At 40.6% G+C, this 121,896-nt stretch overlaps 1 protein-coding gene across 4 annotated transcripts; it reads right to left on the reverse strand.

The window, feature by feature from the left end:
* Window positions 1-25,559: 25,559 nt before the first annotated feature.
* TBC1D30 (TBC1 domain family member 30) lies at window positions 25,560-120,134 on the reverse strand. Of its 4 annotated transcripts, none has more exons than XM_082422741.1 (13): window positions 119,484-120,134; window positions 114,515-114,679; window positions 69,610-69,671; window positions 69,020-69,085; window positions 66,270-66,395; window positions 63,498-63,683; window positions 54,138-54,306; window positions 52,025-52,193; window positions 47,724-47,829; window positions 38,910-39,022; window positions 37,018-37,157; window positions 33,774-33,980; window positions 25,560-30,466 (listed from the first exon to the last, which is right to left on the reverse strand). In XM_082422741.1, the coding sequence occupies exons 1-13, from the start codon at window positions 119,920-119,922 to the stop codon at window positions 29,751-29,753; spliced, it is 2,664 nt and encodes an 887-aa protein (XP_082278867.1). In that variant the 5' UTR covers window positions 119,923-120,134; the 3' UTR covers window positions 25,560-29,750. The 4 variants fall into 4 exon arrangements, with proteins under 4 accessions (XP_082278867.1, XP_082278866.1, XP_082278869.1 ...); XM_082422740.1 differs by having other exon boundaries at window positions 25,560-30,538; window positions 119,484-120,133; XM_082422743.1 differs by lacking the exons at window positions 114,515-114,679; window positions 119,484-120,134 and adding an exon at window positions 73,008-75,112.
* Window positions 120,135-121,896: the final 1,762 nt, after the last annotated feature.

The following is a 121,896-nucleotide window of genomic DNA, read 5'->3' on the forward strand; positions in this document are numbered from 1 at the left end:
GGACTGTTGGGCTTCCTCCCTTGTCCTCCTTCAGGATTTCAAACAGGCGGCGAAGGACACGAGGGCTACGGCCATTGTCTTCCTGAACAATAGCTTCAGCTCCCCACCTCTGTCACTAAGGCTCCCTGTGGAGAGACTTGATGGAAGCAGCATATGTTCAGACATGATTAAACCTGCTCACTTAGAGAGGCATTAAAGGCAGGAAATGAAAAAGAGATGAGCCACATTACTCTACCTTTGGGGCCCCAGGTAGTATCTTTATACGGTCACCATGAGGTAACAACATGGAAGGGCTCCAAAGACTGGCATGATCTAACCTGCAAGTCTATTTTCCTGCTTTCCGGTCTCGAATCCTCTCCTTGGGGGGGCTGAGTGCTGTCTGGTGCTAAATGTTTCCAGTCAGGGAACTTCTAACCTCTCTCTCGAGACACTCCTGAGTAAATTAGTGGGTCCAAGTCTTCTCTTTCATTTCTCCTCATTGCCATTGCTTATGCTTTGGGTATCAAGCTAAATAAGTCTTCACTTTGGTGGGTTATACCTTTCAAGTATGTGCTGTCTGTTATCATGTTCCCTGAAGTCATTTCTGGGTCCCAGCTCTGTGTTTTTGGTGTCTTTAAGTTCTCCTCATAAATCAGCACCCCTCCCATTTGCTTCATCATTTTTATTGCTTTTCTCTGAACTCTCTCCATCTGTCTACATATTTCTCATGCCGGGTGTCTAAATATAATTTGCCAGACTAAAAGCCATCTTTGGAAGGACCTCACGAATTAATCTCCTGTCCTGAATCCTTTCAAAGGGTCTTGGGTATAGTTCTAAATACCACTGACCTGTTCACCCCACAAATGCATAATAAATATCCCCTAGAACAACATGATAATGTTTGTCATGGGGGTGCATGTCACAAGACTTCCTTACAGGAGAGGCTATACACTTTCCTAGGGAAATTGTGCTATTTGTGGTTAAGGCTGGACACCAGTCCACAAACTATACCTAATCAAGTTTTTAAACTTTCATAAACCCCAGTGTGAGCAAAAGAGAGGTAAAAGGGGACCCCTCACACACTGATAATGTTTGTGTGAATTGACACAACCTTACTGTAGGGTAATTCCGCAATGTGCATCCAAAATCTTTACAAAGTACACGCCCTTTGACCAAATGCTAAGCAATGAGGTTCCTTATAATAAGTTATCCTAAGAAAATAATTGAAAAGAGGACAAAGATGTATGTACAAGGAGGTTTATCCAAGTATTATTTATAGTATATATTATTTATAGTAGTAGGAAAATATTAGAAATACCTAAAATTTTTTAAAAACAGTGATTAGGTAACTATAACTGAAAAAAGGCACAAAGATGTAGATACAAGGATATTTAGCCCAGTATTATTTATAGTAGTGGGAAAAACTGGAAAAAGCCTAAAATTCCAATGTACAGTGATTGGTTAAACAAATGATGGTCCAGCTCCATATTTATTCACACAGAAAGATGCCTCTGGCACACTGAGCCGAAAGATCCTCCTACAAAGAAGGAATCATAGTGTGATCCCAATTTTATTTAGAAAAATTTCTACCTCTATGTTCCTGTAAACATAACAAAAGGTCTGGAGAAAAATATTCTAAAGTATTCATAGTGGCTATCTCTTAAGTGGTGGGCTGAGGGTGTATGATTCCATCCCAATGAGCCTGGTTACTTGTAAAATGAGCAAAAACAGTAAAGCTTTTTCTTTTACCTTTTAAAATTTCGATTATAACCTAATCAGGGTTTACTGAGCTTCTACTACATGCTGGGGCACAAAGATAAATCAGGTGGCTTTCCCTGCCTCAGGTAAATGTGCAGCTGCATGCAGTGCCATGAGGGCATGCGGAAGACTGGCCACACTGAGGAAGGGATCACAGTGGGGCCCGGGAGGATGGGAGAGGCTTTAGAGCGGAGGATATTTCCATCAAACCTTAAAGGATGATCAGACAAAATAGAGAGGAGAATTCCAAGTCCAGGCAACAGAATCAGTCAAGCACCCAAAAACACACAGAGGGCAGCAAAGGGTCTCGCTTGGCTAGAGTGGCCAGTACTGGAAAGAGGTCTGGAAGAAAATAAGGCTGGAAATGTGGGCAGGGCCTTGAATGCACACTCAGCATTATCCGCTTAATCCTCTAAGCAGATAGAGGCTGTCGATTTTTAAGTTGGGGTCAAATGTGGACAGATGTGTATTTTAGAAAGACAACTCTGGGGCAGCAAGGAGAACTGATTGGAGTAATAAGGCTGGAAACAGGCCAGTCTGAAAGCTACGACAATAATCTAAGTTAGAGCATTGAAGGGAGAGGGATGGACCAAAACAAAAGACATTTTTTCAGAGAATGAAAAAACCGAAAAGAATCGAAAGAACTTGGTAGCTGAGCATAGATGTTGAAGTCTGACTGTTCAAGGTTCAAACCCTGGTTCTATCACTTACCGGCTATGTGATCTTGGGCAAGTTACTTGACCTCTCTCTACCTTAGTTTCCTCATCTGCAAAAAATATGTGGGTAATAATAGTATCCATCTTAAAAGATTGTTATAAAAATTAAATTAGTAAATATATGTGACATGCATGTAACTTGGTTCCTAGCATCTAGGAAGAGCTCGTGTGTAGCTGTTCTTAAGCTTTAGCCCTTATTCAGTAATAATTGCTAACATGTATGGAGGCTCGATTCTGAGCCTGTTGCTGAGCTCCATGCTTTACATACATTTTCTCTACCCACAATGGCAAGTGCTTTTAACAGAAGAGGAAACAGACTTGGAGACATATGTGATGTGACCAAGGTCACAGAGCTCTCCATGTCTGTAGAAAAGCTGGGTCTCCCCGAGCCTGTCTGGGGTCCAAACCTGGCTCTTTCCTCTAAACTTGCTTAGATTGCCAGGAGGTGAGGATGGGAAACAACTCAAGGAGGGCTCCATGATTTCTAGTTAGGGAACTAGACAGGTGGTGATGCCATTGACCCAAAGAAGAAAAAGAAAAGGAGGCTTTCAAGAATCCTAGAGAAAGAAGACCTCTTTCAAGGTATCTAGTTCAACCTACATTTATAATTTCAAATTTTCCAAATCTCGGGCTTTAGCCCTCTCTTCATAACATGCTGTCTCCTGAGTATCAAATCTACTTTTTAACTTAAAAAAATACTTCCTGACATAAACACACTACTATATATAAAATAGATAACTAACAAGGACCTGCTGTAGAGCACAGGGAACTATACTCAATATTTTGTAATAACCCATATTACAAAGGGAGAAGAATCTGAAAAAGATTCTTTTTCAGAGATATATGTGTGTGTATATATATATATATATATATATATATATATATATATATATATATATATATAACTGAATCACTGTGCTGTACACCTGAAACTAACACAACATTGTAAATCAGCTATACTTCCAATAAAAAAAAAGTTCTATGGAAAAAGTGAAAAAGAAATCCTTCCTTCCCAACATTCTGTTGGTCTAAACTATCCCTTTAGTCTAAATATTGTTACAATTAATTGGTTATCTCTGGAGCACACAAATATTTAATACTTGTGTTTTTATTATCTATAAAGTGATTAGTCAATGTATATGACTAGCATTTGGTTGATTTTCCCAGCAACCTATTAAAAATAACAAAATTAGGGACTTCCCCGGCAGTCTAGTGGTTAAGACTCCTCGCTTACACTGCAGTGGGTGCAGGTTCGATCCCTGGTCGGGAAACTAAGATCCCACGTGCCACGCAACACGGCCAAAAAAAAAAAAAAAAAATTAGAAGAACAAAGCAAACAGTTGCTTTAAAATCGGGTTCAATCAGACTCTCACTAAGGAAACACCCAGCTTAGAGTTGGCATGAACACGTGCCCAGCACTGAGCTAGGCATCGCCACAGTCTCGGGCAACCCAATCCCAGCCTCTTCCTCACCACACCCTCACACATGTCCAGTTTTCATCATCGTGCCATTAAGCTGTGAACCAAGTATTGATAAGTTCTCTTCGGTGCCATTGTAAAAGACCGAATCACATCTGAAGTTCTCACCCACTTTCCAGATTCTTGGCTCTAAGACAGAGAAGAGTTGATTAAATTCCAGATGCCAAGATGCAAGCATCATCAAACAGAAGGATGATTCCCTGTTGAGAGGCAGTATTTCTCTCCCTGCAGGTGACCCGAGAAAGCAAGGATATTCTTTTTGTGGGCACTGGCTCACACCTTGCAGGGCTCTGGTTCTTTGCACAGGCTACCAAAAGCCTTTTGCATTCTAAGTCCATGATTTACCTGCAGAACATTTTGCTGACCTGCCTCCCAAATAAAGGTCTTCACCCTCATCAAAGTAAACACCTACATTCTGAAGCAGCCCAAAAGGATAAAAATGGAGAAACCACTAGAACCCATATTGTTGCACTCTCCTCCAAATGTAGATTCACATACACACACACACACTTACACATACAACATTTGGAACCAAAGAAATGATCTAGAAATGCCAGAAGGGCATTTTCTTGAATTAAAGGAAGACCAATGTCTGCAGGTAGAAAGAACTCAAGAAGTGCCAGGAAAGGACAACAATGTGAATGTTCTTAACATCACAGAACTGTACGCTGAAAAATGATTAAAACGGTAAATTTTATGTGATGTGTATTTCACCACAATAATAAAAAAAAAAAGAAGTACCAGGGAAAAATGTACGTAAAGTTGATCCTGATTATATAGAATAGGCAGATAACACATACAATTCATCTGCATATGCATAGAAAATAAACTGGAAAATATTCTATAATATGAACAGGTCTTATCACTAGATGTTGAAATTTCTGGTAATTATTTTCCTTTTTTATAATTTCCTATACTTTCCAAATTTTGTATAATGAGTGTGTATTTCTTCTACAGTCAGAAGAATGCAGCAAAAAATAATAATATAATACTTCTCAAATCTGCCCCTTCTTCACCATAGCCTTTAGCAAGACCCCCTCCACCAGTCATGTTTCACAGGAACTATTTCCATAACTCCCTCACTAGTGAATAAGACCCTCTCCACTTTCACCTCTACACCACCACCAGACATAGAAAGAGTTCTTCAGAAGTAGAAGGCAGAGGAGACATGCCATGTAATACCACATAACATCTGCAGTAGTCATCCCCACCATATTCCTGGTACTTACTCATCCCAAAGCCCCATTCCTCCCCTAAGCCTTGCCTTGTCCTTCAGCTCCACTCTTTCCTCTTCCTTCTCTTTGGATGAGCATAAGGATGATGCTGATTTGTAGGTATCAGGGATGGGGATGAAATAGAGGGGTGGGTTGGGTGAGGGATACAGGACAGTGACACCTCCAGAAGTCTCTATAGGAGGGGATTCAGGTAGAAATCTAGTTAAAATTGGGGAACTTGTATTCTATATTAATTTTGGATAACTTGGGGTAGGGTGATGCAGATTAGGGGTGTTGTAATAAAATAGTGTCTGCCCACCAAGCACAATGGGGGTGGTGTGAATTAGGGTTGATGGAAATTATGGGGCATTCTAGTCCCATCAGGCCACCCCTGGTTTACCTCCACTTGAGCGTCCTGCTAACTCCTCATGACTCAGTCTCCCATCACTCAGTTCAAGCATCACTTTCTCTGGAGGTTATTCCCTGACACCCTAGTCTTGATCACATGCTCCTCTCCTGGACTCTCATAACACTTTGGGTAAACCTTGATCCAAGCACTTACCACACTCCAGTCTGTTGCTTCTCTTGCTTACCCTCACTAGACTACAGCTTCTTCTTTCATTCTGCATCCTGAGCACCAAGCACTGTGTCTGACAAATGGCAAGTGCTCAATAATTATTTTTTAACAAATCATCATATGAATGAGCAGAGAAGAATTAAAGCTATAGGTAATTCATCTCAAGAACATAAGCGATTACAGAGGGATAATTGGTCTGCTATTCTATACCTCCACAACCCTGATGATTAAGCCAAAAGAAACAGGCTTTTTGTATAGGAAGTTACAGTGAACTAGCATGTGAATCAGTCATTGATGAATTAATGAACTAATGAATTCACCTAAAACAAGGCTCAGGACAAATATTAAAACAAAATGAAACAAAAATGTATGACTATTTGATCCCCTAGAGCTGAAGGCAGATAACAGAGAGCAACAATACCATAGACTCAGAATCTAACAAAGTCCAGGTAGGGATTTGCCAGTCCCAGTTAGGTGATAGTTATTTCAAGATAACTATCTTGAAATAGTTGTGGGAGCATCTGATATTCCTCTCCACGGACCTCTATAGCCTTGTCTTCCTCATCTTCCCGCTCCAGAGCAGTAGGAAAGCCACTCTTATTTTTAGTTGCTTGCGACCAAACATAATTAGAATTAATACAGCTTCCTAAAGGAAATGAATCTTGAACAATGAACAAAGGTTGGCCAAAGTGCAGAAAAATAGATAGGATGTTTCAGAAAGACATACAGCATGAGCACAGGTGTGGAGGTGTGAAACTGCATGGTGTGTGGAGAAGCAGACAGTAAGAACTCCAGTACACATTACAGGGCAGAGAAAAGCAGGATGTGAGGCTGGAAAACAGGTAGGAACTAAATCCAGGATAACACTGTATGCCACACAAGGGAGCCTAAATTTTTATCTTGACTATGGTAAGAAGCTATAAACAGTTTTTAGACAGGGCACTGATACAGTTGGATTAGCATTTAGAAAGATCACACTGGAAGTAGAGAAGGGAGCAAAGGGGAGAAAGCCGGAGGCGGATAAAGGGCTGCCACAATAGTCTAGACATCCACTGCCCTGAAATTTACCTCCACATTCAGAGCAATAGAAAATAAGTCCACCCCAAGAAGTCAGAGATAACAGGGAATTTTGGGTGGAGTAATTGTGAAAAATTCATGTAGTCAACGCCAGTCCTTTATTTGAAGGGACAGCAAGCACAGAACTGACTAGTATGGCTTAGCCCAAGTCAGCAGGTCTGCCTCTGACCCATGAAGCCAACACCTCAAAATAATTGATCCCTAGACTTTTGCCTCATTCTTGACTTGTGTCCTGAATCAGTTCAACTTGGATCTCCCTTGGCCTTTGTTCTGGGGCTCCTGCCTCATTTCCTGCTTATGGTCTTATAGTTAGCCCTCAAAGCTCATGCCCAATTCTCTGATACATCCTCTGGTCAGCCACTGCCCCATTTCTTTGCTCCCTTTGCCGCAAAACTCCTCAAGGCCTTCTCAGTACTGATTGTCTCCAAAACCTTTCCTTCCGTTCTACCTCAAACCCACCCACCACAGGCACTGAAATTTTTGTCAAGATCACCAAAGATATGCATATTGCTAAACACAATGATTGATTTTCGGCTCTCGTCTTTGAATTATCGGATGCATTTGACCTCCTCCTCCTTCTTGATAAATGTTCTTCACCTTTAGTTTTGTCCTAGTTGCCTGACTGTCCCTTCTCAGTCTCTTGTGCTGTCTCCCTCTTCCATCTCATCTTTTAAATGTTGTGGGGTGTCCCAGGCTTGGTCCTCGGTCTTCTCTTTTCCATCTACACAACGCTTTCTCAACTTGACACTACTGACGCTCGAAGCTAGATAACTCCTTGTGGTAGGGGGCCATCCTATGCACTGTAGGATATACAGCAGCGTCTCTGGCCTCTATCCACTAGATTCCAGTAGCAACCCTTCCCCCCAATTGTGACAATGAAAAATGTTTCCAAACATTGCCAAATATTCCCTGGGTGGAGTGGGGAATCACCTCTGGTTGAGAACCTAGGTCTACAGGAAATTCTCCTTTAAATATTTTAGTTTATTTTTTTAAGTGATTTTTTTCTATTTATTTATTTTTTGGCTGCATTGGGTCTTCGTTGTTGTGCGCGGGCTTTCTCTAGTTGCGGCGAGCGGGGGCTACTCTTCATTGCGGTGCGCAGGCTTCTCAGTGCGGTGGCTTCTCTTGCTGCGGAGCACAGGCTCTAGGCACGCGGGCTTCAGTAGTTGTCGCACGTGGGCTCAGTAGTTGTGGCTCGTGGGCTCTAGAGCACAGGCTCGGTAGTTGTGACACACGAGCTTAGTTGCTCCGCGGCATGTGGGATCTTCCCAGACCAGGGATCGAACCCGTGTCCCCTACATTGGCAGGCAGATTCTTAACCACTGCGCCACCAGGGAAGTCCCTCCTTTAAATATTTTAGACTTTAGTGATCTCTTCCAGTCTTTAGGCTTTAAATGCTATCTGTGTGCCAATGATTCCCAAATTTATATACCCAGTCCAGACCTCCTTCCTGAGCTCCAGACTAGAATATTCATTTTTGCGTTCAAATATTTCACTTCCATGTCTAATGCATATCCCAAACTCAATACACAGTCTTCCCATCTCAACTGAAGGTAATTCCATCCTTCCCCTTGTTCAGACTAAGCATCTTGGATCCATCCTTGACTTCTCTCTTTTTCCACACCCTGCATCCTGCCAAGAAATCCTATTAACTCCACCTTCAAAATACATCCAGCACCCAACCACTTCTCATCACCTCCACTACTCCCCCCGATCCAAGTCACCATGATCTCACACCTGGGTCATTGCAAAGGCCTCCTAACTGGTCTCCCTGGTTACATCCTTGCACCCCTACTGTCTGTTCTCAGCAAAGCAGCCAGAATGAGTCTTTTAAAATATTAGGTCTGATCATTTCATTCCTTGCTTAGAACCCTCCACTGTCCTCTCACCTTACTCAGAGGAAACTCAAAGTCCTTACAAGTTCTTACGAGATCTGGCTGCTTGTTACCTCGCTGATCTTATAAACTGCTACTTTCAGTTATCACCATCTGAGATGAGAAAGCTGAGGGGAGCAGGTTTGGAAGGGACAACCAGGAGTTCACGTTTGGATGTTCTTAGACAAAGATGTTGTGTAGCAGTTGGATCTATAAATCTGGAATTTGGAGGGATTCTTGACTGGAGGTATAAACTTGGGAATTGTTAGCACACGGATGGCATTTAAAGACATGAGCCTGGAGCAGGTCACCAAGGGAGTAGATAGATAAAGAGAACCAAGGACTGAGCCCCGGGGCACCCCAATATTAGATGAGTGGAAAGAAGGGGAGGAACCAGGAAAGGAGACAGAAAACAGAAATCAGTGAGGCAGGAGGGAAGCCAAGAGAGCATCGTGTCCTGCGAGCTAAGCGAAAAGAGTCTATCAATGAACTAGAATCTGTTAGTCAAAGGTTTCTTTCCAAACCTAGACTCATCTTAGGGACTTCTCTAGGAAATTATAGTCTACTTGCATAACAAAATGCAGTGGGCAATGTAAATATTTCTTTCATCACTATGCTTAATTGCTCAATAAGTTATTACATACAGTTCTTATGGTTCAGAGTCTTGTCTCCATTTAATTTCCATCTGTTTTCCTATTTATGACAGTATCACAGTCTAATTAAATAAACTGAAAGCTTAGATGTTACGTGAATAGGGCATATTTACGTAGAAATACCGAATCAACATGTATGAGTAACATCTGAAATGTAATAATTGCAACATTACCTAATTATTAATCTTGTCATTTATCAAAATGAGTAGCTAAGGACCAAAACTGGGAGAAAGAGCTGTTCCTAACTCTAAACTTCATCCTAACAAAACCCTCTAAACACAAAATGGCTAATATTTAATAATCAAGGTAGTATTTGTTCAGATAATATATTAATTAGTCAGTTAATTTCAAGGGTGTAGCCCAACACTTAGTGAGTGTTGGAACCACTCTGACTTGGTTATTTCTTCCAGCAATAGAGATGAGTACTGATCTGGCCAGTGTGGCATTAGTACCTTATGATAGCAAGGCACAAATGAAACGAGAATTGGAACTCAGGTCAATGTCTTTGCAAGAAAAGAGATGCCTGATGTCATTTCTAGATGGCTTCTTGGAAACATTTATTCCCCCATAAAGCGGAGGCTGCCTGTTCTTAGCTTCTGATCACCCTTCGAAATGAGTAGCTCTTGTGGTTATACTAAAAAGGGCCTTCAAGGTCTTAAAATGTGAAATGAAGTAACCATTTGAAATTTTTTAAAGCACCGTTTTTACAACACAAGGATAAATCCCAAACCCAAGCTAGGTTTCATTCATATTCCTTGACGAATCAGACTTCATAAAAATAATTCAGGTCCTTCTAAAGTTCCTGTAGAGTAAACAAGCACAAACAGTCACGTTTTAGCAATTAGGATGAAGTCAGAGCAGACCTACGTTCTGAATCTGAGAGTGGCACAGTCCTGGGAGGGTCAGCTACGCTAGATGAAAGAAAAGGTAGAATAGTTGTCACATCTCCTAGCCAAGTGACATGCACAACTGTGAGGTCCCCAGTACCCACTAATTGAATGAGTGGATGAATAAAAACCTGGGTTTTAGTGAAAATGTCTATGAAAAAAAGTCCAGGATGGAAAAAACTGCCCTGACACAGATCCTGGGAAAAGAGCCCTGGGGATTGAAATCCAACTCAAATTCAAATGATCTAGCATTGTTATAATACATAATAAGTTAATACAATCTTATTAGATGGAAGCTTCCAGATCAAGTGAAGTAATTGTCCCTATACTTGACGTGAATTAGACCTCACCTGGAATGTTATGTTTCATTCCAGGAAAGACATAGTAAGAAGGACATTGGCAACCCCAGTATTCTCCAGAGGTTGCCCTAGATTGCTTAGCACAGGGCCTTGGACCTAAAGCTGCTCAATAAGTAAGTACTGTATTACCCTGAGCTGATATTGTAGAGTCTGGAAATCACATGAGAAATGATTAAGGGAAGTTGACAGGAGGTGCGCTTTATTTAGCTTAACACAATGCACTTTCTAACAGAGCTCCCCCACAATGAAACAAGACACCCAACGAAGTAAGAATCTTAGTATGGAGAGTATTTCAGCAGGTATTCCAGCTCATCTACCAGGGGTGTTAGCAAAGAATCACTTGTACTAAGTGGGAGATTGAAATGAATGACTTCCAAGAGCTCTTTCAGCTCTGGGGTCTCTGGAACAGGGGCCAGAGCCTACAGAGGGTATTGCCATGGCTAGTCCGCTCCCCTCCCCACTGTGAGCCTCCACTCTGCATCCTCTTCTTCAAAGAGGGATGCTGTTGGGCTCCAGGCTGCAACTTTACCCTTCGCACAGCCAGGGACAGCCACCCTGTGGGGCATCTTGTTGTGACAGAGTCACCAGCACTGGACACTGGATACTGCCCTATGCCTAAATCGGCCATACCACTTGCTCTCCCTTGCCGTGCTTCACACTCTACTTGAAGCTGATTTTGAAGTCATTCTGCAAGAAATAATGATCTTTGGCTGGGAACTTTGTACCTGAGCTCTCCTTATCCAATAGCCAATTGTACATACTTTAAAAAATTAATAAGATAGGAGTATGGGGACGGGGCGGGGGCAGGTGCACAGCAGTAGGAGCCATCCTGATCCCTCCCTCACACAAACACCCTGAACACTTTAAAATTCCCAGCATATCGCTAGAACTCAAGCATCTGGCAATATTGCATGAGGCAACAGTGGCACCTAGTGGTTACATAAATTAGTCACACCCATGCTCAGTTGAAGCAAGAAAAAAACAATAAAAACCCAATCTTTCTCCCCCTCCCTTTGTACCTCTTACCCAACCAGACCTGATGGGAAGTTAGTTGGAAAATAGAAAGTCAGTAAAACAGAGAATCATTAAAACGATGCATGAAGAGCTTACTAAACACTTAATATAGCTAACTATACCTTCATTTAGCCATTGATGTATAGCCAAGGTTTCTTTCCTGAAGGTAGATCCACAAGTCATTGCTATTCTATGTTGCATAAATCAAACATCATACATCATCTATAATATCCAGTTTGTTTATTTAAATAGTTGAGAATCTTAAGACACTTGTGAAATAAGATTCCCTCCACTGATTTTTGTGGGGATTTTTTCTCTTACAGTTGTCTCTCATTACTTTTTTTTTATAATCATGACCCTTCAGCTCCAAAACTAACTTAAGAAGGGAGAGACACCAGGGTGGATTTCAGTATTTGGGGAGCTAGTTGCCCATGTGGCATTCTGCACACCATGGGAGGCCAGCCCCTGTTCCTGTCGACCCTGACTCAGAGGTGGGGAGATCTTGTCAGTGTCCATAGTACACTTCTCCAGTTGCCTCCTAGTTCTGCCTCTTTCATCATATCCAATTTTTAACTGGGGGGAGGGGCGCAAGAGGGCAGATGAAGGCACAGGCTTCTAGAAGCACCATCACTTGTTGGTTTAGGGTGTGAGAGCTGGAACCACACTCCCTGGGTTCAACTCAACTCTCTGCCACTTTCGAACTCTATGACCATGAGAAAGTTCCTTATCCTTTCTAAGCCCAGGTTCCTTCCTCATCTGTAACCTAAGAAGGAACACTAGTACCCGCTCTTCGGGTAGTTATGAAAGTTGAATGAGGTAATCCATGTTAGGCCCTTAGCACAGAACCTGTCAAACAGGAAGCATTCAATAAATAATTATTGTTATCTTGTGTTTATCTCCTTTCACTATCCCTTGGATCAACAGTTCTCAAACTTTTTGGTCTTAGGACCCCTTTACCTTATTAAAAATTTTAAATTCTTAAAAATTATAAGGACCCTAAAGAGCTTAAAGTTTATATATATTTTTTGGTATTTACTGTATTATAAGTTAATCTGAAATCTTTGAATTCTTTTTTAAATGACAATAAATCCATTAACATAAATAACATTTTACAAAACATAGCTTCATTTTCCAAAACAAAAATATTTGGTAAGAGAGTGGCATTGCTTTACACTTTTGCAAATTTCTTTAACGTCTGGTTATTAAGATAGCTGGTTTCCCATATCTGCTTCTGCATTCAATCTGTTCTAATATCACACATCACGTAGCCTCTGAAAAACTCCTTGTACACCCATGAGAAAATGAGAGTGAAACAGACAAATAACATCTCAGTGTTGTTATAAACATAGTTTTGACCTCAGGGACCCCATGAAAGGACCTCAGGGACCCACAGGGTCCCCAGACCACACTTTGAGGTTTGCAGTTGTAGCCCATAGCACCAGTCCGGATTTTCTGCTGTCAAGATCAGTACGGCAGGGGCTTCCCTGATGGGGCAGTGGTTAAGAATCCACCTGCCAATGCAGGGGACACGGATTCAAGCCCTGGTCTGGGAAGATCCCACATGCCGCGGAGCAACTAAGCCCGTGCACCACAACTACTGAGCCTGCGCTCTAGAGCCCGCGAGCCACAACTACTGAGCCTGCGTGCCACAACTACTGAAGCCCACGTGCCTAGAGCCCGTGCTCCACAACAGGAGAAGCCACCACAATGAGAAGCCCGCACACCGCAACAAAGAGTAGCCCCCGCTCGTCGCAACTAGAGAAAGCCTGCGTGCAGCAATGAAGGCCCAATGCAGCCAAAAATAAATTAATTAATTTAATTAATTTTTTTTTTTTTAAAAAAGATCAGTATGGCAGAATCACTGGTTGCAAGTCAGCTCATTGTCAGAATCTAGGAGGATTTTTGTAGACTACCAGGCCAAGGGACCTGGACATGAAAACACGATTGCTGGCGCAGCCATGACCTTGCCCTGCTGAAAGGAAGCAGGAAGGCCTTTCATCCCAAGCCTAACTCATACCATCTGGTTCAGAAGCTCAGACCCAGGCCATGCAGAAGGCCAGATCCCCACTTCTCTACTGCACAGATGAAGCTGGGTTCTGACTAATAATATTATTACAGAAATCTATCCATTTCTCTGGGTTAAGGTATGCAGTTGTTTTTTGTTATTTGTTTCCTGTTTGTGTTTTTTTTTTTTTTTTTTGGAAGAGAGCGATTTCAAGGAAAGTAAGATATTCACTTGGTATAATTCCTTTTTTAGAAAATATCTCTCTTAAAATCTGGAAATCCAGGGGTTGGGTGTGACTTAATCATTAATTTGTTATTTTTACATCATTACAGGTTGAATTGTTGTTTGTGGCAAGCCTTTATACAAATTTTGATGCTGAGTGAGACCTTTTCAAAAGTGTTTTATTTATTCTTTCCTTTCTTGACCTTTCAAGCTGCTTCAGTGTAACTACGAGGTGACATCATAGTTACTATGTCCCTCTGTGATACCTAAAATCCCATATGAGGCAAACTCAAGCAATGGTTTATTCTCTGCACCCAATGGGGATGGTTCCTCTCTGAGAGGTTTCCTTCCAGAGATTATCTCAAACAGAGTTTTCAAAAGGAGGGCAGAACCAGGCTGGGACTGACTCTGGGTGCAGAGCTTACGTTTCACCCTCCTCAAGGCTCTATAACACAGGTTATCTCCCCCCACCCCAGCCCCACTAGTTGTAGAAACTTGAAAAGTTACCTTATCTGTCAACACCTTGAGCTGCTGGCAGCAAAACCCAAATCAAAGCGGCTCAAGTGGAGAGGGATTTCTGAAGGAGATGTTCATTTATTGGAAACACTTGCAGTGATTCCACTCAGTTCAGGAGTGCTATGAAAATAAAAACAATATGATGTTTCAATTGTTGGCTGTGAGATTTTTAACAGAGGAACATATTTGTATTAATATAAATAGGACGCTAAGTGAACATTTTCCTACTCTTAGGTGAAGCACACTCTAATCTCTAGATCTATCACCATCTCTGTCTCTTGTATTATCTATCTTCTGCCTATTCCTATTTTTATACCTATAGCTATGTCTCCATCTACACACATGTGTCCCAGTAACTTTGCCTTTGCTGTTCCTTCTACCTGGGACATTTTTCCGCCAAACACCGACATGATCACCTGTGACAATGGAGTGGTCCACAACATGAGCTCTCTGACCGGCTTCCTGTGACTCCCTCCAGCTCCTCTGCCAATGGTACACTCCATGCACATGCGGAGGGAAGGGACATACAATGGTGTTCTGGTAATGGTACAATGGTACCGTTGTCATCCGTGAAAAAGACTGGGCCAGAGCAGTGGTTTTCAAACTCTGCTCTCCAGAACCCCAAAGCCTCCACAGAACAGCTTGGGGGTGACCTCAGGCAAGAGGAGGGGAAGCGAGTCGGGAGGGCTTTGGCCTCTCCACCCCTCAACCCCCAACCAGAGTAGCTCTGTTATTGCCCAGGAGATTTGCTTTGAATACAAGGTTCTGTTGTGGATCTGAAAGTCCAGAAATATACCGTAAAACATACAGGAATTTAGTATGGGATAAAAATGGCATTTCAAATCAGGAAAGGGAAGATGATTATTTAATAAATGGTTTTCGGACCACTGGGTAACCATTTAGAAAAAAATGTAAAAAATCAGTTCACCAATATCAAAAACGAAGTGAAAATAAAGGCAAACAAAACTGGTCTTCTAGCACAGATGGATTAAGAAGCACTGATGCATTTAGATTTGCAACCTCAACATGACAGCCTTCTATACTTTGTATACTCCCTGTGCCTGATGGTTAAGGTGATTATTTCTGGAGATCTGAATGGCGGACTTGTTTGTGACAATGTCCGAGATTTGCCCATATAGCGTAGGATCATGAAGGTTTTTCTTCCTCCTCAATAAGTCCATTGTCTAGCAATGGTTATGTGACTTCAAGAAGAAAGCACCTGGTTGAATTCATTAAAACACTAATTTAACGTCAAACAACTGAAGAATCTTACAGCTGGTTCACTGGGAAGAAGTTTGTACACAGCTACCTGGTGCTAATCCTTTCTCACCTCTAGGGCGAGTGCCTCAGAAAGAACCAAACCAGTCCACACTCTGATCTTGGACTCCCAGCCTCCAGAACTGGGAGAAAATTAAGTTCTAGTAGATAAGCCACCCAGTCTGTGATACTTTGTTAAGGCGCCCCCATACTGTAATACACTCAATATGCACTAGATGTAGCCACATAGGAAGACTTTCATAATAAACTTGAATTTTGTCATCAAAAAAAAAAATGTTAAGAGGGAAACTAATGCATATCTTACACAAAAGAAAATACCAGTTGGATAAAAGATTTAAGCATGAATGGAGAGGGTGTGGAGTAAAGGGAACCTTCCTACCCTGTTTGTGGGAATATAAATTGGTGCAGCCACTGTGGAGAACAGTATGGAGGTCCCTTAAAAAACTAAAAATAGAACTACCATATGACCCAGCAAACTCACTCCTGGGCATATATCCAGACAAAACTCTAACTGGAAATGATACATGCACCCCAATGTTCATTGCAGCACTAATTACAATAGCCAAGCAACCTAAATGGAAGCAACCAAAATGTCCATCAGAAGATGAATGGATAAAGAAGATGTGGTACATATATACAATGGAATATTACTCAGCCATAAAAAAGAATGAAATAATGCCATTTGCAGCAACATGGATGGACCTAGAGATTACCATACTAAGTGAAGCCAGCCAGACAAAGACAAATATTACATGATATCACTTACATGTGGAATCTAAAAAGTGATACAAATGAACTTATATACAAAACAGAAATAGACTCACAGACAGAGAAAACAAACTTATGGTTACCAAAGGGGAAAGGGGTTGGGGAGGGATAAATTAGGAGTTTGGGATTAGCAGATACAAACTATTACATATAAAACAAACAACAAGGTCCTGTATAGCCTTGTACTATATAGCACAGGGAACTATATTTAATATCCTGTAATAAAACATAATGGAAAAGAATACAAAAAAGAATATGTATATTATATATACATACATACATATGTATAACTGAATCACTTTGCTGTATACCCGAAACTAACACAACATTGTAAATAAACTACATTTCAATTTTTCAAAAAATATTTAAGTATGAAAATGGAACCCATAAAAGCGGAAGGAAAACATCAGAGAATTTTCAAATAATTACAAAGATGTGGGGGAGCGCTTTCTAAATATCACACAAAACCCAGACGCTATAAAATAAAAGGCTGATGAATTTGAAAAGATAAAAAATGTTTTAAAATATATATATATGTGTCAACAAATTAGCATAATCATTAGAATTAGAAACGAAAAAGGAGAAGTAGCAACTGACACTGCAGAAATACAAAGGATCATTAGAGATTACTACAAGCAACTATATGCCAATAAAATGGACAATATGGAAGAAATGGAAAAATTCTTAAAAAAGCACAACCTTCTAAGACTGAACCAGGAAGAAACAGAAAATATAAACAGAACAATCACAAGCACTGAAATTGAGACTGTGATTAAAAATCTTCCAACAAACAAAAATCCAGGACCGGATGGCTTCACAGGCGAATTCTATCAAACATTTAGAGAAGAGCTAACACCTATCCTTCTCAAACTCTTCCAAAATGTAGCAGGGGGAGGAACACTCCCAAACTCATTCTATGAGGCCACCATCACCCTGATACCAAAACCAGACAAAGATGTCACAAAGGAAGAAAATTACAGGCCAATATCACTGATGAACATAGATGCAAAAACCCTCAACAAAATACTAGCAAACAGAATCCAAGAGCACATTACAAGGATCATACACCATGATCAAGTGGGGTTTATCCCAAGAATGCAAGGATTCTTCAATGTATGCAAATCAATCAATGTGGTAAACCATATTAACAAATTGAAGGAGAAAAACCATATGATCATCTCAATAGATGCAGAAAAAGCTTTTGACAAAATTCAGCACCCATTTATGATAAAAACCCTCCAGAAAGTGGGCATAGAGGGGACCTACCTCAACATAATAAAGGCCATATACAACAAACCCACAGCCAACATCATTCTCAATGGTGAAAAACTGCAACCATTTCTTCTAAGATCAGGAACAAGACAAGGTTGTCCACTCTCACCACTATTATTCGACATCACTTTGGAAGTTTTAGCCACAGCAATCAGAGAAGAAAAAGAAATAAAAGGAATCAAATCAGAAAAGAAGTAAAGCTGTCACTGTTTGCAGATGACATGATACTATACATAGAGACTCCTAAAGATGCTACCAGAAAACTACTAGAGCTAATCAAAGAAATTGGTAAAGTAGCAGGATACAAAATTAATGCACAGAAATCTCTTGCATTCCTATACACTAATGATGAAAAATCTGAAAGAGAAATTAAGGAAACACTCCCGTTTACCATTGCAACAAAAAGAATAAAATACCAAGCAATAAACCTACCTAAGGAGACAAAAGACCTGTATGCAGAAAACTATAAGACACTGATGAAAGAAATTAAAGATGATACAAACAGATGGAGAGATATACCATGTTCTTGGATTGGAAGAATCAACATTGTGAAAATGACTATACTACCCAAAGCAATCTACAGACTCAGTGCAACCCCTATCAAACTACCAATGGCATTTTTCACAGAACTAGAACAAAAAATTTCACAATTTGTATGGAGACACAAAAGACCCCGAATAGCCAAAGCAATCTTGAGAAAGAAAAACGGCTGGAGGAATCAGGCTCCCTGACTTCAGACTATACTACAAAGCTACAGTAATCAAGACAGTATGGTACTGGCACAAAAACAGAAATATAGACCAATGGAACAGGATAGAAAGCCCAGAGATAAACCCACACACATATGGTCACCTTATCTTTGATAAAGGAGGCAAGAATATACAATGGGGAAAAGACAGCCTCTTCAATAAGTGGTCCTGGGAAAACTGGACAGGTACATGTAAAAGTATGAAATTAGAACACTCCCTGACACCATACACAAAAATAAACTCAAAATGGATTAAAGACCTAAATGTAAGGCCAGACACTATCAAACTCTTAGAGGAAAACATAGGCAGAACACTCTATGACATAAATCACAGCAAGATCCTTTTTGACCCACCTCCTAGAGAAATGGAAAAAAAACCACAAATAAACAAATGGAACCTAATGAAACTTAAAAGCTTTTGCACAGCAAAGGAAACCATAAACAACACAAAAAGACAACCCTCAGAATGGGAGAAAATATTTGCAAATGAAGCAACTGACAAAGGATTAATCTCTAAAATTTACAAGCAGCTCATGCAGCTCAATATCAAAAAAACAAACAACCCAATCCAAAAAAGGGCAGAAGACTTAAATAGACATTTCTCCAAAGAAGATATACAGGTTGCCAACAAACACATGAAAGGATGCTCAACATCACTAATCATTAGAGAAATGCAAATCAAAACTACAATGAGGTATCATCTCACACCGGTCAGAATGGCCATCATCAAAAAATCTACAAACAATAAATGCTGGAGAGGGTGTGGAGAAAAGGGAACCCTCTTGCACTGTTGGTGGGAATGTAAATTGATACAGCCACTATGGAGAACAGTATGGAGGTTCCTTAAAAAACTAAAAATAGAACTACCATACGACCCAGCAATCCCACTACTGGGCATATACCCTGAGAAAACCATAATTCAAAAAGAGTCATGTACCACAATGTTCATTGCAGCTCTATTTACAATAGCCAGGACATGGAAGCAACCTAAGTGTCCATCAACAGATGAATGGATAAAGAAGATGTGGCACATATATACAATGGAATATTACTCAGCCATAAAAAGAAACGAAGTTGAGTTATTTGTAGTGAGGTGGATGGACTTAGACTCTGTCATACAGAGTGAAGTAAGCCAGAAAGAGAAGAACAAATACCATATGCTAACATATATATATGGAATCCCAAAAAAATGGTTCTGAAGAACCTAGGGGCAGGACAGAAATAAAGACGCAGACGTAGAGAATGGACTTGAGGACCCGGGGAGGGGGAAGGGTAAGCTGGAACAAAGTGAGAGAGTGGTATGGACATACATACACTACCAAATGTAAAATAAACAGCTAGTGGGAAGCAGCCGCATAGCACTGGGAGATCAGCTCGGTGCTTTGTGACCACCTAGAGGGGTGGGATAGGGAGGGTGGGAGGGAGACACAAGAGGGAGGAGGAGATATGGGTACATATGTATATGTATAGCTGATTCACTTTGTTATAAAGCAGAAACTAACACACCATTGTAAAGCAGTTATACTCCAATAAAGATGTTAAAAAAAATAAAATAAAAAACAAAGTAGCATGAACAAATTTAAAGATAATCAGCAATGAGAAAAATATCACAACTCATATTACAGACAAGGACATTTTTCTTAGTGTATAAAGAACTGGTATCAATAAGGATTAAAAAAAAAAGAACAAAAATGAGCAAAGGCTATGAACAAAGGACACATAAAGAATTTTTAAATAAATGTTAACTTCATATATATGTTTTTTTTTTTTTTTTTTTTTTTTTTTTTTCATATATATGTTTTAAATGTACATTAACTACCTGATCAAAAGGTTTGGTAAGATACTGAATAATATGAGGGTAGAAGGAATTGGGCATTTTCATACATCACCAGTGGAAGTCAAAATTTATATATAGAACATCTGTAGATAGTAATTTGGCAACTTTATCAAAATCTAAAATGCACATTGTTAACAGGTAATTCCATATCTAGGAATTTATCCTATAGCAAAACTTGCTCGTTTGCAACATAACAACACATGTACAAGGATATGCGTATTCCATATTGGAAGCAACCAAATTATCTAACAATGTACAAGAGGGTAAATCCACTGTGTAGAGTAAAATGAAATGCAGCAGTAAAAACAGACTGAGGTTGATACCTGCACTGTTGTGGAATGACCTCCATGATACATTAAGTATAAAAGAAAGGTTCAAGACTTCCCTGGTGGCACAGTGGTTAAGAACCCGCCTGCCAATGCAGGGGACATGGGTTCGATCCCCGGTCCAGGAAGATCCCACATGCCATGGAGCAACTAAGCCCATGCACCATGACTACTAAACCTGTGCTCTAGAGCCCACGAGCCACAAATACTGAGCCTGCATGCCACAACTACTGAAGCCTGCGCGCCTAGAGCTGGTGCTCCGCAACAAGAGAAGCCACCGCAATGAGAAGCCCGTGCACCACAAGGAAGAGGAGCCCCCGCTCACCGCAACTAGAGAAAGCCTGCGGACAGTAACAAGGACCCAACGCAGCCATAAATAAATAAATTTATTTTTTTAAAAAAAACGTTCAGAAGGTTATTATGCTGCTACTTATAAATATGTGTGTGTGAAAGTGCTTGAATATGCATATAATCTTCCTGGAAGGGTATGCAAGAAAATAGTAGCAGTGGTTTCCAGTGGGTAGAGAAATTGGTTGGCTAAGAGACAAGGCATGGAGGGAGACCTAGTTTTTACCATGTGCTTTTTTGTACATTTTGAATTTTCACCATGAGCAAATATGTGCAAAGTGAAAGTTTAAATAATTTTGTAAATGTCCTGTTCCTTAAAGATATTGAAAACCATTGAGCTCCATGATCTCTAGGTCTGATATTTAGTAATTCCATTATTCCAATACAAACACTTTTGTTAAATAATTCCATGATTCTGTGATTTGTTTCCCACTTAAAAAATGCACTAGACAGCTCGGTGCTTTGTGACCACCTAGAGGGGTGGGATGGGGAGGGTGGGAGGGAGGGAGATGCAAGAGGGAAGAGAAATGGGAACATATTGTATATGTATAACTGATTCACTTTGTTATAAAGCAGAAGCTAACACACCATTGTAAAGCAATTATACTTCAATAAAAATGTTTAAAAAAAAAAAAAAAAGGAGAGGAAAGTAAAAAAAAAAAAAAAAAATGCACTAGAAACTCCGGTCCATAGTTCCACGTGCAAAAAAAACACAAAACTTTAAGCTTTTCACCATCTGCTAGTTTGGTTGCATATACATTTGTGGAGTTTATCAGGTGACAGTTACATGTAACCTGACTTTTCACAGACCTCAGCAAATTTCTCGTCCAGACAGGGTCCCTGTAACAACAACAACTCAAACCATTGTTCTCACAAACATCTTTTGAGGTAGGGCCTATAAAGTCTTCCTATCCCCTTAACACAGGGCAAGGTTTTCTTGAAATCCTCAAGAGGTGCTTCACTTGTTTTCCCAAACAGGCGTGCTCCCCAGCAGGTGCTCCTACAACTCTGCTGGACACCTCAGCTCCCCAAGAGGCCCACTCCCCAACCCAGCCCTGCTGCTTCCCAGCAGATGCCACCAGAGCTGCTCCAGAGCCTTCTCTGTCAGAGAGCTGCATGGGCACCTGAGGGAGGGAAGGGAAATGCCCTCAGTTTCCATTATAGCCGGTGAGAGCAATTCCACAAATATGCTGCTTGGATTCCCAAATTTTGTGGAATTCGGTTAAAACAACCCTTCCATGTTTTGCATATAGTTTCTCTGCTCTCCACAGGACTCAGCTGTGAATGCAGATGGGGCTGGAACAATAGGTAAAATTGGTGGAAAATCGTTTCATACTCAGAATCACCTGTCCTTCTGCCACAAGGAGATACAAGGCCAAAGAAGATCCAAAGACTGGAAGAAAGACCCCTCTTCGTAAAACAAGAACCACTCTCCCTGACTCTATCACCAGCTTACACTATCTATTATTATGATGGGGAGGACAGAGCCCAAAAAAAATAATAGAGCTCAAGAGAGGTTTGACTCACTAAACTAAAAATATTAGCTACTTTTTACTGACTAAACTATTAGCTACTTTTTACTGACTGTACCACTATTTTGCCTTTTTAACCTGTAATCTTCATAAAATGCCTGTTCCAACTGACAGGTTTTTAACATGAATGATAGAAAACCCAACCGAACAGGCTAAAACCAAAAACTGGAATGTTGGCTGATGTAATAAACGGTGTAGAGAGATTAATTTAACTTCAGGTATGGCCTGATCCAGGGGTCATCTGATACGAAAAGGGCCTGGTTTCTGTTTCTGAGCTCTGCTTGTTCAGTGTTGACTCACTTCTCCAAGAAATTCTCCTCTCATGGGGAGATGTTACAAGATGGCTGCCAGCAGCAACTCCTGGGCTTTTTCCTTTAGGTTCAAATCCACTAAAAGACGAGCAAATCAGCTTCCCCAAGAGTTCAAAACAAGAGCCCAGGAATTGAGTTTCTTTGCCCATGTGCTTGACATGGGTCAGACACCATGGCAGGGGAAGAGGGAGAGTGCTGAATGGCTTAGCTTGGTCCCTGTGCTCCTGGGGCGTCAACTTCACCATGGAGAGAGTTAGAGGAGAACAAAGCTCTCCAGGGCATTGTTGCCAAAGGAAGGTGGTTAATTCTAGGCAGCAAAAATAGCAGAAGCCCACAACAAACCTTATGAGGTTGAAATTATTATCCTCCTTGCACAGATGTGGAAATAGACGGTCCCAGGTGTTAAGAAACTTACACAACATCGCACTATTGGAAAGTGGCAGGGGTTGGATCTGGCCCCATTGATGTGTGTGATATGACTAAAAGGACAGGTGGGTGTTTCCCAGGCAGACTGGAACAAGGAGGGTGCTCTAGGCGGAGGTTAATGAACACACAGTTACGAGGGTGTTGGGAGAGCAAGGAGCTTTCAGGGAATTTCCAGTTGCTGTATGCCAAGTTCGCAGTGCAGACAGTGCAAGGCAAAGAGCTTAAGCTCTGGCGTCAGAGGAATCTGGACTCTGCTATTTACCATGAGGTAAACGTGGTCAAGGACATGACAAGTCACCCCACTTTTATCATCTCTAATACAGGAATAATACGCTTTGTGGGGTTCTTGGGAGGAATATGCCAGCGAGATAACGTATATAAAGGAGCTAGTATAGTGCCTAGCAGATAGGATCTCAACAAATGGTTGATGTTATTCTGCTGCTGCTGATAGATTGCAGAAGGCAATGCATGGGAAAGACGGTGGGAAACTAAGCTGGAAAAATAACCACGGGCCAGATCAAACTAAGACAAGGGTTTTAGCCTTTATACTCCAGGAGATGGGAACCGATTGAAGGATTTTGTCCAGAGGAATGGTCTGATCAGTTTTTTCATTTTAGAAGAATCACTCCGGCAGCAATGTGTAGCCACGGCAACAGAGAGAGGTGGGGTAGGATGGGAGAGACTAGTTGAAGGACATTGAAAATAGGCTGACCAGTGGTTGTCAAATCTAGTTCAGTATCAAGATTTCTAGGGGAGGTTTTTTTTGTTTTGTTGTTGCTTTATTTTGTTTTAATACAGATTTCTAAACTCTCCAGGGGTTGGGAGACACCTGGGTTGAAATATCAGCTAAGTCCCACCCAGAAAGCTGTTGGCCCCTTAGGGAAATTGATCCACCTCCTTCCCAAGGATCAACATCACCTAAAGAAAAACTAGAAGTGTTACAGGAATATATAGAAGGAATGCAAATATTAAGAAACAGTCAACTTTCTGGTTTTTTAACTTTAAAAAGAAGACTCTCGAGGCCCCTGGGATGCAGGGTGTAGCAGTCAGATAAGGCTTGCCTGTGCTGGGAGGAATGAAGAGAATGGGATAGAGAGTGACTTTGAAAAAGGTCAGTGGGTTTGATCATGAAAAAGGTCAGTGGGTTTGATCAGAGCTGAGCACCAGGAAAGAAGTAGACTCAGATTCAGGACATAGGCAGCAAGGAAATTCATGGGAGCTGATCCAACCCCAAGAGTCTATGGGTCCCCATTTGGTCCCCATTTAATTGAGCCCAGGCTGCCTTTGTGGAAGAGCTACACTGCACAGTTCTGCTTTAGCCATCATCCAGTAAGGGCTTCCCATCTGTAGCTGTATCCTAGTGATTCTATGACTCCAGACTTCACTGAAACTTTCATCTGAAGTGCCTCATGTGGATAAGAGATAACTGCCATTTCAATGGCCCAAACACTCATGGGCCATTGCACTTCCCTCCTGTAGATCAACCATAATTCATGCAACCATTACCCCTGTTCTCAGATGTTTACATTGTTTATACTGTTTCCAAATTTCCTCTAGTAAATTTAACAGTGCAATGAAAATTTGCACATAAAATTTTCACTGCTATCACTTGCAACTCTAAAATATCTTAATATGCTTCGATGAAACCTGATAATGGCTATTTTCTCAAGTTCAAAGATACAAAATCTCAAGCACCACTTCCTTCTCAAAGGATGCAATTAGGGATCATTTGATAAAGTTAAATATTTGTTGATTTTTTAAAAATCTCTTAGTGAGCAAAGAATAAAAGGTACTTTCCTTAACCTGATAAAAGATACCTACCAGGAATCTCAGGAAACATCTTACTTAATGGTTTTCTTAAAAGTCAGGAATGAGATATGAATGCCAATTATCACTGCTTCTATCAATGATGGAGGTCCTAGGGAAAAAAAAGAAAGAAACTACTGCCTCATCCAGAGGTGTAGAGAAACAGGCATTCTGCTTGTATATATAGTAAGTTCAATCCTCAAGGATGGCAATTTGGCGATACATATATATAAGTTTTAAAAATGCACATACTTTCTGACCCTGCAACTCCACCTGGATGAACATACCCTAAGAAAATTCTTAGGGCTGTGTACAAAGTTATAAGTATTAGGATGTTCTCTCCAGTACTATCTACAATCAAAAAATACCTGTTTGAGATACACACTACCATATATAAAATAGATAAACAACAAGGATTTACTGTACAGCACAGGGAACTACATTCAATATCTTGTAATAATCTATAATGGAAAAGAATCCAAAAAATAATATATGCATATATATATGTATAACCAAATTACTTTACTATATACCTGAAACTAACACAATACTGAAAATCAACTACACTTCAATTTAAAAAAAAAAACACCTCGTGGACAATGAGACACTGGTTATGTGAATTCTGGCATAAACACATGATGAAATAACAGTTACTGAAAATGATACTGTAAAAGAGCATTTACTGGAAAGAAAGCTTAAACTAGTTTTCTCAATATACCTTTTTGTAGATAGTGGTGTGTATATACACAAACACACATAAAAAAACATAGTGGAGAGACCCATACCAGAATACCAATGATTCCTTGTGCTCTTTCTGTTTTCCAGATTTTCTTAACACATGTCATTTTTCTAATTAGGAAACTAATATACTTAAAATGCTGCCTCAAATGACAGCTGTAGGTAGCAAAAAGAAAGTGGCTCAGCAGCACTATTTACAATAGCCAGGACATGGAAGCAACCTAAGTGTCCAATGACAGATGAATGGATAAAGAAGATGTGGCACATATATACAATGGAATATTACTCAGCCATAAAAAGAAACGAAATTGAGTTATTTGTAGTGAGGTGGATGGACCTAGAATCTGTCATATAGAGTGAAGTAAGTCAGAAAGAGAAAAACAAATAACGTATGCTAACACATATATATGGAATCTTAAAAAAAAAAATAAAAGGTTCTGAACAACCTAGGGGCAGGACAGGAATAAAGACGCAGACGTAGAGAATGGACCTGAGGACACGGGGAAGAGGAAGGGTAAGCTGGGACAAAGTGAGAGAGTGGCATGGACATATATACACTACCAAATGTAAAACCGATAGCTAGTGGGAAGCAGCCGCATAGCACAGGGAGATCAGCTCGGTGCTCTGTGACCACCTAGAGGGGTGGGATAGGGAGGGTGCGAGGGAGGGAGACGCAAGAGGGAAGAGATATGGGGATATATGTATATGTATAGCTGATTCACTTTGTTATACAGCAGAAACTAACACACCATTGTAAAGCAACTATACTCCAATAAGGATGTTAAAAAAAAAAAAGTGGCTCAGAAAGAGTAAAGGGAGATTTTATGAGGGGAGATGGCAGGCTGTACACTTGACCACGGCTCTCTGTTATCTAGAATCCATAAAACCAGGAAGCTAAATGGCATTCTTATTGTTCTATTTTATTAAAACAAAGAAAAATGACAGATCCACAGGTTATTTTTATACACACACATACATTCACACACACATACACACACTCCTGAATAAACTCTTTTACTCATATTCGGGAACCCGCCATTCTGCCAAGTTCTTGGCAGGTCATAGGCCACCCTGCAACCCAGTGATTAGACCGGCGGAGATGGAGTTTATTGGGCTGTTCTCTTGGTTCACGCGACCAAGGTGGGGTAAAGCTGACAGGGTAAGAGAAGGGGGTGGGGAAAGTCACAACAGCGTTCTATGCAGGCGCTCAGATAAACAACGTCACAACAGCTACAACAATGAAAATCTTTATGCATATATCTTTGTAATCAGTACAGTTCTTCAGAACAAGAGAGACTGATCAAGGGAATACAATATTCCAAACAGTTACAGCCCCATAGGTTGACATTACAAACTAGGTTTAAATTATCTGGAGGCTTTTGTAAGAGAACCGAGGTGCAGAGACATCAGGAGTCGGCTCCGGCCTAAGTGCTGACGGGGTACAGACGTATCTAAAAATAAAGAAACCGCTACTTGGTAAGTACTTCTGGTGCTGGCACACGGTGTCCAATACAAAGAAGATAAAAGTCCATACTGGTCTCTTCGCACATGCTGTGTGCTACAGGCTACTGCAGATTCTTTATTTTCTAAAGTAGGCAAAGCTCACAAGTTGACCGATACACATGGCGATTACATGGTACAATGCATGCACTTTAACAGGACACAGTGCTTTAGCAGGAATCTGTCAGGTTTTGAAATCCTGATGAGGTCATTTTTACCTCAAAGGACTATTATCCTTTCAGTAGTTTATTCATTCATTCAACAAATACTTATCCCAAACCGTGTGCCATCACATCCATTCTTTTCTCAGGAAGACCAACCCCAGGAAACAGGTACAGCATGCGCTACTCACCCTAAGACAGGTGGCAGACAGCGATGGCACAAGCCTAAGAACTGCAGTAAGTGCCCTCCACCCCATTACCCACCTCCCCAAACCCAGACCCTCCGGGAGCTGGGAGCTGACTCAAGAGAGAAAAGAAAAATTCTCTATTCAAGTCAGACATCCCTCAAGGGGAACACGACTATTCTGACTCACTTGGGAAGGGGGAGGAGAAAAGAATATAAGGTGGAATGTGAAATTCAGCAGATGGAAGAAAATCGAATCACTGGCTTAACTTTGGAAAATGCAGTGGGTCTCGTCCTGGGGGTGGTATGCAAAGTAATCCCGACTCTCCACCTACACCCTTCCCAAGACACAGGCTGTGGGAGTGGCTGCTTTTTAAGAAGCTGCAGGCTAACTTCAGATGGCACAGAATTCTCCTGCAAGACCAAAACTGCAATAACTTATTAGTCATATTTTCCATCTTCAGTTCTTGGAGGGTAAAAATACCACAAAAGGGGTAACTCTTCTCACTGTATATATCATTCCTGTGTTTTCTGTGCAAAAAAGCCCACACAACCACATTCCCTATTTTATTATAAAAATTAGTGCCTCTCATAGTAAAAACTCCTTCAAAACTATAGCTTTGGTTTCAGAATTAGCAATCCAATTAGCTCAAATGAATACTGACTGCATCATCAAAATGCCGGCAAGCCTAGCCGAGGTCTTCCAGGGAACGAGGATAAAAATGCCAAGTCTATCTTCTAATGTTGGTGGGAGAAGGGGATTGAGGAGTGAGCCTTTTGTCCAGCCAAAATGACAGCTGCATGAAACATTTTTAAAATGAACTACCTTTTTGGATAAGAAGGTCAAAGCTGGTTTTATGAAACGCCATCACAGGACTCTGTACCATCTGGAGAAAGGTCCTTTGAGTCAGGAGGGAGTGTAGTGAATAGCTTCCCAGTCTTGGTTTCTAGAACCTATGTAGCCAATGCATCTGGGTACAAGGAGCATAAAACCCACCTATTGCACTGGAGGCAATGTGGCTGAGTCACATTGAGTACCGTGAGTATTTACCTTGAGTATCTCAAGTACTACTTCACCTCTGTGTGGTTCAGAGTTCCCATCTGCATGGTGGAGATAACAGGTGCTGTCTCTGGGGAGGAATGGGCGAGACAGAGCTAGAAAGCACTGGGGCCTTCTCCAGGGAAAGGCAGTGTTCAAGTAACAAAGTACTCAACAAAGTACTTCCACCCCAAAAAAAAGCACAAAATTCAAGTAATAGAGTTGCAGGTGCAATGTTCTGGCTTTTGAGCAGAGGCTTCTCGCATCTGCAGTGGAGAGCTGGTAGGTAAATGAGCTGCTTGGTGGAGGCCAGACAAGCTCTGTGTAGAGCCCATTGGTCATCCCACCACTGAGGACCAAAACTCTCCTTAAGAGGCGAACATGAAGCTCGAGGAAAGCTCAGTGGAATCAGCGAGCTGTTGAGAGCAACTGCTTAATGCATAACCCGTTTGTGTCCTCTGCAGAAGATCTTCCAGCTGATGATCAAGCTACATTTCAACAGATAAAGGTTTTCTTCCTTTTGCAGGTAGAAACAGAAAGTGAAAGAAAGGCTATCTAGATTTTTCTCCTGCATTTTAGCACAAGAATAAAAACCAGTTTTGAGACTGGCTGAAAGAAACTACTGAAGGAAAACTCACACATACAAGCATTCCCCCCAGCGGGGCATGAAGAGGGAAATTGGGAAGTTCTTTGCAACTAAGAAACTTACTTTCTTTTTACAGTTTCTGTTCTAGCAAGCTACTGTGTGCATGCTTGAGTATTAACAACACCCAGAGAACTGGAAGGTTGGGTGGGGGGTTGTCACAGGCACCCTGAAGGCCCTCAGAACAGGAGGAAGGAAGAGGGGTTAACAGCCTAGATGCAAAGTCTTTTCTAAACAGCTCACAATGAAAAGTTGGGAAAACGTCACACTTTAAAACCACAATATTTATTTTGCCACAAGAACCCACGGTATCGATGATCGGAAGACATCCCTACTCTAGCACCCATTATAAAATTTCCAATTCCCATTTTTATGGACTGTTGCTCATCTCTGAACCTATCTCTTCGTTTTCAATGGACAACTGAAGCTCTCTTGGAGCCATCCGGCTGGAACCCTTCTGCCACCATGAAGAGGGGAATGTGGATACACAGTTGCTGAGAGATGTCACCGTTTCTTAGTACCGCTGTTTCCACCGCTGGACTTGCTGAAGCTCCTGCTCATGTAAGCAAAGTGCACAGTTGGGGTTCTTTCTGTAGGACCATATAATCCCAAATTCCTGGCAGCGGCTGACTTCCGCAGTGGCTTGACGCTGGGAAAGGGGCTAAAGATGGGAGTTTTCGGGTGGCTGCCTTGGGGAGACTTGCCAGGGGCCTTGTTTCCTCCGGGTGCATCTAGCGGCTCCGGGATGTGCTGCTGGCAGGGCACGTGCACCTTGGGCTCAGTTTCAGCAGCAGCAGCCCTTGGGTTCAGTTCCAAGGCTTCTAACTTCACCTGGACCACAGACACGTCGGCATCAGCATCCCCAAAGAGCGGCTCTGGAGACTGCCCTTCGATGGTCCTCCCAGTGCCGCCGTCGGAGCTGCCACCTTCCCTTTGAGCTGCCCCCGCACAATCGGAGGAAAATGCCTGCACTGCCCCCAGGTTGTGAGTCTTGCAGCCCTCATTCTGCTCTTCTATCAGCCCGACGGTGTCCCCACAGCCCAGCTGACTCTTGGTCCTCGCCGTGTTCTTTTTGTGGACCCGGATGTGAGTTCGCCATGGAGAATTGAGCTTGGTCCTAAGGTCTTCATAGGGGACAGGAGATATTTTGCCTCCTGTGTGACCAGGGATGTGGATGACAGCATTCTTGGCAGCTCTGTTTGACGTTTTCATCTTCTTTCCTAAAAGAAGGTGGTTTATAACTGGAGAGTTGTTTACCTGAGATGGGAGAATGCTGGTCACTGGCCCTTTGTCTGAAAGAAATGTTGAAAGGTCGTGTGAAAGGTACCACAGAGAAAGACATCCATCACAGAACAGGAGTCACACACAGGTTGTCCCCGGACCCTGCCCACATATTTCCCAGCTCTTGGCAGAGTCATGCAACTGAAGGCAGCAGAAACTGAATTCGATCCTAGAGCCTGGGGTACGGATTCCCTCCTCTTCAAAGAGGAGGAGACAAGGGGCTGAGGATACAAAAAGGAACAGACTCTGACCCCTTGTTACTAATTAGAGCCCAGCCTCCCTCATGTTTTTTACAGAGAGCCTTGTGCCTGAGAAGCAACCTCGGAGGTCTTGTATCTAGGAAATCTGAAGATTTTTTTTTTTAAATAACAGGTCAAACACTATGACCATATAGATTACCAGCTGTCAGCTTCTGAGAGGTAGGAAAACAACACACTGCATATTACTGAGAGACAGCAGAATGAGAGAAGTGATAAGAAGGTGGTAAAAATGCAGTGACATCACAGCTATCTAGTGCCTGGCCCTAGTTCCACTCCTGTGTCCTCAATTGACTTTGAAAGCAAATTGAAAACAGGAAAGCACCAAAAGCTGTGTTCTCCTGGAAGGCACTGTTAACAGTATTACTATCCTCATCCTGTGGCTATGACCGAGCCCCTATTTCCAATGAAGCTTCAACACTCACGGCCCCAGGGACGACAGCTGCAGGCAGAAGTATCAAGAGAAGACCCCGCCGTCTTTGTGCGAACAGCTTTCCTCCTGACATCTAGGTCACATGGCTGAACTCCCATCTGTGCTTCTCGACTGCTCCTATCCATCTACCTCTGGTCACAGTCCCATCTTCACTGGAATTCTGACACCTGTTTCCTCTTCACTCTATGTCCTCTTACCTACCTCGGTTACTTTACTGCCTCGGTGACTGACCCATCCTCCACGTGCCCAGTTCCATCCTAAACCTCATCACACAGATCTGCCTCATGTGAAAAATATTTAACTCTCATATTCCTCTCTTTGACTCTTCCAGCTCTCAGACTCTCGATGTAACTATACCTGGTACTAAACCATAAAGATTTCCGTTCCTTGATCCCTCAATCTTCTCATAACCTCTCACTGTCTCCTCGGCTCACTTACACCCCTACCCTGCTAGATGCACGGTGGTTCCCTTGGACCACACCTCACCAATAACCACACATCCAGGCATCCCTATGGCTTTATCACACATGCCTGGCAAAACTCCACTCTAGATCCACAATTCACATTCTCCTTTCTAAAATAGGAGCTGCTAATAGCTGCTGGGGGTGGGGATGCGGATGGGGGGAAATCACACAGCCAAGTGGATTGATATCCCTTAAATTCGTAACTTCCTATTTTTGTTAGGTCCGCAATGCCGCTGAACAAACTTTCTTTCCCTCTCCCATTGCTTCCGATGGCCGATCCAAATCTTCGTTACTTTCTTTAAGCTCCCACCCAAGCTTCAACTTACTCCCAAACAACTTTTCCTCCAATTTCTTCATAAAAACAGAAGCTATCAGGACTGAAAAGCCTTAACTTCCTGTCCTCCCTAACCTAGGAAGCTGGTACCTCAACCACCATCCTTACCACCTTCCTTTAAATCTCAGAAGCTGAGGACTTCTGCCTCTAGCTCAAGTTCAATCTCTCCGCCTGTGCTGCTGATCCTATCCTACACCATCTCCTCTAAAACCCCACTACTCAAAGTGCAATCCCCATCCAGCAGCAGTGGCATCGCCTGGAGGCTTACTGGAAATGCATAATCTCAGTCCCACCCACAGCTACTGAAGCAGATTCTTCATTTTGACACATCCCCAAGTGATGCGTATTCACACTAAAGTTTGAGAAACAATGCTCTCAAACTCTGCCCTTGAGCAGCAATCTCTCCCTAAAAATAACCACATAAACCCTGATCTAGAGTAGGGGGTCAGCAAACTTTTCCTGTAAAGGACCAGACTATAAATATTGTAGCCACTGTAGTGCAAAAGCAGTCATAGACAATATGTAGACAAATGGGCATGCCTGTGTTTCAATAAAACTTTATTTATAAAAACAGGCAGTGAGCAGAATTTGACCTACAGACCATAGTTTGCTGACCCCTGACTACAGTAGAGACACTGGGCTGATTTAGTACCCAATGGCAATTGTTCACCATTCCACCTAAAGCTTCTGAAAGTGGTTGGAAAAGAACTGCATAAAGAATCAGAACATGGGGGTTCTAGCCCTGGCCTGACCACTCACTATAGTTATATAATCCTAGACAGTTGCTAAGTCTTCCTGAATTACCATTTCCTCATTTTTTAAAAGGATATAAGAATATCTGTCCTTGCCTTTCTCACAGATTTAAGGACAAATGAGGACATGTATGTGCCAATGTTTTGAAAATTAAAGTGTTATAGTTGTTAGTTCCTTTTGTGATTGCTTTTTTGATGATTCAGGATAAAGAATCTTTAAGAAGTTGCCTACTCCTCCCCAACAAGTGAAAGGTAAATTCAGTTTTTATGCAAGATCAGTCACATGCTCACAAGCCTCTTAAACACATGTCAAATTTATATCTTGGTTAATCCTGGATCGGTATCATTTTCATTAGGATTTGACTTAAAATAAGACAAACCAATTCCCAAATCAGCATATATTAAACAATAAATCAGATTGTTCATTGGGATTTTGGGAATTTAAAGGAAAAAAGAAGCCTGGCAATCCTTGGAAAAGAGCATTTCCAACTGCAGTACAATTGTGTTCTTCTCAGCAGACTCCCAAGACACTGCTAACCCACCAGTGAGGCACAGTAGTGGCTTTTTCCTTTTCCTCTGATCACAACATCTGTTATATTACTACCTAAATGACTGGTAGTAATATTATTTACCAGTACACAGATGACTAAATTCTACTTCCAAATGCCTGAAATTTAGGAGGCAATAGCTCCAAAATGTCTCAAATCCAAGGACTGCATGACTTTGCAACATTCTAATCATTTGTAAAGCCTTCTCCACAAGCATACAGAGTAAAGAGGTATTGAATACCATCAACTGCCTGGTCCTTGGGACCTTTCTCTTATTTAGAGCCTGATAAGATAAAATAAAAAGTGAGAAGATAAAGATGTTATTGTCTCCTGCCAGCTGTGTTGGTGGATGTCGAGCCAGAGTGAGCAGTAATTCCCAGGCCATCCTGGGAATACTCAGTCTTCCTTTCACAAGTTGACACAGAGCTGAAATTGACTCAAACAAAGAAGTACATTACCTGCCCTGATATACACCTGATGAACCTGCTGCTGCTGCTTCTTTTTAATCCGAGAATATTGCTGCTTCAGCGCGTTGATATCTGTGGTCATGCGTTCCATCATCATACTGTTAAAAGCTGCGTGGTATTCACTTCGGCAGGAATTGATCGCTCCTGGACTCAGCTCTGCAATGTTATTGGATCTCAGATTCTGGTCCCCATTTGGTTCTATATTCCAAGGAATAGAGACGAGGAGACAGTATCACTGGAGGAGAACGGGACTAACTGGGAATTGATTACACTATATAACCTGGGGTAGTATCTTAACCTCCAGGAAATTCTGAACCACAAAAAACATGTACAGTACAATTTGTCTAGTACTTGTTTTTATTTGGTCCTGAAAATATTTCTGCATTTTCTTATTAGGCTAACTGTGAGTCTGAAACGAGCTGTGTGGGTTCATTGTTTGATTTTATTACCCCTTTGTTCATTATATGGACATAAGGTCGGCTGTTTCCAGATAAAAATCACTGCCATTTTCTAAAATTCCCTTAGAAAAATATAACTCTAGCTGTCTAAAGTCAGGGTACAGATTTCCATATAACTGCATGAGGATTTACAAGGTTCCATATAACTAACTGCATGAGGACTCACAACTATAAATTTGTAAATTTTACACTGTAGGGTTTAGTCAGTTATTAAAAGTGAGTTTTTCTTAAGTTAAAAACAGCAAGATAGGGGCTTCCCTGGTGGCACAGTGGTTGAGAATCTGCCTGCCAATGCAGGGGACACGGGTTCGAGCCCTGGTCTGGGAAGATCCCACATGCTGCGGAGCAACTAGACCCGTGAGCCACAACTACTGAGCCTGCGCATCTGGAGCCTGTGCTCCGCAACAAGAGAGGCCGCAACAGTGAGAGGCCCGCGCACCGAGATAAACAGTGGCCCCCACTCGCCGCAACTAGAGAAAGCCCTTGCACAGAAACGAAGACCCAACACAGCCATAAATAAATTAATTAATTAATTAAAAAAAAAAAACCAGCAAGACATTCTATAAGATTATCAAGACTTTAGATCATGGTATCACTAGAAATGAATGTTTTTATTCATTTAACAAGCATTTCCTGACTGTCTACTCTGTGTGTTATCTCTGATGTGGTTTTTGCTCCTGTTAACACCAACAACTAGTAGATTTATCCCTTAAATAAATTTGAGATTACCTCCAAGAAACAGAAATAAGTACAGTGTGAAAATACACTCACATGCCACACAGGTAAACAGGGGATAAAATGAGGCTTTTCTAACACGATATGTAAAACTTGCCTGGGGACAAGCTTAAAAAAAAAGATTAGTAGGGGATTTCAAGTATCCTAACATCTGCTGAAAGTGTTATTCAGATAAAGACTGAACATCTGGTAAACTTTCTTTTTTATTGAAAATACTTCTCTAAGAAGAAGAAAATTAAAAGAGGACCTCTAATCTAACTAAAGTAAAACCAACGAGAAAGACTAAGGATGAAATTTAGGTGAAAATGACCATGTCATCCCAGAGCCTGTAATTGCACAGAAAGAATAACAGGGGGGAAAAAATGGAACATAGACCCAGATGACAGAAAGCAGATTCAAAAACGTTAAGAGTTAAAATACTTATTGATCCCGTGGCTAGAAACCAAAAGCTAAAAATCAGGCAACTAAAGAGGAGATAGAAACCATTACAAAACCAATAGAACTCTTGTTGAGTTCAGATTTTTTAAAGTCATTTAAAAAGATGACAGGGGAGTACATACCAAGAACACACACACAAAATGACATGAACCGAACATTAAGCAGGTTAAAACTCAAAACAAGCTAAGGCTTGCAGAACATACTCAAAACTACCACGACCAAAACAACAACAGCAAAACAAACAAACAAAAAGCAAGCAAGAGGAACAAAAACAAGAAAATAGCGCCATGAATTTGAGAAGGCAGTATAAAGCTAGCAGATGGCAAAGAGAATGCAGAGGTGCCTGACATGTTTTGCTTCTGTCCTCTTTCAGCAAGGAGAATGGTCTTCAAACTAGAATAAATGTCATAAAGGAAAAGCTGCCACCAAAGACAGGAAAGATCATAGTGGGGGAAGCACGAACTGCTTCAAAAGAGTTCATTACACGAATAATGTCCGATCTATTTTCTGCAAGAAAAAAACAAACATAGCATGACATTCAATTCAGAGCACCACTTTTTAAGAGGGATACTATCAAACTGCAGGACATTTAGAGGTGAATTTATAGAACATTAAAAGTTCTGGAAGACGTATCTTTGAGAAATTCTGAATTTGGACCATGAAGAAACTTTTGGGGGCCGTGATGACTGTCGTCAAGATTCAAAGGAGACATCCAGCAGAAGAGGGAGCAGACTTGTTCCGTTTAGTTCTGAAGAGAAGAACTACTAATAGAACTAGTAAGTGGAGTTTCTCTCTTCAAAACTAGAAACCCTGGGCTAAGCAGAGGAATTAGCAGAATGTCTTATGAGATAATGAGTTTCTGGTCACTGAAATTCAAGTAGAGGTACCATAATATTTTGGCTTTAGAGAGTATTTCTATAGTGGAAAAGAAGCCAGTCTATAATGAATTCACAATTTAACTCAAACAGAATGTAGTAAGCATCTATTATATGCCAGGCTCGGTGCTAAGGAACTGAGCACACAACGTTAAATCAGACGAGTGGGAGGCAAAACGAATCATAAAGAAAAAGAAATATGTATTATGCATGTAACACATAACAGAGAGATCCTCCTAAATGATAAAGTAACAGAGAAGTTACTTTTTTTTTTTTTTTAACGTGATGATCCATTCATTCATTTATTTATTTATCTATTTATCTATGGCTGTGTTGGGTCTTCGCCTCTGTGCAAGGGCTTTCTCTAGTTACCGCAAGCGGGGGCCACTCCTCATCGCAGTGCGCCGGCCTCACACTATCGCGGCCTCTCCTGCCACGGAGCACAAGCTCCAGACGCGCAGGCTCAGCAATTGTGGCTCACGGGCCCAGCCGCTCCGTGGCATGCAGGATCTTCCCAGACCAGGGCCCGAACCCGCGTCCCCCGCACTGGCAGGCAGACTCCCAACCACTGCGCCACCAGGGAAGCCCCCAGAGAAGTTACTTTTAATAGAGACCTTTAATAGTGGTAATCAGTTCAGGAAACAACAGGCATTTATAGGACACAATAATACTACCCTTGCTATAGTGAACCAACACATTGTGAGTATCTAATAGATGCCACCTCTTTACCTTTAACTTGCTTTTGGTACTTCTGCAGTTCAGGTGCCAGGAGCCCACTAAAAGGTCCGAGACACCCCACTGCATTAGCAATAGCATCTTCATCATCTGGGTCATTCTCGTCATCGCTGTCTCTGACCTTACCACGTCGTCTTGGAAAACATAAAAGAAAAAGGAATATTTTTTCAAAAAGTGGTATTATTTTTAAATAAGTAATATAGCCACATGACTTAAATGACATATATATAAATTATATACATTAATTTCTATAACATATTTATATTATATTTATATAATTATATATTATATTTATATAATTTATATATATATAAAGTCCATCTCCCATCCCTGTCCAACTTCTACCCTGTTCTTGCCCCACTTAATCCCCACAGGTGACCACTGTTACTAGTTTCTGATGTATTCTTCAGCTTCCTTATCAGTTAAATAAGCAAATATGACTATAAGTCTTACTTTTCTCCTCTTTTTCGTAAGTATTAGCATGCTATATATAAGTATACTCTTCTGCACCTTGCTTTTATTCACCTAAAAAAAAAAATCTCTCCATATTCACACAGAGCTTCCTCCTCATCCTTTTCTTAATGGCTGCACTGTACTGTATGTGTGTACTGTATTGTACGTATGTAGCCCACGTTATAGAACCAGGCTGCTAAATGACGCACACTCAAGTGGTTTCCAATATTAAACTATTATAAACAACACTGCAATAAATAACCTTATACATACTGTGTTTTGCATGTGTACAAATATATTTGTTGGATAATTCAGAAAGGTAGAATTGCTGGGTCAAAGGATATATGCAATAGTAATTTGGGGAAATACGGTCAAATTGCCTGCCCCAAATCCCATGGTAATTAACCTCTCATGAGCAAAATGTAAGCGTGCCTGTTTCCCTATAGCTTTATCAACAGAGAACACATCAACCTTTTGAATTTTTGTCAACCTGATAGGTGAAAAAAACAGAATCTCAATCTTGCTGTAAGCTGCATTTCTCTTAGTCCAAGTGAAGTTGCCTTTTATGTAAACTGCCTATTCCCATACTTTCATCATTTTTCAGATGGTGGTGATTTTCTTATTGACTTCTAAGAACTTTATATATGAGAGGAATCAGTTACAAATATTTTTTCACAAATATTTTTGTGTCTGCTTATGGAGGTTTTCTTTTGCTCTGTTTTGGTTTTAGTCATGCAGAAAATTATTTTTAAAGTACTTAATATTTTTTCCTTTATTGTTTTTTTTGTCAGTTATTAAGGCCTTCCCAATTCCAAAGAACTAAAGATATCCTTCCATATTTTCTTCTGCTTATTATTTCAGTTTTTTCCATTTAACTGTCTCATCTCTATGGAGTTTATCCTGATGTATGGTGTAAAGTATGACTCTAACTTTATTTCTTTCCAGATTGAGTCTCATTGGCCCAGCACCATTTACTAAATAGTATATCTTTTCAGTGTTGATTCACATTTTCATATATTAAATTCCTGTGTGTGTGTGTGTGTGTGTGTGTGTGTGTGTGTGTATATATATATATATATATATATATATATATATATATATTTGTCAATTTCTGGTCTAAACTAGCTCATCTGCCTACACCTTTTTGATTCTACCCTTTTTTAATTACTGAGATTTTTAATATTTGATATTTTTAAATAAGTTGTGGGGTTGCTAAATATCCCTCCAGTTTATGTTCCAACCTTCTTTGGAAAGTACACTTTCAAAAATCTCCCTCTCAAATTTAAATCAAAACCTTTGGGAAAGAGATATTCAGATTTTAAGCACCAAACTACTTCAAATGTATTTCTGGGGTTTAACAAATATTAATAACAAATTAAGGTATTAAGTCTCCCATCATGAAAACAACAAGGAAAAAAAAAAAAGGACCTTACCCAGAAACTGAGGTGGGCTTAATTGTGGCTGGGAATGGTGTAATGTTGTAGGTGTATTTTTCCCTCAGCTCTGCCAACTGTGGAAAAGGGAATGGAGCCATAGAATACACAGTCTGGAAAACAAGAACAAAAATGCCAAGTCTGAACTGGTGGCCTTAAACGACTCTTATCAATCCTGCAAAGACATTGAAGTTCTATGATTTGGGTGTGAAGAGGTAGATACTGCTCCTTACACAGCAGGTGGAGAGAATATACTTCAATATCGTTTTAGAGAAAGACAAAAGAATACTGATAAAACAACAGCTAGTCCCCAAATCATCCCAGCTGGGACTGGGCACTCCAACTGGTGAACATGGGTGGGCAAATGGGGACAGTCTGACGTTCTCTTGCTCATTTGATAGATGGGTTAATTCAGAAATTCACAGCTCCCTATTACTTCTTTCACAGTGAACCCATCAATCTTCTTCATGTGTACCACTCGTTTTTCAAACCTTTGCTTGATGATCGTTATAGGCATTAAATGTCAGCCTTCCGGATACAATTACGTCTGGGGGACAATCTTGTGATCACCTGCAAGCTTTCTCCAAAGATACCACCTTTTCAAATGTCTGTGAATCAGTTCTAGGTGAAAATTGTTAACTGTTATTTTTAAAGAAAAAAGAAAAAAAGTGACAGGGTGTAAAGCATAGGCTGTTAAAAATCTATAAATAAAAATGGGAAAAGCACCTGTGCTTCCTCCAGGATTTTAAGATTATATACCATTCTACCAGCAGGAGGAAAATCATCTTGTTTGTTCTCTTAATTTTATGAAAAATTTAACTGCTCCAAACATATTTCTTCAATCTTTCAGGTTCTTATTCACCAGAAAATGTGTATTAACCACATTAACTTTCATTTCTTCCAGGAAGCCATTCAAATGTCCTGATAACACTTTTCTAGGACAATATTTTGAAGTAGTATTTTTCATTTCAGCAGGACTGTTTTCCTGAAGGCTTAGGAGATGTCTAATATCTGCACAGGTAGGAAAAGGAGGGCTCTGAAAGGGGCTTCCTAGCCCTGCAGCCTCACCCCATAGCTCAGAGCCGCCACCGGGACAGTCCACCGTAATTTCGATTCTCAACAGTCTGCACATCTGACTGTCCCCAAACTTCTGCGGTATCCGCTTATACCTTAGTGTAACATCCCAAGATTCCAAATAAGGAAGTGTTGACTAAAATTCCTTCCCTTTTATTCTCCATTGCTTATTATGCAAAGTTACACAGTTTATTGGGACCACAAAAGTCATCTCCAAGTCATATTATCTCACACATACTTGATTACAGACAGTCCCTGACTTAACAATGGTTCAACTTAAATGATTTTTCCACTTTACGAAGGTGCGAAAGTGATACACATTCAGTAGAAACCCTTCTTCGAATTTAGAATTTGGAACTCTTCCTGGGTTTACGATACGCCATAGGTCCTCTCTCGTGATGCTGGGCAAGGCAGCTCCCCATCAGCCACGTGATCACGAGGGGAAGCAACCAATACATTTACAACCATTCTGGACCCAGACAACCGTTCTGTTTTTCACTTGCAGTTCAGTGTGCAATAAATTACATGAGTCATTCAACTCTTCATTATAAAATAGGCTTCGTGTCAGATGATTCTGCCCAACTGTAGGCTAATGTAAGTGTTCTGGGCATGTTTAAGGCAGGCCAGGCTGAGCTGTGATGTTTGGTAGGTTAGGTGTATTAAATGCATTTTCAACTTATGAAGGGTTTATCTGGATGTAACCCCATCGTAAGTCCAGGAAGATCTGTGTACCCCAAAGGCTGAGACGCAGTACAAATTTACTAATAGTGAACTGTTCCCCACTGGGAAGAAGCAGAAGGCACCCTGTGGTTCCCACTAGTCTGGAGTGTGAGACTAAGCTGGTTCCCAACCTCTCCAGGCCTCCTTTTTCTCATCTGAAAAAATGAAGGCATGGAACTCAGGATGCTGGTTACCTCTGAGAGGAGAGGGGGTGGCAGGATCAGAGATAAGGGTATGAGGGTGTTCCCCTATGTTGTTAATGTTTTATTTAAGTTGGGTCGTAGGTGTGTAAGTTTTGTTATATTATTTTAATACATTCTGTATGCCTGAAATACGTCATATAATTTCATTAATAACATGGTCAGAGTACACTCTCACATTTTTTGATCCCACAAAGTTTACCAGCCCGAGAAGCTGCTTTACTGCCAGTATGGAATTCTTCCCTCCTTGCTCCTGTGACCTGTCTTAACTCCACATACCCTTTTGAGGGAAATGGAGAGATGTGAAAACCTCAGCACCCCAGCTCTAAGTCCAGAGCACGGCACCTCTGCTTGGGCCTCAGTACAGCAGCGTCAGTCTCTGACACATCAAATGTTGGTCCCACTGCTGGGCCAAGAGTCAGCCTGTCCCTCACTCATGAGATTTTTCTTCCTTAACAATTTAGAAACCTGGTTCAGATTTCAAGAAACCCATACCATGCAATGAATAGCATGGTGACTATAGTTAATGATACTATATTGCGTATCTGAAAGTTGCTAAGAGAGTAGATCTTAAAAGTTCTCATCACAAGAAAAAAAAAATTGTAACTGTGTGTGGTGGTGGGTGTTGACGGGACTTATTGTGATCATTTCACAATACATACAAATATCGAATCATTATGTTGTATACCTGAAACTAATGTAATGTTATATGCCAATCATATCTCAATAAAAGAGAAACCCACACCATCTGGATTCAAGTTTAAAAGATGAAATTATTAATGCTAGGAATTTCAAAATTCTCTACAAACAAAGTAAGATGTCTCATTGGAGACAATTAGTGGGATGTCTAGCTGAAGATTCACTTGTGTTTTATTTTTGCCAGTTTTATTAAAAGTTATCAGAAAACTCCTTTGTCCAGCCTCATGAAGGAAGTGTATAAGAAAAGAAAGGGCTAATAAGGACCTACTGTATAGCATGGGAAACTCTACTCAGTACTCTGTAATGGCCTATATGGGAAAAGAATCTAAAAAAGAGTGGATATATGTATATGTATAACAGATTCACTTTGCTGTACACCTGAAACTAACACAACACTGTAAATAAACTATACTCCAATAAATATTAAAAGAAAAAAAAGAAAGAAAGGGAAGTACATTGGGGCTTCCCTGGTGGCGCAGTGGTTGAGAATCTGCCTGCTAATGCAGGGGACACGGGTTCGAGCCCTGGTCTGGGAAGATCCCACATGCCGCGGAGCATCTGGGCCCGTGAGCCACAACTACTGAGCCTGCGCGTCGGGAGCTTGTGCTCCACAACAAGAGAGGCCGCGACAGTGAGAGGCCCGCGCACCGCGATGAAGAGTGGCCCCCGCTCGCCGCAGCTAGAGAAAGCCCTCGCACAGAAACGAAGACCCAACACAGCCATAAATAAATAAAATAAATAAATAAATAAAAGAGAGCTTTAAAGACATACATAAAAAAACAGGCTTGAAAGGGAAGTACATCTTGCCCCTACTCTGTCCCATCCTGCTCCAGGGTAAATAGTCTGGGGTCTTACCAAGCTCCTTCAAGGGCGACTCAGCTAAAAACATTGGACCAAAAAGAACACTGGCTCCACTGAGCTGCATTCTCTATTCCTGGTCTTTCTTTCTCTATAATTTACTTTTAGTTAGCCCTTCAAAGCATACATCGGTGTTCCTGAAACAAATGTGCTTATAGTACTTTGCATATATTCACTCACTTATTTAAAGGTCTCACATGTCGGCAGGCATGTTTATCCCATGAAGGTACACCACACACACGACCACAGTCCTCAGGATACCTGAGAAGCTGTAGATTTCCAACTGTGTAAATCAGAGATTTACAACAGATTTCAAGAAAGGAATTTTACTAATCATCTTAGAGCCAAAGTATAGTACATGAATAGGGTCTTAGGGTTAGAAAGAAATTTAAACATAATTTAGTTCAACCTCCCTCCCAAGCAGGAGTTCCCTCTAAAGCATCTCCAACAGATGGTCATAAAGGCATCGCTTAATCACTTTCAGTTACGGGCACACACAATTCTGCAAGGCAGACGGTTTCATTTTTGGCAGCACTAATTAATCAAACAGTAACCTTCTACTGGACAAGCATTCACATCCATGTAATTTCTACTTCATCACTGATAGAAAAAAGGGAACAGTCCAAGGGCAGGTCCTGCCTCGTGGTACATGAAAGCTCCCCGCGGGTAACAGTAAATTATTGACAACCACTTTGGGCTAGGTTTTCCTAAGCACCTAAAACCCATCTAGTAAACAGCATCTAACTAACTTTTCTCTATATTACTCTTAAAGAATTCATGAGAGACTTTGTCAAAAGTCTTACTGAAATCCATATACACTATTTCATCAGCATTCTCCCAATATCTTTTTCTAACATTATTGTTTTTTTTTAAATGTCCATTACTGGTAAAATAAAAGAGTGATGCAATTTGCAGGGGGAAAAAACCCAGTAGATTATTTTGCGTATGGCACCTAGAACTGAAAAAAATACGGAAGACCAAGCAGGGAGAACGTTTTCATCTCTTCAGCTCGAAAATAAAGATCTTGTATGCAGTCCAAATTTTTCATCTGGAGTCATTTCAGGTTTGCTGACAGACTTAAAGTCTACCATAATTGGATCACAGCCATAGAATTAATTTTTTTTTAGAGTACAGAAAAGAGAGTGCTTGAAATGACATTCAGCATTTCTCTCCTTAATACTCCTACGATGTCAAGGAAAACCACCAAGTCTATTTACTGCCCAAACTACCAACACACATTTAAATAGACATTTATATTTAGGCACTGCTGAAAAGGAACTATATTTCTCTTTTTCATTATTGACATGCTTTAAAAGAAACATGAAAACATAAATTGTACAAAATTAGGCTCAAGTCATCTTCACCAGATGTTTTCCTCAGCAGGAGAAATGCCGCTAAAATGGAATTCTAATCAGTCAAGCCACAGCCTACATTTTTCCTTCCAGGATTCTCTTAAAGCAGAGTAAAGAAGGGGTGCTCTTTTCTCCTAATACTTAAGACTGGAAATTCCTAAGGGACAAAGATGGAGTATCTCAACATATCTATCATTCCTTCTGGCAATGTTTAAACTTTAGGTGAGATAAAACGTTGCTCATTCTTCTAAAAGGGATTTCAGCTTTTAGAAAGTCATGTTTTCAATAAGGTGGAAGCCCTGTGTTGGGTGGTGAGGAGAAGCACTTGGCCAGGTGTCGAGCTTGGGCCCCAGTCCTGGGTCTGCCACTAGACAACCTAAGAATATGGCGAGATGCTCACTCTCCATGTCTTAGTTTCTTCTCTGTAAAACGACAGAATTAGGTTACGTGGACCGTTAAGCTTCTTTCAAACCAGTGTTTGTCCAAGTGTCAGCTCAAAGCCACTTGCATCAGAACCACCCACGGGCCAAATATCTGCCTTTTAATACACTCTTGACATGCTGCTCATACACAGTCAAGTTTGAAAACCACTGCCTCGAGTTCTAACGTTCTATAACTCTGTGTATGCATTGAGCAACCAGGTGGATTCTTAGCACTACATTAGATGTTACGGGGATACAGAGTAGTACAAGGCCCTTATCATTAAGGAACTTGCTAGATAAGATTAACATATTTGAAAAAATACCAAACAATATAAAATAATTTGTAATGAACATTAAGTCAGTTGCTGACAATCTGAAGTACTGAAGGAGTAGGGAAGAGGTATCATCAACGAGGGCTGAGATGACAGAGCCTGGGGGAAGGGGAGAACAGACAGAGTGGGATCCGGTAGACAGAAAGGATTTGCCCAGATGGGGTGTCAGAGGGAACCACAAGCCCTGTCATGGGGATGAGCAGGGCCCACAGAGGACTGGGTGGGGACAGAGCTATGGCCAGTGCAATAGGTCCTGGCTGTGAAGTAGTGGGGAGTGCCTCTGGATAGGTAAGAAATGGGGCAACCACAGAATACCTCCAATGCGACCAGTGTGAAGACAAATCCACCTTCCTCCCCCCGTGAACTTTTCCTCTTTTTCCTAAGCCAGAAACCTGGGGGCTGTCCTTGGCTCTCCCTGTCTTTCTCCCTCACCCCATGTCCACTTCCCACGGCCAAGTCCTGTCAACTTCATCTTCTAAGTACTGCCTCTGTTCCATTCTTCCTTCTACCCTTCACTGCCTCCCCACGGTGACCCCTTCAAGTCCACCCTTCACAGAGCTGCCCTTGTAGTCGACATCAGACACAATTGAGACCACTTCCCTCTTCTTCCTAAAACCTCTCAGGCCCACAGCTCTTCTTCTTCCCTTTCCAAAGGTTCCACAGAGGCCCAAGAACTCCAGCAAGCACAACCTCACAACCACTGACCTCCAGGATCAAGTCCACACTCCTTACCATGGGTTGCGGTCTCCCATGAGCCATCCCTGTATACCAAACTCCTGTAGCTTCCTTCCCACACCATAAAGGTTTTCATTGCCAATGCCTTGGCTCATGCTGTTCCCTCAGCCATGAACTGCCTCTCTGCTCTGCACCACTGCCTCAAACATACACACTCACACACCCCACACGTGCATGCACCCATGGACACACACACACACAGACACACACACACGCACACACACAGCCCGACCTACTCCTATCCATCTTGAAAGGTAAAACCAGATATTAATTCCCTCAAGAAAGCCTTCTGACAGAGAGAGATGCTCAATTAATATTTGGAGAAGTTAATACAGGGCCTAGAAAACTAGGCCGAAACATTTTATTTACTGCAGTTAATAACAAGGAAGCACAGAAGGTTTTATGAAGAACAATAAAATGACCAAAGCAGTAAGTGTGGACGAATGCTCTGGCAGCAAAGTGAGGACTGTATTAGGGCAGAGGGACCCTAGAAGGAGGGCCATCATCTCCGAGTGTGGTTTAATTCAGCAAACATTTACTGAGAAAGAGAAGGCAGAAAACTAGTTGCAGACTCTCAATAGACATTTGCTTAATGAATTAATACATTTACTGTGCAGCACCAGTAAAAGGCAAAGTGCTCTGTGTTATGAGCAAAGCACAGCCCCTGTCCTCAAGGAACTTACAATATCACTGAGGAAATAAGATACAGCCTCAAATCAAGGGAGAATGTAATGAAGCCTCACAAAAGAGGTACAAGGAAAATGTGGTGAGTCAAAGAAGGAGACGCTTTTAGTTGAGACTATCAGAACGTTTCACGAAGAAGATGGCATCTGAACTGGAACTTTCACAAGGAGGCAGGCCTGAAACACGTGAAGGGAGAAGAGAAAGACTGAACCGAGAGAGCAAAGGTGTAGAGCAGCCATATTCCCAGGCATTTCTGGGAACGTGGAAGACAGTGTGACTTGACTAGACGAGGTCAAGGGTCCAAAAGGGAGGAATAGGAACTATGGCTGAAAAGATGGTTTAATGCCAGACAGTCAAGAGCACCGGATGATAAGCTGAGAAATCCATGCTTTGTGTTGTAGGCAGTGAGTAGTCACTGTAGTTTCATGAGTGAGGGAGAAGGGATGAGATCTCACAGTCCCGCTTGGGGCACGTGAACCAGGCAATTCTGTAGGATGTAAAGGATCTCACATGTGGAAAATGCCAAGCTTGGACCTCACATCCACAACAATGTTCAATAAAAGGCACTTCCCTCTAAGAGACAGAATGAGCGATGAAGCAACAGCCCAGGATGTGTGAGAGGAGTTGAAAGCAGAACACAGAGGTCAGGGGCAGACAGAGCGCTCCACCTCTGAGACAGACAGGAAGGAAGAAAGACCAGATGACAATGGAAAGAAAACGTGAAATACAAAATATGAATGTTCAGGGAAGTTATACCAGGTGGTCAGTATTCTCAATGCATCGGGCAGCTGTCTGCTAAAAGTGAGGGATTCTGAGAAAGAGCTGGAGGTACCAGGATACAAGCAAAGGAATGGAACCTCTTCACTTGACAAGTCCTAAATCAGGGCCTGAGTCTTTGTTTTCTAACCTGTTGACTGCGCTCCACCACCCAAAAATGACCGCAGGCATGGAACCGAACGTGAAAGTTGACACCAAGAAAAACAAAAGGAGAGAGAAACCACAGAGAAAGAAGGAACTAAGGCCCACGGACGACCTTGGACAAGACCAACTGTTGGTCAGTGGGCAGGAGGAAGGAAGAACTAGGAAGAGAAGCAGTGGTCAGAAGCGGGAGGAGACTGCAGAAAAATCATGTTATAGAGCCTAATGGAAGAGAGCGTGTTCACAAATCTATCTCTTCTATACTCACTGCCAATTTTAATGATTTGGCGAATGTAATCTTGAGACACAGCAACACGCCAGAAAAATGACAAAACCCTTCACGTCTTCCATTTTGAAATTTATGATTCGTATGTAATAACGTGAGTTGCAAATGTGGGCAAAACAAATAAACCAAAATGCTGATTAGAATAATCTCCTTTTTTATCCTCAATAATCCCTTCCCAGAAATAATTATTTCTCCCCACAAGTCTCCCTTTACGGCTAAGAATCAGATTCAGAACAAATACCTGGTGATCTGGGGGTGAGGGAGGAGGTCTGGTGGTTTTTTGGTTTGTTTTTGTATTGCACGTTATGATTTTTAAGCAACACAGTTGGAACGAAAGCCGTAACAAATATCCATTTCTTCCTTCCTCTTGTGACACAGTTAGATTCTTAACAAATTATATATAGACTCTTGGTCATTTGAAAAACTACATCTGAGGGTTGGGCAAATACATTTCCCAAGACCGCTGCTCTGGCACTGCTTGTTCCCACGGTACCAGGGTCCCCCGAGCCAAGGGGGGTGGCACTGCCCACTCACCTGCATGAGTTCATGGCTCTCCAGAAGATCATTCTCCAGCATCTCCTGGGTAAGGCGCCCCATGGTGCTATAGAATTCATCTGCTGTTTCACAACATTCTATCTGCCTAGATAAAGGACAGAAAAAGGAACTGTTTAGGATACCCACGCTATCAGGTACATGCGGCAGGCACAACAAGACATGTTTTCTCTTGCCATCAAATCGACCGAGTTAGCAACCAACAAAAATCAAAATCCTATGATACACTCACAGTACAGCCTGTTTTAGGCAGAGAAAAGATTTTAAAAATTCGAAGGGCAATGTAAAGGTACTTATTCTAGGATGAGTTCCCATCTTTGCTATGCTGCTCCCCTGACTCACAGCCCCACCTGTGGCATCTTTATTGTTTCCACGTGACACATTCTACACATCAGAATACCCATCACTGATCAGAAATTATAACCAGGAAATTGGGTGCCCAAGTACAATTATTCCCTAGAGGGAATCTGTTTCTCTGGATCTTCAATCTGCAGTGGCATCGACAGACTGAAACCAAACCACAGTAGAAGTGAAGGATGAAATATACAAAAACTTTATCTGCATATTTCATCAGTCCACAGGATATTTTCACAGGTAGTCTTTTCAGCCCTTCTCAGGACACTGCTGCTAGTGGGAAATTACACCCTGTTTCCTGTGTTTGGTTCGACATGTAAACAAAGAATCTGTCACCTCCCATCCTGTGAGACAGGTGAGACTTTAATCCTTCTTCTAGAGGGGGAAAGAATAACCCAAAGCAAAGAGACCTGTGTATTTGTTTTATCTATTATGACATTCTCTGTATAGCAGGATAACTCTATTTGCCCACCAATCATAAGACATGCTCTTTGGCATACACTAAGGTTAGGGGATTCCCATAGAGCCATCCAAAAACAATATGATGATGGGAAAATTCCATGCTCTGGAGTGCTGTTCAAATCCCACTGCCACAATCATGTAAATAAATAAATGAAATAAACGGCTGATGTGTCAATGAAAAATACCGAGTAGCATGTGGGCATAAATAAAGTGGTTAAGTTTATCCTGCGAGCGGCAGGAAGAGTGAGGAAGAGAAATAATGCCTAAGATGAGTTTTGAAAAATATTCTGCAGGTTGACAAGGTGGAAAAAGCATCCCAAAGATGTGGATACAGGAGACAGAAGGCACTACCGGGGGGGCGAAATGCATGTAGGTCCCCACCACCAGCATGGGAGCAGCTGCACAGCTGGAGGCGCCATGGAGAGCTGAGGGCAGAGAGGTGCAGAGAGCAGATCGCAAAGGCCTCCCCTGCCTGCTGGGCCCCCTCAGGACAAGAGTCACTGAAAGGCCTTTAATATGGAGTGTGGGAACAGACATGCCCTTGGCAAGGTTGCCCGGGAGGTGGCATGGCGAGTTCGGGGTACGATGGGGAGGCCAGGGAGGACGGTGCCAGGCATGAGGTAACGAGGGAGGGAACCAAGGCAGTCAGGTCAGAGAAGAAAGGACATGTGAAGGAGATGCCAGTGGGGCTAAGGAGATGGTCTACAGCTTACATGTTCCAAAAGTACCGCTGGTATGAGCAAAGGAGGAAATTTCACGTTGCAGAAGCAGGGTGATGGGAAGGGTCCCATGGATAACCACACACAAGGCACATATGTTACTCAGGTACACATAAGCTGGAGATCACCTGCATACTGTTTACGATTTTTCCAATGGAAAGTTTGTGGACAAGATTACAGGCCCTGGAATCTGACTGATTACAGTCAGAAAGATCCAGGATTAAGTCCCAGCTCCGCTACTCATTAGCTGTGGGACACTGAACTAGTTAATTAGCCTTCCTGGGGTAGTTTTCTCACTTGAAAAGACAGAGAGAATAATCCTACCTACTTCACAGGGCTCTGGGGAGAATCAAATGAGATGATGTGTTTAAACTTCCTAACACAATGACGGCACTGCAGGTACTTGATGTTGTATACATGTTGGTTGCCCTTCCTTTCGTTTAACAAGCTGCACGCTCAAAACATGTATACTTATAATAAGCAAAGACTATGAAACATTTAAAATTCTACCAGTCTGATTCATAGATCCCTGAACTTCATAAACAGGAGCCATTTGTAAGCAATAGATTCACATTATTAAAAGCACAGATTATAGAGCCAAGGTACCTAGGTTCAAAATCAGGCCTTTCCACTTACTAACTGGGTGATTTGGCGCAATTTACTTAACTTCTCTGTGCCTCAGTGCCCACATCTATAAAATGGGGATGATAACAGTACCTACCTCATAGGATGATGGTGAGGACTAAATGAGTTAATTTTACATCTAGAGCGCTTAGAACCATGCCTTAGAACCATGGAATTGCAAGCATTCCATGAATATTGGATTTTAAGTGTAGCTATTATTATTTCAACAGTGTGCCATCCTTGGGATGACCATATGAATAAATTCTGATCCTACAGATAATGGATAGATGGGAATAAAATGAGAACCACCTCTTTTCCTCCTGCCCCATCATTAAGAACTAACAAAAAGGGGACCCTAACTGACTCAGCATACAGTAAAGTGCTTCAGCATTTTAATCCCATAAGCTAATTACTCAGTAACTATCATACCAGTTAGAGTGTGATAGTGTTTGATAGAGAAATTATCAAAGCTCAAAGAGTTTACGAGGTGTAGAGTGGGTTGGAAATATGTGACTGCAGAAAGAGGTAGACATTGGAAGAAAGTAATCAGATAAGTAAATAGCACAACAAACCCCTCACAGATGAATTTATTTGCCTAGCTGAAAAGCTATGTACAATAAAACAAAGGCAAAGGAGATAGCTATATGATATTTTAAAATACTTCCACACAACAATGATTTTTTTTAATCCCTGAATTGATAGTGGATCTTTCTTACAAAAAGTAAAAAATACTGCAAGTCTCCCAGGAAACAACTTGTCATAGATAAAAAGGCTGCTGAAAAAGTTTTTGATCCGTGTCGTCTATGGGTACCCGCTCAAGTCATTTACAGCTCTAGGAAAGAAACATTAAAAACTTCGCTGCATCTTCAAGTGGCACATATATACAATGGAATATTACTCAGCCATAAAAAGAAATGAAATTGAGTTATTTGTAATGAGGTGGATGGACCTAGAGTCTGTCATACAGAGTGAAGTAAGTCAGAAAGAGAAAAACAAATACCGTATGCTAACGCATATATATGGAATTTAAAAAAAAATGGTACTGATGAACCTAGTGGCAGGGCAGGAATAAAGACGTAGACATAGAGAATGGACTTGAGGACACGGGGAGGGGGAAGGGTAAACTGGGACGAAGTGAGAGAGTGGCATGGACATATATACACTACCGAATGTAAAACAGCTAGTGGGAAGCAGCAGCATAGCACAGGGAGATCAGCTCGGTGCTTTGTGACCACAAAGAGGGGTGGGATAGGGAGGGTGGGAGGGAGGCTCAAGAGGGAGGGGTTATGGAGGGTGGGAGGGAGGCTCAAGAGGGAGGGGATATGGGGACATATGTATGCACATGGCTGATTCACTTTGTTGTACAACAGAAACTAACACAGCACTGTGAAGCAATTATACTCCAATAAAAATGTTTTTAAAAAATCCTCTGCATCTTCAGTTAACTGCAACAACTTCATCCTGATGTCTCTTCCATTACCCAAAAGGCAGAATTTTAATGTAATAGTCATAATATATTAGAGATCGGTGAAAATACCCTAGTTTTTTCAGCTCTGCTACTAGACAAGAATGTAAGTAAAATCTGTTTAGTAGTAATAGATTTCAACACAGAATTAACTCTTGATGAAATGAAATAAGTTCTACCGTTGACTAGGTACCAAGCACCATGCTAGATACCCTTATACATATTATCTCATTTAATTTTATCACAGCTCACAAAATAAATTATAAAGATTCAAACATAAGCCAAATTGCAGTCTTAACCAACAAACCTACCCAGTCCTCTCCAGATCTGCCTGTTCCTCTTCCACCTAAGTCCCTTTCCCTCTCCCCAACCAGTGTCAGAAAAGATGCTGACAGCTCGGACCAGGCAGGACACCAGCACTGAGGAGGAGGAGACCTACAGGCCTGAAACAGCTTGCCTCCTTCAGTAAAATGGATTCTCTCTGCCCCCCACATTCACAGAAGAGCCAGCTGAGAGTTCAGAAGGCAGAAGCAATTGCACCCAGTTCACAACTTTCTCTCCTCCTCAAACCTAAATATCAATCCTTTACTTGTTAGAGCACAAAAATGGTGTAAGGCCCTCAACACCACAGAAAAGAACAGCAGCGGGAAATCACTTACTCTCCCAGTTTTGCCCAGATAGCCAGCGACACCCTTAGGATGATTTCCGAACCTTCAAAGAAGACTGAATCCCAAATCTTTAAAACCGTATGGTTAGGGAGGCACGTAGCGAAGAGAGTCAGAAACCACTGCATCGTGAAGACGTTCGTAAGTGGGGGCTCATATCCACCTGAAATAAAACAAACACTCTACATCTCTCCAGAATCGACAACTTGTAAGATGTAAAAATACCCTCTTTCAGTCTCCCATGTCCACCCAAATATGTTATTTCCTGACTGATTTCTTTATATCTCTAAATTCTGGTTCCTTCCTCCTTTTGTCCTTCCTTTTTTTTTTTTTTTTGGAAGAACATAGGTGTGTTTAATAAAAATCTCAATAATACGAACTTCACAGATTCTTCGTGATATTTCAGAAATCTTAACCTAAAATTTAATTTGGCTCTACCCATTGTGGGGTGCTGAAAATTAAGGAGGATGTTTTCCTTACTGAAAACAGGATAAAAAGGAAGGATTTTAACCTCTCAAAAGTAAAAGCTGATTTTCAAAACCTCCTAAAGCCTACCTTTATTCAAATGCTGCCGATAAAAATAAAATTGCTCATTAGCAGTTACTTGTCTACTTCTTGATTTATACATAGTTCTCAGACCACAATGGAATTAAACCAGAAACCAATAACAGAAATAAAGCTGGAAAATCCCAAAATACTCGGAGATCAAGCAAAGTGAAATTTTACAATATTTTTAACTAAACTATACCCAGTTTTAAAGACCTGGGATCCAGCTCACTTTGAAGTTTCTGGATTCACTAAAAAAAAGAGTCCCCTCCGATCTCCTGTGATCACATAAGCATGTATTTTAGTGAAATATAGAAATTTAGATATTTGGACTAATCTTCCCTCCAAATTACAGTCAGAAGGTGCATTTACCCAAGTACAAGCAAAACAAGATCTGTTCTCCTGCACTCATTTTCTTGCTTCTTACCTATGAACAAAGGAATATCTTTGTTCAGAGACTAGAATCTGAGGTCACCACTTAAGCAAGTACAGGGCATTTGGGGGAAACATGGAGCCCAGTAAAAGTGTGTCTGACTCCAGGAGAGAAAAGTTTGGTCTCTCTGGAAGCTTTATGAAATCCCCATCAGTTCACAAGTATACTGCACAGCCAAATTAAGTAAGATTGTTCAAACGACTTAGAAGAAAATGCTTAGAGATGCTCGGGTGTCACTAAAATTTCCAGTGTATTTTAATCATAGATAGGGTCCTCAAAATCCTTTCGTATTTTCCCAGATTTAAATGCATGGATCAGGAACTGGCAACCACTTAAAGGAAACATAGCAAACTTCTGACTATTCTATTTCTGGTATCCTGAGCACAGCCGGAGAAGTGCAAGCAGTGGGTATAATGACAGCTACGAGCTCAGGTACTTGGGAAACTGGACGAAGCCGGCTAGATGGAGGAGACTCAGAGCTGCTTGCAGAGCTGTCTCCATCACCGCCCCACTCAGCCCAGTCCATTCCTGCAGGGCTCAGGTTCTAAACAGAGGTCCAGAAGAGCCCTTCTCCAGCAAGAACAGGCCCATTCATCTCAAGTAAATCTAAATACCCTTCGCATGAATGAATAAAAGGAGCTCAGTCCAAAGGACTGCTTTCACCTCCTACAACTTTATGAAAATACATATTCCACTCTCCATAACATCAATGGTTGAGGCAAAACCACAGTCTGTGCTAAGTTGTACCTGTAGCTCAGTTTTAAAGAACTCCTATAAGTTTTGGTGCCAACTTAAAGCAGTTTAACTAGATGGCAAGACACGGATACCCTTCTTTACCTAGAGTACAATATATACTTGGTGATCTGGTACTGGTGAAGTATTAGGTTCTTGACTGAGTTCCTAACCATAACCAGTTAGAGGTTCAACATTTGGCCCTCTGTTTTTTGTTCATGGTTTTGTTTTTAGTTTTGTTTTTGTTCTCTAGAAATCTATTTCATTGCATTAAACTCTCACCAACAGAAATATCTGAAAATACATATTTCCATTCAAGGTTTAGGCTCTTACGTACAGTGGAACCAGAGAAGTAAACTTTTTTCAAAGGTAAAATAGCATTGAATCAATCACTACCTCCACTTTCCTTGTTTGCAGTTTTCTGAAGAGTATCCAGGTGCTGAGATAATTCAGGGAGCTTCAGTCTCAAGAGGTCTCGGAAGACGGCCATATCCACAGACAGTGCCCGGAGATTGTTGACAAAATAGCTTTCAGGAAGTACCTTGTCAATAAGGTAAATCATAATCTGAAGAAAAAGATAAAGAATAAGATCGTTGGACTTCCCTGGTGGCGCAGTGGTTAAGAATCCGCCTGCCAATGCAGGGGACACGGTTCAAGCCCTGGTCCAGGAAGATCCAACATGCCGCAGAACAACTAAGCCCTTGCGCCACAGCTACTGAGCCTGTGCTCTAGAGCCCGTGAGCCACAACTACTGAGCCCACATGCCACAACTACTGAAGCCCACGCGCCTAGAGCCCGTGCTCTGCAACAAGAGAAGCCTCCGCAATGAGAAGCCCGCGCACCCCAATGAAGAGTAGCTCCCACTCGCCTCAACCAGAGAAAAACCCACGCACAGAAACAAAGACCCAACACAGCCAAAAATAAATAAATTTATTAAAAAAAAAAAAAAAAAAGAATAAGATCGCTTCATATAGGCCACGGGGCAACGAAGCCTGTGCACCACAAAACCTGAGCCTGTGCTCTAGAGCCCGCAAGCCACAACTACTAAAGCCCACGTGCCACAACTACTAAAGCCTGCGCGCCTAGAGCCTGTGCTCCGCAACGAGAAGCCATCGCAATGAGAAGCCCGTGCACCACAACGAAGAGTAGCCCCTGCTAGCCACAACTAGAGAAGGCCCGCATGCAGCAATGAAGACCCAACGCAGCCAAAATAAATAAATAAATAAATAAACAAACAAAATAAATCTATTAAAAAAAAAAAGATTGCTTCATAAAAACCGGTATACTAATATATCCTAAACAGAACATATTCAAACAGATAAAATGCAGTTAGCCAAAGCACACTATCCTTTACATATGTCAGAACCAAATGTTCTGGATTTTCAAGGCTCCTCTTCCCCTGGGTAAGAAGCGGGTGGCATAATTGCCTAAGTACCTCAGACCCCACATCTGCCAATGTCTAAAATTTCTAGCTGGGCCGCTAGACCTGAGTTCATCCTGTAAGTAGCTGTGATGATAAATACAACCCTCAGCCTCCCTCTGAGAAGCCACGGAGCACGTGCTTTCTCAGCAGCCAGCAGGAATCTCAATGTCGGCTCCCTGATATCAGCACAGTTTTACAACCTTAACCTGAAAACCAAGAGCTGGCCTGTCATGAAACATCCCAAATGCAGCTGGTCTCAAGATTCACTGACCATCAACCTGGGTTATTCGGACAACTGATGTCGGCTTTTTGTCCACTTCCTCTCCTGGGAGAGTGCAACAAGGTTTTGTTTGAGCAAATGGTACTTTTAAATAGGGATTTCTTTCATGAGATTGTCTCATGCTCTTCAAATTACTATTTTCATTCTGACTTTTCTATCTGATTTTTCTGCATCTTGTCTAAGATGTCAAGAACCACCAGAATGACCCAGCAAAACACACGTGAGTTCTATATGTCAGCTTGCATGCTCTGTTTATGCCCTCCTCCTTAGAAGACCTGCTCTTTCCCTAGAGCACAGAAAAAGCAAAATTAAGAGCAAAATCATAGGACTTCCCTGGTGGTGCAGTGGTTAAGAATCCGCCTGCCAATGCAGGGCACACGGGTTCAAGCCCTGGTCTGGTAAGATCCCACATGACACGGAGCAACTAAGCACGTGTGCCACAACTACTGAGCCTGTGCTCTAGAGCCCACGAGCCACAACTACTGAGCCCGTGTGCCACAACTGCTGAAGCCCGCCACCTAGAGCCCGTGCTCCACCACAAGAGAAGCTACTGCAATGAGAAGCCTGCGCACCACAACAAGGAGTAGCCCCTGCTCGCCGCAACTAGAGAAAGCCCACACGCAGCAACGAAGACCCAACACAGCCAAAAATAAATTAATTAATTTTAAAAATAAAAGAACAAAATCTAGTGGGTCCTATACGTTGGTGGAGAAGTAGCTGTCTCATATTTTGATTTTCAGCATATCACAAAACACTATTTTCCAAAAAAAATAATTTTCTCCCAGACCTGCCAAGGGCCCATTTTCCCCTCATCCTTGGCTTGTAACTTCTACTTTTAGGGTCATAGTTGTTTTGTTTTGGTTTTTATAAATTTATTTATTTTATTTTATTTATTTATTTTTGGCTGTGTTGGGTCTTCGCTGCTGCACGCGGGCTTTCTCTAGTTGCAGCGAGTAAGGGCTACTGTTCATTGAGATGCGCAGGCTTCTCATTGCGGTGGCTTCTCTTGTTGTGGAGCACGGGCTCTAGGTGCACGGGCTTCAGTAGCTGTGGCACATGGGCTCAGTAGTTGTGGCTCACGGGCTCTGGAGCGCAGGCTCAGTAGTTGTGGTGCACAGGCTTAGTTGCTCTGTGGCATGTGGGGTCCTCCCAGACCAGGGCTCAAACCCATGTCCCCTGCATTGGCAGGCGGATTCTTAACCACTGTGCCACCAGGGAAGCCCTAGGGTCATAGTTTTGACTAAGCCAGTAAGACTGGGGACATACTCTCAAGAAGGCCCCCCGCGGCCTTTACTATAGGAGTGAACAGGCCCAGGGAACCGCCTTAGCCTCCTGACACAGGGTCAGAATTTACCAGGTAAATGCAGCATCACCCTGGAAATAGGAGCTTAGCAGTAAAAGCAGTACGTTCAGCCTGTGTGGAGGGAGGAAGTCCTGGAGGGCCCAGGCCAGCGAAGGGGAGAGCAGATTGTCAGCAGAGCAGAGGACACTGTCAGGGACCTCGCACTCTACAGGTAAGGAGAAGATTTATGGGATCTGAAGGCAAAATTTAAAGGTAACAGTCTATTACTGCACTTTTCATCTAGAATAAGCTATATAATACCAAGAAAGATTTTTAAATGAATTTATAAGTTTTTATGAAGCGATTACAATCCCTCAAAATTACATGAAAACAAGAAAAAGAATTCCGATTATCACAGTAATTCTTGTGACACAATGAAATTCTCTGTCCAAACGCATCTCAAAATCTGACATAAGACATAAGAGCCAGCTATGTACTGTGTCAGCTATGTTACTTCACCTACTACTGTATTCCAAAGACCAAACATTAGATCTTTAAAAAAAAATAGGATACATAATGGCAATAGAACAGACAGTCTCTTCAACAAATGGTGCTGGAACAACCCTACTCTCTCCACAAAAAGTAACTCAAAAGGGATCATAGACCTATGATCTAAAACGCAATACCATAAAACTCCTAGGAGATAACAGAGTCTAGATGACCTTGAGTAGGGAAATGACTTTTTAGATACAATACCAAAGGCACAATCCATGAAAGAAATACTTGGTAGCCTAGACTTCATTAAAATTTAAACCTTCTGCTCTGTAAAAGACACTGTCAAGAGGATTAGAAGAAAAGCCACAGACTGGGAGAAAATACCTGAAAAGACAGATCTGAAAAAAGGACTGTCACCCAAAATACACAACAATTCTTAAAACTCAACAATAAGAAAACAAACAACCTGATTTAAAAATGGACCAAAGACCTTAACAGACATCCAAAGAAGATATACAGATGGTAAATAAGCTATGAAAAGATGTTCCACATCATAGTCATCAGAGAAATTCAAATTAAAACAACAGTGAGATACCACTACACACTTATTACAATGGCCAAAATCTGGAATGCTGACAATACCAAATGCTGGCAAGGATGTGGAGCAACAAGAACTCTCAGACTTTGCTGGTAGGAATGCAAAATGGTAGAGTCACTTTGGAAGACAGTTTGATGAGTTTTTTTTTACAAAACTAAACATACTCCTACCATACAATCCAGCAATTGCACTCCTTGGTATTTACTCAAAGGAGGTGAAAATTTATGTCCACACAAAAACCTACATGTGGATTTTTATAGCAGCTTTATTCATAATTGCCAAAACTTGGAAGCAACCAAGATGTCCTCCAGTAGGTCCAGACAATGGAATATTATTCATTACTAAAAAGAATTCAGCTATCAAGCCATGAAGAGACATGGAGAGACCATAAATGCATATTGCTAAATGAAAGAAGCCAATCTGAAGAGGCAACATACTGTATGATTCCAACGATAAGATATTCTGGAAAAGGCAAAACTATGGAAGTAGTAAAAAGATTAGTGGGGGGGGTCGGGAGTGAAGAAAACAGAGCATTTTTACGGCAGTGAAAATACCCTTATGACATTCTAATGATGACTACGTGTCATTATACATTTGTCCAAACCCATAGCATGTACAACACGAAGGGTGAACCCTAATGTAAGCTGTGGACTTTAGGTGATTATTGAAGTGTCAATGTAGGTTCATTGATTTTAACAAATGTACCCCTCTAGTGAGTGATACTGATAATGGAGGAGGCTGTTGTGTTTGGGGGGGCAGGGGGGGCGCCATGGGGTATATGGAAAATCTCTGTACTTTCCTCTCAATTTTGCTATGAATCTAAAACTGCTCTTAAAAATGAAGTATTAAAAAAATAATGGGGAAGCTTCAAATTTTTAACAAATAGTTAAAAACAAAACAGTTGGGCTTCCCTGGTGTCGCAGTGGTTAAGAATCCACCTGCCAATGCAGGGAACATGGGTTCGAGCCCTGATCCGGGAAGATCCCACATGCCGCGGAGCAACGAAGCCCGTGTGCCACAACTACTGAGCCTGCGCTCTAGAGCTCGCGAGCCACAACTACTGAACCCCACGTGCCTAGAGCCCGTGCTCCGCAACAAGAGAAGCCACTGCAATGAGAAGCCCGCGCACTGCAACGAAGAGCAGCCCCCGCTCGCCACAACTAGAGAAAGCCTGCGTGCAGCAACAAAGACCCACCGCAGACAAAAATTAATTAATTAATTAATTAATTTTAAAAAAAAAGTTACTAAGAAAAAACAGTAAACGCCAAAAAAGCAGGGAAAATGGTTTACCTACTCTGATAAACTATTAATTTCCCAAATAATTACAACTTGCAGAGGCCAAAAGAGCTGCTGGAAAAACACTGACATCCAATATTTTCCTTAGCATCGGAAGTGTCTTCATAAACCCAACCTTCCTCTGCATATTAATGTCTAACCACAAGATTCCTAAATGATGATGATGTCATTTCATTCCACAGAGTTCATTTTCTTAGAGGCAGAAATATAAATATTCAGTTTCTCAGCTTTGAATAATCCATCTTTTTATGTGAATTTTTGGTTTCTCAAATATCACTGAGATTTTGTGATTGGATTGGCATTTATATCCCCTTCCCCAAACCTCTTCACCTCACTCTCTAACCCGAATTGTTTATTTCAACATTTCAACTGGACAGTTCTCATTCCACAGTCATGCAAATTATACCAGAAAAAAAAAAAACTGACTAAAGCTGATAGGCTGAATAAACAAAATTGCTTCTTAATAAAAAATGTTTTAAACTCACGTATTTGATTTGTCACTGCCTCCTCCCCTTCACCCCTGCCTATTTGATGAACAAGTACCTTCAAAGCTGTTTCCTTAAATACATGAATGGAAAAATCGAGAGGGTGAATACAGATTTAGATCATGTCATGCTGGATTTATAATTAATTCCACCACGATGTATATAAAACCAGGAGGAAAATGTGTTTATTTTTCCATATGACATTAAGTGAGTGATTGAGAATATCACTAAGTTATTTGCCGCAATTAAACACAGAATTGGGAGGAGGGGGCGATCTTGAATACAAAGACTAAGTATTCATCCCATCCATCACACAACACTGCAATCAAAAACAGCTTCAGGGTTCAAATATGAATAAGCAACCCCATACTACACCAAGCAAATAAGGCAGTGGCCATCCTCTACATCTGAAATGCTTCATTTCTCATAAAGACTATTTGTGGTGACTCACTGAGTCATATTCAGACCTATAAGTTTAACTTGCTAGCGAACCATCTCAAAGTGTTTCTAGAATTTTTTTACTAAAAAAGGCCCTAGACATCAAAGATTAAAAGATAAGAAACATAATTCACTTTCATAACCTTTCTCCACGCAAACACCTTCCATCACAGACATTCACTCTCAGCCTACCTCATTCATACCTTGCCCCAGATGTGAAAGCAACCTATTAACAAGATCCAAACAGAATTAAGCATAACAAATAAGGCAGTTTACAGCGTGACCTCTCAGGATCTACACCTCATGGTCGTCACACCCTTGTATATGCCCTTCCCCTTGAATATGAGCTGGACCTAGTGACTGGCTTCTAATAAATAAAACATATACTAACAGCCATAAAAGGGGAAATCAACAGTAACACAATCATAGTAGGGGACTTTAACACCCCACTTTCACCAATGGACAGATCATCCAAAATGAAAATAAATAAGGAAACACAAGCTTCAAATGATACATTAAACAAGATGGACTTAACTGATATTTATAGGACATTCCATCCAAAAACAACAGAATACCCTTTCTTCTCAAGTGCTCATGGAACATTCTCCAGGATAGATCATATCTTGGGTCACAAATCAAGCCTTGGTAAATTTAAGAAAACTGAAATCGTATCAAGCATTTTTTCTGACCGCAACACTATGAGACTAGACATCAATTACAGGAAAAAATCTGTAAAAAATACAAACACATGGAGGCTAAACAATACACTACTTAATAACCAAGAGATCACTGAAGAAATCAAAGAGGAAATCAAAAACACCTAGAAACAAATGACAATGAAAACACAACGATCCAAAACCTACGGGATGCAGCAAAAGCAGTTCTAAGAGGGAAGTTTATAGCAATACAATCCTACCTTAAGAAACAAGAAACATCTCAAATAAACAACCTAACCTTACACCTAAAGCAATTAGAGAAAGAAGAACAAAAAAATCTCAAAGTTAGCAGAAGGAAAGAAATCATAAAGATCAGATCAGAAATAAATGAAAAAGAAATGAAGGAAACGATAGCAAACATCAATAAAACTAAAGGCTGGTTCTTTGAGAAGATAAACAAAATTGATAAACCATTAGCCAGACTCATCAAGAAAAAAAGGGAGAAGACTCAAATCAATACAGTTAGAAATGAAAAAGGAGAGGTAACAACTGACACTGCAGAAATACAAAGGATCATGAGAGATTACTACAAGCAACTAGTGGAGAAAAGGGAACCCTCTTGCACTGTTGGTGGGAATGTAAATTGATACAGCCACTATGGAGAACAGTGTGGAGGTTCCTTAAAAAACTAAAAATAGAACTACCATATGACCCAGCAATCCCATTACTGGGCATATACCCTGAGAAAACCATAATTCAAAAAGAGTCATGTACCACAATGTTCACTGCAGCTCTATTTACAATAGCCAGGACTTGGAAGCAACCTAAGTGTCCATCATCGGATGAATGGATAAAGAAGATGTGGCACATACATACAATGGAATATTACTCAGCCATAAAAAGAAACGAAATTGAGTTATTTGTAGTGAGGTGGATGGACCTAGACTCTGTCATACAGAGTGAAGTAAGTCAGAAAGAGAAAAACAAATACCGTATGCTAACACATATATATGGAACCTAAAAAAAAAAACAACAACAAAATAAAATGGTCATGAAGAACCTAGGGGCAAGACTGGAATAAAGACGCAGGCCTACTAGAGAATGGACTTGAGGACATGGGGAGGGGGAAGGGTATGCTGGGACAAAGTGAGAGGGTGGTAGTGTATATATGGACATATATACACTACCAAATGTAAAATAGATCGCTAGTGGGAAGCAGTCGCATAGCACAGGGAGATCAGCTCAGTGCTTTGTGACCAGCTAGAAGGGTGGGATAGGGAGGGTGGGAAGGAGGGAAGAGATATGGGGCTATATGTATATGTATAACTGATTCACTTTGTTATAAAGCAGAAACTAACACACCATTGTAAAGCAATTATACTCCTATAAAAATGTTAAAAAAAAAACCCAACACAGCCAAAATAAATAAATAAATAGTTATAAATAAATAAATAAATAAAACGTGGGTGGGAGGGAGACACAAGAGGGAGGAGATATGGGGATATATGTATATGTATAGCCGATTCACTTTGTTATAAAGCAGAAACTAACACACCATTGTAAAGCAATTACACTCCAATAAAGATGTTAAAAAAAATCACAAAAATGATGGAATGTCACCTCTGATATTAGGCTACAGATCTGTAATGTAATCTCTTCTGACTTGCTCATTCTCTTTTACTCTTTTGTTCACTCTCAGGGATGCCAGCCACCACGTTGTACAATGGAGAGGCCCACATAGCAAAGAACAACAGCCAGCAGAAAAACTGAGGCTCTCAGTCCAACAATCTATGATGAATGAAATCCTACCAACAACCACATGAATGAACTTGAAAGTGCATGCTCTCCCTACTCAATCAAGCCTTCAGATGAGACTAAAGCCCCAGCTGACAGTTTGAATGCCACAATGATGTGACTCTGAGCCAGCTAAGCTGCACCCAGATTCCTGACTCAAAGAAACTGTGAGGTAATACACGTTGGCTGTTTGAAGCAACTAATTTGTTATGCATCACTGGATAATCAATACAGTTAGTATTTAGCTTGCTTTAAATATGATGTCTCTAAAAAGAAACGAAATTGAGTTATTTGTAGTGAGGTGGATGGACCTAGACTCTGTCATACAGAGTGAAGTAAGTCAGAAAGAGAAAAACAAATACCATATGCTAACACATATACATGGAATTAAAAAAAAAATGGTTCTGAAGAACCTAGGGGCAGGAAAGGAATAAAGACACAGACGTAGAGAATGGACTTGAGGACACGGGGAGGGGGAAGGGTGAGCTGGGACAAAGTGAAAGAGTGGCATGGACATATATACACTACCAAATGTAAAACAGATAGCTAGTGGGAAGCAGCTGCATAGCACAGGGAGATCAGCTCAGTGCTCTGTGACCACCTAGAGGGGTGGGATAGGGAGGGTGGGAGGGAGATGCAAGAGGGAGGAGATATGGGGATATATGTATATGTATAGCTGATTCACTTTGTTATACAGCAGAAACTAACACACCACTGTAAAGCAATTATACTCCAATAAAGATGTTAAAAGAATAAAATAAAATAAAATTTAAAAAAATATGATGTCTCATAAGTGAGACTAAAAACATAATCATTCTCCTCAAATTTGGCAGCTACGTAAGTCTGTCATGTGACTAGGCTTTAACCTGGGAGAAATGGTATCATGGATAATAAGAAAGGTGTAGTCAGTACCCTGGAAGGAGGTGGAGCGCCAGGGAAGAGAAATTATAGCTCCAGTATTTCCCTCTCTGAAGAATTTTAGTTGCCTTCTTCAGAGCCTGATACTCACTTTCAGAGCATCGCCTTCATTGCCTTCCACCACTTCCAGAATTAGTGCAGCCAGGATGTTAAAGCCTTGGCAATACCCGACATTCTTGTTCCATCGGGCGTAGGCCAGCAGAACCCGCTTCAACACAACCCTGTCCTGCTCAGCCTCCTGGCCACAGTAAGAACTGCAGCCTGTGCGGTGAAGATCCTAAAATGAGAGGGAAACAACATTTTTTAAAATACTTCCTTAAGCTCTCTAAAAAAAAAAAACTTTAGTTTTTTCTCTGCCTCAGCATTAAGTAGAGTCAGAGTTATCAACATGGATTTTAGTTTTCAAAAATGTATATGCAACTTAAACACATGGACCAAAACTTCTTTTTTTTTTTTTTTTTTAGTTTTCTAATATGCTGAGGCATTTTCAAGAGGAATTTCAGTCAGGCAAACTTTCTACCACAAGTATTTCCAGAGTTAACACAAAAAGGGACTCAGAATTAATATTGCATTATAATTCCAAATAAATTGACAGTTTATTTTACTCATACATCTCAAATAACAAGTCATTTTAACGCATGTATGATAGATGCTAACATTATTTCTTTCTACAAAAAATGATATAATATTTAGCTATCAAAACTCCAAATAGGGGGCTTCCCTGGTGGCGCAGTGGTTGGGAGTCTGCCTGCCGGTGCGGGGGACGCGGGTTCGAGCCCTGGTCTGGGAGGGTCCCACATGCCGCAGAGCAACTCGGCCCGTGGGCCACAATTGCTGAGCCTGCGCGTCTGGAGCCTGTGCTCCGCAGTGAGAGGCCACGATAGTGGGAGGCCCACGCACCGCGATGAGGAGTGGCCCCCGCTTGCCACAACTAGAGAAAGCCCTCGCACAGAAACGAAGACCCAACACAGCTATACATACATGCATAAATAAAAAGAATGTAAGCAGACAAGAATCTCATTAAAATATTTAAAAAAAAAAAAAAACTCCAAATAGTATTAAGGAGCAAAATGAAAAGAATAAAAAAATGTAGGGGCTTCCCTGGTGGCACAGTGGTTGAGAATCTGCCTGCCAATGCAAGGGACACGGGTTCGAGCCCTGGTCTGGGAAGATCCCACATGCCGCAGAGCAACTGGGCCCGTGAGCCACAACTACTGAGCCTGTGCGTCTGGAGCTTGTGCTCCGCAGCAAGAGAGGCCTCGATAGTGAGAGGCCCGCACACCGTGATGAAGAGTGGCCCCCACTTGCCGCAACTAGAGAAAGCCCTCGCACAGAAACAAAGACCCAACACAGCCATAAATAAATTAATTAATTAATTTTAAAAAAATGTAACCGGTACTGTAAAGAGACAGAAAAATCATTCTCTCCAAGCTGTTTTATAAATTTGTATAAAAGAGGCAGAAACATTTACTGTGCTTTAATATTTAATGAGGGCAGGGGCTTCCCTGGTGGCGCAGTGGTTGAGAATCTGCCTGCCAATGCAGGGAACACGGGTTCAAGCCCTGGTCTGGGAAGATCCCACATGCCGTGGAGCAACTAGGCCCGTGAGCCACAATTACTGAGCCTGCGCGTCTGGAGCCTGTGCTCCGCGACAAGAGAGGCCGCGATAGCGAGAGGCCTGCGCACCGCGATGAAGAGTGGCCCCCACTTGCTGCAATTAGAGAAAGCCCTCGCACAGAAACGAAGACCCAACACAGCCATAAATAAATAAATAAATAAATAAAATTCTTTATTAAAAAAAAAATTTAATGAGGGCAATATCTATAATTTAATTACCAAACAGAGACTATGATTTTCAGGAGTTGAAGTCATTTTACTGACATATCATTCATTTCAATGAGAAAAAAAAATTCTCTTAATAACATGATTGTTACAAAATGTGCATTGCCTTAATTCACAACTTAAATAGAAAGAAAATATTTCAAATATGGAATACTTCATCTCTGGGAAACATAGACCTAAATTCCAAATACACAGCTCAAATGTGGATAATGCAAAGGCTTTTCAAGCATACAATATAAAAGTTCCTTTTTTATATTATATGCTTGAAACAGACCAAGTTAGATGAGAAAATAGCTCCTTTTATTTAGTACCTCCTCCTGAAAAAAATATCTTCAAATCTGCCAAAACATTAGCCAACTTCTGGTGACCGAAATTTAGATGAAACAACTTTCCTTTTAAAACCTCAGTTTAGCATCACACGTAATGTACTCATATAAAATAAAAAGCATGTGCTAGAGGCTTATGTAAGAGAATAATAATGGGATTAAATCAAATCAGCATCCTTGGCTTTCGGTGCCAGGCTCTAATCAACTGTAATAATCCAGGTAGGTGAACCACAGCTGGCTTGAGCATTTGACCATCTGGTTTAAAGTAAATCCATCAGTCAATCTAACTATCTTCATAAAATGACAGTTAAGAAATTATCAAAATCCTAATAAGTGCCCAATTATTCTAATAGGAAATAGATTTAACTTTAAATTTCTCAGTGACTTTTACATTAAAATCCAGTTAAAAGCACTGACCCATGCTAAAGAAAAAAGGAATTTCAATTTCCTATCATGTGAGCAAAATAAATAAGTTGAATACGAATGGAAACATTTTCTTCTTACTAGCAACACACAAATTTATGAGGACAAGGCATCATCAAGTTCCCCATTAAAAAGCTGTTAACTAATGAAATTAGGAAGCAGGAAATACACGGACATTCAATCCATAAGGCTTGATCCTCTGTCCAGGAAATATCTGGCTCTTAGAATCTTTCTTCTAAGTTAGGACAATAAGCCAAACTTAGGGGCATTACCTTGACTATCTGAATTCCCATCGAGTCATCATCAGGATTACTCCTCTCATTGAAAGTGAAGCGCATGGTTTTGTCCCAATCAATGGCTATACTGTGCAAATAATGGTCTGCCAAGGTCAACCAAACCTAAAATATTAATAAAAAAGAATGCTAAAGTAAAATACATAATTTCATCTTTCTTTATCAGGAAATAATGATTGCATCCAATAAGAAAATGAGAGCTGCTACTAGAACAGATATAGCCTACATGTAGAAATCTCTAAGAATCTCACTGAAAAGTCTGCTGTACTAAACTGTACCAATTAGGGGCTTTCATTTATTCTTTCAATTAATATTTGTTGAGTTCCTACTATGTACCATGCAATGATCCAGCCATTAGGGATATTGTTAAGAAAACAAAAACGTTTCAAATTTTATTTCAGTACATTGGAATAGCTAAATTAGCTTATGAGCTTGTTACACTTGGCTCTGGATGGCGCTCTATGCTTGGGCAAGAGCTCCTTGGTCATCCGTGGAGAATGGGCCTGTTTTTACCATAAAGTGGCCTCTGCCTTTAAATCATCCCTCTCTCACACACAAAAAAAACTGGCAGATGGGTTCCTATAATGAATAACTTTTTTAAAGGAATCACTGGATATTTTTACTCCTTTCATTACCTTATCTGGAAAAGCTGTTTCATAATGTCATTTCTAATGTGCATTTTGAGGAACCAAAATGTTCAAATTCTGGGAGTATTAAGACCTGGTTTATAATACAAATGAACTTATTTACAAAACAGAAAGAGACTCACAGACTTCGAAAACAAACTTATGGTTAAATGTGGAAATGGGGAAATGTGGGGTGGGGAGATAAATTAGGAGTTTGGGATTAACATATACACACTACCATATATAAAATAGATAAAAATAGATAATCAATAAGGACCTACTGTATAGCACAAGGAACTCTACTCAATATTCTGTGGTGACCTATATGGGAAGAGGATCTGAAATGGAATGGCTATATGTATATGTATAACTGAATCACTTTGCTATACACCTGAAGCTAACACAGCATTGTAAATTAACTATACCCCAATATATAATAAAAATTAAATTTAAAAAAAGGAATGGGAATTGTGGTTGCCAAAAAGGAAGGGGGTGGGGGAAGGATAGATTAGGAGTTTGGGATTAGTAGATGCAAGCTATTATATATAGAATGGATAAACAACAAGGTCGTACTGTATAGCACAGGGAACTATATTCAATATTCTGTGATAAAGCATAATGGAAAACAATATGAAAAAGAATGTATATATATGTATAACTGAATCCCTCTGCTGTACAGCAGAAATTAACACAACATTGTAAATCAACTATACTTCAATAAAATTTTTTATAAAAGGAAAAAAAGACTACGTTTATGAATTAATAAGATGGCAATTCAAGTTTTGGTATTTGAACATAATTTAGCAGGAATAACACTGATTAATATCTCCAGCCAGCCATACTTCTCTCTTAAGCATCAGGATCATATGTCAAAATGCTCACCTGAGGGAGGGAGATGCAAGAGGGAAGAGATATGGGAACATATGTATATGTATAACTGATTCACTTTGTTATAAAGCAGAAACTAACACACCATTGTAAAGCAATTATACTCTAATAAAGATGTTAAAAAAAAATGCTCACTTGACATCTTCAACTTAGACATCTAATAGGCATCTCAACCTTAACATATCCAAAACCAACTGTCTAATCCACCGCCACCCCAACTATACAGACATACACACAAACACACACACCTGCTTGTCCCCTCTCTGGGAAAATAGTAACTCTACCCTTCCAGTAGCTCAGGTCAATCTTGAAGTCACTGATATCCCTCTTACACTTTTTATTCAATCCAGTAGGAATTCAAGTCAACTCAGCCTTCAAAATATATCTAGAATCTGACCCCTTCTCTCCATCTCCACTACCACAACCCTGATCCACCTCTTGCCTGAATTATCTCAAGTCTCCTACTGGTCTCCCCGCTGCTGCCCTTGTCCTTCATATTCTCAAGTCAGTAGCCAGAGTGGTCCATTTAAAATATAAGTCATATCATGTTATTCTCCTCCTCAAAACTTCCCAATGCTTCTCACCTCACACTGGGCAGAAGTTCTACTATGACCTGTAAGGTCCTATATGATCTGCCATTCCCCTAAGGTCATCACATTACCTCTATGACCCTCCCCCCATTGCTTTCCCTTTTATTCACTGTGCTTCAGCCACCCTGGCCTCTTGCTTTTGCTTGCATACTCCTCAGTGATGCTCTCACCTGAGGGTGTTTCCTGTTTGGAGTACTCTCCCACCAGGTAGCTACGTGGCCAATGGCTCACCTCTTTAAGGGCCCTATTCAAATGTCACCTTGCCATTTAAAATGCTACCTCCTTACCTCCATTCCCCTCTCTCCTTATTCCTTTCTCTGCTTTATTTTTATGCATGGCACCTAGCATCATCTGAAATACTTTATATTATATGCATTGTAAACTCCATGAGGACAAAAATTTTGGCCTGCTGTTTTTTCTTTTCCACTGCTGTATCCCCAGTACCCGGCAGAACAGTACCTGGCATAAAATAGATAATCATTAAATACTTACTGAATTAATGAATAATGAAGAGAGACAGATTTCAAATTACTAAATCTAGAATATCCTTTTTGACATTCCAGACACTTTAAAGAGGGACAAAGTGATGGTCCTTTTGTATTTTAGCCACACACATCCTCCTCACCTTTCTCCTCCATTCCTTTGGTATGCCTGTTGATAGTCTGGCAACTGCTTTGAGCGCATCATACCACTAGAAACAAAGAAGAAACGCTGTCAAAGTGATAATATTGACCTGGTTAAGCACTTTTCAACTTTTCCCCTTCTTGACGTTCGTAGAGCATGATAAAATTTATACAGAACACTGGGGTAAACATTCAGAGCTTCCTTCAGCCAGATATGACTGGTCTAAGGGCTGTGACTGCCCCAAGGTCCCCCACTTAGGTACCCTTAACACACCCGTGATCCAACTGCAGTACACACACAAAGGCTGGGAACTCTGAAATCAAAACATGTATTATAGATTCGGAATAACAGCATTTGGTTTTTAAATTCTTTTTCACACTTGATTAAAAGAAAGTGCAAAATTTTTCACTGCAAGTATAAATCCAAGTCACTTACAGCTTCACAAGTTATTTCATCTATAATTTTTAAAACTGACTCATCTTCTTAGGCATATCCAAGCACATGTTAATTTTCCCACTTTGAGAATATACCTCAGTGTACCCTGTAGGTACCCCAAAATAAAGGTATTTTCAAAACCAAAAATAAAATTACCTGCTGAAAACCATTTTGACCTAAAGATGGCTCAAGAGTGAACTTCAACTTTGTGTCAACTCCTAAAAGAAAAATACATAAATAACTGTTATTTGGGGAAAAAATACGTTACATCAAAAATAAAAGTAGGGCTTCCCTGGTGGCACAGTGGTTCAGAGTCCGCCTGCCAATTCAGGGGACACTGGTTCGAGCCCTGGTCTGGGAAGATCCCACATGCCGCGGAGCGACTGGGCCCGTGAGCCACAATTGCTGAGCCTGCGCTCCGCAACAAGAGAGGCCGCAATGGTGAGAGGCCCGCGCACCACGATAAAGAGTGGCCCCCGCTTGCCGCAACTGGAGAAAGCCCTCGCACAGAAACGAAGACCCAACACACCCAAAAATAAATAAAGAAATAAATTTTTTTAAAAAAAAGAATCTTAACTTTAAAAAAAAATAAAATAAAATAAAAGTAAAAATTAACATGATTCTACTGAGTCATCATAAAATTTTTAAAACATTTATTTTTACTAAATCGTAGTCAATTTTGTTAAAAGAAAAAGAATACTGATTATTAAGATAGAAAAATGTCCTATGGTAATAGAATGAAGCTTATCACATAGAATGGTGGTTCCACCGCTGTCTGGAGTAGTGCAAAAACAAAAAAATGACACCACAGGCTTGGAGTCATGCACACTTTAATTCACCTTTGGTTCCTAGAGTCAAACAAATTATTTAACCTGTCTCAGTCTCAATTCTTTATCCTTAAAATGAGGATAACATCTATCTCAGTTAGTTGTTGCAATAATTAACTGTAAATCACTTAGCACAGTATAATTAATATTTATGAAACTTAGGAAGAGAATTCTCTACTTACAGAATTTGTTTTCTAGGACACTTGCATGGACTAAGTCTATTAAGGAAATGTCAGTGAAATATCAAAAGTTATAAAAATAATGTCACTGTCTTCCCACTTGTGGAATAATCCACTTTAACAAGACTATTTAGCGATTTTCGTGTATTTTTAAATTCTGTCATGATAGACTTATTCATTAAAGATAAGTTTATACGTTTAATTATAGACTCCAAGCTAAAAATATAACTGAACTCTAATTCCAAGTTATCTACAACTTTAGATAAACTTTTGACTCAAATCCCAAATCTATGGAATAGAAGTAAATAAATAGGAGAATGTATAAAGATTATATGCTATATTCACATTGGGCTTTTTTATTATTGAGGTGAAATTCCATGACAATTTTTTTTAACATCTTTATTGGAGTATAATTGCTTTACAATGGTGTGTTAGTTTCTGCCTCATAACAAAGTGAATCAGCTATACATATACATATATCCTCATATCTCTTCCCTCTTGCGTCTCCCTCCATCCCACCCTCCCTCCCTATCCCACCCCTCTAGGTGGTCACAAAGCACCAAGCTGATCTCCCTGTGCTACGCGGGTGTCTTTTAAAAAACATATATGGAGTCAAGAGGCTGAAAAGAGATGTGTCTGACTTGCCCAAGCCCGTGACAGTATGAAGATGTCCTTCTTGGAGTCCTAGAAGAATACTGTGTATACATGAGTTGGGTCCTAGATTTCTAAAGTCAAGCTGTGTGTGATACAGAATGCCAGGCATCCAATCAATGCCCTGATAATTCTCTTCAGAGCTTCAGGGCCAAAACCATACTCTGCCTAGATAGATAAGATTTTCTTCTTCGAAGGTATATTAAGTACCCCGACGGATTCCCAATTTTCTGTGATGGTTTAAATTAAGTCCTGCCTCAGTGCAGCGCAATGATACAAAGACCACAAGAGTGCCTCCAGCTGGCGCGCATGATTTAAGACACGATAAAACGGACCTCTTTGTGAGGTTGCTGTCCAGACACAGGGTGCTGAATGGAGGAGCGTATAGTCATGACGTTTGCTCTATTATAACAAAGACCAGGAAATTCGGTCCCACGCTCCTATTTCAACCGACCTAAAAGCCTCGGATTCCTCGCATGTGTGACCGAATATGCTCCCTTGACTTTTTCTGAAGTACCTGCTGGGCACGATGCCGATCGCCTTGCCGAGCTGAAACCTGGCTGGGGTTAGTCAAAATCACAACTATTTTCTATCAAAAATGAGTCACAGGATTTAACTGGAATTGATCATTCACTGCCTGCAGGCAAAAGCTGAAATCAGGTCATTTCCACCTCTTTTCTTCTAATTGAATAAGGGAGGGGAGAAGGTTTATGTTTCATCTGGTAATCACTGGCTGTTCCGGATTCAGAAATACAAAACACTTTTAACGTGGGAAGGAGGTTTCTTTTTTTAAGGCTAAAGGAAGACGGTGAATAACTACTACAGTCTCTGCAACTAGACACTTCCTTGGGGAGAAAAACAAAGAAACCACGAGGTTCGGAAAGGCAGCGACGTGTTCCACCCTTTGGGGCTCAGTGCCTCGACAGATTCTCCCCTGCAGCCTCAGGACAGCAGGTCCCCAAAGGCGCTGGGAGGCGGGATGGGGCGGGGTTGGGGGAGGACAAACCCACCTGGAAGCCACCTGGTGCCACTCCGGGGACAACTGTGCGCTACGCACGGGTACGAGTACAGCCGGCTCCCTCTGCGGCCACCCCTAGCCAGAAAACCTTATGCCCAGGGGCCCGCGCGCCAGGGCCGGGCTCATAAAACCCTGCGGAGGGATGCCGGGTGGTGGAGCAGGCGCGGAGTTATGCAGCCTGGAGAAGCAGGGATGTGTAAACACAGGCTGACCGCAGAAAGGGCCTAGCCTAGCACAGCCAGGCGAACTCTGAGTCTACCTATAGAAAGAACCTCTACTTTGCAGGAGTGTTTCCTGCCCGCTCTCCACCCGGACACAAATTAGAGGCTCCAGGTGAGACGATCCCAGCACCCACGAAGCAGGGACCCTCAAGAAAATGCACCCGATTTTTTCCTTCGCGGTCACTGCCTCCTCCTCTGACGCCAAGCATCAGACCTGTGCCTTTCTCCGCCTCACACACCTCTTTCAAGGTGTGGCTTCTTGTGGGTCCGAAGCACAACTGGTTGCTCGGCCTCTGATAGCCCGGGTAGCCGCCAACACTTTCCCACCACTCGGAGAAGACCGAGCGCATCGCTCGCCAGCAGCTGCCGGCACAAGCAGGGCTGGACCGCACGCAGGCCGTGGGATGGGGGCGCGCGGGCAGCCGGCGGCAGCAGCCGGTCCTCCGCGCCGTGGGAGGCCGCTACCCCCGCCCAGGCCTCGGTCCGCGCTCTTCCCTCCCAGGCCGACCCAGCCCCGCCTGCGCCCAGCCGCAGTACCCAGCACCGGGCGGCCGGCGGGTGTTCCCCGGCCTACGCGGAGTTCGGCTGAGGCAGAGGCACCAGCTCCGGGGTCGCCAAGCTACTTTCCAGTGCCCCATCTGCCGCCCCGGGTCCTCACCCGGCTCCAGGGTGCAGAGCAGCCGGGGCGCGGTCCGGGAAATGCAACTGCGCTTCTTGAGCACATTGCTCAGGATGGTGCCCACGCCGCCGCCGCCGCCACTGCCGCCGCCGCCGCCGCCCTGCCGCTTCAGGCATCTCCCTCCGCGCCTAAGGGAGCCGGTCAGCTTGTCCTGCCGCATCCGAGAGCGCCCTGGGCTCCCGTGCGGCCGCCGTCCGCCTGGGTCCTCGCTGTCCCGCCGGGGGAGCGGCTTCGCGCGCGTGGGGCTCGGCCAGACCGGTTAGTCGAGGGTCTCTTGAAAGCAGCAAGAGTGCTCGGCGGTCAAGGGATCCTGCGGAGCACCGCGGGAGCCGCCAAGCGCGGGGCGGCCGGCAGGGATCTGCAGTGCGGAGCCTGCAAGGCTGAGGCAGGAGAGGACTTGGGGCGGGGAGGAGGGCGGGAGCGAGCGAGCGCGCGGAGACGGAGGCAACGCTCCCGCCCCCAATCCCGGCATCACCGTGCGCAGGCGGGGGGCTGCCTTAGCTCCCGAGCGCCCCGCCAGCTCGCGGCACCTGCGCTGGGGAGCCGCAGAGACCCGGAGCCCGGGAGCGGCGGCTGAGCAACTACGCCCGGGGACCAGAAGCAGTGACAGAGATTTCCGTGCTTCTCCCAAGATCTGGAAGGTGCAGGAGGGGGCACCAAACGGAGCGAGTCTCAGGTCCAGAACGCCAGCGAGATGCAATTGCCCACCTCATCGGAGCAGCCTTGCAAGAGTCGGTCAACAGACCGCAGGAAGAATCTAGCAGCGCGGCGGGAACGTTGGTGGAAGGTGAAGCACCAGCTTCATCCCAAATTGTGTTAAACTCTTTTTCTTGGCATCTTAGAGAGGCATAGGAAGCACGTTAAAATTATTATTATTATATATTACTATTAATATATACTTTGTATATTAAATCTATAATTATTATTATAATAATGGTTGTTTCTTTTGGAAGAGTAGACTTCAATATAAAAGTGTTCCATTAAAAGCAGAGGTGTTTTTTTTTAAGTGCTTCCCCCGTCTCTCCAGCCAGAGACTTCAGTAGGCAGAACGGTTAGTGATAATTACTTTTTTTTTTTAATCATTCTTAAACTACGACATTATGACATTCACCAATGGATATTAATCATAATGATGAATAAGTCATAAGAAAGGAAAGGATGTGGAGGGAAATACAAAGATATTTTTATATGCTAATATTTAGAGAAGGAACACCAGATGGATTAAAAAAAAACTAAAAAGTATTTATGTGGGAGGTAACAGTGTAGAAGAGAGAGGAATAGAAAACAGATTTCTCTAGATGTGCCTTATGTAGTTTTGACTCTGGAATAACATCTTATATTAATAATATTAATAAATCAAGCACAAAGAAAACCCTAAAATTTGAAAATGAATGGAAACAAATGAACCTAACTAGAAATCCTGTTGATGGCATAAGAACACAGAAAAAATGAGTAAGTTGTTTTAGAGTGTAGTGTTATGCCTGTATATCAATGGTGGTATAGACTCCAAGGGCAAAAAGAGCTGCAAAGAAATCTTAAATGTCATTCAGTAGCATTACTGTTATTAATAATATTGGTGTTATTTCTTAATTCTTATGTACACTATAGGATAACCTAAATAAATAATTATGTTAACATCATAATCAGTCTGCTAATTTGGGGTGATTTTAAATGTTTCACTAAGTAATGTTGTGATGGATATCTTTGTTGACTAAGCTTTACTAGATTTTTGAACACCTAAAATGAATTTCCACAGTGGGGTTATTGGACCTAAAGGCATAATCATCTATATGACATACATTGCTAAACTAAATCTTAAAGGATTGTACCAGTTTAGTCTCTGATTGACACCTTTTCATCCTCCATTTCAACAGCTCTCAGTATTATCATTTAAACACTTGCTGCTTTGATAAAGAGAACTGTCATTTTGTTGTTTTTATTGGCATTTTTTATTAGTAGTGCAGTTGAACTTTTTTTGGTATGTTAACTAAGCAGTTATATGATATTTTCTGTGAATTTCTTACTCAAATATTAAAGTCTACGTGTTTTCTTCATGAAAAAATAAATGTTAATGTCAAAAGAAACCAAGATGTTTTCAGTGTAACAGAAAATACAAGTGTGCAACCAAAGAAATTAAGTTTTTTTAATCCTGCAATAGTATATTTTAAATGGAAATAATAGCATGAACTCATCTTTTTTCTTTTCAAAAATACATATAAAGCCACTGAATAGGTTTAGAACTAAGGACAACCCAGAAGCAGTGAACACCCCCAGCACTCAGGATGTGGTCTCTAAAAACCATTCCCGGGCGTCCCTGGTGGCGCAGTGGTTGAGAATCTGCCTGCCAATGCAGGGGACAGGGGTTCGAGCCCTGGTCTGGGAAGATCCCACATGCCACGGAGCAACTGGGACCGTGCGCCACAACTACTGAGCCTGCGTGTCTGGAGCCTGTGCTCCACAACAAGAGAGGCCGCGATAGTGAGAGGCCCGTGTACCACAATGAAGAGTGGCCCCCACTTGCCACAACTAGAGAAAGCCCTCGCACAGAAACGCAGACCCAACACAGCCAAAAATTAATTAATTAATTAATTAATTAAAAAAAAAAAAAACCATTCCCCACTAAAAGGAACCAGGGCTCCTTTGAGGTGCAACTGATTCCAGATCTGGGAAAAAGTACAAGATGAGCCTGAAATATCTTGATGAATTCAGGAAGGAAGGAAGTGCTCCAAGACTAATGGGGTCATGTCAAAAAGACATGAGAGCCACACAAATAGGATACTGTTGGCCAAAGATGGAACACTTTGAGCATCAAAAACAATGACTGCTAATCGACAGATGAATGGATAAAGAAGATGTGACATATATACAATGGAATACTATTCACCCATAAAAAAGAATGAAATTTTTGCCATTTGCAGCAACATGGATGGACCTACAGATTATCATACTAAGTGAAGTCAGTCAGAAAGAGAAAGACAAATACCATATGAGATCACTTATATGCGGAACCTAAAACATGACACAAATGAACGTATGAACTTATTTATGAAACAGAAACAGACTCATAGACATAGAAAGTAAACTTATGGTTACCAAAGGGAAAAGGAGGTGGGGGAGGGATAAATTAGGAGTTTGGGATCAGCAGATACAAACAATTATATATAAAACAGATAATAAGGTCTTACTGTATAGCACAGGGAACTATAATCAATATCCTGTAATAAACCATAATAGAAAAGAATGTGTATATATATATAACTGAATTACTTTGCTGTACACCAGAAACTAATACAACATTGTAAATCAACTATACTTACATATAAATAAATAAATAAATTTTTAAAAAACAATGGCTGCTATTGATTGAAAGTATTAACTTTTTAAAAAATGCATTTCTAATGATATTCTGAAAGAACTAAAAAAGAAGTCCTTCACATGACTCTGGCACACTTATTCTGTAATCAGCACATTCTGGACTTTGTGAATTGCCCTCAGAATTTGAGGACAATGTCAGAAATGATATAACACTAAGCATGAAATATACATTTCACATATAAAAATCTGTTAACATGACATTTGTCATCTGCAAAAGTAAAGACAGCTGATAGGGATATAGAAGCTATTCAGTTATGCCCACCTGACTGAGATAAAGATGCCTTGAAACAGGCAGTAGTCCGCCTCATCACTTTAGAAGATAAAATCATTGTTGAACCTGGTCGTGATGAACTGTTTGGCTTAGATTTCCCAACATTTCACACTAACCTCAGGTACAGAAATCTACGCTTATTCAGCCTGATGCTTATAGTTTCAGTACATGTTTGTTCTCCTTCAGCTTTCTCTTAATTTTAATAAGATGTCCCCTTGACTGCTCTGGCCTGAGAACGATAATTGAAAGATATCTGATGTTTGGCTTTGGACAGTTTTTTAGAGGACCACACAGGACCCTGGGTGAAGATGGTGATGAACACCCAGAGTTAAAGGAAGAAAACTGGAAGGAGAGGGAAAATCCAGGCCAAGGTGGTAAGTGCATGCACAGTATCGTCTTCCAGAGCTCTCATCTTCTCAAACCATAGAGGGTTCATGTTCTTGTTTAACAAGAAAGGCTGTTCATGCTCAGTTTTAGCAGTGGGCCAGCAGGAAAGACAGCCTTGCCAGTCAAGAGGAGGAGCAATGGGCTCCGCTTTACAACACTGAGCCCAAAGGACGTAGCCCAACACTGAGTAGGAAGGAGGACGTACAGGCCTGGCTGACATCCACCACTCAGACCATCCCACACTCTTTGGCTCAGACTCCCTGCTCACCAAGCAAACTTTTGATTGTCATTTGGCTTCCCATAGAGACTTTGCCGCTGAGGAGAGGACACGCTGACCAGTTAACAGTGGTCAATATCCCTGAGTCTGCTCAACTCTCAGTGAGCTGAAGAAATCAAATTTCTGGGCTGCCAAAGCTGAAGTGTAGACCCTAGATTGCCAACCCACCCAGATGTGTCTTGGCTGACAAAAAGGCCTGTCTCTGAAATTCTTCAGTTACAGCATTCTTCTTACTATTAGTGACAGGGGCTTGTTTACTTTCAAGATAAAAATTCTATTTCACTCAGATTTATTACAAGGAAAAACTGACTTTAAAAAAAAAAAAGCTTTCTTGAAAACTTCCCATTCTAAACTACATAGAAGTTGAAACTCACAAAAAAAAAATTTAAGAGTTTCTACTATTAAAGCAATACATAACAAAGGAATTAAATAATATTATTTTGTTTACATTGGAGAGGAAAGCCAAGACTGCCAACTTTTGTAGTAAACAGATTAATTAAACACTAAAATACAATGCTCTAAAAACAGCCATGGCACAAGCCTAGCATTATATTTATTGTATGACTCATAGTTTCTTATTCGTGTCTGGAATATTGTTTTCCAAAAGCAAAAGATGTCATCTGAAATCAACCTGCAGAGGAAACAATGCCAGCATGAGCTCTGCTCGAGTATTTCAGCTGGTGAGATTTCCAGCCAAAGCCAACTTACCATCACTCTTCACTGAGTGATTTTTACTAATCAAATAATATCAATGAATTCACATTTGGGCAAATCATACCTTGGCATGGTCCAGAGCAGTTATGATTTAAGCTGAATTTGGGAAAAGGAAAACTTCACATCAGATGAAAATCTGTTACTGGCTTGCTAAAGAAAATGAGTGCTTTGAGGAAATACTCTGAATGTCTCAGAGAGTCCAATACCCATGGTACATCCCCAGAGATCTAAGCTCCCAGGCCAAAACAAGGAAGTAGGGATCATTCAGCTACCCCTGCATCTTCAGGCTTACGTGCTGGCAGTGAGGCTTCCTTGAGAGCAAACTGTTCCTTTAATGGAGAAAGGGGACAAGCCAGAAGAAAAAGCAAGTCCAACATAAATAAAAGCTATGTCCCACGGGGCTTCCAGAAGGGAATCAGGTCTGGGATTCCTGTGGTTTCCTAATGATGTTACTTTCGTTTAACAGTAAAATCTTAAAATACAAAGGGCCTATGTGTTTATCTTCAGGGACTGAACAGAGCCAGTGGTGACAGTTACCAAGAGAAAAAGCTCCGGAAACCTGCAGCAAAGAGAGAGAAAACACAGGGAGCTGGTCTGCTCTGAGAAGATGAGCCTGGAACTCATCCTCACGGCTTCAGAGCCCCCTGGCAGCTGTTCTCCAACCCACAAGTCTCAAAGGGTCAGAAGAGATTGTACCGGACATCAGGCCCAGCACTGTCTCCCATCGGGCAGGAGATGGTACGTCTTTGCACTTGTGCTAATGAAAAGGGTGGTGGTCTGGTGGCATAAAAGTCACTCTTCTCCTCTCTGCTCTCCCCACAATTTCTGAAGGTCTGTGAGCAACTCCTAAATAGGAAAAGTAATATCTCCTAAAGGGATGGTAAACTGATCAGTCACATAAGAAGCTAACACTCTCCTCAGAACTACTTAAGAGTAGGGCCTTGGGCTTCCCTGGTGGCGCAGTGGTTGAGAATCTGCCTGCTAACGCAGGGGACACGGGTTCGAGCCCTGGTCCGGGAAGATCCCACATGCCGCGGAGCAACTAGGCCCGTGAGCCACAACTACTGAGCCTGCGTGTCTGGAGCCTGTGCTCCGCCAACAAGAGAGGCCGCGACAGTGAGAGGCCCGTGCACCGTGATGAAGAGTGGCTCCCGCTTGCCGCAACTAGAGGAAGCCCTCGCACAGAAACGAAGACCCAACACAGCAATCAATCAATCAATCAATCAATCAATAGTAGGGCCTTAATAAGCAGTTCCTTCAACTCACTGCCCAGGACGGAGCCCACACAACAACTATGAGCTCATGGAGACGAGCATCATAACCACTTTCCCGCATGAAAGACACAGAAGCGGGACAGCAGGAAGAAACCAAGGGGAAAGGAAAAACCTTACAATTATCTGACACATCACATGACGTACATGGGACATTTTGTTTTCTTTTTATATGGTTTCCCTTCTTAGTCATAAAAACCTATTTCTCTACTTAAATACAGGCATCCTTGAAGACAATCAGGTGTAGCTTTTGTATTTTGTTTATCACAGAGAAAGGGTTCTGTCCAGCGTGGAACCGAGAAGCTTTGACATTCCAACACCAAATCACACTCAGCACCGTCTTCTACCTCCCAATAGTCCCTGCTTATGCTTTCTCAGGACCATTCATTTTAATCAGATATTTTCAAAACCAAAACCACTCTTAACATTCCCCCCAAGCACACTCAAATATTTTGGACGAAGTATTTTAAGAATAACCGGTTTTATTTACAGGCCAGAAAGTTTCAAATTCAAAACTTATCTAATATAAAAATTTAATTCCTAGCTGGAGTGAAGTCCCATTTCACAGTACCATAGTGGAAATATATGTAAAACCCTGCATCCAGGTCCATGTAACTTCAGATGCATAGCTAACCCAAGATTTTCTATTTTCTAGGAAGTATTTTCTTGCTTCAGAATAACTGAAACTGATTCAACACCACTTGAGGCAGGTTTATGTTGCCCATGTAAGACATCTTCCTATTTCTTTTATTCATTCATTCATTAGTGAAAGTATCATTTATTCCTCAACTGCTGTGGGAAAGGCATTGTGCTATGGCCTGTGGGGAATAAAATTATGAATTCAGTATGTTCTCTGCCCTCAAGAAGCTTATAGTTTACTAAGGGACAGACAAAGTAGGTACTGATAAGACAGTGTGAAAGGTTCATTTAAAATACTATGCAAAATCCAAACTACAATGCGACACCATCTCACACCAGTCAGAATGGCCATCATCAAAAAATCTACAAACAATAAATGCTGGAGAGGGTGTGGAGAAAAGGGAACCCTCATACACTGTTGGTGGGAATGTAAATTGATACAGCCACTATAGAGAATAGTATGGAGGTTCCTTAAAAAACTAAAAATACGACCCAGCAATCCCACTACTGGGCATATACCCTGAGAAAACCATAATTCAAAAAGAGTCATGTACCACAATGTTCATTGCAGCTCTATTTACAATAGCCAGCACATGGAAGCAACCTAAGTGTCCATCAACAGATGAAGGGATAAAGAAGATGTGGCACATATATACAATGGAATATTACTCAGCCATAAAAAGAAACAAAATTGAGTTATTTGTAGTGAGGTGGATGGACCTAGACTCTGTCATACAGAGTGAAGTAAGTCAGAAAGAGAAAAACAAATACCGTATGCTAACACATATATATGGAATCTAAAAACAAACCAAAAAAAAGGTCATGAAGAACCTAGGGGCAAGATGGGAATAAAGACGCAGACCTACTAGAAAATGGACTTGAGGACACAGGGAGGGGGAAGGGTAAGCTGGGACAAAGTGAGAGAGTGGTAGTGTATATATGGACATATATACACTACCAAATGTGAAATAGATAGCTAGTGGGAAGCAGTCACATAGCACAGGAAGATCAGCTCGGTGCTTTGTGACCAGCTAGAAGGGTGGGATAAGGAGGGTGGGAGGGAGGTGAGACGCAGGAGGAAAGAGATACGGGGATATATGTATATGTATAACTGATTCACTTTGTTATAAAGCAGAAACTAACACATCATTGTAAAGCAATTATACTCCAATAAAAACGTTAAAAAAAATTTAAAAATAAAAAAATGAAAAATAAAATACTATGCAGAAAAAATATTGCTACGATTTTTGTCAGAGTGTTCTCCCTAAGTTTTCCCCTAGGAGTTTTATGGTATCCAGTCTTACATTTAGGCTTTATTTATTTTTGTATATGATGTTTGAGAATGTTCTAATTTCATTGTTTTACATGTAGCTGTCCAGTTTTCCCAGCACCATACTGTTTTGGTTACTATAGCTTTATAGTATAGTCTGAAGTCAGGGAGTGTGATTATAGCAAACATAATTATAAATGGAGTATACCCTTTAAAAATTGTGAACCACTATATTGTACATCTGTAACTTATCAACATTGTACATCAACGATAATTCAATTAAAAATTAATTAATTAATTAAATACTATGCAAGTACTTGGAGGGATACCATTATCTCTACCTCCTCCTAGGTATCATGCATTCCAATGTTTTCCCAGGGCTTCATTTTATTGAACTATTAAATTTCACCTGAAACTAGGCCAAAGACCAAGCTCATCTGTGCTCTTTTCATAATTGTGATATTCAGCCCTTTATCTGCACATCAGGAGTGGATCTCAGTCTGGAAGACTGAGATCCATCACTTTAGAAGATGAAATCATTGTTCAACCTGGTCACAACTGACTATTTAGCTAAGATTTCCCAACCTTTATACTAAGCCATTTTGAGATCCTTTTCGACCCAGTTGAGGGATATGAAAGGAGAGGTTTCTCATACCTATTGATGCAGATCAGTTTGGCTTAGAAATATATGTTCCTAGAGAGAAAAAAGGTGATACCTTTGAAAATAATATGCTTAACTTTGATGGTAAGACTAGAGAGGTATCAGGAAGAGGAGAGAGATTCGAATTAACATGAATGTTGGCTTGGCTGGCCTGGGAGCCTTAGATCTCCCAGATGGGTTCATTCAGAAGAGAAGACTGTAGAAAATGTGAACTGATGAGGGAGCTCGTAAAAGCTGCACCTGATAAGGCCTCAGGAGGCAATGTGGTGTATCAGAAAGGGCCTGCCCACGTGGCAGGGAGACCGAGATTAGAATGCCAACGTCCATACTTACTAGCTCTATGCCCTTGGGCAAGTTCCTTAAAATTTCTGCGCTTCAGTTTCCTCATCTTGAGAATTAACAATACTTACCTGAGTACTTGTGAGAATTAGGTGGCAGAATGAAAGTCAAGATTCTAACACAGTAGTGGTACAAAGCAGGCACTCAATACATTTGCACTGGGGTGTCCTCCTTAGTGTTTGTTGATAATCGTACAAGATAAAGGTTAAAGTGGCCCTGCTCGCAGTCTATCCAGAAGTCTGCCCAGCACAGGATCAGGATCTGACCCACAGAGAAAGTCTGCCTGGCCAGAACACCCCCACTGAGGTCCTCACCAGACGCTCCTCTTTTACATTCTTACCCTGGTGCCCTCACTCAATGGGAGGAAAACTGAGGTTAGCTTCACGTTCACTCCAAAGTGCAAAACCAGAACTGCTGAATGGGGTTATAGAGAGGCAGACATCAAAATTTAAGGACACTATAACTGTAGTAAAACGGCCTCAGGAGATCATAAATGTCCTTTCTTTGGAGTTCTCAGGCAAAGACTGCAAGCCCAGCAGTCAGGAGTGCTGTGAAAGGGCATTTAAAACGAGGTGAGGTTCAAGCATCAGTATCAGTAAAACAGCTTCCAACACTATGATTCTCTGAAAGCAACTGAACTGATATTCAGGTCTCTTACTCTGTAAGATTTCCTCAATCCAATACAAATCTTGACCAACTATAATGCTGGGAGAATACAGTTTGGATTGTTATAGTTTCAGGTAAACTGAAGTTTAAGCAGAAGAGATCCAGTTGGCTTCAATCCTTATTAAGGATATTGTTTTTAATGTACAATTATACTTTCTTTATTTAAAAAGAGAAGTCTGAACAAACTGAATTTTTATGTATTTACTAAAAATCTAACATTATCTTTATGTTATTATTCTTATTGTCTGAGAGTCCAGGACAGGTGTTAGAAAGGAACTGCAAATCATCTTAGGAGCTTCCCTGGTGGTGCAGTGGTTAAGAATCCGCCTGCCAATGCAGGGAACACAGGTTCGATCCCTGGTCGGGAAGATCCCACATACCGCAGAGCAACTAAGCCTGTGCGCCACAACTACTGAACCTGCGTTCTACAGCCCATGAGCCACAACTACTGAGCCCACGTGCTGCAACTACTGAAGGCTACGCACCTAGAGCCCGTGCTCTGCAACAAGAGAAGCCACCGCAATGAGAAGCCCACACACCACAACGAAGAGTAGCTCCCGCTTGCCACAACTAGAGAAAGCCCACATGCAGCAACGAAGACCCAACACAGCCCAAAATAAATAAATTAATTAATTAATTTAAAAAAAAAAAAAAGGAAAATGCATGTCTCCTGAATTATACGGGTGACAGATACTTGGAGGTAAGAGGAATTTTATGGTATGTCAGTCAATACAGGCCTCAGCATTTCAAAGGGTACTATATCTGGTGACTTACATCCACTTTTATTTTTACCTCCATAGATACAGGAATTCACCAGTGTAGTCTTTAAAATGGTCATATATGTGTTCTAGTTTTTGCAAGTCAACTTAAAGTTTTGGTACTAGAGAAAAACTCCTAAGAAAGCAGATGCTTTTAATAAATATACTTCAGATGTAATCCTTCTCTTCGAGAAACAACACGAGTGTGGCCTAATATACTCATGTACTTAATATAGCAGCACTGGCACCTTGAATTACCACCATCTTTAGTCCCAGCTTACCACAGAGTGTCACTTGGCAGTATGTCACTCTGGCCTAACACCAGCATCAATCAGATACACCAGCTCCTAAGGAGGGAATAGATTATGTCTAAATAAAGTTAACCCTCGTTTCTCTAAACTTTAAACCTTCCTAATACTTGAAAACTAAGTACCACAGTGTATTTTAGGAAAATACACAATAATTTTCTTGCACAGGGCCTGAAATACAGTAGGGACTCAGTAAAATTTTTTAATTGCATCTATGACACAAAGAGTATCAGGTTGGGATCTTGCTGACTGGACATTTTTAAATGGTACCCACATTAACACCTGTATTTCAGACGCCACACTTCTCCCATCCCCACGTCTGATTCATCCATGCCCTCGAATTATTTATAGGCTTCTCAACAGATCATAAACTGCTTTGAGCACCAGGACTAAGACTTCTTCATCGCTGGATCTCTCCCCTCCCCTGCCTGCATCCAGCACGGGGCTCATACACTTCCGACACTCAGTACATGAACACGGACAATAACGCCATAAACTCATCATGGCTAGACCATGAGAGCTAGACCTTCCCACTCCTTAAAAAAGGGCTTTTTATTCAACTACAAGAGAAATAAGCAGATGTGTTTATGAAAAGTTATTTTGACTGACATTTATGCAATGTACCCAGAAAAAATCCACAATCACTATTCTTAGTCTCCCTGACAAGTCTCCAAAATATAAGATGCTCAAATATCACATAGTTGCTCTACTCATCAGGTGAAAGACGCTCCTGAAATTCTAGATATAATGGCAGTCAGCATAGTATAGCAGCTAAAATCAGACTCTAGAACCAGCTACCTGGATTTGAAACCTGGCTCCACCACTCAGTAACTATCTAAACTTGGGTAAGTTAATTATTTCAGTTTCCTCATCCATAAAATGGGAAAACTATCTACTTCATAAGGGTTATTCTAAGGATCAAATGATACAGAGAAAGCACTTATGCTGTCTGTCTTATAGTAAATGACTTATTGTGCCATTAATATATAGTATTAAAGGCACTCAGAATTTGTTTTAAATATTTGTGTTGTTTTAATTTGCATTTCTGATCATGTAGATTTTTTTTTTTTATAAAGGGAACGCTATTTGTTTATTTATTTATTTTGACTGTGTTGGGTCTTCGTTTCTGTGCGAGGGCTTTCTCTAGTTGCGGCGAGCGGGGGCCACTCTTCATCGCGGTGCGCGGGCCTCTCACTGTCGCGGCCTCTCTTGTTGCGGAGCACAAGCTCCAGACGTGCAGGCTCAGTAGTTGTGGCTCACGGGCCCAGTTGCTCCGCGGCATGTGGGATCTTCCCAGACCAGGGCTCAAACTCGTGTCCCCTGCATTGGCAGGCAGATTCTCAACCACTGTGCCACTAGGGAAGCCCGGAATATTTTTTTTAAAGGAAAAATATTTTAAGCTTATACATCAACATTGTTGTAGATTACAAATGATGCCACCTGGTCACTCAAGCATCTCTGCTCTTTAATTATGTTACCTTCCATTTGGGCAGAGATTTTAGAGCGAAACCAGTCTAGGAAGCCCATAAAAGGGAACATCCATTTAAACTGACAAACTGTTCACATTTCTCATCATCTTGATTTTTTTTTAAACATGTTACTTGGGGAGAATTCACTTCAGTGCAGACAAGCTAATCCTTCCCTGCTCTTCATAAATTAATAAAGCCCCAGCATTAATTACCCAACAGCCTCTTGCTTTGAAAGATCACTACAGGGAAGAAATCAATCTTTCAGAGCAGAGTTTAAGTAAGCAATTTTCTTCTCAATCTTTCTATTCCTCCAATATTACAGCTTTTTTAAATAATGCATGCAGTTTTCTAAAATTTGGTTCAATCATTTTGTTTTAAAGGGTTTCCCAAATGTAGTCCATCATTCATCAGGAAGTTCTGGTCTTTCAATGTATTTTTATTATTTGCCATATAAATAAGTTGTATGGTGTATTCTATCCATTTCTACATGTATCAACATCAGTTCCTCGAGTTGGGGTTGGGGGGTTACAAATACATCCTAGAAGGAGAGTTTGTCAAAAAAATAGTTTTTCTAAGTTTTTCGATTTTCCAGTACTAAATTTTCTAATAGAGATGTACCAAGAGAAAAGTAAGCGTGGGAGGAGAGAAATAAGTAACAACTACCGTGTACCAGCTGTCTGCTATGGATCAGGCACTGGGCTAGGTGTTTAATTATCTTATCTCATTTTAACCCAACAAGGTAAACATTATTCCCCAAGAAATGGGGAGTAAAAGGAGAGTGTATACATATATTATCAGGGTAATTTTTTACTAAGCATGGAGGGGGGGCGGGAATGACTAAAAGAAGATATATTCAAATATAAATAGTTAATTCTGAGTGGTGGGAATATGGGAATTTATTTTATTTTTCCTTGTACTTTTCTGATTTTTTTTTTTTATTCCTGAAGGAAGGAAGGAAAAAAAAGAAGGAAAAAACAAAGAGGTTAAATAAGTTTCCCAAGGCCATATAACTAATAAGTGGTGGAGTTGGGATTTGAAACCAGGTCTATCTCACTGGAAAGTTACACCAAGCCAATAAAATAAAGCAGGTATTTTTGATCTGAGCAGGATCAAAAACACTTTGGAAGTTCTGAAAGGAGACTTGTTCACAGCCTCATTTATGTTACCAAGTGAATGAAACATCCATAATTTCCTCAAACTCCCCATTTATTATTTACCTACTAAACCAAACAAGATACTGGTAGAGATGATAGAGAAGCAGCATCAACAAGGTCAGCCCAGCACTGCCAGGTAAACAGAAAGATTCCATGATGCCAGAGCAAATGAGTGAAGCTCTTAGGTAAGGATTACAGAAGACCAGCTGTGTCCTATAGGATACGTGGCAAGGCATGCAGGAGTTCATTAGAACCCACAGCGAGATGGGGTTTGGTGGAGACCTCAAGGGGCAATTCTTTCTGCATCAACCCACTCTAAAACTCACACAGGAAAAATCTGGGCCACCTTGAAGTTCCCCCAAGAAACTGCAGATATGATTTGTCTCTGAGAATAATTTGTCAAATGTGAAACAGGAGACAGGAAGCTGGTTCATTAGTTGAGAAAGCAACAAACCAAAGACCCTCTCCATAGAGAGAAAATGTTAAATGAAGAGAACTTGGGGTATAATCAGTCTCGAATAATTTTTGTGCCATTGTTGTGTTCCCCCTTGTTCAGGGACCAGCTGTCACAATCACTGTGTCTCGGAGTTGGGATAACATTCGAGATGATTCAAACTAAGTTGCCCAGACTTTTAAAAATGTGTTTGAAAACTCTTGCACAATATCACAGACAGTAGAAAAATCTCATTAACCACTCACTGATGTTAAAGATTTGATGCAGTGAGTCAACGCTTCAGATGCTTCCTTGCTGTATGTCCAACAGCTGCATTACAAAATTTGGTATACAACTGGTCAGAATGGCTATCATCAAAAAAGAACACAAATAACAAATGTTGACAAGGATTTGGAGAAAAGGGAACCCTTGTACACTGTTGGTGGTAATGTAAGCTAGTACAGCCACTGTGGAGGATTCTCAAAAAACTAAAAATAGAACTACCATATGACTCAGCAATTCCACTCCTGGGTATATATCTGAAAAAAACAAAAACACTAATTCACAAAAAATACATGCCCTCCAATGGAAGCAACCTAAGTGTCCAGGTTTAGAGTGAAAAGACAGTGCTTATATATATGTCAGTCCCAATCCCCCAATTTATCCCTCCCCCCCTTATACCCTGGTAACCATAAGTTTGTTTTCTACATCCATGACTCTACTTCTGTTTTGTAAATAAGTTCATTTGTACCCTTTTTTTAGATTTCACATATAAGTGATATCATATGATAGTTGTCTTTCTGTGTCTGACTTACTTCACTCAGTATGACAATCTCTAGGTCCATCCACATTACTATATATAAAATAGATAACTAATAAGAACCTGCTGTATAGCACAAGAACTCTACTCAACACTCTGTAATGGCCCTTATGGGAAAAGAATCTAAAAAAGAGTGGCTATATGTATAACTAATTCACTTTGCTGTACACCTAAAACTAACACAATATTGCAAATCAACTATACTCCAACAAAAATTAAAAAAAAAAAAAAAGACAGTTCTGCAGGGACAGACAGCACATGACAGGGGAGAAGTAGGATGGCCCCAGTCAGGACAGATGTGAAACTAGGCCACTCTCCCACCCAATCCACTAACAAGGGCTGTTGGGAGTGGTGGCTATATTTTGCAATTGTCTCTAGTTCAAGAGGTCACTTTTCATTTCTCCAAGGCCTTGCAATCATGGGAAATGGGGGAAGGGGGAGCAGTAGGGCCCAAGGGTAAGGAAGGGGGGCTTCACGCCGAACAGAGCATGGGAGGGCTGCTGCCAGTGGAGCCTCCCTTCTCCAATGGGAATAGCTGGCAAAGCGGAAGAGAAAAGCCTGGTGGGGTGGAGAAAGTAGAGGGGGAGGAGGAGGGGGAGACATTCTGTCAAGATATCCCAAACCCCACGAGGTAGAGAAGCAAGTCTTCCGACTGGACCTGTAACATGACTGATCCGAAACCACAGAAAAGGGGGTGCGTATGAATCACACAGGCAGACAGAAACCACAGATGCAGTTCTAAGTGAAGAAAACAAGTCACAAGATCAATGCTGGGGAGACTGGAAGAGGACAGAAAGCAGATGGATGGAGAAAAATGGTTCAGGATGGAGGCTGTAAGAATTCAGGGTCTAAAAGGTGTGTTTTTTATGTGGTGCTGTATGGACGGCACAAGGACAGACCTGTCATGCTTAAGAAGTCAGAGCTACCCCATGTTCACAGCAGCATTATTCACAATAGCCAAGGGGTGGAAGCAACCCAAGTGTCCATCAATGGATGAATGCATAAATGTGGTACATACATATGGTGGCCTATTATTCAGCCTTAAAAATGAAGGCAATTCTGACACGTGCTACTGCTACATAGATGAACCTTGAGGACATTATGCTGAATGAAATAAGCACGTCACGAAAGGGCACATACCCAATGGCGGTTGCCAGGGACTGAGGAGAGAGAGGAATGGGAAGTCATTGTTTAATGGGTGCAGAGTTCCAGTTTTGCAAGATGAAGAGTTCTGGAGATGGATGGTGGTGACGGCTGCACAGCAATAAGACTCTATTTAATACCAATGAACTATGCTCTTAAACATGGTTAAGATGGCAAAGTTTATGTTGCATGTATTTTACCACAATGACTCAAAATGAACTTTCAAAAAAAACTGGAGAGTTGCAGATCAGCGATTGGTGTTGGGCAGTTTTGAATATGTCTCTCTTACAGCAGTATCTTCCAAGACACAGTTCATCTTCCGGCAAAGGTTTTTGAGCCCCTACCCTGTGCAAGCGGCGTGCTAGACACTGGGAACATCGAGTAAGTAAGGCACAGTCCAGCATGAGATGCAGACCGGGAAACAGAGCAGGACAATTCCACGTGGCCAGGACGAGTCTGACCAGAGGAAGCACCAGATTCAGACTCTGGGGTCAAAAGTACTTTCCAGAAGGAATGATGCCTCAGCTGAATCCTAAAAGTAGAAGTTACCATATAGAGGTAACGGAGAAAAGAGTACCAAAGCAAAGAGCATGTGGCAAGAGAGAATGCAGTGAACTTTACGTACCAGCTGTAATGCATCCCGCCTGAAGCACAGAGTGGGAAGGTGTGATTTGAAAAGAGGAGGATGGAGAGTCAAACAGCATCCACACATCAACAGTGAAAATTATTTTTCTGGGCAGTGACAAACCGGTTGGGGGAAGGATGCTTTAGCTTCTGATGCATGATGAATTTTGTGGAAAGAATATCATTAATGGCATATTAGGACAAGCACAGAATAGTTGAGAGTAAATGAAACACCAACTATCCATGTGGACATAAGCACTTTTGGTGAGGGGCGGGGGGGGCGGGTGATAAAATACAGGTATCATAAAATTTACCATCTTAACCATTTTTAGTGTGTAGCTCAGTAGTGTTGAACTGTTGTGCAACCAATCTCCAGAACTCTTCATCTTCCCAAACTGAAACTCTGTAATCCAATAAACAATTCCCCATCTTCCCTCCTCCAAGCCCCTGGCAACCACCATTCTACTTTCTGTCTCTATGAATTTCACGATTCTAGGTGCCTCATATAAGGGGTACCTATCTGTCTTTTTGTGACTGGATTATTTCACTTAGCATAATGTCCTCAAGGTTCATCCATGTTGTAGCATGTCAGAATTTCCTTCCTTTTAAAGGGGGAATAAGATTCTACCATATGTCAAGAGAAAATGACGGTTACAATGGAGAAAAGACAGTCTCTTCAATAAGTGGTTCTGGGAAAACTGGATGGTTACATGTAACAGATTGAAATTAGAATACTCCTTAACACCATACACAAAAATAAACTTAAAATGGATTAAAGACCTAAATGTAAGGCCAGACACTATAATACTCTTAGAGGAAAACATAGGCAGAACACCCTTTGACATAAATCGCAGCAAGATCTTTTTTGACCCACCTCCTAGAGTAATGAAAATAAAAACAAAAATAAACAAATGGGACCTAATGAAACTTAAAAGCTTTTGCACAGCAAAGGAACCCATAAACAAGACGAAAAGACAACCCTGAGAATGGGAGAAAATACTTGCAAACGAAGCAACTGACAAAGGATTAATCTCCAAAATATACAAGCAGCTCATGCAGCTCAATATCAAAAAAACAAACAACCCAATCCAAAAGTGGGCAGAAGACCTAAATAGACATTTCTCCAAAGAAGACATACAGATGGCCAACAAACACATGAAAAGATGCACAACATCACTAATTATTAGAGAAATGCAAATCAAAACTAAAATGAGGCAACCATACTCCAATAAAAATTAATTAAAAAAAAAACAAAACACTAGTCCTAAATGTTGAGAAATGGGTGAGGCCAAATAAAATAAATGTGAACAATTAAAAAAAGAAACCTATACAGTGAGGTATCACCTCACACCAGTCAGAATGGCCATCATCAAAAAATCTACAAACAATAAATGCTGGAGAGGGGGTGGAGAAAAGGGAACCCTCTTACACTATTGGTGGGAATGTAAATTGATACAGCCACTATGGAGAATAGTATGGAGGTTCCTTAAAAATCTAAAAATAGAACTACCATATGACCCAGCAATCCCACTCCTGGGCATATACCCAGAGAAAACCATAATTCAAAAAGATACATGCACACCAATGTTCACTGCAGCACTATTTACAATAGCCAGGACATGGAAGCAACCTAAATGTCCATCAACATGGAATGGAATGGATAAAGAAGATTTGGTACATATATACAAAGGAATATTACTCAGCCATAAAAAGGAATGAAATTGTATCATTTGCAGAAACATGGATGGACCTAGAGACTGTCATACAGAGTGAAGTAAGTCAGAAAGAGAAAAAAATGTATATTAACGCATGTATGTGGAATCTAGAAAAATGGTAGAGATGTACTTACTTGCAAAGCAGAAACAGAGACACAGACGTAGAGAACAAATGTATGGATACCACTCTCAAACGTATGGATGAATTGGGAGATTGGGATTGACATATATACACTACTATGTATAAAACAGATAACTAATGAGAACCTACTGTACAGCACAGGGAACTCTACTCAGTGCTCTATGGTGACCTAAGTGGGAAGGAAATCCAAAAAAAGAGGGGATATATGTATACGTATGGTTGATTCACTTTGCTGTACAGGAGAAACTGACACAGCAGTGTAAAACAACTATACTCCAGCAATAAATAAATAAATTTTTTTAAAAAGATTCCACCATATGTATAAACCACATTTTGTTTATACATTCATCCATCAATGGACACTTAGGGTGCTTCCACCTTTTGGCTATTGCGAATAATGTTGGTATAAACGTGGATGTACAGATACCTTTTCCAGACCCTATTTTCAATTCTTTTGGGTATACAGTTGACTCTTGAACAACATGGGTTTGAACTGTGCTAGTCCACTTATATGCAGATTTTTTCAATAAATACTACAGTTCTACACGATCTGCAGTTGATTGATTCCACAGATGTGGAACTGTAGATACAGAGAAACTTGAGCATCCGTGGATTATGGTATCCACAGCTGGTCCTGGAACCATATGCTGCAGACACCTAGAGACGACTGTATACCCAGAAGAACTGCTGGATCTCATGGTAATTCTATTTTTAATCTGTGGGGGAACGGTCATACCATTTTCCATAGCAGCAGCACCATTTTACTTTCCCTCCAAAAGTGTACAAGGGTTTCAATTTTTCACACATTCTTGCCAACACTTATTTTCTGGGGTTGTTTTTTTTTTTTTAATAGCAGCCATCCTAATGGATGTGAGGTGGTTACAACCATCTCATTAGCACTTCTGAGCCTCCAATTTCCTCATCTGTAAAATGAGCGTGTTGGACTAGATGATCCCCAAGGAGCTCAAATTTCATGATTCTATGAATTGAGAGGAGAATTAGGTTGATTTACTGGGAAAACTCAGGTCATTTACTCATTCTGAGGCTCACATTCCCCAACTAGAGTCACAGCACTGACACCCACTCTGCATATGGTTTCAAGTAAAACACAGACTGAAATTCAAGTGCAAGGAGAATTAACTTAATGGGAAAGTTTAAGCGAGCCTGGTCCCAGCCATCCGTGGCAAGGACGTGGATACCACTGGATGCTGAAGGCGACTGGTCGACACAAGTGGAGTGAATTTCACATGCCACGGGTCTTCCCACAGGTGGGTTAATTATTAGTTCCCTGTCCTATAATGAGGACACCTTCTACTCATTGTTCAACTTTCACTTTCACTCGTACAAAGGGATAAATCGATTGCAACTAAATTTTTTTTAATGGTCAGGCTGGGAGGGCAGAGAGAGATGGTCATTTCCCTGGGAAATTTGTTATGTTTTTCTGATGTGGGGTGAATCCTCCCCACTCTCAAATACAACGGCTAAAACTTGAAAGAGAAAATGTATTTTCTTCAATGAGACACCTTGAAGAAGAGTCACCAGTAAGTCCCCAAGAAGAATACTGTTTTTACAAACAGGTGAACAAAGGCAAGCAGGATGATTTGCAGAAAATCCAGAAACATCAAAAACAGAATCCAGGACTCCTGAACTCACAGCCCAATACTGTTTGCAAATTTAGTTCCTCCTCTATAAAGGAGAATTATTATTATCACATCTTTCCATGAATAACAACAAAAAAATCTATTAATATGGATGTGTATAGACTTTAGCTCCATGTAAATCTGTGTCTTTTTGTAGGAACGCTGCAACATTGTGGACCTCAATGTGGGAATCAAATTTGAGAAGCCTCCTTAACGACCTATTAAGAATCATCCTCCAACATGAAGACCACCACTTCCTCACATTACAAGCGTTGAGGGTTGAGTCCCTTATACCTTCCGTGGGTCATCCTGGGAGAATATGGGCAGAAAAAGCTCAGAGAGGGCCACCAACGTGGGCTAGACATCTGCCCCAAAGAATCAAGATGTATGGAGAAAACAAGAATGACTTTTGTGTCCCTTTTCCACTAGTTTTTAATTATATTATAACTGATTCTAGAAACTGTGTGATCTGACAGATCAGAAAACTGCTGGATATCAGAGGCGACAGACTGGGCAGGAAGAAGAGAGCGCAGGTCCCAGATCAGGGAAAGGAGCAAGCCTGCCCTCTGCTGGCAATCCTGGGTAGTGGCAGTAAGATGTGAGGAGAAGATCTCCACCTTGAGCTGGAGGAACTAGACACACAAAAAAACGAAGACACCCAGCTACAGCAACTTTCATACACAGCAGAAATCTTATGGAAGAGATTGCAGGCCAAAGAGCAAACTTTGATGTTGCCTTAGTGACCATGTCCTGGAACACTCCTTTTTGCAAATGGTGTTGAGAAGGCAATACTGGATGAGACCGAAAAAGAGCTCTATCTAAAAGACTAGGCATGGGCAACGATGTGCATTCATTAGAAACAATTCTCTCCCAACATAACATATTAAAATATATTTCTATACAGAGTCCATTATAAACATCTACTTGTTCATGCCCTCCCCAGAAAAAAATATTACATTATTGTTCAATGACATCGAAAGTAAAATCATGACAGAAATGCCAAGAAGCAGGTAGGAAAAAAAAGGTCCTGCAGTCTGGGGAGGGAGATAGGTCAGATCCATATTTAGAACTGAGTAGGTAATATTTTACAATGCTGTTAAGGACATATTCTATAAAGACAACACAGCTGAATTATCTGTCTTTGCTATTTTCCTGCTGCCTTTCTTTCTAACGAGAGTGATAGCATCTAATTTTCCCTACTCACTTCATCCTCTCGTAGAGATAAGATTGCACTCTCATTATCGGTTAGTATTATGTACTAAATGTTCACTTATCAAGTAGTTATTGTCAAATAGCCATGTCCTCAAACAGCTTTCAATCTAGTTGAGAAGGCAGTTCACAGACACTAGTGTTCTATGTTCAAGAGGCAGTTACACTAGATTAATTCTGAGGTTCCCTCTAGCTCTAATTTTATACCCAGAAATACTAGATTACTAAAAGTATCTTAAGTACCTGATGTCCTCGCAGCCTCTGCACCATTATCTCTGCCTGGAATATTTCCCCAGCCCACCTACCCTTGGCCACATAGCACATTTCTGTCATTCTTCTCATTCTAGTTCTTCTTCAAAATGCTTCAAGGAGGATTTGGGTGATTCTCACCTTGGACCCTACTGTCCTTGTACACACAGGCAGTTGCCTACTTTCAGATATAATGTGTTTACTTATCATCTTTTCAACTGAAACACATAAAAGAGGAGCAATCTCCTTGCATGTTACTGGACAAGAGTAAGCCATCCTTTCCCAAAGAGCTAAAGAAGTCTAAAATCCCTAATTATGATCATCTAATATCTCCTCCTCAAATAATCCCATCCCATCAATTTTTGTAAATGTGAGCAACCCCAACTCCAACCTTCTCAACTGCCTTCAAAAGGCAAGTATCCAAATGCTGGTAGAAAGGGCAGCCTCTAAACCTCCCCACAGCAGAAATAATGGCAATAATAGTAAGTAATATGGCCAGACACTGTTCTATAAGCATTTTATATAATTTCACTCAGTTCTCATAACCACCCTACGAAGTGGGTATTATCATCATGTCCCTTTTTTAGCTGATGAGAAAAATGAAGCACAGGGATGTCAAAGAACTTACATGAGACTGTACCTTGAGGAAGTGGCAGAACCAGGATTCAAGCTGTGACAATACAGAGAACATAAATTTAACACGGTTCTTAGGAAGGCTTAAAAGAGAAAGAGAACTCCCCCTGCTGTCTGTATATACAGTTTTCCTTTGTCACAACTGATAGCAAGGGCACCACCAACCAGGGGAGCCCTGACTGAGTCACCAACCAGTAGAGTGAGTTTCCGCAATGTTTTGTTTTTAACTGAAGTATAGTTGATTTACAATACTGGGTTAGATTTAGGTGTACATCATAGTGATTCGTTTTTTTGTTTTGTTTTTTTGTTTTGCAGATTATATTCGGCAACACTCTTAACTCTTCCGCCTCACTTTGCCCAGCCCTAAGGTTGGGAGTAAACAGAAATCAGATTTAAGTTCTCTTCCAGCTCTAAATTACTATGACTTTGAGATTCAGATGTTTTTCTCTAAAAACCAGTTCTCTCTGTAATGTGCACAAGAAACAGCTACTGTTTTGTTTTTTTCCAAAGCCACAAGAATCTCTCAGGGGCTTCCCTGGTGGTGCAGTGGTTAAGAATCCGCCTGCCAGTGCAGGGGACATGGGTTCCAGCCCTGGTCTGGGAAGATCCCACATGCCGCGGAGCAACTAAGCCCCAAGTGCCACAACTACTGAGCCTGCGCTCTAGAGCCCATGAGCCACAGCTACTGAGCCCACGTGCCACAACTACTGAAGCCCATGCGCCTAGAGCCCACGCTCCGCAACAAGAGAAGCCACCACAATGAGAAGCCCGCACACCGCAACAAAGAGTAGCCCCACTCGCCGTAACTAGAGAAAGCCGGCGCGCAGCAACGAAGACCCAATGCAGCCAAAAATAAATAAATAAATTTATAAAAAAAAAAGAATCTCTCAGAAGTTAGAGGTTCAAAAGCTATACAGTACTTTCAAATATTTCACCAATTTGCAGTAAGGATAAGAATAAGTAAATTATGACAAAATGAAAAAAAAACTCAGCTGCAAGACACTAAGAGTTTAAAGAAAATGAGAGGTGGGCTTCCCTGGTGGCGCAGTGGTTGAGAATCTGCCTGCTAATGCAGGGGACACGGGTTCGAGCCCTGGTCTGGGAAGATCCCACATGCCGCGGAGCAACTAGGCCCAAGAGCCACAACTACTGAGCCTGCACGTCTGGAGCCTGTGCTCCGCAACACGAGAGGCCGCAATAGTGAGAGGCCCGCACACCGCGATGAAGAGTGGCCCCTGCTTGCCACAACTAGAGAAAGCCCTCGCACAGAAACAAAGACCCAACACAGCCAAAAATAAATAAATAAATTTAAAAAAAAAAAGTGAAACAACAACAAAAAAAAGAAAATGAAAGGAAACTTGCTAAAATATGTTGTAAGCAATAATAATCCAATTTCTTTCACCTAGTCATAGTCTTACTTTAGGGCAGACCACGCTGCTAATTATATATCAAAACAAACCTAAATCTGTTACCAATATTAACAAATTTATATCAAAAGTCACAACTCTGCAACCAAGTTCCAAAGTTAAGGCACATCCACCTTAATCTAAATGCTAACTTGTTTATATGTCAATTATATCTCAATAAAGCTGAAAAAATACTAATTTCTTTCCATCTAGCAAAACAAATGAGCTTATGAAAAAGGAATACATACCTCTGGGTTAAGAAGGAAGATTCAAAAAAAATTCCATCTAATTTTGGTCCCCACCAAAATCACACTAAAAATACAGTTAAGAGATTTTTGTTTATCATAACCCACAAGGACCAAGAAGTAAAAAAAACAAAAAGCATCAGAGACAACAGCAATAGAATCTTGAAGATGAAAAAACATATGGACAAGTAGAAATTGACTTAGCAGATCCTAGAAAGCCAAATCCCCAAATCGCACGGGAAAGTGGAAATCCAACCTCTATTACACCACATATTCCACAAAAGACTCAGAGACAGGCAGCCAGGCTTCATAAGGAGAATTGGGAGAAAGCTGTTGAGAGAAGCAGTTGGATCCCTATATCCTCTCCTCTACTTCATGAGGCTGGACAATTACTCCTCTTCCATCCCTGCAAAAGACTGAAGGTTTCATTTCTGAAAAGGGTTAAGACAGAGAGTTGCCGGACAACCAGCTGAGGGTGGGAACCTTACCTAAAACAGAGGGAATCCAGGGACCATATGCACACTGAATGCTGAGTGCAGAGACCCAGCTCTTAGCCCCAAAGACCTTCACCATCCGGGCAGGAAGTCAGAGGACTCTTCCCTGAGGACTCTGACCAGCTCCACAAGAAAAACCTGGAGACACTGAGCTGGGGGGCCTATAAGAAAGGGCCCATCCAGATGACACTCCAGTAAAGCTCAAGGTCCACAAGCTCTACTGGGCGAGCTCAGAGTTCAACTCATTCTTTTAGATTCTCACACTTAACGAGCAGACAGTCAAGGATCACTGGATATCCGGGGAAAGACTTGAATTATAACAGCATTTTGAAGGTTTCTTTCCTCCCTGGATAATCTATTTCCTCCAAATTGTTATTTTCTGTTTGTCTCTTTTAGTCTCTTATCATTAATATCCTTAGAGCAATAAGAAAATAGATTGCATCTATGAAATAAGAACAGAATACCATATATATACATGAAACATTCAACTAACTTAAAAAAGAGGTCTCAATAATAACAGGAGTGGGAAATAAAGTTGCGATAATCTCTGAGTAAGTAAAGCAAAAAAAATAAATAAACAACAGATATAGAGAATAAGACAAGAATATTACAGAACTAGTCCAGACGTTCCGACAGCCAAACAACAGAATTCCAGAAAGAGGAAAAAGGAAAAAATAAAAGGAGAGAGGAAAAGCATCAAAGAATTAATTCACATACATTTTTCAGAACTGAAAGACATAGTTGCCTGATCAAAAGAGCCCGTCTAGACCCAGCACAGTGGGTGAAAATAGACCCACACCAAGCAACATGATAGTGAATTCCAGAAGACCAAGTACAAAGAAAGATCCCACAAGCTTTCAAAGAGGAAAAACAAACAGTCCAGTACAAAGGATAAGGTATCAGAAAGGCTCTAGACTTCTCTAGACCAACAATGAAAGCAAGGCAATAAAACAGGTATAGAAATGTCAATTAAAGCAAGGATATAATACAGATATTTTCATTCCTGCACAATTTCCAAAAATTTACCTCACAGGCACCCTTCCTCAAGGGGATATGGGCAATGATATTTAAAAAGAAAGAAAGAAGAAAACACAGGACACAGGAAGTAACAGATGCAACACAGGAGAAAAAGAGAGCCTCCAGGCTGAGAGTGAAGAGAGATCCCAAGATCATGGGTGTGCATCAGACAGGGCACAACAGGCAACGGTTGTGTTGACTGCAGTCAACACAAGATGCTTCCTGCTATTGGACCCTCTTTCTAACTCGAAGAGAAAATGCCCAGGTGAGCTGGTCCAGATTCTCACCTGTGCTTGTTTATCTCACAGTGTGCTGATGAAGTGCCTGTTCTCCACTCCCCTCCATGCCCACAAAAGTGTTCTGCTTGGACCTGCTTCTGAGAGCAAGAGCAAGGCCATGTTGGCGAACTTCAAATCAAAAATAAGCAGCAGTCCACTCCTCCAGCTTAGCTGATCATTCATCAACTAGCCCAAAACACAGCCCTGGCAGATGCCACAGGACTTGCCCTCTGACTCCCCCAAAAGGGGCTCCTGTGAATTCTCTGAGGAACCCAACATCAGACTGTGACCCAGAAACGGTTTGGTTTACCTTTTGAGAGCTTTTCTCTAACAGAGGCAGCAACATTACCCTTTCCCTACACAACTAGGCATGGGCTTGCTACTCAGCTTTTCAAAACTATGTTGTTTAGGAATATGTACAAGAGGCAGAAAAACTATAAAGAGAAGCAAGGGAATAATTAACACAAACGCAGGGGAGAAAGGAGATTTCAGCCAGGGAGGAACACACAAGGGCTTCTAATGTGCCAGTAATATTTATTACTCAATCTTCATAGGTAGATATCCACATACATAGATTTTGCTTATTTTTTAATATATATACATGTATTAGAATACTCTTCTTTATGGTGATGCATTATATAATAGATATCTTAAATAGTAAGTGAATTTCTATTTAAATCAGTGATATTGTTTTAATGTTGTGGAACACTAAAGGAACCAAAAAAAATTCTTAAAATTTTTATGCCTATAAATGTGAAAATTTACGTGAAATGGGCAAATTGTATGTAATTTACCAAAGCTGATATAAAAAGAAATAGAAAATACAAATAATCCTATAATTTTTTAAGTTGTCATAATTTAAAACCTTCCTATGAAGGAAACTTCAGGCCCAAATATTTTACCAGTGAATTCTACCAAACGTTTATGAAAGAAATAATTCCAGTCTTACACAATCTCTTCCAAAGAATGGAAAAAGAGGGCACTCTGTAACTTCTTTTATGAGACTCCCAAAACTTGACAAGAGCATTACAAGAAAGGAAAATCATAAGCTAATCTCACTCATGAACATAGCCATAAAAAATCATAAACAAATATTAGCAAAACAAATCTAGCAATGTATATATGTATGCATGTACATATACATATTGTGTGTGTGTATATATATATATGTGTATATATGCATGTGTATATTATATGTGTGTATATATATATCTCATGACCTAGGTAGGATTTTTTTCAAGAATACAAAGTTGTTTTACCATTCAACAAAAATATAAAACTCAACATATTATCTCAATACAGCAATAAAGTATGTGATAAAATTCAGCATCTTAGCAAATTGGATGAGAGAATTTTCTTAATTTGATAAAGGATTTCTACAGAAAACTTTCAGCAAACATTGTACTTAATGGTGAAATGATAAAAAGAAAACTTTCCTTCTGAGGTTGTACATGAGACAAAAATTCTCATCTTATTTTCACTACTTCTATTCAAGATTAAACCGGAGGTCCTAGCCAGTACACAAGATGAGAAAAATAAATGAAAAGATGGTAAAGAAATCCATAAAACTGACAGTATTCACAGATGATAAAGATTATGTACTTAGAAAAAACAAATGATTTTACAAATAAAGTATTAGAATCAACAAAAGAAAAAGTAAGATTACTGGATATAGTACCAATATGCAGATAACAATCATACTTCTATGTACTAGAAACAAATAGAAAATGAATTTCTTAAAAGATACCGATTTAAAATACCATCAAGAAAACTCAATTACCTAAGAATAAATATAGTAAAAGATATGTAAGACCTCCACATAGAAAACTGTAAAATATTATTCAAATAAATTTGAATAATAATTTTAAATACCATAGTTATGGATTGGAGGACCCAACATTGTAAAGATGTCAATTCTCCCCTAAAAGCCAATAATAAGCAAAACAATCCTGAAGAAGAACAAGGTGTAAGAACCTACACTATCAGAGAGTAAGAGTTATTATAAAGCACAGTAATTAAGACAGTGTTGCATTGGCTCAAGGATAGACAAATAAAACAACAAAATGGGATAAGAGCCCCCAAATAGACCCACACACATATAGAAATTTATATAAAAATCGCACCACAGAGCAGTGGTAAAAGGATGGTCTCTGATAAACCGTGCTGAGTCAATTAGATGTCCAAATGGACAAAAATGAATTTTATTTTTCTGGACAAAAATGAAATTTGACTCCTTTCTCATTTCATGTGAACAAAATGAATCAATTCTAGGTGGCTCTTGATCTGAAAACAAAATAATAAAGCTTCCTGAAAATATAATGGGAGAATAGAAAGCACCAGCTATAAAGGCAGGACTGGTTACCTAACCTGTGGGACCCCTTGTTCAAAAATCACTAAGAAAAGCAACAGCCGAGCATTAAACCAAGTGTAGGGCCCTAAGGAGCATGGGCCCCACGTGACTACACAGATCACATGCCTGTGAAGCTGGCCCTGCAGGAAGCTAAAAGACTAGTAAATTGGACTACATAAAAACTAAGAACTCTCGTTCATCAAACGACACTTTTTTTTTTTAAACTGTTCCATCTCCTTTTATTACAATCCTGTCCTTGTGTTCCAGAACGAATAGCTATTTAATACACACACCACTCCTAAAATGGATCTTAACAGTCCCATTTCTTTCTCAGTATGTTAAATCAAAAGGAAAAAAAATCAAAAAAAAAAAATCACCTGGTTTAGTACATCCCAGGAACAGCACCTTTACTAAACAACAGGAAACAAAACATGCCAGAAATCTGACCAAATACACAAAGCAGCAGGTGAGATGCCTGATAGGAAAGAATGACTCCCAATGGAATGTTCATAGATGCCCTCTAGATGACACTCTTAAGAGAGTGAAAATGCAAGCCAAAAAAGTGGGAGAAGGTATTTGCATCATATGTATCTGACAAAGACTCATATTCAGAATACATAAAGAATTCCTAAAAATCTATAAGAAAAAGGAGACAATCCTTTTCTTAGGAGACAATTAGCCAGTAAACATATGAAGAGGTGCTGAACCACGTTAGTAATCAGCAAAATGAAAATGAAAATCACGCAGCCACTAAAACACTCACTAGAAGAGTTAAAATTTAAAGGACTGACATCACCAACACCAATTGTTGGCTGCTGCAAATCTGCCTTTTCCTGTTGCTTTTTTTTTTCCCCCTATGGCACTTATCACCTTAACACCTTCTTACACACATTAAAAAAAGGGTTGAGTCTTAGTAAGCATGTGACCCAACTAGGTCAAGGAAAGTGAATTATGGGACTTTCTGGAGCTACGGAAAAAGATGTTCTTTTGTAAGTTTGCTGATTTGGAGCTGCTGTTGTTGGCCATTTTGGTGTTGTCCAATACAAAGGAAAGCACAGCTAAGAGATGAAGTCATATTCTTACAGATACTCTCTGAGCACCTGTATTTACCTGACTTAGCTACACCTGAAGGCACATCCTTGGACTTTTAATTATGTAAGCCCATCAATTTCCTTTATTGCTTAAATCAGTTTGAGTTGTGTTTCTGTACTCACAACTGAAAGGAGATTCGTCACTATTACAATGTGGTGACAAAGCACAATGGTAGACTGAAAAATAGTGCATTAATCATTCAAAATTATGTTTATGAATAATTTATGCCAATGGCACCAGCTTATAATATGTTACATGAAAAAGGCAGGATACAGAAATATTATACAGTACACCGACTTCGGAAAAACTTCATATTAAAAAACCACTTGAATAAAAATTCAAAAACATTAAGAGACTGTCTTTAGAAAATGGTATTTCCTCTTCTTTTTACACTTCTGTATTTTCCAAAGTTTCCTTATTATTATATTTTAACACTTTTTGTTAAGATATAATTCACATACCATAAAATTCACCCTTTCAAACAGTACAATTTAGTGATTTTCAGTATATTCACAGAATTCTTAAACTTGCAGGTGATCCTTTGAAAAATGTATGTTTTTCAGACCTTCCTTTTAAAATGTTTGCCTTTTAACTTATCTTGGGAATGATGTATTGAATTTTGAAATTGTAACTACCAGTGGATGTGTGGCATTTTTAGGAATTCACCCATCTGCATTTTTCTCCTTATTATATTCTGGTAGTATTTTCAGGCAACATGTTATTTTGCTTGTAACATTTATGAATCATACACAAATCATAATGGTATGAGCCACTTTGTTCTATATTTTTGTACAAGAACTCAATTTTTTTTTCACTTTTTATTATGGAAACTTTCAAACATACATAAAAGTACAGAAGATAGTACAATAAGCCCCATGTACCCTTTATCCACCTATAATGATCATCAAATTATAGCTTTTTTTAATCAATTGTTTTGAAACAAAAAAAAAAAACAAACCCATCACCGCTATCTGACAGCACAACATTTTCATCACCCCAGCAAGAAACCCATGCCATTAGCAGTCATTTCCTATTCTCCCTACCCGCAAGCCCTGGCAATGACTAATTTACTTTCTATTTCTATGGATTTGTCTATTCTGAACATTTCAAATAGAATCATAAAGTATGTGGACTTTTGTGCCTGCTTTTTTCATTTAGCATCATGTTTTCAAGGGTCATCCATGTTGTAACATGAATTAGTAACTTCATTCCTGTTTATGGCTGAATAATATTCCATCATATGGATGTATCACATTTGTTTATCCATTCATCCATTGACAGTCATTTGGGTTGCTACCATTTTTTGGCTATTATAAAAAAAACTGCTATGAACATTCATGTACCAATTTTTTGTGGGGATATACATCTCCAATTCTCTTGGGTAAATACCTAGGAGTAGATGGCTGGTTGAGTGCATTACTTTTATAATTTTTTAAAAAACAATGAGAGAGGATTAACCAAGATGGCGGAGTAGAAGGACGTGCTCTCACTCCCTCTTGCAAGAGCAGCAGAATCAAAACTGGCTGCTGGACAATCATTGACAGGAGGACCCTGGACTTCACCAAGGAGGATACCCCACGTCCAAGGACAGAGGAGAAGCCACAGTGAGACGGTAGGAGGGGCGCAATCAGAGTAAAGTCAAATCCCATAACTGCTGGGTGGGTGACTCACAGACTGGCGAACACTTATACCACAGAAGTCCACCCACTGGAGTGAAGGTTCTGAGCGTGGCCCACGTCAGGCTTCCCAACCTGGGGGTCCGGCTACGGGAGGAGGAATTCCTAGAGAATCAGACTTTGAAGCCTAGTGGGAATTGATTGCAGGACTTTGACAGGACTGGGGGAAACAGAGACGCCACTCTTGGAGGGCACACACAAAGTAATGTGTGCATCGGGACCCAGGGGAAGGAGCAGTGACCCTGGGGGAGACTGAACCAGACCTACCTGCTGGTGTTGGGGGGTCTCCTGCAGAGGCGAGTGGTGGCTCTGTTTCACCGTGGGGATAAGGACACTGGCAGCCGAGGTTCTGGGAAGTTCTCCTTGCCGTGAGCCCTCCCAGAGTCTGCCATTAACCCCACCAAAGAGCACGGGTAGGCTCCAGTGTTGGGTTGCCTCAGGCAAAACAACCAACAGGGAGGGAACCCAGCCCCACCCATCAACAGTCAAGTGGATTAAGGTTTTACTGAGCTCTGACGCCACAGCAACAGGGAGGGAACCCAGCCCCACCCATCAACAGTCAAGTGGATTAAGGTTTTACTGAGCTCTGACCGCCACAGCAACAGTCAGCTCTACCCACCACCAGAGCCTCCCATCAAGCCTCTTAGATAGCCTCAACCACCAGAGGGCAGACAACAGAAGCAAGAAAAACTACAATCCTGCAGCCTGTGGACCAAAAACCACAGTTACAGAAAGATAGAGAAGATGAAAAGGCAGAGGGCTATGTACCAGATGAAGGAACAAGAAAAAAACCCGGAAAAACAACTAAATGAAGTGGAGATAGGCAACCTTCCAGAGAAAGAATTCAGAATAATGATAGTGAAGATGATCCAGGACCTCGGAATAAGAATGGAGGCAAAGATTGAGAAGATGCAAGAAATGATTAACAAAGACCTAGAAGAATTAAAGAACAAACAAACAGAGATGACCAATACAATAACTGAAATGAAAACTACACTAGAAGGAATCAATAGCAGAATAACTGAGGCAGAAGAACGGATAAGTGACCTGGAAGACAGAATGGTGGAATTCACTGCTGCGGAACAGACTAAAGAAAAAAGAATGAAAAGAAATGAAGACAGCCTAAGAGACCTCTGGGACAACATTAAACACAACAACATTCACATTATAGGGGTCCCAGAAGGAGAAGAGAGAGAGAAAGGACCAGAGAAAATATTTGAAGAGATTATAGTCGAAAACTTCCCTAATATGGGAAAGGAAATAGCCACCCAAGTCCAGGAAGCGCAGAGAGTCCCATACAGAATAAACCCAAGGAGAAACACGCCGAGACACATAGTAATCAAAGTGGCAAAAATTAAAGACAAAGAAAAATTATTGAAAGCAGCAAGGGAAAAACGACAAATAACATACAAGGGAACTCCCATAAGGTTAACAGCTGATTTCTCATCAGAAACTCTGCAAGCCAGAAGGGAGTGGCATGATATACTTAAAGTGATGAAAGGGAAGAACCTACAACCAAGATTACTCTACCCGGCAAGGATCTCATTTAGATTTGATGGAGAAATCAAAAGCTTTACAGACAAGCAAAAGCTAAGAGAATTCAGCACCACCAAACCAGCTCTACAACAAATGCTAAAGGAACTTCTCTAAGTGGGAAACACAAGAGAAGAAAAGGACCTACAAAAACAAACCCAAAACAATTAAGAAAATGGTCATAGGAACATACATATCGATAATTACCTTAAACGTGAATGGATTAAATGCCCCAACCAAAAGACACAGGCTTGCTGAATGGATACAAAAACAAGACCCATATATATGCTGTCTACAAGAGACCCACTTTAGACCTAGGGACACATACAGACTGAAAGTTAGGGGATGGAAAAAGATATTCCATGCAAATGGAAATCAAAAGAAAGCTGGAGTAGCTATACTCATATCAGATAAAATAGACTTTAAAATAAAGAATGTTACAAGAGACAAGGAAGGACACTACATAATGATCCAGGGATCAATCCAAGAAGAAGATATAACTATTATAAATATATATGCACCCAACATAGGAGCACCTCAATACATACGGCAACTGCTAACAGCTATAAAAGAGGAAATCGACAGTAACACAGTAATAGTGGGGGACTTTAACACTTCACTTACACCAATGGACAGATCATCCAAAATGAAAATAAATAAGGAAACAGAAGCTTTAAATGACACAATAGACCACATAGATTTAATTGATATATATAGGACATTCCATCCAAAAACAGCAGATTACACGTTCTTCTCAAGTGCGCACGGAACATTCTCCAGGATAGATCACATCTTGGGTCACAAATCAAGCCTCAGTAAATTTAAGAAAACTGAAATCATACCAAGCATCTTTTCTGACCACAACGCTATGAGATTAGAAATGAATTACAGGGGAAAAAAACGTAAAAAAGACAAACACATGGAGGCTAAACAATACGTTACTAAATAACCAAGAGATCACTGAAGAAATCAAAGAGAAAATAAAAAAATACCTAGAGACAAATGACAATGAAAACACGACGACCCAAAACCTATGGGATGCAGCAAAAGCAGTTCTAAGAGGGAAGTTTATAGCTATACAAGTCTACCTAAAGAAACAAGAAAAATCTCAAGTAAACAATCTAACCTTACACCTAAAGAAACTAGAGAAAGAAGAACAAACAAAACCCAAAGTTAGCAGAAGGAAAGAAATCATAAAGATCAGAGCAGAAATAAATGAAATAGAAAAAAAGAAAACAATAGCAAAGATCAATAAAACTAAAAGTTGGTTCTTTGAGAAGATAAGCAAAATTGATAAGCCATTAGCCAGACTCATCAAGAAAAAGAGGGAGAGGACTCAAATCAATAAAATCAGAAATGAAAAAGGAGAAGTTACAACAGACACTGCAGAAATACAAAACATCCTAAGAGACTACTATAAGCAACTTTATGCCAATAAAATGGACAACCTGGAAGAAATGGACAAATTCTTAGAAAGGTATAACCTTCCAAGACTGAATCAGGAAGAAACAGAAAATATGAACAGACCAATCACAAGTAATGAAATTGAAACTGTGATTAAAAATCTTCCAACAAACAAAAGTCCAGGACCAGATGGCTTCACAGGTGAATTCTATCAAACATTTAGAGAAGAGCTAACATCCATCCTTCTCAAACTCTTCCAAAAAATTGCAGAGGAAGGAACACTCCCAAACTCATTCTATGAGGCCACCATCACCCTGATACCAAAACCAGACAAAGACACTACAAAAAAAGAAAATTACAGACCAATATCACTGATGAACATAGATGCAAAAATCCTCAACAAAATACTAGCAAACAGAATCCAACAACACATTAAAAGGATCATACACCACGATCAAGTGGGATTTATCCCAGGGATGCAAGGATTCTTCAATATACGCAAATCAATCAATGTGATACACCATATTAACAAATTGAAGGATAAAAACCATATGATCATCTCAATAGATGCAGAAAAAGCTTTTGACAAAATTCAGCACCCATTTCTGATAAAAACTCTCCAGAAAGTGGGCATAGAGGGAACCTACCTCAACATAATAAAGGCCATATATGACAAACCCACAGCAAACATCATTCTCAATGGTGAAAAACTGAAAGCATTTCCTCTAAGATCAGGAACGAGACAAGGATGTCCACTCTCACCACTATTATTCAACATAGTTCTGGAAGTCCTAGCCACGGCAATCAGAGAAGAAAAAGAAATAAAAGGAATACAAATTGGAAAAGAGGAAGTAAAACTGTCACTGTTTGCGGATGACATGATACTATACATAGAGAATCCTAAAACTGCCACCAGAAAACTGCTAGAGCTAATTAATGAATATGGTAAAGTTGCAGGATACAAAATTAATGCACAGAAATCTCTTGCATTCCTATACACTAATGATGAAAAATCTGAAAGAGAAATTATGGAAACACTCCCATTTACCATTGCAACAAAAAGAATAAAATACCTAGGAATAAACCTACCTAGGGAGACAAAAGACCTGTATGCAGAAAACTATAAGACACTGATGAAAGAAATTAAAGATGATACCAACAGATGGAGAGATATACCATGTTCTTGGATTGGAAGAATCAACATTGTGAAAATGAGTATACTACCCAAAGCAATCTACAGATTCAATGCAATCCCTATCAAATTACCAATGGCATTTTTTATGGAGCTAGAACAAATCATCTTAAAATTTGTATGGAGACACAAAAGACCCCGAATAGCCAAAGCAGTCTTGAGGCAAAAAAATGGAGCTGGAGGAATCAGACTCCCTGACTTCAGACTATACTACAAAGCTACAGTAATCAAGACAATATGGTACTGGCACAAAAACAGAAACATAGATCAATGGAACAAGATAGAAAGCCCAGAGATTAACCCACGCACCTATGGTCAACTAATCTATGACAAAGGAGGCAAAGATATACAATGGAGAAAAGACAGTCTCTTCAATAAGTGGTGCTGGGAAAACTGGACAGCTACATGTAAAAGAATGAAATTAGAATACTCCCTAACACCATACACAAAAATAAACTCAAAATGGATTAGAGACCTAAATATAAGACTGGACACTATAAAACTCTTAGAGGAAAACATAGGAAGAACACTTTTTGACATAAATCACAGCAAGATCTTTTTTGATCCACCTCCTAGAGTAATGGAAATAAAAACAAAAATAAACAAGTGGGACCTAATGAAACTTCAAAGCTTTTGCACAGCAAAGGAGACCATAAACAAGACGAAAAGACAACCCTCAGAATGGGAGAAAATATTTGCAAATGAATCAATGGACAAAGGATTAATCTCCAAAATATATAAACAGCTCATTCAGCTCAATATCAAAGAAACAAACACCCCAATCCAAAAATGGGCAGAAGACCTAAATAGACATTTCTCCAAAGAAGACATACAGACGGCCACGAAGCACATGAAAAGATGCTCAACATCACTAATTATTAGAGAAATGCAAATCAAAACTACAATGAGGTATCACCTCACTCCTGTTAGAATGGGCACCATCAGAAAATCTACAAACAACAAATGCTGGAGAGGGTGTGGAGAAAAGGGAACCCTCTTGCACTGTTGGTGGGAATGTAAATTGATACCGCCACTATGGAGAACAGTATGGAGGTTCCTTAAAAAACTAAAAATAGAATTACCATATGACCCAGCAATCCCACTACTGGGCATATACCCAGAGAAAACCATAATTCAAAAAGACACATGCACCCGAATGTTCATTGCAGCACTATTTACAATAGCCAGGTCATGGAAGCAACCTAAATGCCCATCAACAGACGAATGGATAAAGAAGATGTGGTACATATATACAATGGAATATTACTCAGCCATAAAAAGGAACGAAATTGAGTCATTTGTTGAGACGTGGATGGATCTAGAGACTGTCATACAGAGTGAAGTAAGTCAGAAAGAGAAAAACAAATATCATATATTAATGCATGTATGTGGAACCTAGAAAAATGGTACAGATGAGCCAGTTTGCAGGGCAGAAGTTGAGACACAGATGTAGAGAATGGACATATGGACACCAAGGGGGGAAAACTGCGGTGAGGTGGGGATGGTGGTGTGCTGAATTGGGCGATTGGGATTGACATGTATACACTGATGTGTACAAAATTGATGCCTAATAAGAACCTGCAGTATAAAAAAACAAACAAAACAACTAATACTAAACTTTCATTGGGTTATTTGTATGGAAATATGTTAATATAAATGTTTCAGACATTACATGAAATTTCTAAAATTCTTATATTTGTATTTGTATGGAAATATGTATGGAAATATGTTAATATAAATGTTTCAGACATTACATGAAATTTCTAAAAATCTTATATTTGTATTTGTATGGAAATATGTATGGAAATATGTTAATATAAAAGTTTCAGACATTACATGAAATTTCTAAAAATCTTATATGTTCTGGTATAATGTTATAAGTCATAATCCTAGTTATTACTTTAAAATGTATATCTCAGAAATAACTAATTTTCTTGTCAACTGCATTATTATGAACTTTCATCAAATCTTTTACCGTGGTCATTTTTAAGTCTTTTGTCATTTACAGACAGTTCTGGGTGTACTCTGATGATTTTGCAAATATGTTCCTATAAAAGGGTTTCATCTTCAAGAAATTCATGGTAAAGACTCTGACAAGTACAGGTTTCTGGTAACTGACTGTACTGCTGAACTGAATGAATAAGCATTTTCAGAACTCTGATGAAAAACTGATGAACTCATAAAAGTGCTAACAAAAGATCAAGATGAAAAAAAACAATTAATTACATGGGACTGAGTGAACTGATGAGGATGAGTATAATTTTTGTGACTTTCTGTCTGAATTAAAAAAAAAAAAAAATCCCACAAGGACTCAGAGGCAAAGAATATACAAATCAATTTTCACTGCAAAGTAAAGGAGCTGTTACAGTGGAGGATTACTGGACTGAATGTCAATATTATGACATAGTATGAGTGTGTTTCATGTTTGGTAATTGCAATCATTTTTGCTTTTGTTGTGGTCATCCATGTACAATGCTTGGTGTCAGTCTATTTATCTCTTGTAAAAATAAAATGCAGTGTGTGTGTGTGTGTGAAATAAAATAAAATAAAATAAAATATAGTCAAATAAAAAACAAGAATGATTGAAGAGAAAAAAAAAAAAAAAAAAAAAAAACAATGAGAATTGTTTCTTAGTGGAAAATGCTGAATGTCAGTGATACCAAACTCAGGGTCACACAAATTCCTTCTTCTGCCGCAGAGGACAAGGTACTACTGTAGAGAAGAGACCCATAGAAAAAGAAGAACAAAGACCACTCACTATTTGACAAAGTATCAGTCTCTACCAGGCATTTATGATAGCAAGATTTAATCATATTATCAGGATGCCAGGGTGGACACATTAATAAAATGAGTCTATAAGCTGCCTAAAATTCCTGTACTTATAGACCAGGCTAAAATAAAGATAATATTTCCATTTACATTCACGTTTTTTTTCATGCTTTTCTCTTTTCAGTTTTCCACCGCTAGATTTTATCACTTGATCTATAACACCTTTCACAAACTCAACCAGCATAACAAACATTTAATATACCAATGCAGAAAACTGTAGAACTAGGCAATGCTGATCATTAAGATGGCCGCCCTTCTGTTTTCAGGAAAAATAGTTAAACCACGGGATATGCAAACTACTTAAAAATCTTAACATCAGAATCAAACTCCCGGCCAAATATTCACCTTATTCTTCCCATCATCTTAATGCCTTTGGGTAGATTTTCCTGCCCACCACACTACATTTGTTCCATAATCCAGCTGGCCAAGAAAAGATATTTACTTCACATGCAAACTATGCTAAAGCAGTATATTCTAATAAACCTGAAACTCTGTATTATATCCTTCGTATGTTACAAATTTCTTATTGCTCCAACAGTAATCCAGTATTATAGAAGTATCAATCTAATTGCTAAGAAAAAGCAGACCCCTCTTATGTTTACGGTACAGAGTGAAGTTTTGAGATACCTATCTTCAAATTCCTTCTCAACCACTAGGCAAACTACCTAAACTTTCTGAATCTCAATTTCCCAATAAAATGTGCCTAAAGACAATATACTTTTGGAATTGCTATGAGAGATAAAACCAACACTTTCACATAAAGCACATACTTAGTGAATAGTAGCTGCTGATACCATTCTTATTATTAATTTTAAGATTAATATTGAAGTGGTTATACTATGGTTACCCTTAGATAAACGGTAAAATTTAGGGAAAAAATCTGCTGTTCTATAAGGCAAATACTGATCCTGCTCTTATTCTCACCCCGGTTTGAAAATAAAGGGATTCTACCATAAGGCTTGGTGTAGAAAATCAAAAAGTCTAAGCAGTTGCATCACCTGTGTTAGAAATAAAAATGATCGAGTCATTTTGGTTCATAATCCACACTTTCTGAATCATCATCCACTTATGATTCTTATTTCAAAATTAATACATCCCCTTTGGTGTATCAACAGAAAATAATCCATTTTAATAAAAGATTAAAATTGTTTCATTCTATAATATGACCCTGTTTTTGTAAAACTAACAACAATAAAAATATTTCATGTACATGTAAAAAGAAAATTGTTTAATTCTATAGCATGTTATAAAAGGGGAAAAGTCACTTACAGAAAGAATCGTAAGCACTGAATCCATATGGAGGGGAAAATAGGGGTTATCTGACTTTTGCACATTAAATGCAAACAATTCAACACGTATGCTGTAATTCAATGCATCACTGACAGTCACCACTAAACTGAAAGTTCAGTGACTAATCTAATTAAACATATTTGTTATTAGTTGACTTTGAGGAAAGAGGACAAATGGGTAACTACTGGAATCAGGCATTTAGTCACTAAACATCTAACCTCTGGGGCTTCTCTGGTGGCGCAGTGGTTAAGAATCCGCCTGCCAATGCAGGGGACACAGGTTCGAGCCCTGGTCTGGGAAGGTCTCACATGCCGTGGAGCAACTAAGCCCGTGCGCCACAACTACTGAGCCTGCATGCTAGAGCCCGCGAGCCACAACTACTGAGCCCATGTGCCACAACTACTGAAGCCTGCGCGCCTACGGCCCGCACTCTGCAACAAGAGAAGCCAAGGCAATGAGAAGCCCGCGCACCGCATCAAAGAGTAGCCCCCACTCGCCACAATTAGAGAAAGCCCGCGCGCAGCAACGAAGACCCAATGCAGCCAAAAATAAACTAATTAATTAATTTTTTAAAAAATCTAACCTCTGGAGTTCTCAAATGGATAAATAACCATTTAGTCAAATTTCTAACAACGTCTACATCGTAATACTTTATCATATGATGAGAATGATAATTCTAATACACTGTTATTTCTTAATTCAACAAAAAAAAAACCATTCTGTTCCATTTAATAGAGTCTTATTACCCAGGTAAGAACTGAAATCCAAGGAAAGGAGCCATTAACCCCATATTCTCTGACATGCAAAACTCTGGATTTAACGAGACAAAAAATCTAAAATACATAGGAATGCTGCACCCACAAATCCACAAATTAAATCGGGGGCATGTGGACACATTTTTCTAAAAAGACATAAAAGCCGGTCCTTTCATCAGTCAAGCAAAGTGAAATTCTAAATGATTATCAGTCTCTGGTAATTACCAGTCTGTGATCCTGTGCTAGCCTGACATTCCTCTCTGTCTCCTGACACTGGCTCCAATGCCCCCCCTTATACTTTCCCACACATCCAAATCCATGCATTTACCACTTTGTGCTTTTAACTTCTGGTACAAACAATGGGAAGATGAAAACACAGTTGAAAAGAGAAAAATCAAAATCAAAACATTTCAAAATAAAAAGGGAAAATAATACTATTTTTACTGCACACTAGTGAATCAACCAGAATCCATGGAAAAATATCAAATACTTATAACACATGACAACTTTTTGTATACATACACATATATAGATATACATGTACTATATGGTATACATGTGTATCTATATATGTACATGTATATCTATATATCTCTACCTATTTCAGACAAGTGTCAGGCTCTGGGGAAAACCCTATTCAAAACCAGTCTACTCAATTATATTCCTGCTTCTTGTATGGACTATTACATCATTATAACAATAAAGAAGTATTCCGTTTAATACACATTAGGTTGAAACCTTCCTCAGTAAACAACATAATAATAATTTGGGGATAACAGTGATATAATAAAAGGAGAGGAAGAAAACAGTATTTTCTTTTAATAACAAACATAAGAATGGAATTTAAGTCATTAATTTTATTATCTGAAGCTAATCAAGCCCTAAAAATTGTTTTACGAAAACAGACACATCTTCATTTGGAATTTTAAAAAAAACTCTATGAAGTGTCACGTTACATACAAAATGTGACAGGGTAAAGGAAAAAGAAAAGGCAACTTTCACATGCACCTAAAAAGCTGCCACGGGCATTCTGTCAAAACACATTATCGTGCCTCTGTTTACCATACCTGAACATACTGTTCTGCCGCGCTGCATGTTAATAAAAAATAAAAAACAAAAATAGGGAAACATTAGCAGAATAAAACATAAAACTCTTGCATGGAGAATTAAAAAATCAATTCACAAGCTTTTATATCCAGTATCTAACATGGATTAGTAAGTTAATATTTTGTTTTTAACTCAGTTAATAAACCATGCATCTCTTACTTATGAATGGATTACCCACGAGACAGGTTTAATTTGTTAAAATATTTTGTCCTTTTCGGATTTCAGAGCAAGTTGTAGATCCTGTTCCGAGAGTCTCGTTCTTTTAAATCAATTGTTTAATTCACTTATTAGAGCAACACAGAATAAGAAAGTAGAGACATGCCTTTTAGGTTGTGTCTCTTTGCTGCTGTTTTAAAAATAAAGATTTTAGTCATTATGTAGCATCAGGCAAAAATAACCACGGTCAAAGTGAAGTGCTACCTCAAATCTAGAATAAAACTAACTACACTGTAACATCAGACATGTCATATACATTTAAACTGAAAAATATAGGAAGCTGTCTGAGTTGTTCATCATTCTTAGTTCTGAAGGTATAGACTTCCATTTAAAACTTCTCAATACATATATTCAAAAGCATAATGACTACTGGCGTGGCTTCACTAACATTCCGGTCCCACGTGGCAAAAGGGCTTACCCCAATCCAGCACTTACTTCTCTTCTGAGACACAGCCTGCAGGCACGCCGTCACAACATCGCAGTTCCTCTGTACTTTGTGCACAAGCCTATCTTTCTGCTTCAGCTGTCGAAGTAATTTCGCCGATTGAATGCCAATCCTGTACTTTAGCTCTCCAAGGATCATCTTCAGTTCATTTGTGTCTATCAGTAAAGAAAAAGGAAAACAGAACAATAAATACCCTAAGAGGAATACAAATTCCAATGTGATACCAATCATGAGATAAATCTCTGGAATATCCATTTAAACCAAGTAATCCTGGATTCTCACCCAGGATTACATGTAAACATTCAGCTAAAAGATTCTGATGAAATAAAGTCACTCTTGTATTAATATTTCTTGCCCTGTCCATGCAAAGACTGTAAGAAAATTTTATTCTTGAGGCTACTTGTAACATGTAAGCAAAGACTCTTATGATATCCAGCTCTGGTTTCAAATTTATGTTTCATTGCCTTAAAATTGGCATGTATTTTTTCTATCATTAAAGTGCTCAGATGGTAAGCTTACAAGAAAAGAATCTTTAGTCTGTTAAATCAATGATAAATCTAACAGCTGATAACGAATGTTTTTTAAAAGCACTCACTTTTGTAAATGATCAGTTAAAAGTAAGTAATATTACCACATTTTCTAATATAGATAAATGTAGTGATAATGGTTTTGTTTTAAATATACAGTCTTCCCATAGCTTGACATTGAGTACAACATTTCATCTTCACATATGGTAGAAAATATGTCCTTCAAACAGATAAATAAAAGACAGTTCGCATCTATAAAACTAATATTCTCAACAGCAGTTTTTCTACAAATGAAAAAAGACTTGGGAATCAGAAGTGACCACAACATTTATACGAATAATCATTACAATTTGGGAGTCTCGTTTGTCATACTGCATATTAGTATGACTAATGTCATACTTCATTAGTCACCATACTGTGACCTGCCAGGCAGGCAAAGCCTTCCACTCGGCGTGGCACAGGCTAGGCCTTCGTTAGAGGTCCTGTGTGGGGTTTGGATCTACTCATTTTGAAAGGGATTTGGAGAAACTAGAGAGAGGATCAGAAGAGAACAAAAGAAGTGTGCAAAAGTAAGAAAAACATTGCAGAGATCACAGGAAGTGAACTGTCCGGGTCTGTGTCAGAGAAGTGGGTGAGGGTTGCTTTAACAGCTGTCATACTTGATTGACCTCATTATGGAAAATGCATTTGACCTTGAGTTAAAAAGAATTGCCTTTGGATCAATCCACTTATCTGTGTGATCTCAGGCAAGGCAGTGCTCCAAGTCTCAAATTCTACAAGATTATTCTGAAAAACAAATGTGAATAGCCTTTATAAACATTAATATAAAGAGCACTAAAGTAAGAATAAGGAATTACTGTGAAGAAGAAAACAACAGCCAGCTATTTCTCTCACCTTGAGTTCAAATGTGGTGAGATATAATGAGAAGTAAGAACCCACTTAGGTTAATTGAAAACATTTGGGTTCTTAGGATGATTAAATGTGGAATCGAGCAACAAGAAGACACCAGAGACTCTTCAATCCCAGATTCCTTCAAATAGAGCAAATTCGAATGTTTCAAGTTTTTCCCTCTATTAACAGAAACAAAAGGGATAGGGATATCATCATCTTATATTCAATTACACTTTCCTTCCACAAAAGAGTCATTTTCGGTGACTCTTCAGAGACCTAGAGCTCTGTGATTTTCTGAATGATATGTACTGTCCAATGTAGGAAAAATCTTCAGAGTTGAACTTGAAAATGTCTTTTACAGCAACATCTGCTGGTATATAAATATCTGGAAGACAGAAGTAAGGTCTCCTTTATCTTTATTATGTCCCACAGCATCAGCCATAGCTCCTAACACAGTGTTCAATAAATGAGGAAAAATGAGATCATCAACTGACAAACTGGACAATTTCCTCTTTAAGGAATTCCAGTGTATATAATAATAAAAACAATATCTCACATTTATTGCACTTCACACCCATTAACTTACATAACTCTCACTACAGCCCTATGAAGTAGTAGCATTTTCTTTTACTGAAGTATAGTTGATTTACAACATTGTATTGTAATTGTAATACAATATTGTATTGTATTGTAATACAATATTGTATTAGTTTCAGGTATACAGCAAAGTGGTTCAGTTATATATATTTTTAGATTCTTTTCCATTATAGGTTATTACAAGATACTGAATATAGTTCCCTGTGCTATAGAGTAAATCCTTGCTGTTCATCTATTTTATATATAGTAGTGCGTATCTGTTAATCCCATACTCTTTTTTTTTTTTTTTAATTTATTTATTAATTTATTTATTTTTGGCTGCGTTGGGTCTTTGTTGCTGTGCGCGGGCTTTCTCTAGTTGCGGCGAGGGGGGGGCTACTCTTCGTTGCGGTGCGCGGGCTTCCCATTGCCATGGCTTCTCTTGTTCCGGAGCACAGGCTCTAGGCACGTGGGCTTCAGTAGTTGCAGCACGTGGGCTCAGTAGTTGTGGCACTCAGGCTCAGTAGTTGTGGCTCACGGGCTCTAGAGCGCAGGCTCAGCAGTTGTGGCGCATGGGCTTAGTTGCTCCATGGCATGTGGGATCTTCCCGGACCAGGGCTCAAACCCGTGTCCTCTGCATTGGGAGGCGGATTCTTAATCACTGCGCCACCAGGGAAGTCCCCCCATACTCTTAATTTATCCCTCCCCACCCCCTTTCCCCTTTGGTAACCATCAGTTTGTTTTCTGTGTCTGAGTCTGTTGCTGTTTTGTAAATAAATTTATTTGTATTATTTTTTAGATTCCACATATAAGTGATTTTTTTTTTCTCTGCCTGACTATGAAGTAGTAGTATTATTATCCCTATTTGTAGGTGAGGAAAATGAGACTCAGAGAGGTTAAAGAGCTTGCCCAAGGTCACACAACTAGTAAGGAACAGTGGCAGGATATTAACTCAAGCTTTCTAACTCCAAAGTTCACGCCCTTAATGACAACAGTGAAAAGAGCGCTTAGACTTCCTGAGAAACCATTTTGGTGCCTCACTTAAATAAACGACCCACACATGCTAAATATCTAAATAGGTGCTACAACAAAATCCCTAACAGAGGGAAGAGCGAATTAATACACAGGTTATCTACATTATAAGAGAGTCTTAACTACATATTATGTTAGGAGGGATATTTTTTTGACCCTGAAAAAAATCAAATAACCTAATCTGTAAAATTATTTAAGTAGACAGCTGTTTCCATTACCTGATTCTTTATTCTTAGTACTCTAATGATGTTTATCGATGAAGGAAAAGGGGTATTATGTGTGTGTTTGTGTGTGTAGGACTATCATAATATGGCACCATGTACATCCTAATAGGGTCGACTACAAGGAAAGAAGAGATTAGCAGATAGCTGACCATGCAGAAAGACTGAGACTTGGGCAAAACTGACTCTTACAGGTCTTATGAATGATTAGTAGAGTGGTCACTTATTTGAAATCTGTATTTCCAAAGCTGTACTGTGACGTCTTCCTTAAATGTTAGCTTGCCAAATTTCCTCTTCCAAAAGGAAATCACTAATCCACAAAATTCTCTCCGTAATGAAAAGTAAGTAACCTTGTAAAAAACAGAAAGCCAAATCATAAGTCTTCAAAATTGATTCTGTTGGATTCTGAAAGAACTACTGCCCTGCAGAACTCTTGGCATAAACACTCAGAACAGCCAAATAATTGTATAAAATTAAACAGCACAACTCCAGCTAAAGTCCCAGGCGGGGGGGGGCGGGGAGGAAGGTGGAAGCCATTTGTAACAATCAGCTGGGAAAAAAATCCTCACCAGGAAGCCAAAAGAGGAAGCTGAAAGCTGTTTACACAGATTTCAGAAAGCAGGCAAATTTATTCCTTTTCTAGTTAGGTTCCGCCCCCCGACCCCACCCCATCCCGGCACCAGCTGGACTGACTTTACAAATAGGAGACAGGAGACCCATCCATAGTATTCTTGTTCCTCCCTTTCCTGGTAATTTAGCACAAGGACATTAACTCAAGAAATGTTATAGTGGCTTAGCATGTTTTTCCACACCTCACTTCATTTTGTAAATTGAGGTCTTGATATATCTATACAAAAAGACAACTGTAATAACTCTGTAAGTGCCTGAAAGGAAATCTATTATGAACAGTTGAGGAAAAAAAAAAAATCTCAATTAGGACACAGCATCAGAGTCTGATAACAAAAGAAACCAAATTAGCCTCTCCCCCCAAAGCCAAGGCCATTTTGGGATCGACCTCTCCAACTGAAGGTACCGGCAGTTAAATGCTGTGATAATGACAACGCCCTAGGGCCCTCCACTAATCCTCCACCCAAGGGGGAAAAAAATCCACCTAGTGAGCTTCTTGAAACCAGACGTTCTGAGAAATGGATTTCACACGTTCTGCTTAGAAACTGCATTATTGAATTATTCTGCCTCACTAGTTAAACACTCTCCCAGTGGTGTGGCCAAGGAAGGCGGATTTAAAATAAAACTTTTAAATAGTGGATTTTTTTTTTTTTTAAACCAGCCCCAAGAGTCGCCTCTATTCTCCCAGAGCCCTCTAAGTAACTTCAGATAGACAAATCGGAAACTCCAAACCTGTCTTAACAGCTGTTCTGGTGAAATTAGAACCTGGACTGCCTCTCCCCCTGGGCCTCCACAAACACAAGGAGGATGGGGGACGGGGGGAGGGGGGAGACCCGTTGGTACCATTCCGATAACCGATGCTTCACTCGACAACTCGAGAAGGGATGGGGGGACAATAAGAACTTAGTCATGAATCCGTGACACTGTGGCCAGCCGCGCCCGATCAAAGGAGACATCCCAAACTTAACCTCTGGGCGCACGGCCCATCAGCACAGGTGCGCACTGGTGAGCCAGAGAGCGCGGACTGTCCCAGCGGGGGCGCGGCTCCGGGAAGCTCCCGGGAACCCCTTCCCCCCGGCCCTCACCTTTCTGCCACAGGTACTGCATCTGGTGCCGCTGGCTCGGCCGCTCCTGCAGCTCCTGCAGCGCACGGGAGTCGCCGGCGCCGCCGCGGCCACCCAGGAACACGTCGGAGCCCGAGGCCTCCGTGGAGCTGTCGAGGCTGTCTCGGCGCCGCTGGCGGCCCCCGGGCCCGCGGCCCCCGCCGGCCGCCTCCTCCTCCTCCGTGTAGCTGTACAGCTCGGTGAGCAACCCGCTCACCAGGGACGCCGTGCAGCTGCCCCGAGGCTCGCCGGGCTCCGGGTCCTCCTCGCCTTCCCAGGAGTCCCGGGAGCCCCGCGTTCGCTCCGCCGGGGGCGCCCCTCGCAGGTTTACAACCAGGGGCACTCTGGGCCCCGCGTCCTCCGGCCTCACCTCAGGCTGCGGGAGCCCCGTCCGGCCCCCGCCGGCGCGCAGGACCTCCATGGCTCTCGCCGCTCCTCCCGCCGTTGCTCCCGCGGCGCCACGCCGCGCCGGCCAGTTCCGGGAGGAGGCGCGGCCTCGGCCCCGCTGGGGGTGTCCTGGGCCGGGCGCAGAGCCAGCAGCCTCCGGATCCCCCAAGCGCCCGACCTCCCCCCGGGTCTGTACGCGCGCCGCCTCCCCTCGGCCCCGGGTGGGGAGGATAGGGCGGCGGCCACGCCTCTCGATACCTGGAGACACCTGCAGCAGGTGAGGCCAGCCTACGCCCGGGAGCGATCTCTGAAGAGCGTCCAGGAGCAGGATGTGGCCAGAACGAATCAGGATGAAGCCTTTAGCCCGGAGGGGGAAGGGCGCTCTGGCTGCTGCCACCTTCACTTTTATGAACGTGATTAACTCAAAAAGAGAGCAGCTCTAGCATCCTATTCAGCCACCAGCTCGAAATAGTGCCCGGTAGAGTTCTAAGCGCCCATCAATAGGCCGAGGCCGGGAGCTCCCTCCTTCACCTTCTCCGGGCACAATGCCCAGCCCTTCTCACCTTCCCACCTGATCTGGGCGCCTTTAAAGGCTTTCTTAGTTTAGTTTCTGACAATAACTTTTCTGAAAACCTGTTATATACTTGAGATTTAATAACGCTGTGAACTTTTTTCCTTCGGTGAAAGATAAAGTACTGGATTAAAATCAACTAATGCCCTGGCACAAGACCTAACAGAGAATGAGGATTTAATACGTGTCATAAGAAGGCAAAACTAATAAATTGATGCAGCTGATTCTATCTGTAAAGTCAAAAGTTTACCTGATATCCTAAGAGATGTATCTTTACCCTACACCTCAATGGAAGAACTGGGTGCCCCTCCACTGTAGATATTTTTGTGAATTTAGTAATAATTTTCAATGTTTTTGAGCACTTTTTGTGTGCCAGGCACTGTTCTGAGTTCTTTGCATGAATTATCCCATTTAATTCTCACTTTAACCCTATAAAGCGGTAAGCACTATTTTTTTATTGAGGCATAACTGACCTATAACATTATATTAGTCTCAGGAGTACAACATTATGATTCGATATTTGTATATGTTGCAAAATGATCACCACAATATGTCTAGCTCACATATGTCACCATACAGTTACAAAGGTAACAAAGTACTATTTTTTCCTCACTTTTCAGATGAGGGGGCTGAAGCACAGAGAGGCTGAATAACTACCAATTCACAAAGAATAAAGTGAACTTTCCGTAAAGCTTAAAGTGTCTGGCTTTCAGTACGGATGTGTATATATTTGTCTATCTCCTAATGCTATTAAATACTTGCCATATTTTTTAAAGGAACAGCAGAGCACCTAGTGAACAATGGTGGTATTTTATGTTTGTTCAACACACTTTTTACTTTTCAAGGCACTTTCATAATAGAGCCTGTAGAAACCTGGTGTCCCTTGGCATCACCACCAAAATACATGTAAACATAGAGTGAGAGCAATAGGACCCTTTTAGAAACTAGAGTTAATATAAGGGAAGCAGAAGTTTTATAACTTTTCCTTTATGTATCCAGAATTTAAAATTATACTAGAAATAGTATTTTATGGTTTTGTAACTGTGTTAACTACTACTGTATCCATTTAACTTTAAAATGTATGCAGTAGAAGGAATGGAATTATTTGTTATTTTGTTGTTGTTTTGTTTTTTGAGGTTTGGTTGTTTTTTTTTCTGTTGTCTCCAGCATTGAATACAGTCCTGAAATCCTTCCTTCAGATGTCAAACTTTGCAACCAGCAGGACTTAAACAAAGGGAAACGCTGAAATTGGATCTCTTTTCTTAGTTGACTTCCCAGCCCTTTCTCTCTATCTCCAGTAAGAGATGTGATAACTACTAGCCTTCAGCACAATTCACATCTGGGTTATCACTATCAGGACCTATAAAGAAACTCAAAGTGAGCTGAAGTGGATGGTGAAAGAGGCCAGGAAAAACAGTAGGTCATTGACAGTCAACA

This window comes from Balaenoptera physalus, assembly GCF_965194825.1.
Source record: "Balaenoptera physalus genome assembly, chromosome: 13".
Classification (NCBI taxonomy): Eukaryota; Metazoa; Chordata; class Mammalia; order Artiodactyla; family Balaenopteridae; genus Balaenoptera; species Balaenoptera physalus.

Coding starts and splice junctions, on each gene's coding strand:
- TBC1D30 (XM_082422740.1), bottom strand. CDS start 119,922: ATGGAGGTCCTGCGCGCCGGCGGGGGCCGGACGGGGCTCCCGCAGCCT. Junction 66,396..69,019: donor CAAAGGAATGGAGGAGAAAG/GTGAGGAGGATG, acceptor TTAATATTTTAG/GTTTGGTTGACCTTGGCAGA. Junction 63,684..66,269: donor TGGGAATTCAGATAGTCAAG/GTAATGCCCCTA, acceptor CTCTCATTTTAG/GATCTTCACCGCACAGGCTG.